Here is a 144179-nt window from a genome sequence, read left to right on the forward strand (position 1 = left end):
CACAGGCTCGGGGAGAATGCGCAAACTCCACACAGATGGTGACCTGAGGTCGGAATTGAACCCGGGTCCCTGGTGTTGTGAGGCAATAGTGCCAATCACTGTGCCACTATGGTAAATATGAGATAACGACAAATAAATCGAATCGGGAATCAGGATAAACTTATTTAGCCAGAGAGTGCTGATAATGCAGAACTCACGACCATAATGAATAGCTGATGTGAACAGCATATATACATTTAAACAGAAACTAGCAAGATATACAAGGGAGAAAGGAATAGAAGGATATGTTGCTAGGGTGAGAAGAGTCATGATGGGAGGAGGCTCGTATGGGGCATGAACACCAGCATGGTGCAGATGGGCCAAATGGCCTGTTTTGTGCTGTACATTCTAAGTAATGATAATTCTAAGTAATTATGAATCAGAAGTTATGACTGGTTAAAATGGCTCTATGATGTCACTGTTGCTATGGCGTTGTGCCTTCTTAATGTCAGAGTAGCAATTTTGACAGATCAATGCTACATGACATTGTTCAACCACATTGTTTCCACAGACTAATCATATGCCCCCAAAAATGTCTTTGCTTTTTATCAGCTTAATAAAGTTACAATCTTCACTTTCCAGAATGTAAACCGTCAATGTTACTTCTGGGGAGCAATGGTACCAACTACAATATTCACAGGGACATTGTCAAATGTAACGTTGTAAAAGCTTCAGGAGATAATTAAGCTGCGGCAAATGAGTTTTTTAAAATTCTGCATTTTAAGTTTAATTTCAATGTAAATTTTCCAAATTAAGTGTCCCAGGTTATTTTAACATGATGATTATTTGGGGGCAGGACTGGGGGGGTGGGGGGGGGGGGTAATTTTAAACATGATTTCAAAAATAGATAAAAATTTGCCTTTCTATCGCACCTTTCACAATCACAGAAAGTCGCAGGTATAGGTTGAGAGGTGGTGGATTTAAAACTGAGATGAGGAGGAACTTCTGCTCCCAGAGGTGCAGAGCAAAGAATAAATATTGTCCAAGACTAAGTGGGGAAGTCTCCTGCTCCTAAGAGGGTAGACTTGACACTCATCCCAAAGACAACTCCAACACCTAATGACAGTGCAGCACTCCCCCAGTAGGTCAAAGTGATTTCCTGCTTGAAATTCTGAAGGGGGCTTTGAACGCACTACTTTGAGACTCAAAGTTAAAGATGTGGTTGGGATTTATTACCTAGCCCTATTAAAAAAGGCATTTGAAATAGACCTTATCTGTAAAGAACACGCCTACCACCCACTCTGTGGTTAAAATACTTACGGGAAAATGTAAAACATGGCACTCGTTGCGAGGAATACCACGACACAAAGTAAATGAGGCAGCTTCTGCTTGCAAGCAAGCTTCAGCCGCTTTTCACAACACATCCTCATTAATGTTCGAGTGAGCAAAGGGACAGGCAGCTGTAGAAACTGAATTTTGCAACTCTGCTCTCTTTCTCAGGTCACTCTCTCCTCCCTCCAGCCAGAGTGATCACTGAAACCTCCCTCCAGCCAACCTTTATCCAACTCCCACCATTATGCTGTCACAGAAACACATCTGCCATTGCCATGGACACGGCTTCCCAATTGCAACAATAATAGAACATAGAACATTACAGTGCAGTACAGGCCCTTCGGCCCTTGATGTTGCGCCAACCAGTGAAACCAATCTAAAGCCCATCTAACCTACACTATTCCAATATCATCCATATGTTTATCCAATGACCATTTAAATGCCCTTAATGTTGGCGAGTCCACTACTGCTGCAGGCAGGGCATTCCACGCCCTTACTACTCACTGAGTGAAGAACCTACCTCTGACATCTGTCCTATATCTATCACCCCTCAATTTAAACCTATGTCCCCTCGTGCTAGCTATCACCATCCGAGGAAAAAGGCTCTCACTGTCCACCCTTTCTAATCCTCTGATCATCTTGTATGCCTCTATTAAGTCACCTCTTAACCTTCTTCTCTCTAACGAAAACAACCTCAAGTCCTCAGCCTTTCCTCAGAAGACCTTCCCACCATACCAGGCAACATAGAACATGTTTACAATCAGCCTCATTTCCGCGCGAGGAAATATTTATGAATGGAAGCAACCATGTGTGAGAATGCCAGGAATGGAGTCTTATCATGCCACCCATATGTTGCCCATGTCCCTTCACAAAATGCACTGCCTGTAGTTTTGTTTCCACCTTTTTTGTGGATAGTCCATTTTATTAACCAGTCTCAGCCTAGTTGCAAAAACAGAAAATCTCAGCAAGTCTGACAGCATCTGTGGAGAGAGAATAGAGCCAACGTTTGAGTGTGGATGCGCCTTCGTCAGAAATGTTGGCTCTATTCTCTCTCCACAGATGCTGTCAGAGCTGTTGAGATTTTCCAGCATTTTCAGTTTGTGTTTCAGATTCCATAATCCGCAATATGTCACCTTTATCTGAGACTGGTTGCTTCTCCTACTCCGGTGATGCTGCTTATATGCAGTGCCCAAGTGCCCTGGGGAAGCATGATACCAACATACCACCTTCGCCATTCACCCCCTCGAGCCTACTCCACCATTCAATAAGATCATAGCATGTTCCCGCTTGGCCCGGACTCCTTCGTTAGTCAAGAATCTTTCTAACACAGCCTTAAAAATATTCAGTGACTGTGGGGAGTCTGCACGTTCTCTCCGTGTCTGCGTGAGTTTCCCCTGGGTGCTCCAGTTTCCTCCCACAGTCCGAAAGACGTGCTGGTTAGATTCATGGACCATGCTAAATTGCCCCTTAGTGTCAGGGGGACTAGTAGAGTAAATATATGGGGTTACAGGGACAGAGCCTCGGTGGGATTGTAGAGCGGCTCAGATTGCCCTGGACCCAAATATTAGTCAACATGGCTGCACAACATGCAATCCTCAGTGTCGGAAGAATTGGATCACCATTTACGATTTGGCTTCAATGTTATCCAGTATAAGCCAATTAACTTTAAAGAAAAGACTGTATCCTGTTTAGAGTGAATATAATGCAGTCCTGCTAATAACTCTTACTGTCCTTGGAAAACTTCAAGGGCATGACGCAAAACTCTATTGATTATTATTAACAAGCACATTTATTTAATTTCATCAATAGCACAATTATCACCAAAGCATCATAGAATCCTTACAGTACCGAAGAAGGCCGGTCAGCCCATCGAGTCTGCACCAACAACAATCCCTCCCAGACTCTGTCCCTATAACCCCACATATCTACCCTGCTAATCCCTCTGACACTAAGGGGCAATTTAGCTTAACCAATCAACCTAACGCGCACATTTTGCGACACTAAGGGGCAATTTAACATGGCCAATCTACCTAACACACACATCTTTGGGCTGTGGGAGGAAACCGGAACACCCAGAGGAAACCCACGCAGGCACAGGAAGAATGTGAGGCAGCAGTGTTAACCACTGTGTTACTGTGCAATCGTCCAGCATTAATATCACATTGTTACAGCATGCATTTGACAGAGGTCAGAGCATTACTATGCTTTCTGGTGACATTTTTGATTCAACTCTAAACATTTTCAGATGGTAGCAGATTGACTGGGTTTAAAATACTGATTTGACTATGCTGCTTTAAATATGTTAAAATGATCTTTCTCTGCCTTTCTTCCTGGCACACTTTTGGCTTTTATTTTTCTCTACATGTCAAAATGTAGATAAAGCCTGCTCATATTCCAAACCATTATCCAAAAATATTTCTAACTTAGTTGAATGTTGTTGAACATTAAATATCCTATTTAACACCACTAGAATGGATCACCCGCCCAGTGAATTGGGTCAATTATATAGGAAATGCATACACGCTATCCAATCACTTGAAGCGATGGTTCTGCTAAACAAGTTTGTGGAGTTGTGCGTGCCACATTAATTAGCTTAGCACTTCTGGTTCCTTTTCAAGAATATTGCTGCACCATTTTATTACTTATGTGAGAACTATAAAGAGAAGTTGAATTTCTATAACACCTTTCACAACCTCGAGACATTCCAAAACATGTTACTGTCAAAGTGCAGTCACTGCTGTTCTGTAAACTAATGCAGTACTGAGTTTGCACACAGCAAGCTCCCACACACAGATATGTCATAAGTGGCTGGTTACTCTGTCTGGAGGTTGAGAGATAGGGGTTGAGTGAGACACAATCCATTTCACTGAACTGGATCAGCGTACCAGAAATCATATCTATCAGATTAACTTTTATTCTTTTAAAAATTATTTTATTATTTTTATTTTTTGCAGGTGCATCATAGAAAGCATTCTTTCTGGTTATATCACAGCTTGGCATGGCTCCTGCTGTGACCAAGACCACAAGAAACTACAAAGGGTCAGAAATGAAGCCCAGTCCATCATGCAAACCAGCCCCCCATCCATTGACTCTGTCTACACTTCCCACTGCCTCGGGAAAGCAGCCAGCATAATTAAGGACCCCACTGCACCCCAGACATACTCTCTTCCACCTTCTCCCATTGGGAAAAAGATACAAAAGTCTGAGGTCAGGTATCAACTGACTCAAGGATAGATTCTTCCCTGCTGCCATCAGACTTTTGAATGGACCTACCTCGCATTAAGTTGATCTTTCTCTACCCGCTAGCTATGACTGCTACACTACATTCTGCACTCTCTCCTTTCCTTCTTTATGAATGGTATGTTTTGTCTGTATAGCACGCAAGAAAAATACTTTTCACTGTATACTAATACATGTAACAATAAATCAAAATCTGGTATACTTTAATTAAACAAGACTAAAGAGCAGGAACTTGGTTTTTCATTGAGTCATAAAATTCATCTGAATTACGGATCGCACAAATAATTTTAGGTTTGTTATGCATTTAAAAGGGTTGCAGGTTGCTTTAAGAGCTGATCACATGATGTGATGGTGATGTCGTTACTGTGTTTGCAGATGCTGCTTTTTACTATTCCGTTCTGTGAAGAGAGCAGCTCTTCAATAAACCCTGTGGTTATTTTGAATCTACGTGTGCAAACCACATATTTTCTTTTTGTGTAAAACCCACAACGCCTAACATAGTTAGGAAATTACAAGGTTATCAAGGCTGATGAAATTAAACTTTTATTTCAATTGTTCTCCTCTCCAGCATTCCGGCACTAATTTTAATTAATTTGAAACTATTAAACCTCTAATTTAAGCATCTCCTACAAATATGTCTGAGGAACATGAGTAGGCCATTCAGCCCATCAAGCCTGCTCCACCATTCAATTAGATCATGGCTGATAATCAACCTCAATGCCACTTTCCCACACTATCTCCATATCCTGTGATGTCATTAACCTCCAGAAATCTATTGGTTTCTGTCTTGAACAAGTTCAACGATTGACCTTCCACAGCCTCTGAGGTACAGAATTCCAAAGAGCCCCCCCCACTCACTCCTGAGTGAAGAAATTCCTTCTCATTTCAGTCTTAAGTGGCCTACACCAATGGGGATATGGGGGAAAGGGGGATCAGGATATTGAATTCAATGATCAGCCATGATCAAAATGAATGGAGGAGCAGGCTCGAAGGGCCGAATGGCCGATTCCTGCATCTAGTTTATATGCCTACCCAGAGATTATAACTCCTGGTTTTAGACTCACCAGCCAGATGAAACATCCCATCTTCATCTACCTTGTCATGCCCTGTAAGAATTTTGTAAAATTCAGGAAGGTCACCCCCTCATTCTTCGAAACTCCAGGGAATACATAAGACCATAAGACATAGGGGTAGAATTAGGCCACTTGGCCCATCGAGTCTGCTCCGTCATTCAATCATGGCTGATTTTTCTTATCCCCATTTTCTTGCCTTTTCCCCATAATCCCTGATCCCCTTATTAATCAAGAACCTATCTATCTCTGTCTTAAAGACCTGGCCTCCACAACCTTCTGCGGCAAAGAGTTCCACAGATTCACTACTCTGGCTGAAGAAATTCCTCCTCATCTCTGCTTTAAAGGATCATCCCTTCAGCCTGAGGTTGTGCCCTCTTGTTCTAGTTTTTCCAACTAGTGGAAACATCCTCTCCACATCCACTCCTTCCAGGCCTCGCAGTATCCTGTAAGTTTCAATAAGATCCCCCCTCATCCTTCTAAACTCCAACGAGTACAGACCCAGAGTCCTCAACTGTTCCTCATACAACAAGCTCTTCATTCCAGGGATCATTCTTGTGAATCTCCTCTGGACCTGTTCCAAGGACAGCACATCCTTCCTGAGATATGGGGCTCAAAGCTGCTCACAATACTCCAAATGGGGTCTGACCAGAGCCTTATACAGCCTCAGAAGTACATCCCTCTCTTGTATTCTGCCTTCCTAATTGCCAACTGAACCTGCATGTTAACCTTAAGAGAATCGTGAAGAATGACTCCAAGTCCCTTTGTGTTTCTGATTTCTGAAGCATTTTCCCATTTAGAAAATAGCCTGTGCCTCCATTCCTCCTTCCAAAGTGCATAACCTCACACTTTTCCACATTTCCATCTGCCACTTCTTTGCCCACTCTCCTAACCTGTCCAAGTCCTTCTGCAGCCCCCCTGCTTTCTCAATACTACCTGTCCCTCTACATATCTTTGTATGCAGATTCAGTCTCTTCAATCACTTCTCATTAAACAATCCTGCCATCCCAGGAATCAATCTGGTGAACCTCTGTTGTACTCCCTCTATAGCAAGTACAGCCCTCCTTAAATAAGGTGACCAAAACTGTACACAATGCTCTAGGTGAGGTCTCACCAAGGCTCCATACAACTGCGGCAAGACATCTTTACTCCTGTACTCAAATTTCCTTGTGATGAAGGCCAACATACCATTTGCCTTCTTAATTGCTTGCTGCACGTGCGTGCTAGTTTTTAGTGAGTCATAAACAAGACACCCAGGTCCCTTTGGGCATCCTCACATCCCAGCCTCGTAATGTTTCCAACCAAAGTAAATATATTTGCACTTATTCACATTATATTCCATCTGTCATGTTCAGCCCATTCACTTGAAGTCTCCTTGCATCTTCCTCACAACTTACACTCTCACCATGTTGGGTGTAATTGGCAAATTTGGAAATATTACAATTGGTCTCCACATCCAAATCATTTATATAGATTATGAACAGCTGTACCTAGTGCAGATTCCTATGGTACCACTAACAGCCTGCCAACCCGAGAATGACCCATTTATTCCGACTCTCTGCAGACACTCACTGACATTGGGATAAATAAAAGTCTTGAAATGGGGCACTGAGGTGAGCGGAGGGTTTGCAATTGGGCTCTGGGGGTAAGTGTTGTGTTTGCAATGGGGATGTTGAGGTAAGTGTTGCGTTTGTAATGGGGCTCTGGGGTTAGTGTTGGGTTTACAATGAGGCTCTTGGGTGAGTGTTTGGTTTGCAATGGGGCTCTGGGGTGAGTGTTGGGTTTGTAATGGGGCTCTGCGGTGAGTGTTGGGTTTGCAATGGGGCTCTGTGGTGAGTGTTGGGTTTGCAATGGGGAGGTTGGGATGAGTGTTGGGTTTGCAATGAGGCTCTTGGGTGAGTGTTTGGTTTGCCATGGGGCTCTGGGGTGAGTGTTGGGTTTGCAATGGGGCTCTGCGGTGAGTGTTGGGTTTGCAATGGGGATGTTGAGGTAAGCGTTGCGTTTGTAATGGGGCTCTGGGGTTCGTGTTGGGTTTACAATGAGGCTCTTGGGTGAGTGTTTGGTTTGCAATGGGGCTCTGGGGTGAGTGTTGGGTTTGTAATGGGGCTCTGCGGTGAGTGTTGGGTTTGCAATGGGGAGGTTGGGATGAGTGTTGGGTTTGCAATGAGGCTCTTGGCTGAGTGTTTGGTTTGCAATGGGGCTCTGGGGTGAGTGTTGGGTTTGCAATGGGGAGGTTGGGGTGAGTGTTGGGTTTGCAATGGGGCTCTGGGGATGAGTGTTGGGTTTGCAATGGAGAGGCTAGGGTGAGTGTTGGGTTTGCAATGGGGAGGTTGGGGTGAGTGTTGGGTTTGCAATGGGGAGGTTGGGGTGAGTGTTGGGTTTGTAATGGGGCTTGGGGTGAGTGTTGGTTTGCAATGGGGAAGTTGGGATAGAACATAGAACATTACAACGCAGTACAGGCCCTTCGGCCCTCGATGTTGCGTCGACCAGTGAAACCAATCTAAAGCCCCTCTAATCTACACTATTCCAATATCATCCATATGTTTATCCAATGACCATTTGAATGCTCTTAATGTTGATGAGTCCACTACTGCTGCAGTACCACGCCCTTACTACTCTGAGTAAAGAACCTACCTCTAACATCTGTCCTATATCTCTCACCCCTCAATTTAAAGCTATGTCCCCTCGTGTTCGCCATCACCATCCGAGGAAAAAGGCTCCCACTATCCACCCTATCTAATTCTCTGATCATCTTGTATGCCTCTATTAAGTCACCTCTTAACCTTCTTCTCTCTAACGAAAACAACCTCAAGTCCCTCAGCCTTTCTTCATAAGACCTTCCCACCATACCAGGCAACATCCTGGTAAATCTCCTCTGCACCCTTTCCAACGCTTCCACATCTTTCCTATAATGCGGCGACCAGAACTGTACGCAATACTCCAAGTGCGGCCGCACCAGAGTTTGGTACAGTTGCAGCATGACCTCATGGCTCCGAAACTCAATGCCTCTACCAGTAAAAGCTAGCACACCGTATGCCTTCTTAACAACCCTATCAACCTGGGTGCCAACTTTCAGGGATCTATGCACATGGACACCCAGATCCCTCTGTTCATCCACACTACCAAGTATCTTTCCATTAGCCCACTATCTCTTCAGACTCCACGCACAACTTCCCACTACTGTCCTTGACTGGCCCTAATCTTACCCTAGTCATTCTTTTACTCCTGACAGACCTATAGAAAGCTTGAGGGTTTTCCTTGATCCTACCTGCCAAAGACTTCTCATGTCCCCTCCTGGCTCTTAACTCTTTCTTTAGGTCCTTCCTGGCTAACTGGAGTGTTGGGTTTGCAATGGGGAGGTTGGGATGAGTGTTGGGTTTGTAATGGGGCTCTGAGGATGAGTGTTGCATTTGTAATGGGGCATCAGGTGAGTGTTGGGTTTGCAATGGGGAGGTTGGGGTGAGTGTTGAATTTGCAATGGTGCTCTGTGGAGTGTTGGATTTGCAATGGGGCTCTGGGGGGAGTGTTTGGTTTGCAATGGGGCATTGGGCGAGTGTTGGATTTTATCTCTTTAGACAATCTCTACCTTTGTCTTAGACAATAAATAGTGCATAGTACAAAGTTTCGCAAATGCTATCGTCCAGATTGCATCATAACTGGGGTTTACTTTTTTAAATCCAGCAGAACAGAGATGTTTATTGCATTTTACAGGGCAAAGTATGAGCAGGGAGCAGGGAGATGATGGCCTAGTGGTATTATCGCTTGAGTATTAATCCAGAAACTCAGCTAATGTTCTGGGGACTCGGGTTCAAATCCTGCCATAGCAGATAGTGGAATTTAAATTCAATAAAAGATATCTGGAATTAAGAACCTACTGATGGCCATGAAACCATTGTCGGAAAAACCCATCTGGTTCACTAATGCCCTTAAAGGAAGGAAATCTGCTGTCCTTACCTGGTCTGGCCTACATGTGACTCCAGATCCACAGTAAAGTGGTTGACTCTCAATTGCCCTCGATGGGCAATAAATGCTGGCCAGCCAGCGATGCTCATGTCCCACGAATTAATAAAAAAAACCCATAAGTTGAAAACAATATGATTTCTTTACAGCATGATTTGTCGATTTTAGTTTCTCTGAATATGTAAATCACAATCGACAAATAGAAATTCCACCACACTCTAGAAAGTGGGTTTTAATGGCCTTGCTCATCCATAAAACTGTAAAATCACACCCGAGGTCCACCTCTCGCCTGCTCCGATTCCTGTGGCGGGCAGAGCAGTAAAACTTCTGCCCAACTCTCACTTCAACATTGCTGGCCCAAGTTAATTTGCTGTGTGGATTTTCCCTAATTGCCCACCTTGCCAACAACCAAACAGGTTAGGCCTTTTAGGTAAGATGCAAATGAGATCAAGCACTGGAGGGAGTGCAATGCCTGATCCTACCAGCTTGGATCATGTAGATCGAGCCCAAGACAGGAAAAGGGCAGCCTGTCTTGTCAGCTTGGATCTGTGATGTCTCACTGGTCGAGACTTTGATTGAATAAATTTTATTTTTTTTAGTTATATCCAAAGGAGAACAAAGTTATTAGGGATCAGTGAAAAAAGTCTCATATCTTTCGCTTAACAGACAGGGTATCAGATTTGTTTATGCTTCACGAGTGTTCATGGGATAATTCACCAATTCATTACTTTTTAAGCTACACAATACAATCGTATCAGAGTTTAATCAGTAAACTTTGGGAAGAATTTATGAAGAGCCAAACTCATTAACAGTGCCAAGGTTTAAAGTGTTGACTGAATAAATCATGCATTATAGTTTTCTATCCCTCTCCAGATAACCTCTGAATGTTTTATAACAACTTCCTGTGCCTCACACTGAACTTCAGTGGGAGAGGAACTGAAGGTAAAGGTGAATTTGGGAAGCAGCAGTGGGTTGTGAGTGCAGGTAGGTGTGAGGAGTTTAGGAGACTGGACATAGGGGAGGCAATAGTGTAGTGGTATTGTCACTTTACTAGTATTCCAGAGACCCAGGGTGATGCTCTGTGGACCTGGATTCAAATCCCACCATGGCAGATGGTGAAATTTGAACTCAGTAAAAATCAGGAATTAAAAAGCCTACTGATGACCATGAAACCATTGTCGATTGTCATAAAAATTCATCTGGCTCACTAATGTCCATTAAGGAAGGAAATCTGCCACCCTTACCTGGTCTGATCTACATGTGACTCCAGACCCACAGCAATGAGGTTGACTCTTAAATGCCCTCCAAAATATCCTAACAAGCTACTCAGTTCAAGGGTAATTAGGTACAGACAATAACCGGTGGCCCAGCCAGCAATGTCCGCATCCCATGAATCAATTAAAAACGTTACTCCTGGGAAATCTCACTCGAAACCATCTTGCAGCCTGAAAAATAACCAGGTCACCACTACTCTCCATTTCCTAACACTCAGCCAACTTTGTATCCATCTTGTTACTGGCTCTTCAATTCCATGGGCTTCAACATTGCTGACAAACCTTTAAAGAATGACATTAACTACAATGCCCTGTTACCTCACCAAAAAAAAACACTTGGCTAAACACTAACTGGAATTCTCAGACCTCACCTGCAGCTGGGATTCAATGTTCCCATTGCAGCAAATGGAGATTTGGACGAGTCCCATATTCTCCCTTCTCGCTGGCAGTGGGGGCGGGGAGGGAGGGGGGGGGGGGGCAGTGGGTGTGTCAATTCGTGCTGGCTTTCCTCAATTAATCCACACCTGACCAAATAAATTGTCCCAGATTATTGGTTTAAAATACTTTTTTCCACCACAGAGCTTAAACTGACTGGCCTGTAGTTGCTGGGCTTATTGGAGTCACAGGGCAATAGAGCATGGAAACATCCTTCAGCTCAACCTGCCTATGCCAACCATCGTGCCTTCCCAGCTAGCCCCAATTGCCCACATTCCTCTAAACCTTTCCCACCCATGTACTTGCCCAAATGCTTTTTGCTATTGTACCTGTCTCAACCACTTTCCCTGGCAGCTCGTTCCATACACACACCACCCTCCGCGTGAAGTTTCACCACAGGTCCTTTTTAAAATCCTCCTCCACCTCCCCCCCTCCTCTCCTCCTTAAACCTACACCCTCTAGTTTTCAATTCCCCTTCCCTGGGACTGTGTACGTTCATTCTATCTATGTCCCTCATGATTTTATACACCATATTGTTGCATCCTTTTTTAAACATAGGTGTAAACTTTTGCCATTCTCCAGTCTTTTGGCATTATCGCTGCATCCTTCATCCCTCAGTATCATTCCTTAGATGCATCCTGATCCAGTCCTAGTGACATATCAGCTTTAAGTACAGCTGGCCTTTCTAATACCACCCATGTCAACTTTTAGCCCATCCAGGACTAAAAATCTCAAGCATCTTAACTGCATCCTCTTTCACTACAACTGTTATTAGTTTAGTACCTCATCTCTGCCTTCATGTGTAAATCTCCCCCTTGGGGCCTTAATCAGCCCTATTCTTTTTATTACTGTTTAGAGGCTGGGGCACTGGGCAGGTTTTCTGTCAGCAAATAATCAAACATTTGGAAATATCTTGTGAAATTATTTCAAACATAATTTTGTGACAGTATTATAATTGAGCATTTGTTTTTTTTTTGAGGTAACAACTTATGATTAAGTTGCTCAATTATTTGCGGGGAGATAGTGGTGGAATGGTTATATCACTTGACTAGTTATCCAGAAACCCAAGGCAATACTCTGGGGACATGGGTTTAAATCCCACCATGGCAGCTGATTGAATTCAATTAATAATTCTGGAACTAGTCTTAATGTTATTAAAATCCATCTGGTTCACTAATGCTCTTCAAAGGAAAGAAATCCTCCATCCTTCCCTGGTCTGGCCTACATGTGACTTCAGAACATAGTAATGTATTAAATGCCCTCTGCAATGGCCTAACAGATCATTCAGTTCAAGGGCAATTAAGGATGCTGGCCTTGAGTGACATTCCACAAAAAAAAAAATCACAACATAACTTAGTCTCTTCTCCAAAAAAAAGGAGAGAGAGAGAGAGATTGAGGAAGGATTTAGTAACGAGAGAACAAGGGCAAGAATGCAAAAACAATGAAAAGTGTGAACCTCTTCTTGTAGATTGGTTCTCTGATATCCTGTTAAGAACCTATCACACTTACAAAAAGTAGGCTGGATACAGAAAAACAATGACATTGATCAAGGGAAACAAGATGTCTCCATATCCAAGCACAATGCACAGGGCAGCCAGAGTGATCATAGCTTGGAAGAATCTGGAGACATACGGTGACATTGTTCCTCATGTAGTGCCCCCTCAGCTCCATTGGGTTCCACCACATGATCAGTGGCTGGGTATGCGTTACTAGGTTACAGCATGAATCTGGTGACATCACAGAAGAATTTATGTAGTCAGAACTGAGATTTTGTTGCAGCCTTTATGTAGAGGCATTGGTCTGAAGATTGTGGCAGCAGAAACAGAAAACAAGAGGGTGGTGTCTATGCTAGACAAAGGTATGAGTTAAAGTGTATGAAGAAAACAGATTTTGTATTTTTCTCCCCCACACTATCGGCTTAAAAACTTATTACAATCACAAACTCAATTAGCATTTTACCAATGGGTCTTTATCTATGTTTACAGAAGAATATACTTTATAGATTAGTGGTATTATACCAACCAACTTGACCTCCTTATAAACATTTCCCAAGGTTAAAAGTTGAAGTTCATTTATTAGTGTCACAAATAGGCTTATATTAACACTGCAATAAAGTTAGTAAAAATCCCCTAGTTGCCACACTCCGGCGTCTGTTTGGGTACACCGAGGGAGAATTTAGCATGGCCAATGTACCTAACCAGCATGTCTTTCAGACTGTGGGAGGAAACCGGAGCACCCAGAGGAAACCCATGCAGACACGGGGAGAACATGCAGACTCCGCTTGAACAGTGACCCAAGCTGGGAATCAAACCCAGGTCCCTGGCACTGAGGCAGCAGTGCTAACCACTGACACCCTCCGGGATAAATCTTTCCCTCAAAATGTTCTAGGTTTTTAAAAAACACCACAAAAGCTAATTCAATATTTTTATTGAGCTTATTTTAAGTAACAAGTAGTGCATCTAACAGAGTCATTGTTCCACAACACATGGTGTAGTCACAATATACACAAGTTATTAAAACCAACTGACCCTGCAAATCAATGAAGCATGGTCCCTATAAGTGCAACAAATTGAGCATTGCCTTCAGTCTCCAGAGTCAGCAGTTTCACTTAGCTCCTTGGAGATCTGTAATAATTAGTGTGCGGTCAAAAACTCCCTTCAATGAATTGCACTTTAAACACTTAATATTTGCACTTTTCTGCTAACTGTGATTTAATTTATTTCTAAATGCAATATTTATTTTTAAAAAAGGAAATACTCACTAAATTCTAAAATTGTGACAATTCCACCTTACTGTGTTTATCAAAGGTGCTGCCCCATTTCCTCTGAAGAGTGTTATTTCTTTTAAGTGCAGCTATATAAATATCTGACCCAACTTTTTTAAACAAGCAATTTATCAAAACTAATGTAGAACTTGTAGAAACACAGGGCTGTACTTTGTGCTCATCTGGCATTATCCTAAACAAATACAGCAAGGAAAGAACGTGAAAGCTAGAGAGGAATTGCCTGAAGGTTACTAGAGTATCTCCAAATTAATGTCTTATATTGATTACTTGCAACTTAAGAAAATGCTCTGGAAACTTTCACTCAATCTTAGTTTTCAACAGTTCACACTTTTCCTTGCATCAAATGACAAGAACTTTTATTTGAAACATTTCTAAACCAAAATTACCCCCACCTCCCCAAATCACCAGACAGACCCAAGCCAGAATATTACAGCCGTTCACGCCAGCAGGATTTTACCATCCGGCTGTAGTGAACGGAGATTTGGCTGGGTGCCAAATTCTCCAACCTTGCTGCAGCAGGACCATGGCGTGAATGGCCAATAAGTTTGCACCCCCAGAGTGGAATTGTTATTCAGACTCTTCCAAGATCCCATTAAATGACTGTATTACACAGAGTTAATGGTTCTTTCAGCCAAGGCAGTGTAAGGCAATTGAATTCTCAAAGTTGGTCCCAACAGGGCTTTTCTTTCTCCCCTGCAGTGTCAAAAAACCTCACTTAAGTGGAGTGATGCAAGTATTAATAACAGAGACAATGTTTGTTGAGAGCCTTAAACCAAAGATAGAAAGTTGGCTTAGTACAATTCCAGTTCTCAATGCAGGGGTGGTGAAGAGAGACAAGAAAATCAAATGCATCACCAGGCTGTGTATACACTGTGCGCACACAAACACTCTTCAAGGCAAGCGTAAGCAAGGTAAGATCAAGTCACTTCTCCAGGAGACATAACTGGAGCACCATGTACAAAAACTACGACTAACCAGTGTATAAAATTTGGTAAACGAGATAGAAGACCTGAATGTGCTGAAAAATCCCCTACAAAAAATTACTTGAATTTTCCAGTCTAACTGTACAAATTCTAAAATGAGTAATTGTTCACATTGGAATCAGTGCCAAACAGATTCTGACAGGGTCTTTAATTTATTACCTCGAGCCAATAAGTGACAAATTTGCTGCAAAACCTTATCCAGAAATGTTCCAGAATTAATGAAGTCATCCTGCATGCCAGTCAAGTATAGATTTCAAATATTTTGATATTCAAAAACTGGTTTCAATTATCCAACTGACTGTATGCTCTCACTGGCCTGAACTGTAAGAGGGTTCATTTTGGGATGCAAAATAATTAGCCATAACCCACAAGAGGACTACAGGCAACTCTCTCCAGTTGAGAAAGACAATTGGTTATATAGCTCCAGGGCTGGCATTTCCACAAGCATCGTAAGGAGGTAGACCTCCATAAACTATCACGGTCAGTATGGGGATTGAACCTGCACCATTGCTGTCATTTAGGACCACATTCTAGCCATTAGCTAACTGAGCTAAACAGCCATGACTAAACCACTTTAAATAAATCCAATCTTGAAGCGAATGAGCTGGAAATGAATTGATACCAAACCATTGACATCCAGCTTGCCCCCTGACATCCCCCTTCCAAATCCAAACTTGCATCTACATTATATGCCACCAGTTTGGTGCAGGATACAACTCGTATGATCCACAAGAGTGGTGCGTAGATCGGAATTGCTAAACCAAGGATATTCTGAAAAAAAAAGTTGTGTTTCTAACCAATTTCTGTTTAGATGAGCTCAAGAGATGGCAGTGTTGGGTGGTGGCAGAGGATAACAATTTATTGTATGCCCAACTTCAAAGAAAGGATGCTAAACCTGTCACGTTTCCACTTTGCATCTCATTTACTTCACTATTATGTCCTCCCCACCAAAGTCTGAGGATTATAATGGAACCATGCTCAATTTCCATGGGAAATGCCAGCCCAATTTAAGTTGCTTCAAAAAGGGATTTTCAGACAGTTCAGGCATTTTATAGAATAAGGTTTTGCCGCATGCCACTTACGTAACTCAGACTGAAATTGAAACAGAAAGCAAACAGGGACAGAGGATCAACACCTGAAAAAGGGGAGATAAAAGTGCTTTTCGGATTCCAAAGAAAGGTACAACCTGGGAAATTAACTTCAGTCTCTTGCTTTCAGATGCCGATTAGCTTTGCGTGATTTTTTTTTCCAGTGAATTGTTGCTTCTCTGTCAGAATCTCAGCATTTCCGTACTTTCAACGTGCGACTAGCTTGACCTTGCCAGTGGTCTGGTTCACTTGGTATAATCCTCAGTTATTCTTGTCTTTGTTGGAATTCAATTTCATTGCTGAAATACAGGAGGGAGGTTAGTAAACTATATTGAAAACATGGGACGGCAAGAATATTTTTTGTGGGGGGGGGGGGGGGGGGGGGGAAAGAGAAAGCGGAGGCATTACAGAAATGTTTGTGCTCGAACGGAAACAAAATAGTTTTCTGATTATGAGGCCGAGCTATTCCTGCCCTTCACTCATAATCTTGATGTCATTAAAGTATTAAAGTTGGCTAAATTTAAACACAGATTAAGTTTTGCTTCAACCGAATGGAGGCTATCAAAAACAGCGTAGAACAGTATGAGACAAGGAACTATGCTATTAAGAGAACCAAAAGCTACCACACGAGGTCTAGTAGCTCATTGTTGGGTGTGGATAATTTTTACAATAGTTTTGGCAGACCCTCCAGGAGGAAAAAGGACCTGAAGATTCCTTTTGGTAACATCTGGCAAGTTATCCCCCCTATTTTAGTAAAATATGGTCAAACTTTAAAAAACTGGCATTAATCAGTATAAACAATCGAAGAATAAGGGAATGGGAATGCACCAATACAAATCAGGAACTAAGTGCCCAATGATGACCACGAAGCCATTGTTGATTGTAGTAAAAACCCATTTGGTTCACTAATGTCCTTTAGGGAATTAAATCTGCCATTGTTACCTGGTCTGGCCTACATGTGACTCCAGATCCACACTAATGTGGTTGACTGTTACCTGCCCTCTGAAATGGCTGTGCAAGCCACTTAGTTCAAGGGCAATTAGGGATAGGCAATAAATGTTGGCCCAGCCATCGGTGCCCACATCCCATGAATGAATAAAAAACTAGCACATTTCTGAGAGAGAGAGTCTTACCATAGAATGTTTAAAAAGCATTTAAGTGTTTAAAAATGTAATCATTTATACATATGCTTTAAAAAGTACCAAAGAAACAGAAAATACCGAGCTTGAAATTAAGATCCGACTTTTATTTGACTATAAAACCATTGTTGACTGTCAGAAAAACCCATCTGGTTCACTAATGTCCATTAGGGAAGAAAATCTGCTGTCCTTACCTGGTCTGGCCTACATGTGACTCCAGAGCCACAGCAATGTGGTTGACTCTCAACTATCCTTGGGGCAATTAGGAATGGGCAATAAATGCTGGCCAGCCAGCAATGCCCACATCCCACGAATGAAAAAAAAATTCAAAACCCGTGGCTGAAAATCTTGTTGCAATGTTGAGAGAGACCTCTCTGAACAAGTTCAATTAGAGGATACTCATATTGCAGAGTTACTAGGGTGGCTAGTTTAAGGCAGAGATTCATTTGACGGAAGATGATTTGATGGACAGATGAGAGAAAAATCATGTGCATTGTAGTTACACATCAAAATTTCACAATCTTTTTGGCCATTTGATCTGTTTGCACCCAGTGTACTGGATGCTACTGTAGAGAAAACTCCAGGCAGTGAAGTTTAAATCATTCATGAAAATGTTTAAATATTTAGTACATTTGCGAAACGCAATACAATGTTAGGCCAATGACCCAAGTTGCCAACACTTACCACAAAATGTGCATACTAATTCAGAAGTACAGTTTGTATTGGTTTAATAGCATACATTAGGCTAAAGATATGAATTTATTTATTCTAGCAAGTGAAATACAGGAAAATTATTCGAATACTATATATCTGAGAAGTAGTAGGGGGTAAACAGAGGGGTTGATGTGCAGCTAAGGACGATATGAAAGGGAATATGATTCTTTTTTTAAGTATAAAAAAAGCTCAAAAGGTTACTAAACAGCTGTACTACACACCAAGTCCAACTTACCCACTGACCAATCATCTTGTGTACCTTCCTGTCAATCTACTGATAGCTCACTCTAACATTATAAGCAGCAGGAAAAAAAAAAAGACAGATTACAGGACAGAACGCATGTGCATCCCACCCTCGTTAACAGCCTCACAGCAAAACAGAAAACGCTGGAAAAACTCAGTACATCTGGCAGTGTCTATAGTGAGACAAACAGTTAACGTTTCAAGTCTAATGTATGCAAGAACCATATTGGAAATGTTAACTGTTTCTCCCTCTGCAGATGCTGAATTTTCCCAGTACTTCCTGTTTTCATTTCAGATTTCCAGCATCAGCCATGTCTACAGCATCATCTTCTTCTCAAGGCTAACTGATCAATTACTATTTCATTGTAGCTGATTTAAGCAGCATTTCATAGAAACCCTACAGTGCAGAAGGAGGCCATTCGGCCCATCGAGTCTGCACCGACCACAATCCCACCCAGGCCCTACCCCCACATATTTTACCCACTAATCCCTCTAAGCTACACATCCCAGGACTCTAAGGGGCAATTTTTTAACCTGGCCAATCAACCTAACCCGCACATCTTTGGACAAGCACTTTAATTGCCTAGGCATCGTAGGCTATGGTTCAAGGTCGTCAAGGCATAACAGGCAATGGTCCCAAGTGCCAGTTAATGGAATTAGTATAGATTGGTATTTGGTGGTTGACATAGACATGCTGGGCTGAAGAACCTGTTTCTGTGTTGCTTGAATCTAAGACTATTAGGCATGTATTGCTCAGTCACAAGATACAAGGAAAACAAGGATATTGCAAGATTGGTTGAGACTATGACACAAACGCAGACTTATCATTGAAAGAGATTCGCCTCAAATGGAGATCAACTTGATTAGCGCAGTATTGGGGAAACAAAGCTTAAATGTGGTCTTTGAGGGCAAAGGCAATTCAACTTCAAAATCTCTGCTAGTCTTAGAAGGCTGCATAGCAGAGCTTCAATTATCTGCAAAGCTTTCTTCAGGAGTTGGAGCTGTCATATAAAAAAACAAAACAAACTTAGGAGTGTTTCAATGAAACACGAAAATACCCACAAGATTAAGAATTTTCATATGGGGGCAAAATGAAATAATTGGTTTCAAGGAAGCTCATCGCATCTGTGGCAAAATAAGTGGTTAGCTGGTCAGGCCTGAAACTTTAATTAAACTGTTTTTGAACAATGGACACTTATAGGTGGATTTAAGTTCATGCTAATCAGATGAAAAAATGGCTCAGAATTAAGTGGGCCACCCAATGGTCAATAGTTTAACACCTTCTCTAAGAAGTGATCTTAATTAACTGATTAAGAAATCATTTGATTAAATAGTCCTATTTAAACATCCAGTCACATGCTTGTAATCCCAAAGTCCTGTTTTGCACTGCCTCATGCAAACACCAGCGTTAGCCTCCATATAATGTCCGGAGACTGAATCCACTGAAAATTGCAGATATTTCATAACAATTCTTCCCACATACTGTGCAAGCAAAATTTTCTGCTTTTAGTATCTCACTTGCAAATAAATCTATGTGGGTGAAATTGGTCTTGAGCAGCAGTGCGAAGTATGCAACAATGTGAATCAGCATCCCTTTTTATACCCACCCAATGTTATTCACCACTGACTTTGAGAAAATTGGAATGAATGCAGAACAGACTGCTAACTGAGATTTTCCAGCATTTTCTGTTCTCATTACCAATTCATTGAACCATTTTCTCAAAGGTGACAGTTTTAGCCTTAATGTAATAGTGACATTGATATTTGCTGCCTTTTAATATAAACTGGAAAATTGCACGTGCTGTACAGTGCAAAAGTGCCATTGCTAAAGGGTGATAGAAAGGTTGTACACTTTCCTACATGTGGTGCATATACAATGCTGGTGTTGACTTGGTTTCTGTGGAAACTTTGGTATAAACTGCCTTTCTTATACAAGCTTAAAGAGATAACTACAGGAACAAACTGGCTGGAAGGCTTAAAATGTTTCCAGGCACCGAATCATTATTTGAAAAAAAAAGTGCCGTCAGCGCACAAGTGAAAGAGATTGTCCTACATGTGTTGTTCTTTGCACAGGAAAATTCCATCCCTCCCTCCATACTGCTTTTACACTCTGCAAAATACCCTTCACCGAAATGTGGCGCTGGGAACTTTTATCCTGTTCATCCCCTGCACGGATCTTAAATTGTACTATTCAGATGATTGATGTGCTTGAAGTTAATGGTAAGAGGTTTGTAATGTTCTTTCAAGAATTTAATAAAGTATATTCTTGCAAAACATGGTGTGCTCATGAGGAGGCTAGCCTATTGCAGAAGTCCCTCGGGTTGTATCGGGTGACTCACATTGAAGGTACATGGTGAATACTCCATGTATCCTGTTTGTATGCACCTTGGAGTGCAACTTAGAATCATAGAATCCCTACAGTACAGGAGGCCATTCGACCCATTGAGCCTGCACTACCAACAATCCCACCCAGGCCCTATCCCCATAACCCCACCTATCCCCTGACAGAGGGCAATTTAACATGACCAACCAACCTAACCTGCACATCTTTGGCATGTTGGAGGAAACTGGAGCACCCAGAGGAAATCCACGTGGACATGGAGAGAACGTGCAAACTCCACACAGACAGTTACCCAAGGCTGGAATTGAACCTGGGTCCCTGGTACTGTGAGGCAGCTGTGCTAACCCCTGTGCTGCCGCTTGATCAATGCAAACAACCCAAATACCATTGCACCATTTGTAATGGTCATTTTGAAATGTGTCACGTTTCTTTCACTATATTGAAGCTCCTTAGAGTGCAACATGATCTATGTAGAAAACTGAAATAATATTGCATTGTGCGTGCAATGGCCATTTTAAAATGTTTGTACTGATGTTTCAAATATTTATCAATTTTGACAAGGACACAGATAGTGCACTAATTTAGTCCTAGGAACTCCAAGTATATAGTTGTCAACTATTCAATGAGACAACAAAGATATATTACTTCCAGAAAGTCAGTATAATGCAATAAAATGATGATATCTAACACTATCTGGCATGAGGACATCTGACAGGTGGCATTGTAACAATCACAAATGTAAGCCACAAGAGAAAGGGAAAACTACTAACATTACTAATGGGACACTATGTCCTCAGCTAGAGGGAATCTTGGTTTATCATGACACTGGGAAACCACTGGATATAGGGAAGCAGAGTAAGTGGCTAGTCACAATCATGTAAATAACATTAGGGTATCCAATTGAGATGCATCTTTGTCTGCTGTAGTAAATATCAATTTAGCCAAAACGTTTTATACTTGTATTTGATGCAAGAGTCCTTGGAATCAAATAAATTTCTACATTGACCATCTTAAATATGGCTATGCGTAGGTGGGGGAACCTAGTGAGAATACACCAGCCTTTTTTTCAATACCACAAATATAAAAGATGCAAAAATCAGAAAGAATCCAATCTTGACTCATGCAGTCCAAATTAAAAAAAGAGGTCATGATAAACCAACTGTATTATTTTCTGATCTAACAGAAGCTGGGTCTGTTTTGTTACATACAGACACATTAGGTAATGGTTTAGGTCCTGCGTCTGTTGATACGAACTTCTTGCTGCTACATAGAGTCTGCAAGACTAAAGCAAGAAATAATTTTTTTTTTAAAAATGCAAATTATAAAAAGGCCTCTTAAACTAGATTTCATATCATCACGTTTGACATAGCAAACATACATTCATTTAAGGTAGCAGTGTAAGCTTATCAATTGCAACAGATTTCTGAAATGGATACATCGTGAACATTTAGTCAAAGATGGCTCCCTTTCAATGGCCAGCTCCTTAAACTACAGCTTAACAACCGTTAGTTGATCCTAAAATGCCATTCTTTTGAAAGTGTGGTGAGGGCACCAGCCAACCTCTATGCAAGGCCACGTGATGGCCGGTACCACAAATGTAACTATATTTCGTGAAACGCACTGAAATCCTCCATCCTATGGAACGTCTTGCATCAGTCAATCTTGTTGCTCAAAACCGAAGCAACTATGTGGTTTGGACATACAAAAAATTCTCTATTTACAAAATAAGCCACTGTACAAATTTGACCAAGTATTATGGTAGGACCACGTCCTCATGGTGCTGTGGTGTCACAAATGGTTTATAAAGTAAACTCCATCTCCAGAGAACCAGCACACAGCTGCTCAGACTCGAGTGGTTTGACTGATCAGATTCTACAGCTGGCCAGGAGAATTCCTGCTTTTAAGTACAAGCCACTGATTTAAATAATTAAAGTTAACATGTATATTATTTCAACAGGCTGCAACATGAAAATATTTAAACCATTTCAGTGCCAAGTTTACTACTGTTAAAACAGCTGACACACTACAAATCAGCACAAACTGTTAACAATGCAGCCACACCTTGAACCATCTAATCTAGGCACCATGCTCTGAAATTCCTTTTCTAAACCCCCTCTACATCCCCCTTCTCCATTAGGACCCTGCCCTCTTGATCATCCTCAATATCTCACATCTCTGACGTGTCCTTTTTTTTGGTCTGGCTATGCTCTTATAATGCATCTTGAGACACTTTTCTACATTGAAAGGGTTCTATAAGAATGCATTATATTGTGAAATGGGGGAACACACAAGATCCATGATTCTGTCTGTGGGTCCAGTCTCCATCAGCTGTGTCACTGAAATGAAAAAATGCCAAACAGCAGTCGTCAGGGATCTTTGGAGCCTGTTTCAGAGTAGCTTTTGCATAGACTTAGAAACACAATGCCAATTGGGTGGGCAGTTTACCAAGCAGAGAATCTCAAATGATACAGCATTAATCTAAAAATCATTAGTATATTAAATACCAACCTATTCTCCAAGCGGTATACACCTGTTATTTACCTAGTTTGCTCTTTCATGTGTTATTCTAGTCAGCAGTTGTACAATTATACTGAGTAGAGTTCTAAATCTCAAAAAATCACCTACTAGTTAGTTTATGAACTATTAGCATTTCGATTGGCAATATATTTTCTGGAGAAAGGGGAAAATATTTGGTGTCCTCGTCCTTCAATCTTCCAGCTATGTTAATACACATCTGCGGTTTTTGGAAAAGCCTGTTTTTGAATGACAGCAGCATTTAAAAAGGATGTGGTCCATGCCACAAACAATGCTGTGCAAGCATGCAAGATTGATGCAGAGTGTCATATCAGATTTTTTTCCCTCCCAATAAAAAGGATTAATCCTTTAAATCCTAAAAATAAGCAATCTTGTGCAATTCATGAAAGGCACAGGTTTTATGAAAAATAAGCTAGCAGCGAACTACCAGACCTTAACTGCCTTCCTCATCATACAGGACGTTTGGTGCGAAAACAGATGGCATATCTTAAAGACTATACATCTCTCCTGACGATTCAGTGGGGAAATGCTTTACCAAGTGTGACATGGCTTCTTGCAAATCAGATGTTCAATTGTTGGCTTGCATTGAATTAGCTAAACTTGGCCCAGACAATTCCATTCCAATTGGCATCGATGTCTTTCTTGATGCTTTTCAAGGAGATGGATTGGGAAGAGGAGTAAAGAGGGTACCTCTCCGTGACTTGAGCAAAACAGAATCAGGACTTGGTTCAACAAGAAATACTGCAGATAGTTGAACAATCTGCTGAAATGGAGCAATGTAAAAGTTTAATAATTAGTGTCACAAGTAGGCTTACATTAACACTGCAATGAAGTTACTGTGAAAATCCCCTGGTTGCCATACTCCAGCACCTGTTCATGTACATAGAGGGAGAATTTAGCATGGCCAATGCACTTAGCCAGCACGTCTTTCAGGACTGTGGGAAGAAACCAGAGCACCCGGAGGAAACCCACACAGACATGGGGAGAACATGCAAACTCCACACAGACAGTGACCAGAGCTGGGAATTGAACTCGGATCCCTGGTGCTGTGAGGCCATGATGTGGAGATGCCGGCATTGGGTTGGGGTAAGCACAGTAAGTCATCTCACAACACCAGGTTAAAGTCCAATAGGTTTATTTGGCAGCCCAAGCTTTCGGAGCACTGCCTCTGAGGCAGCAGTGCTAACCACTGAGCCACCATGTCGCTGAGCTCACACAAGCACTGGGGATTATTTAGATGCAAATACAGAAGCTGCTAGCACACATGCAGCTGTACCCAAATGAGTTAGTGCGGAGATGAGGATGTTTTACAGGTATGGTAGACTGGGACTAAGAGGGAAAGGATCAATAGTAGCACTAAATGACTTGCTCCAGAACATGTTACTTTAGAGTACTTGCAAAATTGAGGTTGGGGAGATTTAAAATACTTATTGAAAGATATTTATTGTTCTTAGAGCATCAGTTGACGCATGCAATACAGAAATCCTGAGCAAAATATAGTGCATTCATACCCCATTCAACATTAGAAAAATCAGCACTTGCACAGTTGTAGGGCAGGAGTTATCGGGTGTTTCTTTGGCAACAGTGTTCTTTGTGACAGCTTCAACATGTAGATCGAAACATGTTTCAGGGACCATCTCCAAATGAGTCTCAGAGTCAAGAGCAGAATTCAGTCTTACCACCACCATTTAAATGTGGATTTTATAAAAGCCAACATTTAATCGGGACAACAGTAATTTTGGTTCTGACTTTCCTAGCCTCCCCTCAAAAAAAAAAAGCCTTCTTTACATTCAACTGCCCAAGAAATATATTCAAGCATTGTCACAAGTAATATTCCAGGTCTCCATTCACCAGTAATGTTCAACTGACCTTCCCGCGTCAAACTTTCTGCGGCATCCAGAGCCTTTCCACTGAGTTTATTGACAACACTATCCACGGTGGCATGATGCTTCAGGAACATGGGGCGAACAATTCGATTGTAGATCATCTGAGAACCATTCCATGCAACTGGTGCCATGCACCAGAGCAAGAATATACACTGCAGGGTACAAAATTCCCAAAATGTTAGCCACTGCCCTAAAGCCACAAAAGCAGCCAAAATTCAAACATTCTTTACAGCATGCAGTCATTTGCAGAAAATGGGGCCATTTTGAATTAGTGCTAAAGGTGAAGCTTAAAGAATATGCGATCGGCATGGTGATCATGGCAACATATTCTAAAATTTGATAGCAAACACAAGAGGTCGTCCAAACCTCTACATACCTTTCCAGCGTAATAAAGAGGGAACCAATAAAGAAAGATGTCGGAGAAAAATTCAGCAATACTAAATATCCCGTATACTACCCAGTATGTCAGCCACTTTGTGTCATCATCTTTATTTGGACTTTCAATAGCTTTGATTCTGGAGGAGGAGAATAATAGAATATTTTAAAAACATAATTATGATACTGCCATCGAAAAGGTTCATACCAACATAATTCCAAACTATTTAAAAATCCACATGCAGTGCTGCGCTCTTTAAAAGGTCACGACAGAACAAATAAGGATGTCATGTCAACTACCCTAGTGCCTGCCAGCTGGAAATGGAGGTGATTAAATATAAATTTCATGATTTAATCACAGATTGAAAGTTTTGCCTTGCTACTTGGAGTACATACAATAAAAAAATGCATTTATAACTGCTGTGGAGTTTAAACTTAAAAATGGAGGCTTTGGAGAGGATACAGAAAAGATTTACCAGGATATATGGAGGTCATTAGCTAGGAGGAGAGGTTGGAGAAACTTGGTTTGTTCTCACTGGAACGACGGAGGTTGAGGGGCGACCTGATAGAAGTCTACAAGATTATGAGGGGCATGGACAGAGTGGATAGTCAGAAGCTGTTTCTCAGGATGGAAGAGTCAATTACTAGGGGGCATAGGTTTAAGGTGCGAGGGGCAAGGTTTAAAGGTGATGTATGGGGCAAGTTTTTGTTTTTACACAGAGGGTGGTAGGTGCCTGGAACTCGGTGCCGGGGGAGGTAGTGGAAACAGATACGATAGTGAGTTTTAAGGGGCGTCTTGAAAAATACATGAATAGGATGGGAATAGAGAGATATGGTCCCTGGAAGGATAGGGGCTTTTTGTTCAGTTGGGCAACATGGTCAGTGCAGGCTTGGTGGGCCGAAGGGCCTATTTCTGTGCTGTAATTTTCTTTGTTGACTGCAGAATGTCTAGGTGGCCTCAAAAAGGTACATGGAAATCAACTCAACTCTTACTTATATTCTCCCACATTCACCCACTGTAGGCTTATTAGAAATGGGTATTTCCCCAATGGCCATGTGCACTACTGCTAATATTGACAGGCTTGTTCTGTCCACAAAAGACATTGCTTGATGGTGGTAGTCTTTTTTTTCAAATTTTTATTCCATCCAAAAAAAAAGAAATTGAAGTCAATTCATGGCCCCACGCGAGGGACAAACAAGATCCAAGCTGACAGATAAGTCATTGCATCCCATCCTGGGCTTGGTCTGATGCTTCATCGCCACCGAAAGGCTGAGATGGCTTTGAACAATTGCATCAGGCAAGGCCTTGGTTTAACCTCATCTTTTACCCCACCCTATCCTGGGAGAACCATCACAGGCTTTAGCACACTCCAAGTGCAATGGGCTAGCCACACCACCTGCCTGATCATGGTTTCACCCCTGCCAGGTAAGTTGTGCCATTGAGATTTTTTATTTATCTCCAGACGAGTAATTTTTGGTGAAGCAGAACGCAATAATATTTTTCAATTAAACTGGGTAAAAATAAACACTCAAATTCCATCCAAACAAAACTTGACAGACTATCACAAAGCTTTTTTTTCCTAAATTCTAATATGATATATGCTCACAGCAAAACTGGCAAGTCCACTAATGTCAGGTTGAAAATGATTTGTGCTCCTTTCCCTTGTTTGCTAAATGGGCAGAATTTCCAGTTCTCATTTAAATGCATTGTTTCAAATGATTACCTTGATTTCCTCAACAAATCCCTGTTAAAACCACCTTTGGAGAGAAGGGACATCAGCTGTTCAAAGATAAACATATAATTCTGCGGCTATAAAATTGATGAGTAACGTGGAGCAATTATATAAAATTGCTAAATTTTCAGTTTTTTCCTTAATTGGTCATATTATTGGCCTTTCAATTGCAGCATCCCTGTACATGTACTTACACACCGAGCAAGGGAATATTTTGTTAGTTCCCCTTTATTGATTAATTGCGTCATGTGTCAAATCTGACCTCCTTGTTGCCACTTTAGAAACAGAATCAAGGCTGCTGTAGATAAACAGGAACAAATGTACAATACGAACAGTGTTCCAGTCACCAGGGCCACTGGAGAAGAGCACTGGGCCACTCATGCGGGATGCATACAAAATGCTAAGCACACAGATGTAAAGCAGCTTTTAAAACTTCAAATTTTAAAATGAATTCTCGTCGGGTAGAATGTGCAGAGACCAGAAATGGAGAATCTTAAGTTTATATCATGCTGCAAGACCATAAGACATAGGAGCAGAATTAGGCCACTCGGCCCATCAAGTCTGTTCCGCCATTCAAAGATGACTGATTTTTTTCTCATCCCCCATAACCCTTGATTCCCCTTAATAATCAATCAATCTCTATGGCAGTCAAGTTGAACATTTGCTCACTCAAACAAAATCCTTCTGTATTGTTAATTCCACCAGATAAAAGGTTACTCATCTAGTTAGATATATACAAGTTATAGCTACCAGCTCATTTAATAAATTATCCAACTCCTTGTAGTTTCAGCTGTGATGAGATTTTTTCTTTTAAGAACATGAGCTGATTAAGCATCATCCAACATTGGAGCAGTTTGAAGGACACTGGACCCAGGTAAATTCCAGATGTGGGGGGGTGGGGAAAAGAGAAATGAGGCAAAAGTAGGGAGGGGGTGATAGGGTGGGGGCTTGCCATATTTCACATTTAGCCCCCGCTCACCAAAAACATGCCCAGGCCTTAAAAATCCATCCCCTGGAATACATGTCTATACAGTTAAGATGCTGTGGTTTGACTTGCATCTAAAGACATGTTTAAGGTGGTGACGCATAAATATATGTGGACAGACAGCAATAAAAGATTTTTCTGCTCAGATTTAAAAGCTCAGTTTTGACATCTCTCATTTTAGTTCAGAGTGATTATGGTCTGGATCAGGCTTCCTTATCTGTATGGGCAGCCTTTGTAAAGTTACAAACTTCCTTTTGGAATAAAAAGCTGCATTGTGGACCACAGTCAACACTTCATTTGTAATGCAACAGACATTTGCTCATCCACTCACCCCTTGGGTGGTGAGCTTTCTAAATAAAGTAAAACTGCAAAAAAGAAACACAAAGGGGAAGGGAAGAAAATGTGAGTTGGAAATAAAGTAGTCATGGATTTAATTGAAACTACGTACAACGTTTTACAGCAGATACAGTGATGCATTTTTACACTGCATACAAAGGTCATACTTACGAAAAGTAAGCTGGGTATACAAAACCAATCAAATTGCACAATAGGGATGCGCCATATCCAAACACAAGATACAGACCAAGGAAGGTCATTGAACCTAGAAGGAAGTGGAAAATAATAAAACAGTCAATAGAATTAAACTCATCTTGTGCAAAACTATAACCTAGTAATCGGGCATCTAAAGTTAAACAAAGCAAAAAAAAGGTACATTCATAGAAATATCTAACTACCTATAGGACAGGTAAAGTGTTTTATAAATATCCTAATAATCCAGTTAGTCCTCGTATTTTTCCACTTGAGTATAAAAGCTTTTTACAGCAGTCATATACCATCTGGAATGACAGTAAGTGTGTACTTCCTTCAATCCGCTTTGCCCATACACATCCAAGTATAATATTAATATTCATAACATCTACTTGCAACACTTCCTTTATTTAAACTAATGCTTCAAAGACAGATGATTAATTAGAAGACTGAGGGCTACTTTGCTGATGTGATCAGAGATGAGGCAGACCAGAGATTAAAGGTGAACAAGTGTAACATTCCAGTGTTTGTCAATTTAACAGCTTTCAATGTGGATGAGGATTGCGTATGTATGCTATTAAAAGGCAATCAGATCAATCCAATACAAGGAGTCATTGATCCAAATCTTCCCGTCTTTGCATCGTTGGGAATGGGACACATGTTTGGAGATGTATGCCAAAGCCCTGTGGCAGTCCTAGCGAGCATTCATATATGAGAATTGTCCAGGAAGCTTAAACTTCCAATTGGCTGTCCTTGCTGCCCGAGACCCTCTGCCAATGTCCTTGACTCGGAGGTTAGATTGAAGACTTGGTCCAGACACACAGATCTTATTTGCGTATATACCCTGGAAAGATACAGCAGTGTAAAAAGCTGGATAACTCCACAACCAAACCACCACCAATCACCCTGATCACTTCACCCCCTGGTCTGACCCATTTATTTATCTTCCCATCTGTCCACACATCCAACTCCCCATCCATCCACAAAGAGATACATGGGAAACACCATTACCAGCAAGTTCCCTTCCAAGCCACACCTTTTTAAAAATCACAAATCCCACTGATGTTATTTGCGAGGCTGCCCCAACTCAGAACACTGGTTCATGGTGGTGTATCATTTTGTTTACGGTAATGGTGTGAGGAGTCACATGGAAGACCCAGTCAGAAAGTAACCTGCTCAGTCATTTATTACAATAAAGACGTATACACGAAGTGGGACTTGGACCTAGAACCTTCTGACTGAGGAAAGAGTGCTACTAACTCCGTAACATTTGCCAATGGTCCAACGAGTCCAAATTGAATGCTTCCTTGTATCATAGCAGCAGATGGCTTCCACCTCCCACCAAAATTAAAACGCAAAAGACTGACTGCTGAAAACCATGGCAGCCAAGGTACTCATCACTGCGAGAAGCGGGTGGGGGGGGGGGGGGGGGGGGGGGAGAGAATCTCACTGGCTCGTCACACCAGTCGATTGGTGTGGCAAGCTGGTAAGATCATGAGAAGTGAAAAACTGGGTTAGTGCCCAGGGTTCTCATCCCTTCATGATCTTACTGGCACTGAATTGCCGGTGTAATCAGTACAAGGCTGATTTTAATATTTAAAAATTCATATGTTTAGTGAGCCCTGGATGCTATCGTCCAGGCTCACGTGCCTGAACGGCCTTGTTGGTGGAGGCTCTCACTGGCAATGATCATGTAAATCAGCATTTGTATTATCTGCATATTTAGTGACCATGGCTTGGTCCAACAACGGGGACCAGAGGCCATTAAGAAACCCCCACCCCACCCGGTTGTTGGGGGCTGTGCTAGCCTGGCAATTCCCACCGGGCCCTAGGCAGTGCCAGGGGGCAGGACTTAATGGGAGGGGGGTACGCACTCCGCAAATGGTGATCAGCTGGGGAGACCAGCGATCAGGTTGGGGGAGGGGGGGGGAAAAAAAAGAGAGAAGGGGAACAGAGATCAGGATGCATGTGCAATAGCACCCCTCGCAGTCAGCAGCCGGCTTCCTGGTGGGAATAGATTCGGTCCACTCCCCCTACTGCCGTAAATCATGAATTTAAAAAAAAATAATAAGAGTGGCCATATCGTTATCCACTTGTGCAGGACAAGCACTAGTTATAGTTAATTTATACAAAGCACAAGGTTAACCTTCTTTCCTCTGCCCTTCTCTTTTACCTTTTGGGTTTTGTTCTATCCCACTGGCAAGAGAAATTTCGCAGACCCCCCAAGAGAAGTCGCTACAAACCCTCCCATAGAGATCTATGGATCCCAGTTTGAGAACCACAACTCCATAACAAGACAAGAATTTACATTTAATTGTGAAAAGGTGAATCGAAGCAGAAGATAATAACCTGAGCAGCATTCTACTCTGGCAGACAGCAGAAGCATCGGTCATTAGCTTGGAGGGGGTAATGGATGAATTCTATAGCAGTCAGGGATGAAGGAACATGGGGCAAGAAGTCCATTGTGATATATGAAGGTGTATTGTCTTGTTCCAATTCTTTTTATTGAGCGCATATTGGGAAGCAATGTTATTTATGACTAGTGACGTGCCATTAATCAACCTGTCCTACATTAAAAGCAGTGACAATGCACTTTTGCAATGTCCTATGGTTGTGCAAAATAACCTGCAAAGGTGCAAGTCAGGAGCGTGATGGAGTGCTCTTCATTTGCTTGCATCATACGATATAGGAGCGGAATTAGGCCATTCAGTCCATTGTGCCTGCTCTGCCATTCAATCATGACTGATAGGATTCTCATCCCCATAACCCTTGATCAATAACCTCCGTCTTAAAGACATTCAATTACCTGGCCTCCACAGCCCTCTGACAATGAGTTCCACAGATTCACCACCCTCTGGCTGAAGAAATTCCTCCTCATCTCAGTTTTAAAGGAGTGTCCCTTCACTCAGATTATGCCCTCGAGTTCTAGTCTCTCCCACTAGTGGAAACATCCTCTCCACATCCACTCTATCTATGCCTCTCAGTACAAGTTTCAATTAGATCCCCCCCTTATCCTTCTAAACTCCATCAAGTATAGACCGAGACTCCTCAAATGACAAACCTTTCATTCTGGGATCATTCTTGCGAACCTTCTCTGAACCCTTTCCAAGGCCAGCACAACCTTCCTTAGGTATGGAGCCAAAAACTGTTCACCATATTCCAAATGGGGTCTGACCAGAGCCTTATACAGCCTCAGCAGTACATCCCTGCTCTTGTATTCTAGCCCTCTAGAATTGCCAAAGTTGAATTTGCCTTCCTAACTGCCAACTGAACCTGCATGTTAACCTGGAGTCCTGAACCAGGACTCCCAAATCCCTTTGCGCTTTAGATTTCCAAAGCCTTTCCAAATTTAGAAAATAAGTCTCCACCTCAATTCTTCCTATCCAAGTGCATAACCTCACACTTTACCACTTTGTATTCCATCTGTCACTTCTTTACTCGTTCGCCAAGTCATTCTGCAGCCTTCCCACTTCCTCAACACTACCTGTCCCTCTACATATCTTTGTGTCATCCGTAAATTTAGCAACCATGCTCTCAGTTCCATCTTCCAGATCATTAATGTATATAGTGAAAAGTTGTGGTCCCAACACTGACCCCTGTGGAACACCACTAGTCACTGGTTGCCATCCTGAAAAGGACACTCTTTGCCCACTGTCGGCCAATCTTCTATCCATGCCAATACTTTGCCTCATTTTATTTAGCAGCCTTCTGTATGGCACCTTGTCAAAGGCTTTCTGGAAATCCAAATAAATCACAGCTGCTGGCTCTCATTTGTCCAATTTCTTCATTATCTCCTCAAAGAATTCTAACAGATTTATCAGACATGACCTCCCTTTGATGAAACCGTGCTGACTCAGCCCTATTTTACCATGCATTTCCAAATACTCCACAATTTCATCCTTAATAATAGACTCCAAGATCTGACCTGCGACCAAGGTTAGGCTAACTGGCACAATCCACAATCTCCTCAGTTACCTCCGTCAAAACATCCAGTCTGGGTGATTTATCCACCCTCAGACCCTTCAACTTCCCTAGTGCCTTCTCCTTAGGGGGCAGAGATGGCCATCACCTAACTCTTGAAGTTCTGGCACGTTACTGGTGTCTTCCACCGTGAAGACTGATACAAAATGCCCAGTTTCTCTGCCATTTCTTTGTCCCCCATTACTACTTCAGTCTAATTTTCCAACAGTCCATTCTTGCCTCTCTTATATATCCAAGAAAACTCTTGCAATCTTCTTGTATATTACTAGCTATGAGGCGTCCCTAGACAGCAGCTCCTCATTTTAGACTCCCTGATCAAGCCCCTTCAGAATGTTGTAGGTTTCAAGAAGATTGCCTCCAATTCTTCCAAACGCTAGAGAACATAAACCAGCCCCTCATCCAGAGATCAATCCAATAAACCTTTGCTGTTTGGCATCCAATGCAACTATATCCTTTCTTAAGTGTGGAGATCCAAACTGAACTTAGTATTCTAGATGTGGTCTTACCAAAATCCTGAGAAAAGGCTATATAAATACAAGACTTTGTTCTATTTTGACATGGTTTTCTAGAGCCTGCTCACTTGCCTTAACAGTCATAGAGAGATTCCATCAAATCTTGTCCAACTATGTGACCACCATTCAACTCTCCCAGCTTAAAATAGTAATTGTGATATTAATGGGGACAACAGTGTCTTAGCATAGTTTACTAATCTGGTAACACTGGGACTGAGCTAATAATCTAAGCAACTGAAGTTCAAATCTCAGCATGGTAAATTGAAAATTTCAAACCAGTCATTCTAAACAAGATTGGGAAATATACCTCTATAATGTAGTAACAATGAAGCTGCCAGATGGTCATAATTCTGAATGTTAGAATCCAAGATAGTTAAGAAATAAATATTAACAGACAATCAGTGGCTGAATACAACCACACTGCACATTAAGTGGCAAATGCAACCAAGATAGATCCCATGGATTTCTCAGCAACACACCCAGACATCAGTGACCACTATGACTCTCAGATTCTTGTTAGAACTCGGTCTCTCTCACAAGGGATTTCAACAGATTTAGCCGCCAAAGAGTCCAAATGACTTTTGATAGAATGAGCGCCTTAAAGACCACTTACCCCGATGGTTCAATCTCTTCGGGTCTGCGTTCCAGGGATTCAGAAAATTGCACTTTCATTCTAATTACTAGCAATTCTTCTCGCACACTGCTCGCCTCACTAAGCTGGCACGGTCCTTCAGTTGCGCCAAACTGCAGTCTCCCAGCTACACCGAGCTATAAAATGGAGCCCAGGGCTTCCCTTGAGCCCCAACTTTATCAGCACAGAACCAAAGACCTTCCGCCATCTTCAGTTCCCCAGGGCTTCACTGAGCCCTGACTGCCTAGGATTGTTAACAGCAGCATTCTTTCATATCCAGCCTCTTCTCCTGCAGTAGAAAATTCAGATCAATTGAAGCCAGAAAACATGCTTAAGCTCCACTCATCTCCGATATGTAGCCTTTCAGGATTCACTGAATGCTTTTAAACTAATTTAGCGCCAACTCCCAAAACATCTCTCTACACTACACTTCTTTGCAAGCAGCATAGACAACACATCTCCATCCAAGTAAGCCCACCTGCTCTTCCATGACTCTTTTACATTTCTAGTTGTTAACCCCTTAAAAAAGTTAAAATGGAACCAGAACAGCCTGGAATCTATTATCTCATTTTCTAGTTAATTTTTAGTCCTGGAAAGATTTACCTCCAAAATATTAACATGGACAACGAACTAGACATGAGACTCGACAAATCCTTTGGCATCAAGTTATGAGAAGACAACGAACTAGACATGAGACTCGACAAATCCTTTGGCATCAGGTTATGAGAAGAGTCTTTTTCTTCTGAACTTGCCATTGAAAGTCATTTTGCCAGCTTACTTGATGCTCGATGTTAAAAATCACTTTCAAAAGTGACCACTACTTGATTTAAAATATGCATTTATTGTGATGTGCACTTGTCCAAGTCTGTAAGAGTTGTATATAGTTCAAAGAAGTTGGCATAAGTTATTGGGTCCCTAGAATTCCAATGCAAACCTTTCCAATTTGGTAGCCTCCAAAAATAATTTGCTGATCAAAAAAAAAAAAAATCACACCTGACGCAAATACTTTAGACAATAATGTTAGGATTGATTTCTGATAATTATAACGAATTTATCCATTAGATCATAAAATAAGCTCCAAAATAGCCAAACAAACACAAAAGAATTAATGCGCCATATACTTGATGAATACACGAAGGCTATTCTTCTAAGAGCTAGTCACAATCACTTGATCAAAACCTTGAAAATCACGAGGGTCATTGACAAGGTGGATGCTACCTCTTGTTAGAGAATCTAGAACTAGGGATCACTTAATAATAAGGGGGGTCACTCATCTAAGATGAAGAAAGTTTTTACTCCGAGGATCATGAGTCTTTGCAACCCTCTTTCTCAAATGGCAGTGGAAGAAGAGTCTTTGACTATTTTTAAGGCTGAGCTAGATTGTGTGTGTGTGGGGGTGGGGGGTTCTCAGGGGCAGGCAGGAATGCAGGGTTGAAGTTACAATCTGATCAGCCATGATCTCATTGAATGGCTCTCGAGTGGCCTACTGCTGCTCCAAATTCTTACGTTTGCAATCCAAAAGGGATCTGCGGACATTGACTCCCACTACCGAGAGGGTCCGCAAAAAATAGTGTGAAGGCACTTACCCAGCAATGTGGGAAACTGGCCAAGCTGCTGTGGCCAGGGAAGGGGTGGATATAGTCATCCTGATCAAGGGTAAGCAGATGAGCAATGGTCAGAAGTAGCATTGCTATGATCTGGGAGTGGAATGCAGCAATCATACAAAGGATAGACAGACTTTGCTGCAAACAGCAGGCACACCCAGTTCAATAGTATGTCTAGGTAAATACTTGTTTTAAAAGTATTAAATGTTCTTTACAGTCACTTTCATATTATGATTATACATTTTAATTCAGCTGGTGACTTCATGATTAGTAACCCATTTTAAAAAATCCTTTAGCCCAAAATATTTGAAAACCAATGTACTACCGCTATTTGCAATGCAACAACATTAATTTATGTGATATGGGCGTTGCTGCCTCAGCCAGCATTTATTAAGCACCCTCGTGATGTTGGTGAGTGGCGCTTCTTGAACTGCTGCAGTCCATGCGGTGTAGGTACATCCACTGTGCTGCCAGGAAGTTCCAGGATTTTTACCCAGTGACGCTGAAGGAACAGGATTGCATTTCCAAGTCAGGATGGTGTATGGTTTGGAGAAGAACTTCCAGGTGGTGGAGATTCCACACATCTACTGCCTTTGTCCTTCTAGATGGCAGAAATTGTGGGTTTTGAAGATGCTGTCGAAGGAGCCTTGGTAAATCCCTGTAGTGCATCTTGAAGATGGAATATATTCCTTTCACTGTGCGTCAGTAGTGGAGGGAGTGAATGTTTGTGGCTGGGTTGCCAATCAAGCAGGCTGTTCTAACCTGGATGGTGTTGAGCTTTGAGTGTTGTTGGAGTTGCACTCATTCAGCTGAGTAGAGTGTATTCCATCACATTTCTGACTTATGCTTTGTAGATGTGGACAGGCTTGAGGGGTGGGGGTCAGAAGTTGAGTAACATACCACAGGATTCCGAGCTTTTGACCTGCCCTTGTAACCACAGTATTTATATGACTAGTTCAGTTTTTAGTCAACATAACCCAAGACACTTACAGTAAAGAACTCATCACTGGCAATGTCTTGAATGTCGAGCATAAATGGTTAGATTTTCTTCTGTTGGAGATGGTCATTGCCTGGCACTGGTCAGCACAAGCCTGGATTTTGTCCAGGTCTGGCCCTGCCTGGCGTGACACTTGCCACATTCCACTTCCAGCTCCCAACAATCCTGCGTCTGGCCACTGTTCAGCTATACAAAACCAAACTCCCAGAGTACCTCTGACCAATGTATTTGCTATATAAAAGTAAGGATTACAAGGACAATTAAATACACAGTAATATTAACATTTCAAAAAAAGTGTATAGATTTTCTCAAACAGTTCCTGAGCCCTCACACTACGACTATGGAAGCAGTAATACAAGACATCAAGTTTAGCTCACAACAGGAGGGGCTCATAAGTTGTTGAGTGGGACCAGGAAAGAGACAAGCCTGATCATGCTTCCCAACAACATGAAAGAAACTTTATAAAAAAGGGTAAAAGAAGTTGATACAACAATTAATCTTAGGAACACAAGGGTAGCAGAGACCTCTAAAATGAAGCTACTAAACTTCAAAAGCAGCACAGAGTCCAGGAACAGATATAAAATATCCAAATTGTTTTGAGATGATCTTACATTTCAAGCAGTTAGTTCCTGTTTCTATGTCAATATTGTTTATTTGCTGATGTCCCGACTGTAATTCACACTGTTGTATTACAAAATTGTTAAAGCGCTGTGCATTAATTTCAGGACTTATTCTTTCCCCTTCCTCCTGGGTAACAATGCTGTCCCAGCTAATTGGTGGTAGAATGTTTATTTCCTTACATTTACAAATCACTCTGCTTTGTCCAGTTCAGAACAAACAAGACAACCAGTTCTGATAAAAGGTCATCAAACATTGAACTTTGTTTCTCTCTCTCTACAGATGCTGCCTAACCTGGAGTATTTCCAGTATTTGTTTTTAAATTGTAGGATTTCCCACATTTTTATTATGGTTCCATTGAGAAAAGGAAGTTTGAAATTCAGTTAGCAGCTGAAAGAATGACAAGATTCCCTACTTTAAGACTATAACAAAAAGGCAGAGTGCACCTTTGACCAAATATTTATGCGGGCAACTTGTACGTCAACTACTGAACAGCATTTTTAATAACTGAAAAAAAACCCACATTACACTGTGCTTGAAGTAGACATTGGTTTTCCCAATCCAAAAGTATTCTTAGCTCCCAAGGGCTCACTCCTGTTATTTTCCTTTCTCAGCCTGGCCTCATTTAGATTATTAGGTGTGTAAGGTCATGAGAGGCCTGGATAGGGTGAATGCACTTTGTCTTCTAGTTCCCGATTCTCCAACCCTGGGATAAAGACTTAGGTTTAACTTAAGAGGGGAAAGAATTAATGGGAACCTGAGGAGCAACTTTGTGTTTTTAAAAACAGAGGGTGGTACGTATGTGGGATGAGTTGCCGGAGGAAGTGGTTGAGGCAGGGACATTGAGAACATTTAAAAGGCATTTGGACAATAACATGGATAGGAAAGGTTTAGAGGGATATGGGCCAAATGGGGTTAGCTTAAATGGGCTTTTTGGTCAGCATGGATCAGTTTGGGCCGAAGGGCCTATCTCCACGCCGTAGATTCTATTACTGAATATCCTCCCTCTAGCTCAAGTTAGGTGAATCTTCCAGTTTAGCCTCAACACCGTACAAATTTCATCTCAGTCCGAGTACGAGATTCCACATGCATTCTGGCATGGTGAACCACAGACACTTTCATTCTCTTGCCCTGCTCTCTCTTTCCTGGGCCCTGGCAGACTGTGTCGGAGAGTTTTCAGTGATATCTTAGAAATCCTTCCCTCTTAAAGCCCATTTCCAGGGAAATATGAATTACACAGGCCTTGTATCAAATAAGGAGTCCGGATAAAATGCAGGAAATCACTAGCACCCAAACTGTCAAATGAAGAACTGTTTGAAAACCCATGCTGGATCAACACTATGTAGCCACTGAGCTCAAAGGTATAACCCGTTCTGACGTCACTTAACCTCAGTGATCTTATCATGTTTACAATTTAGCCAGCTGGACAAACAAAAAAAGGAGGGCAACTGTTTTTTGTGAGGCACTAAGTTTTGCTATATTTGTAAATCTACGTCACTACGCATTACATTAGCTCAGTATACTGCATCGTAAACCTGCAATGGAGATACACCTTAGTAACAGTATGGAAATGTTGCACATCATCGAAATCCAATTTGATTTTTTTTTCCATACTATTTGCTCGATGTAATTACTCCGGGCAAGTGGAATAAAATCAATTATAACGCAAGCTAAAAGCACGAAAAGTCTGCTAGTTGGCAAGCCTTCAGCAATAAGCCATTGCTTTTATCAGAATACTCTACAGCTAGTACTCTGCAATACTTTTATTGCTCATTCGTGCAAGAAGTTGAAGGTTAATTTGGAGGATTCAATATTAAATTATTGTTTTTAAGTGAAAGATGAACTGGCAAAACAAGTTAAAGTTTATGAACTTCCATCACAGTTTGTTCCTCTTTGTTGCATGGCATGTATATGTTTTAATGGTTAAACCTTTCGATCACACAATGTTATCAGCACAGTCACTGAATATTCTTTCATTTGTTCAATTCAGTGTCCAGCAAGTAACTGAGCCATTATGTGAACAGTGAGGTTCCAGTTATGATTTTGGCCTGCCTTGAATTAATTACATTAAAAAACAGGATGTATAGTGAAAGGGAATTATTACATTGATGCTTAAGTCACTGAGTTTGGATGCTCTTTCACATCGCAGATTTTTATCCCAAATATTAATTAAGCTCATGTTAAAATGTTAGTGCCCTCAGCAGTCTAAAAGATCACCAGCAAAAGCCACACAAATGCATGTTTTCATTTTTGGGGCAGGCAACTACTTGGCCCAGGACTATCCAATGGTTAATTAATTTCTGTTTCTGGTTGGTTATGACACCAAGACTATGGTGTCACATTTAACCCCTAAGATGAGCCTCTGACTTCAGAGTCACTCCATCGCTAAGACTGCCCCACTTCCACCTCTATCACCTGCATTAGTCCATTTCAGCTCACCTGCTGCAGAAACCCTCAGTTAGGTCTTGAGAAAAAAAAAAAGTGCTTTTGGCTACTCTGCTTCATTCCATCAACTTGAGGTCCGCCAAAACTCTGTTGCCCATGCCTTAGCATTCACTTATTGGGCAGGATTTTGTGGTCATGCTAGCCCCAAAATTCCCTCCATCTCTTGTGCTCACTGACCAATGAGGACTCCTGGTCAAGCATTGTCTTTATATTATCCTAGTTTTAAATTCCTCCCTATCTCTGCAATCTGCTCCAGTCCCACAATCCTCAGAGATTCCTGTTCTCTAATTCTGGCCTCTCAAGCATCCGATTTTAAATTTCTGCACCACAGGCCCTAAACTTTAGAATAATCCTCCTCTTTTAAAAAGTGCATCTGTCCGACCACGTTTTTGGTCACCTTACCAAATATCCCCTTGTGTGGCTGAGTGTCATTTTGTTTTCTAATGCTCCTGGGACATTTTATTACATTAAAAAGGCACAATGTACATAAAAGTTGCTGTTCCTTTTTGAAAATGCAAAGGCGTCTCCACTATGTGCAAATGCACATCATTTTGCAATGAATAAACTAATAAGTCTCTGTAGACATGCTATACAACTAGTGTCAAGAACCTGTTAATTTCAAGTGGCAGAGCTAGTGCATTTGCAGAAGTCTGAAATATATAAATATATAAGATCATGGATTGCGATACAGGTTGAAAGTATCAGTAATATAAAGATTCTTCAGGATTTGAATGGGAAAATTTTCAGATTGACAGGCTAAGCACTCTCAAAGGAAATAGGATTAAAAAGCAGGTTTTGAAGCTGCAGAGAGATCTGGGAAGTGGAATAAAGTGGGAGGGATGAGCAGAATGCTAGAAGAGGTGGCCATATTTACATTGACCACAGAAATGTAAGTTTATTTATTAGTCACAAGTAGGCTTACATTAACACTGCAATGAAGTCTGTGAAAATCCCCGAGTTGCCACACTCCAGGGCCTGTCCGGGTGAACGGAGGGAGAATTTAGCACAGCCAATGCACATCTTTTTGACTGTGGGAGGAAACCAGAGCACCCGGAGGAAACCCATGCAGAGAATGTGCAAACTCCACACAGATAGTGACCCGAGGCTGGAAATCGAACCCGGGTTCCTGGCGCTGTGAGGCAGCAGTGTTAACCACTGTGCTGATGTAATCCTATCTTTTAAAGATTTTGCATATAGCCGAGGAACTTGTTGAGTATTGGATCGTACCCAAGAAGGTGGCCTCAAAAAGCAGTACCACGTTATGACACAAATTATACACCAAAGAGCCGGCAAACTGGTTCAGCATTTATGCACCACATGAGCCTCAAACTTTACTTAATCAAATTCACCAAAGCAACTTTGTATTATTTTTTCCCTACTACTTTTCTAGCTTATTTTCAAATACATCTGTGCTATTTATCTCAAATATTTATTGTTCTAGCAGGTTTTCAGTTTCTGATCACTGTGCATGAATTTCACCCCCACCCAATTCATCTCAAATCAAACTCCCTTGTAACACAACAGACCCTTCACTCCTTGGCTTGCTCTTTTCAAGAGCTTGTTCCTTTTTTTCCCTTCCAGTGTGTGTTACTTGTCAGCTTTGGCATTAGGGTTGTAGATTTTTGTATTGCTCCTATACCCTTTCTATAAAATGAAACCAATTCTTCACATGGGTATCAAAGAATCCCCACAGTACAGGAGGAGGCCATTTTGTCCATCGGACCTGCACCAACAACAATCCCACCCAGGCCCCAAGCCTGTAATCCCACATATTTACCCTGTTAATCCCCTCTAACACAAGGGGCAATTTTTGCATGGCCAATCAATCTAACACACACATCTTTGGACTGTGGGAGGAAACCAGAGCACCTGGAGGAAACCCACACAGACATGGGGAGAACGTGCAAACTCCACACAGATGGTCACCCATGGCCAGAACTGAACTTGGATCCCTGGCGCTATGAGGCAGCAGCGCTAACCACTGTGCCACCCTTAACGAACAGTTCACAAACTCCAAAGCAGAGATCCTAATTTTAAGCAGTAAAATAACATTCCACAGCCAATATCTGCAATACTACTCCTTTAAAATATCAACCTTCCAGGAATCAAATGTCCTTTTCCCACCACCCAGTACAATTAAAATCTGTTTCAATTTTCCTTCCCACGCTTGTTTTTGGATTAGCAACGGTATTATAATCGGGTTTCAACACTCACAATTACACAGTGGTTAAAAATAAGCAATTCATTCAGTATATACATTTTGGAGTCCTGATTCAAAAGTTTAAGAATGCATGTTCCTTGGGACTAAACAGTTGACACTGGCGAAGAAATTTAAATCATTACAACTGATGTTTGTTAAAAAAGAACCTTCAGTGGAAATCAAGGATCCTGATTAAGGCAGACAGTTTTCACCGTCAGAAACTTCACATGTGGAATTGCCGGAGTTGGACTGGGGTGGGCACAATAAGTAGTCTCATAACACCAGGTTAAAGTCCAACAGGTTTATTTGGTAGCACGAGCTGTCGGAGCACTGCTCCCTCATCGGGTGAAACGTCACAGTAAAAGATGCTGAATTTTGATGGTTTAACTAACTACCCCCCCAACCCAAACACAATTAAAACCTGTAGCACTGAGCAACAGAATGGGTAACGTGGAATCAACAGGTGTGTTAAAATGAAACAGGAGTGAGCCCATTAGCCTTGACATTGACTGCACACGTTATTACAACAACCCCACAATTTGGGTTAATTGTTTTTTTAAAAACAAATACAGAATAAATGCCTTACATTTAAATATTTTAATTGCAATACTACGATTTGACGCAAGTTTACACATTGTAATGGCTGCTAGGAAACCTCGGTCTACCTGTAGCCAGATGGTATTTGCGAATGCCAGTCTTCTCCTCAATCTTCCCCAGTATGTTGGTGATGAAGTTCTTCTCGTTCAGAAAATTCTCAAAGCGCTCTCGCAAGGACGGCATTTTGCAATGAATCTGTATTTTCCCACCTTCTGCCCCTTCAGCACTCGTTCAAGACAGCACTAAAATTTATGCTGACAGCAGCACTCCTACTAATAAAGCGGCTGCTGACTCTCACACCTTTCTGCCAATCCGCTTAATGTCTACTCAATCCGCTTGCAAGTGCAACGTTTCCGGCATTATCCTCTGATTGACGTGCTAGTAGTCCAATTGGAGCTACTGTGGATAAATCATCCTGCTCTTTATCTGCTAATTTATCCTTGAAGCGACTTAAAGAAGCAGATACAGCAAGGCACTGGTTGGGAGTCACACTCATTCATTTGTGAAGGACAGTGAACAATTCTGGTCTCCATGTTATTAAAGTGCTGAGAAGCATAAAAGTAGGTGCAAAGCAAAAAAATTAGAATTAAGTTTTTTTTATTAATGTCATAAGTAGGCTTACATTAACACTTCAATGACGTTACTGTGAAAATCCCCTAGTCGTCACAGTCCAGCACCTGTCCAGGGTACACTGAGGGAGAATTTAGCATGGCAAATGCACCTCACCAGCATGTCTTTCGGACTGTGGGAGGAAACCCACTCAGACACAGGGAGAACATGTAGACTCCGCACAGTTACCCAAGCCGGGAATTTGCACTGTGAGGCAACAGTGCTAACTACTGTGCCACCATGCCACCCTTAAACAAGAACTGAGAGGTTACACTTGTCAGGAAAGAATGATAGCCTGGCACACTTGACTGGAAAATAAAAGATGCATTGTGACCTAATTAGAGGTCTTTAATATTATGTCTTCTTATTCTTTCGTGGGATGAGGGAGTCCCTGGCAAGGCCAACATTTGTGGTCCACCCCTAATTGCCCTTCAGCTCAGTTGCTGGGCAAGATGCTTTTTTGGAGAATCAGTGCACTCAATGGGCTGAATGGCTCCCTTCTGCAACTGTAGCAATTCTATAAGGAATAAGTGAGATGACAGTTCTAGAATGGTTGCCGCACAGAGGGAAAGCCAGTTGGCCTGTTGCGTCTGTGCTGGCTCTCCACAAGATCAACTCAACTAGTCACATTGCCCACATTTTTCCCATATCCCCGCAAATTTTCAATCTTCAGATACTTATTAGAAGCATAGAAAATAGGAATAGGCCAATCATGCCCTTCAAGCCTGCCCTTCCATTCAATATGAACATGGTTGCAACTGTGTCTCTACACCATGCTGCTGTGCTCTCCTCATATCCCTTGACCTTTTAGAGTCTGGAAATGTATCTTTTTCCTTTTTAGATGTATTCAGTGACATGGCCTCCAAAACCCTCTCGTAGAGAATTCCACAGATTCACCACGGTCTAAGTGAAGAGGTTTCTCCTCATCTCAATCCTAACTGGTCTACTCCATATTCCTGAGACTGTGACTCCTTGTTCTAGACTCCCCAGCCAAAGGAAACAACATCCCTGCATCCAGTTTGTCCAGCCCTGTCAGAATTTTATATGTTTCAATTAGATCCCCTCATTCTTCTAAATTCCAGTGAAGAATGGGTCTGTCGACCCAACCTCTCCTCATCTGACTGCCATCGCAGGGATCAGTCTGGTGAACAGTTTTGTAAGGTACGGTTGAATCTTCTTCCATCACAATCTCACGCAATCCCAGATACTAATCACTTAATGCATTAAAAAGAAATCCTCATGTCATTTGCAATTCTATTCCAAATCATCTTAAATCAGTATCGTCAGGTTTTGGCCTTTTCTCCTAGTTTCCGTGATTGTTTCTCTCTATCTGCTCTGTCCAGACCCCTCATGATTCTTAACCCATCAAATGGAGAACAACCCTAGCTTTTCTAATCTATCTTTGTAACTGAAGTCCCTCAAACTTGGAACCACATTTGTAAATCTTTTCTGACTTCTGTCTAATGCCTTCACATCCTTCCTAAAGTGTGTGGTGCCCAGCTTTAGATACAGTACTCCATTGAGGCTAAGCTCAGTGTTTTATAAAAGTTAACATGTACCCTCATCAACCCTCCCTGTTACCTCATTCAAAACTCAATCAAGTTAGTTCAACATGATTTGCCTTTAAATCCATGTTAGCTTCTCTTAATTAATCCTGCCCTTTGCTACCGCACGGAGGCGTTTCCTGTACGGGCTGCTGCTGCACACCTTCTCCTACTGCGTCCTCGCCCATCGCCTGGATACACCTTGGCCGGCCTTGTTGCCGCCGGGCGGCGGAGGTCCCGAGTGGAGGTCCCTGTACTGAGGGATTTCCCCCCACTATCTTGGGGACCTGGGGTGGAGGGTGTTGCACACAGCAGTATCGTCCAACCGTAGGTTGTATCGATTCACGGGCTCACAAGCGTGCCCTTTTTGCAACCTTGTGGAGTCCATGGACCATGTCTATGTTTCATGTTATAGGTTGCACAACCTTTTCAGTTTTCTCAAAAACCTTTTATTGGTATTTTATTTGCACTTCAGAGCCACGCTCCTGATCTACAGGCACCCAGTGCGGAGGGAGGCGGAGATGGAGGAGGGCCTCCTTGTGAATCTGCTCCTGGGCCAAGCGAGGCGGGCCATCTACAGGTCCAGATAGTGGGCGATCGAGGAGGTCGTCCAACCTGACTGTCTGCCTCTCTACCAGGCTACATTCGTGGCCAGCTGTCCCTGGAAAGGGAGCATGCGGTGTTTGAGGGCAGTGTTGATGCCTTCTGTGCCCGTTGGGCATGGCCGGGATTGGGGTGTATTATTGACCCCTTTAATCACATTTTAATTTGATGTTTTAAGTTTCCTTTCCGCTTTGTTTTTTGTTTCGGGTGGTTCCCCTCCTTTTAGGGAGCTGCCCCTTTTGAGTTGTCCCTAAGTTAATTTGATTTTGTTTATTTGGTTGGGAAAGAAAAGAGTTCCTTTAATTAATCCACGTTTGTCCAAGAGACTGTTAATTTTGTCCCGATTAATCAATTTTAAGAGTTTTCCCACTAACAACATTGAGCTTTAATGTTTTTTTTGTTTTTTTAGTGTAATAATTAGTTGCTATGCTGTGATAATATTATATGATGGTTATAATTTAAGGGGTGTATTTAGAGGGCAATGCCCTGGAAAAGATAGCATATGATGAACCCTTTCTTAATGAAGGATAGTACTTATATGTTCTTGTTAATGGATGGCGTTAGTCATCGGTAATGTTCATATAGAATTTTGCTGGCTTATATGCTGTTGTGAAGGCTTTGAAGGCGGGCTGTGGACAACTCGCAACACATGTCAGCTGTCCGTCATGGTGCTTTGTTTGTACCATTGTAATTAACATGGTTATTTGTTGATTGTTAAATGCAATCTTTATAACTTGTAATGTACTTTTGCATCTGTATTTTGCACTGTTTTGTAATAAAGAGTTCACACTAACAAGATTAAACTAACTGGCCTGTAGTTGCTGGACTTATTTGTATACCCCTTTTTGAACAAGGGTGGAGCATCTGAAATGCTCTTGGATAGATAACTTCAGGAGAATCGAGTGAAACACATGACAGAAAGATTAATAAAGGGATGTGTTGATGGGATTAGATGAAGAAAGGGGGAGGTGGTTTGTGTGGAGCATATGCACTGGCGTGGGCCAGTTGGGCCAAATGGCTTATTTTTGTGCTGTAAATGGAATGCAAGATCTATTTAGATGCATAAAGGGCTAGAAATGCAGCAGGGCACCCTGATTCCATTGCTATAGCCTCTGCTTTGTGAGAACCTGGCCAAATTGTTAACCTGTCATTTCTTTGCAGTATGTTTCTAGGATTTCTTGCTTTGTTTCAAACGTTTGCAGTTTTTAAAATATTAGATTATTTTGAAATATGTAATTTTCAGAGCATTGTAGAATATTTTTGAGAGGCAAAATGGTTTGGATAATTCCCAAAAAGCAAAATGTGCAAGATCTTTGAAGAAGTGGTCCAAATTACCGTTACCTCTGTGCTTCAATTATATCCTTTGTGGTCATAAATATCATTAAATATTTCCCTGATGTTCAAGACTGCTGACAAAAATGTGGATAGGTAGAACATAGCAAATGCTACAAATATACTAATAACATCGAAAAAATGATGGAGCAATGATGTAAATACAATCTATATGCATTGCCAATATTCTAATTGTTTTTATTATTGACAAATTAAATGTTTAGCAAAATAGATTACACAATCCAGAAAGCTAACTTGTTACCCTCAAAATAAATCATTTACCTTAATATGAGCAAAACATTTACAACTAAGACATCTGCAAAAACGAAAGTGAAATAGGTCAAAAACAAATCTAATATCAATGTTGTTATTCCATACACTTTCTCCTTTTGACCCTCTTTCACAGTGACTTCTCTGCCAAAGAAAATGAATGCTTTCAAAGTGAGAGGCACAGCCAGGGCATAGGAAGGATTTGGCTGCCAACCTAAGTAAAAGATAATGAGGAGCATTATGCAACAGATTCCTGCAACACATATTTGGTAGATAAACAGAAACATTTGATTTTGTGAAATTTATTCGGAAAAATTTTAGTTATCGCCGCCAGTGAAGTTGAACGGAAATAATGTTTCTGTCTCTGTTAAATCTGTTTTTCTGTAAACAATATATCCGAAAAATTAACTGATGGATTTCAATGAAACTTGGTACACAGGTGAAGACGTGGATCAGGATTCAGATCTTATAATGTTTTTAACAATCCATCTGTTAACATTGGAAGATAAGGTAAATGGGCTTCTTCTTTTAGAATGTTATGGGTTTGATTTAGAACATTGTAGATTGTTTTAGAATATTGTGGATTGCCTCAGCCACTGTGGTAGAATTTGGCACTGCTTCAAAAAGTAAACAGAGTTTTCAGAGCAGTTTGTTGGTTGGCCTAAAGCCTCCCCAGTGAAATAGAAGCTCTGAACAGAATATTTATTTTCCAGCATTTTAGTTACAGGGCAAGGAAAAGATTCAAGGAAGAATTGTATAATTGTAATTGTAATCATGTTGAGTCAATGTAGCTGGTGGAGGTTTGCACTCTGTTTACTGCCCTCCTCACTTGTTTTTCAATTGAATCATGAACTATTTTTCCCTCCCGCAAATCCCATACTTATGTTCATCCTTTCTCCCCTATATCTTTTACATTTTTTATTTCTTAGTGACCAGACTAGTCATAGTATTCAAGGTGTGGTCTAACCAATGGGCTATAAAGTTTAATCATTACTATTTCTTACATGTTCAACAGTTGTTCAGCATCCTTTTGCATTCGAGGAAAGGTTACCAACCTGAAACATTAACTCTGTTCTCTCTGTCTTCAGATGCTGCCTCAGCTGCTGAATATTTCCAGCATTTTCTGTTTTTCTATCCTCTTCGCATTGTTAATTATTGCTCTGCATTTGTTTGACATTCTTAGAATCTTACATCTCTTTCAGTTTCACTTTACAATTTTTTGGCTTAAAGTTCATCTGTTATTATTCTGCCCAGTAAGAGTTCTAACAACACCAGGTTAAAGTCCAATAGGTTCATTTGGTAGCAAATGCCATTAGCTTTCGGAACGCTGCTCCTTCGTCAGATGGAGTGGATATCTGCTCATAAACAAGGCATACAGAGACACAAACTCAAGTTACAGAATACTGATTAGAATGCTAATCAGTATTTCCACATCAGGTTATAATCTCTATGGTGCTTTCTTTGATTCCATGGTCCCTTTGATAACAGAATTGTGACAACTTAGGCAAAAATTTGGGATGAAAGTTAAAAACCTTCCATCAGATAAGGTAAAGCAAGCATTCATAGCAGAAACCAAGAAACCATTAAATCATAACTTAAGCCAAATTAACTGAGAGTTATGTGGGGAGGATATACCTTTTCCATTCTTTCCCGGAATGTGAGCATCGCTGCCAAGGCTGGTTTTGTATTTCATTCCTAATTGACCTTGAGAAGGCAGTGGTGAGTTGCCTGCTTGAACTGCTGCAGTCCATGTGATGTAAGTGTGCCCACAATGCTGTTAGGGAGGGAGTTCCAGGATTTTGACCCAGTGACAGTAAAGGAACAGCGATATAGTTCCAAGTTAGGATGGTGTGTGGTTTAGAGGGGAATGGCGGATGGTGGCATTCCTATGCCATGTGCTGCCCTAGTCCTTTTGCAGATTTGCAAGGTTTTGTGGAAGGAGCCTTGGTGACTCGCTGCAGCACATCTTGAAGATGGTCCACACTGCTGCCATTGTAGGTTGGTAGTGGAGCAAGTTGAACGCTGAAGGTGTTGGATGTGGTTTAAGATGGCTATGTAAACTTTATAACTCATATGGGCAGAACGGTGGTACAATGGTTAGCACAGCTGCCTCACAGTGCCAAGGACCCGGGTTCAATTCTGGCCTCAGGTGAGTATGGAGTTTTCATGTTCTCCCCGTGTCTGTGTGAGTTTCCTCCAGGTGCTCCGGTTTCCTCCCACACTCCAAAAATGTGCAGGTTCGGTGGATTGGCTATGCTAAATTGATGTCAACGGGATTAGCAGGGAAAATACATGGGAATATGGGGATAGGACCTGGATGGGATTGTTGTCGGTACAGACTTGCTGGGCTGAATGGATTCCTTCTGCACTGTAGGGATTCAATGATTCTAAGAGAAGCGAGATTGCTGCCCAACATATCAATGCCAAGTCTTCATTCTGCCATCACCTGCTGAGGTCAAATCACCCCCACCCTCCTTGTTTAATGTTTATTTATCAGTGTCCCAAGTAGGCTTACATTAACACTGCAATGAAGTTAGTGAAAATCCCCTGGTCACCACACTCCAACGCCTGTTCGGGTACACTGAGGAAGAATCTAAAATGGCCAATGCACCAAACCAGCACGTCTTTCAGATTGTGAGAGGAAACAGCAGCCAGAGGAAACCCACGGGGAAAACGTGCAGATTCTGCACAGGCAATGACCCAAGCTGGGAATCAAACCAGGGCGGCCCTGGCACTGTGAGGCAGCAGTGCTAACCCACTGTGCCGGTGCAGCCCCAGGTGTCTCACCCTCCCCTCCCGAACAGGTGTCCGCCCTTCGGCTGGAGCGCACCTGCCCATGACGTCACCCGCCGGCGGCCGTTGAGCTCGAGCGCACCTGAGAGTCACGTCACCCGCCTCCAACCGTCCAGCCCGAGCGCGGCTGTCATTGGCGGACGGCCGTGGCCCCGCCCCCTCCCCCGTAGCCCCGCCCTCCCCAGCTGCACGCGCTCGGCACGAGCCGCTCCTTGGAGGCGGAAGCGGAGGGGACTCGGCAACTTCGGCCATTTCCGTGAGCGCCGCTGTCCAACTTGAACAATAACAATTAGGCCGGTGCCCACACACCCTGATTTAATTGTGTGTGTGGAAGTGGGGGGGAAACACATGAGTTGATTATTGCCCCCCAGCATTGTATAGGGATTTCATTATGTCAATGAGTTGCAGGAAGCTTTATTCGCACCGCCGGATCAGGCTGGGTATAAAATGACCTAGTTTGAGGCTCAAGCCGAGATTGCAGCGAGATTCACTGTGCCGTTATGGTTTGTATCCGCCGGCTCTTGGTGGCTGCTCTCCTCACACGCGTTGTTGGTGAGCTTGACAGTGGCAGGCGCCCCTACACCAACACCTGGGCTGTCCACATCCCTGGTGGAGCAGGAGATGCCGGGAGGATAGCTCTCAAACACGGCTTCATCAACTTAGGACGGGTATGGCTCACTTGCTGGAATGGTCAGTGACAGTGAAGGAATTACCATTGACCAGACACTGAACTGGACCTGCCACCTAAATTCTGGTGGCTACCAAGCAGATCCGAGGCTAAGATTCCTACAGCGAGCAACTTCATCTTCTGACTCTACAAAGCTTGCCCACCACCTACAAGTCAGGAGTGTGATGGAATGCTCTCTTGTCTGGAGCTCCAACAACACTCCAGAAGCTCGACATCACCCAGGACAAAGCAGCCCACTTGATTTCTATTTTATCCACAAACATTCATTCCCTCCACCACTGATGCACAGTGGCAGTTGTGTGTACCATCTACAAGATGCACTGCAGGAACACTCCAAGCCTTCTGAGAGAGCATGTTCCCCCAACCCACAATTGCGACCATGCTGCCCTTGTCCTCCTAGATGGAATTTCCCCTCCAAGTTACCCACCATCCTCATCTGTAAATACATTGCTGTTCCTTCACTGTTACTGGGTCAAAATCCTGGAACTCCCTCCCTCACAGCACTGTGGATGTGCCTACACCACATAGATTGCAGAGGTTCAAAAAGGCAGCTCACCACCACCTCCTCAAGGGTAGTTAGGGATGGGCAATGAATGTTGACCTAGCCAATGATGCCCAGGTGCCTTGAAATAACTTTGAAAAAGGGCTCGCATTTGTATGGTGCCTTTCACTGCCACAGAAATCCCAAAATGCTTTTGCAGCCAGTAAAGTTCTACTTTGGAGTGTAATCCAGGAATTATCCAATTTATTTACACACAGCAACCTGATAATCTGTTGTTTGGGATATTAGTTGGAAGATGAATATTGGCCAGGATGCTTTAGTCATTTATGATTTTAGTAGTGTGACGTGGTGCTTGCCTAGTATTTCTACTATGGCATCACTCAAAATGTGGATGTGATCTCAGTTGTAATTTTTTTTGGTCCCCTTTCATGCTTTGGTTTGAATTTACATTGTGTAACACCAGCTAATGTTTTCAAACTTTTCTGAAGGAAAGTGATTTTCTTTAGATATTGGCACGTTTACCCTCCTAAGTATCTGAAAGACAAATCTCCACTGCACAGAAAAAAAACAACTGCTGAATTGTTTGTGTGACAGGAACACCAAAGTAAAGAAATCCAGAAAAATAATTTAATTCTAGTGTAGAAATCTTCTAATCACCTTGGGTTCTAGGGAGCTCTGTAACAAGACTGAGTATTGTTGGTTCCAGGTCTGGAAGCAATTGGAAATGGATAGCAACTTGATTGAATTTTTTTTTCCAACTTTAAAGAATGCTGCCATAATTGGAATTGTTCTGACTAAAGTGTACTAATACCTAGAATAAATTAGTGATAACATGAAATATACTTTCAAATTTTGGAATGATGGTAGGGAGTGTAATGTAATATTTCAGTGAAGTTTTCATTGCTTCATTTTCAACAAAGTATGCAAGTTGGACACCTAGCATGAGTATCACTGTTTGAAGGAGTGTTCACCAGTACATATTTATGATATGAACACCAAGCTTGCCTTAAAGTAGTACTCCTGCCTCTGAGATAGATTGAGAGTAAAAATGTTTTTTTATTACAATCTAGGTGGATATTTTAGTGTAGTGTTCAGGAATTGCTGCATTGATGATATTGTTCTTTGAGGTGTTAATCAAAGATTCCATGTGCCTCTTCATCAGAGATGAGAGTACTAAGTTTGGCCCATATTTCTTCTTCGGCCATCGCTGTTCAGTAACTCCAAAGATGTGTGGGTTAGGTTGATTGGCCATGCTAAATCAATATTGGGGACTAGCAAGGTAAATACCTGAAATTAAAGGTGGGGTTGTTGATGGTGCAGGCTCAATGGGCCAAATGACCACCATCTGCACTTTAGGGATTTCGAGTATTAACCACTTGCACAATTATTTTCTGTGGAACTTTGCTGTGTGCAGAATAATGAGTGTTGTCTTTGTGTTATGTAATGACATAGCTGCACAAGTTTAGTTAGTGGAGTGAATTGAAACCATTTGAGAGGCACAATAAATGTGCCAAAGTTCTTAAGCATTTGGAACAGAAAACCTAGAACAGTTTAGGTTTGTAATGGCTACTTAACAGGGTCAGTGCGAGAGTATTAAACATCCCGGCGAGCCTTGATTCTCCACTCCCACAACCTCCACAATTAACCTTTTTTGAAGTTGAATATTGTGCATTTGTAATTACATGATTTTACATGAAAAGAGAATGCTGTAGTGATTGTCCATTCTCATTGGTCTGCATGTTCCATGGGATATGTACCAGTAAAATGCACAGTGTAATATGGCTTGCATGACGTACAGTGCATCCCTCTGTCCAAAATCCAGGGTTGTCAAAAACCAGACATTTTTTTAGAATATGGTGTGCGCCTGTGCGTTTGAGTAAAATTAAAAGAAATCTTATCTGGGCAATTTGGTTCGACATTGCATTAAAGATTATTTATTAGTCACAAGTAACGCTTACATTAACGGTGCAATGAAGTTACCGTGAAATTTCCCTAGTTGCCACAGTCCGGCACCTGTTCGGGTCAATGCACCTAACCAGCACGCCTTTCAGAATGTGGGAGGAAACTGGAACACGTGGAGGAAACCCACGCAGACACAGGGAGAACGTGCAAACTCCACACAGACAGTGACCCAAACCGGGAATCGAACCTGGGTCCATGGCACTGTGAGGCAGCAGTGCTAACCACTGTGCCACCCACATTAGTGCGGTGTGATGCCTGACCAGTTATGCTCTTTGCCATTTGACCCGAACCTCCTGATCTGAAATCCAGCACAGTCTCTGTCCTGGGGTTGCTGGTTTTGACACTATGACACTAATGCAACAGTTACTAGATGATTTTGTGCCCAATTTATACAATCAATTATTATGACAGAATGGGTTAGATTAAATGATATCTACAGCTTTGTAGTTTTGGAATAGTTATGTGGATGTACAATCGTGGAATATGTGTGTTAGTTTATGTGGATGCTTATGGGTAGATCTAGACATTTTAATTCCCCACCACTGAAGCCTGGTTGTTTACGTAGGTAGTTTCATGAATGTCAACATTGTGTGGTGCTGTTGTCTATCTGGCCAGATTGGTTTGGGAGAATATACAATGACTAGTGAGATTTCCCCTTCCTTCAGCAGTGATATAAAGAGTTTCAATCAAACAGTAAATAGCCATTTCAGAGTTGTCTTTTATTTTACAAAAAGGTTTTTGAAGATGGGCATTATTACTACTTTAAACATAAAGGAGTGGCAAAACGATCCATCAATCCACACCGAATGCAACATCGACGGCTGGAAAAGGAACCCAAGGTAAATAAACTGAGCTGGATAGTTAAGCTGTAATGTACCTAATGTTATGCTTGAATCTTTGATGTTGTGGATAGGTATTTATATTTTATAATATTGGTTCCTCTTCCTCCTGACTCCTGGTGTGAAGTTTGGAGGAAAATGGAATGTCTAATAACATGTCATTCCTTAAAATCGCAGTGTAAATATCAAGCCAAAGATGTTTTGAATAAAAATTTGGTCGAGGAGGTACATCTTTAGAGGCAGCGTTTTTAGGGAGTGAATTGCAGAACTTTATTTGGGTGGCTGAAGACGTGACTATGAATGATTGAGGCCAGAGTTGGAGAAACCCAATTTTAGGCTGGAGAAGGTTGCATAGAACATGATTCAAGGTGAGGTTATGAGATTTTAAATTGAGGATACAAATTTTAAATTTTGAGACAGTGATTGTGCATCAGTTGTGTGCTGGTGAGTCAGTAGGGACATAGCTGAATTGGACTTGGTGCGATTAGGATACATGCAATGGTGTTTTGGATGAGCTTGAAGGGTGGAATCTGGGAGGCTGGCCAGGAGTGCATTAGAATCATTAAGTTTCAAGGTACAGAAGATATTACCTACAACAAAGTAGATGGAAAGAAATTCTTCTCATTTTGAAACAAAAGAACCAACAGCGATGTAAGGAGAAACTTTATTGCACGGTGGGTGGAAGGTGCTGCCTGTTTTGTTTTTAAATATGGCTTTTGAAAGGGAACTGGGTAAGCACCTGAAGAGAGGGATTTTGCAGGGCTGTGGGGAAAGGTTTAGGACTAACCAGTGTGCTCTTGCACAGATTTGGCATAATCCTGGGGTGAATGGGATCAAAGGTTATGGTGGAGGGGGGGAGGGGTGTGAAAGCAGGATGAGGCTATTGAGTTGGATGATCAGTCATGATAGTAATGAATGGCAGAGCAGGCTCAAAGGGCCAAATGGCCTCTTCCTGCTCCTATCTTCTATGTTTCTATGCACAAACTGGCTTCCTTCTGTGCTGTGACCACTCTTGTGATTCTATGACTACATTTCAAAAATGCATAATTATAAAATAGTTGTACAAGTGGTTCAGACTCAGAATCCCTACAGTGCAGAAGAAAGTCATTTGGCCCATTGAGCCTGCACCATCAACAATCCCATCTTTAACTTCACATGTTTACCCTGCTAGTCCCTAAACATTGAGGAGCAATTTAGCATGGCCAATGCTTTGGGATGTCCTGAGGTCATGTGTTTTCTTTGTTCATCTTACTGCCAGAGTGTGGATAGATAATAGCTAAAGGCTAGGATTTTCTGGCCCCATTGTGGGAGATAAGGTGGTCCAACCAACAGTCCGCCAATGGTCTGGGAGGCTATGGTTGGCCGGGGGCGGGGGGGGGGAGGGGAGGGAATGTTTGAGATAAAATCCCACCCAAAGAAAAGTTGGTGGTGGGAACTAAAGACCGTTGGCTACAGTCTTTTGAATATTTAGTTAGAGGAAATGGATGAGGGCCAAGGATAGATCTTTGGGGGATGCCAATGGTAATGATGTAATAAGAATGGAAACAGATCAATGCAGTCCCACACAGCTGGTAACAGAGGAGAGGCATTGGAGGAGGATGACTGCCAACTATTTAAAGCCTGCAGACCGAGAGTGACTATGATAAACTGTCTGTCACATTGGATGTCGTTTGTGACATTTAATGAACCAATTCAGTCCTGTGGCAGGGTTGAAACCTTTTGAGCAATTCAAACAGAGTTCTTGGAAAGATGAGCATAGATTTCCACGTTCAACGACTTTGGATAGTAACAGCAGGTTGGGATTAAAAGTATGATGGAAAATAACATTATTTGTATTTGTCTAGGTTATGGTGATATTTGGCAAAATGGAAGTCATGCCTGATTTCTCCAACATTTTTAATATTGAGGGATTTATTAAGCACTATTTCCTTTAGTTCTGCTTTTTCAATTATTTTGAGTATTTTGGCCTTCGGCCTCTAACATGAGAACTTGTATGACTATCCTATTATTTTAGGTGAAATGGCTGGAACAGCAGGTGGTAAAAAGACGGCAGAAGCGGGCATTTGCTGTTCCTTCAGATCCTTTATATCGTAAGCAGTGGTACTTGGTAAGTACAAATACTGTTGGGGAGAGGAGTGGGAGAGCAAATACCACTTATTTGACATTCAATGGCATTACCATTGCTGAATCCCCCACTATCAATGTCCTGGGGTTATTCTTTTATTCATTTGTGGGACATGGGCGTCGCTGGCTGGCCAGCATTTATTGCCCATCCCTAGTTGCCCTTGAGGACAGTTGAGCATCAACCACATTGCTGTGGCTCTAGAGTCATATGTAGCCCAGACCAGGTAAGGATGGCAATTTCCTTCCCTAAAGGACATTAGTGAACCAGATGGGTTTTTCCGACAATCGACAATGGTTTCAGGGTCATCAGTGGATTCTTAATTCCCGATTTTCTTTTTTAATATATTGAATTCAAATTCCACCATCTACCATGACTGGATTCGAACCCGGGTCCCCAGAACATTAGCTGAGTTTCTGGATTAATAATCTAGCGATAATACCACTAGGCCGTTGGCACATGTCAGGGGTGTAATGGAATACACTCCACTTGCATGGATGAATGCAGCTCCAACAACATTCAAGAAGCTTGACACTATCCAGGACAAAGGAGCTTGCTTGTTGCTACCCCTTCCACAAACATTCAGTCCCTCCACCACCAACTGGAGTAGCAGCTGTGTGTACCATCTACAAGGTGCACTGCAGGAACTCACTAAGGCTCCTTAAACAGCACCTTCCAAACCCACAACCACTACCACTTAGAAAGACAAGATCAGCAGATACCTGCGAATACCACCTCCTGCAGTTTCCCCTCCAAGTCACTCACAGTCTTGACTTGGCAATATATTGCTGTTCCTGCACCGTCACTGGGTCTGGAATTCCCTCAAACAGCACCGTGGGTGTACTTGCACCTCGGGGACTTCAACGGTTCAAGAAGACAGCTCATTACCATCTTCTGAAGGGCAACTAGGGATGGACAGTAAATGCTGGCCTAGCCAGTGATGCCCAACAGCCCATAAATGAAGAAAAGAAGGTTTGAATCTCTGATCCAGTCAAAAGTGAAAGATTTGCAAATACATAGAATGAAATTATTTATTTTAATGTTTCCAAAGCTACAATAAAGGTTATTTTTTTAAATTGCCAGATCAGTTATTCATTGCCATTTGTTTTGTGTGTTCATTGTGTTAATGCAACTTCTTTTTAAGTAAATTTTCATCCTTCAGAATGTTGGACACTGGAAACTGACTTTCTCCAGTTATGGGATTCTTGTGTCAAATATAGATGTCTTGCTAACTCCGCACAAACTGGGAACTGCTACAACCATGTTACCAGTCTCTTACAGTACCTCCTAGGTGTTTTATTCTGTGAATTCTTGCAGTTTTTGCTCCCATATGCTCTCAGAATTTTATCTATCTCGCATTGCCATTGGAAACCCTTCTGTTCAAGGTAGTTATGGCCTCTGTCGCAGTGCTCCAAACCTGAACTACAGTTCACAATAGGGCTTCATTTTTCTCAACTAGTTTGAGGGGGAACTAGTTGGCTGTGAAGTACCAGTGAATAAATCATTATATGAGATGTATCCCAGTGTCTAACATTATTGTATGTGCACATCACTCCACCCACACCTGAAGACAGAGGCAGCTGTCTAACTTGGTAAAAAGTTGACCAAGTGCTTGGTTGATGCCATGGCGGCATCAGCTGTTTTTCTGGGACCTCAGTACCACAAGACACCTCAATTGCAAGTATCATGTTTGTCCGCTGTGTTACTAATCAATGAAATCTTAAAAATACATTGTTCGTGTAAGAATTAGTTTAAAAGATGCATGCAGGTTTAGCATCTCCATTCAGTCACTACTAACATGGTTACCCTTCATTATTTAAAACTGCCCAGTTCTTCTGGAGGGCTCCACGGAAGTATGCTTTTTGCCATGAGTTGGTGTAACATGGTATTAAAATTACTGAAAATTGGATCCTGCTGCTGGAAAGTACATGGGCTAAAGATGCTAGTGGTGCCTTTTAATCTAGAGAACCTTAATTAGTCTAAAATTAAAGCATACATTTCCCTCTTTAATCACACTGGCATTTATATTCAAATGAATTTGAAACTCAATGCTGCTTATTGTCTTTCTTGAAGCCATGAAACCTAAATAATATAGTACACATGGGTGCTTTAGCGAAGGAGGGATGTTCACTTGGACCTGGTTATGCTTTTTAGGTTGCAAAGCCTGAATGTGCAGTGAAATGTTCGATTATTCAATTTCTCAACTGGTACTTTTCACTTGCAAAAATGTGGTAAAAGTACGGTAATCAGATTTTATTTTGTAAAGAGCACGCAAGGAGTAAAAGTTAATTATCCGTCACAGGTATACATGGGAAATCAAAATGTCCTAATTTTAAAGAAATGCTAATAATGTCTGTGCAGTGAAGCCTGTAATGCACCACTGTTAGCGTATTCAATAAGCTAAAATGGAATTCCCGCAGTGTGATGGGTAATCTATAGATAAAACTCTGCTTTTATTATTTAGAATTCCTGATTTTGGGACTAAGACTTGTAATTAAATTTAGCAATCAACTGTGCATATTTTGTTTGACTGTGAAAACAGGGCACTGTATTTCAGTAGTAGGGGCAGACTTTGTGTCGTGGTCCTTTCTGAGGAGGTGGACACAAATGACTTGCCATTTACAATAGAGTGGCTATCATGGACAAAATTTCAAAGAAGGAAAAGTTTGCATTTGTGTTGTGCTTTTCATGACCACCAACTGTCTCAAAGACAGCTAACTAAGTACCTTGCTATTATGTAGGAAATGCCACAGTCATGTTGTGCACATCAAGCTCCCATTAACAGCAACATGATATTATAGAATCCCTACAGTACAGAAGGAGGCCATTCGGCCCATCAAGTTTGCACTGACTCTTCGACAGAGCATCTTACTCGAGCTCTATCCCTGTAACCCATGTACTTGCCCTGCTAATTTTCACCCCCCCCCCCCCCCCCCCAACCTACACATTTTGGGACACTAGGGGGCCATTTAGCATAGTCAATCAACTTTACCTGTACATCTTTGGACTGTGGGAGGAAACCCATGTAGATATAGGGAGAATGTGCAAACTCCACGCAGTCACCCAATCAAACCCAGGTATCTGGCACTGTGAAACAGCAGTGCTAACCACCGTGCTGATCATCAGTTCTTGCGACATCGATTTTGAGGGATAAATATTGGTAGCGTACTCCTCTGCTGCTTTTCAAAATGGGGCCTCATGGTTCTCTGGCCTAACTTGCTGAAGTAAATATCAGCTTTGAACCTTGCTTCCTCTTCCCCACCCAATGCATGTCAAAACGACAATTCTGATTGCTTATTAAACCTTTCGAGGGTTCTTTTTGCTATTTGGGGAGTGACCTCAGATCAGTGCTTCAATATGATAACTTGGTAATTTAAATCATATGTATGAATTTATACAGTGGCACCGATTCCTAAAGTGATTAATTGCATACTTTTGTTTCAGTGCTGTAGTAAAATGTAGCCTGGGCTGAAACTTTCATACATTTAGGATATGTACTGTCCACTTGTTCTAGGGACCACAGAATAAGATTAAGATTTTCTCAAATACTGTAGTTATTACTGTTTCAATGGCTGCATTGCAGTAAAAGCTTGTGCTATCTTATTTAGAACAATGCGATTCCTAATGACCTAAATGTTCTATCTGCCTGGAAGCGGGGTTACACAGGAAAGGGGATTGTGGTCACCATCCTGGATGATGGAATAGAGAAGAACCATCCGGACTTGGCTGAAAACTATGTAAGATCCAATAGAAGCACCTTGTAAACCCACTTCAGTCTTTACTGTAACCTTTCTCAAATAGCATAAAATACGGAGAAGCACAGATTAGTTCAAAGTGTCAATAGTACTACTTTCCATTTGTGGTGTAGTTAATCAAATAGTAGAATATATAATCTAAAGGAAGAACTTCCATTTTATATAGCACCTTTTTATAACTCTGTCCAGATGCTTCACAGGCAATGGATTTAAGTATATGTAAATAAATATCCCAACAAAGTGGCTCAGATAGAAGTGAATCAAAAATAATCAGATAAATATTGGCCAAGGCATCGGGAGAGCTCCTTGCTGATTTTCTTTTTTGGAATAATGCCATAGTTCATGTTAACCCAAGTAGGTAGATGGAGAATACATTTATTATCATATCTAATAGAATAGGGTTCCAGCAGTGTAGTGAAATGTCTGCTTGCCTTATGTACTTGAGCCCTAGAGATAGGCTTGAATGCACAACTTGTGACTGAGAGAGCGCTACCATCCTGTTGAAACTTGATTTTTATCATTATCTGAAAATAAAATTGCATTTACTTTTCATGCATCATTTAAGTATAATATTGGGCTTCACTTAATTAAATAAGGTTCTAACTCCATTTTTCACTAATTTAAAAAAAGTATGTATGAAAGTAGTTTGCATTTTCATCTGCCTCTGGAATTTTTACAGACTATTAATGTCTGCATTTGACCATTGCCTGAAAGTGTTGGAGGATGCATTGGAGAATGAGAAGCATAATAATCTAGTAATATGAGTCTGTTAGGAAGTTTGAAAAGTTCTTCAGAACAGATGTTCAGCATATATGTTCAAATGGGCGTTTCCATTTTGATGGTTATTTAATTGAAAGGAGATGTATAGACCATGTAATGCATCCCGACAGGAACCAAGTAAAGCAGATCACTATCCTTAACACCTAATGTTTTAATTAAAACAGTGGAAAAGGGAATGGCCATTGCACAGGAGGAGGCCATTTGGCCCGCCCTCTGTCTTGGCCCTCTGCAAGAGCAACTCAACTGATCTATTCCCTGTGGTCTTAGAAATTTTCTCCCTCCAGATAGGTTTTCCTTTTGAAAGCCCTGGTTTATTCTGGCACTACCAAACTTCGGCAGTTCACTTGAGATTCTAACCGTTCACTGCAAATGTTCTGCGCATCGAAAGTGTTTTTCTTCTGTATGGCCAACATACCAAAGAACAGAATATTTAGACTACTTTAATATCAAATGCAGCTGGAATAGTATCTTTGAATTCTACAGCTGTGATGGATTTGTAGCTTGTAATATGTTTTTATGAAGACCAAGCAGGATCCCAGTTTGATACCCAGTAAAAGGGCTCAAGTTGTCCTCTAATCCCTTGGGTTAATAAAGGGGAAAAATAATTCAGCCAGGAGAAATACTCCTGGATCTATCCAGTAACTTTTGGCAAAAGTTCATGTACTGATCTTTATCAAATGTGCTCAGTTATGATGCCCTTAGAGGTCAGATTTTCTCCATAGTCTGAAGCATGTAACTGCTTGGGTGACATACTGCAGGATTCCTGGTACCTGTGGAATATTTGGCAAGTAGCTGATGCCTTCTGTAGGGAGGTAAAATAAATGCTTCCAATGTATTTTTAGTTTTCAAGTACTACCAATTATGAAGCTGAAATTTCTTATATGGCCAAAAGCAAAAAACCTTCTTGCATTTTTATTTGCAGGACCCGAAAGCAAGCTTTGATATAAATGATAATGATCCTGACCCCCAGCCTAGATATAACTTTAACGATGAAAATCGGTAAGTTGTTTACACTTTTTTTTTAAGACGTTCTTCATGTTTCAACTGATCATTACATAAATACACAAGGAATCCAATAGCTGACCTGTTATCTAGAATGGTTGTTCAGAGTTGGACACTTAACATATGCACAGTAATTCAATGAAGCTAAATTAGTGATCACGGTAGCCAGCCACAGCGTAGCAGGTAAGACCGACGAACTTGGGGCCTTAATGCTTACGAGGAATTTGGATGTGGTTGCGGTGACAGAGACTTGGTTGAAAGAGGGACAGGACTGGCAACTGAATATTCCGGGGTACAAGTGATTTAGACGAGACGGAGGAAGGGCCAAAAGAGGTGGGGGAGTAGCAGTATTAGTTAGAGAGCATATTACAGCGGTGCAGAGGGAGGACAATTCAGAGGGGTCATGTAACGAGTCACTGTGGGTGGAGCTCAGAAACAGGAAGGGCGCAGTCACTATGTTGGGGGTATACTACAGGCCCCCCAACAGCCCAAGGGAAGTGGAAGAACAGATATGTCAGGAGATAATGGATAGGTGCAGGAAAAATAGGGTTGTTGTAGTGGGAGACTTCAATTTCCCTGGTATAGACTGGAAATCACGTAGGGCTGGGAGTCTGAATGGGGAGGAATTTATAAAATGTGTACAGGAAGGTTCTTTGGAACAATATGTAGATGGCCCGACTAGAGAGGGGGCTATACTAGACCTAGTACTGGGGAATGAGCCCAGTCAGGTCTTCAAAGTTTCTGTAGGGGAACATGTGGCAAATAGTGACCACAATTCTGTTAGTTTTAGGATAGTGATGGAAAAGGATGAGTGGTGTCCCAAGGGTAAGGTGTTGGATTGGGGGAAGGCTAACTTTAGTGGGATTAGGCAGAAATTGGCAGCTGTTGATTGGGATAGGCTGTTTGAGGTAAATCCACATCTGGCATGTGGGAGTCTTTTAAGGTACAGTTGTTAGGGCTGCAGGATAGGCATGTGCCTGTATAAAAAAAAAAGGATAGGAAGGGTAGGATTCGAGAACTGTGGATAACCAGGGAAATTGAGGGACTGGTCAAAAAGAAAAGAGAGGCGTGTGTTGGGTCCAGGTAGCTAAAAACGGAGGGAGCTCTGGAAGAATACAAAAAGTAGGAAAGAACTCAAACGAGGAATTAGAAGGGCAAAAAGGCGTCATGAAATGTCCTTGGCAGACAAGATTAAGGAGAATGCCAAGGCATTTTATTCATATGTTAGGAACAAAAGGGTTGTCAGGGAAAAAATCAGATCTCTCGGGGACAAAAGTGGGGAATTATGCTTAGAGCCCAAAGAAGTAGGGGAGATCCTAAATGAATACTTTGCGTCGGTATTCACAAAGGAGAGGGATGTGTTGACTGGGAGTGTCGGAGGGGAGTGTTGACCCGTTAGAGTAAATCTCCATTACAAAGGAATATAAAGACTGACAAATCCCCAGGGCCTGATGGAATCTATCCAAGGCTGCTCAGGGAGACGAGAGATGAAATCACTGGGCCTCTGACGCAAATCTTTGTCTCATCATTGGACACAGGTGAGGTCCCAGAGGATTGGAGGATAGCTAATGTGGTCCCGTTATTTAAGAAGGGTAGGGAGGATAACCCGGGAAATTATAGGTCGGTGAGCTTGACGTCCGTGGTAGGGAAGTTGTTGGAGAGCTTTCTTAGAGATAGGATGTATGCACATTTAGAAAGGAATAAACTCATTAACGATAGTCAGCATGGTTTTGTGAGAGGGAGGTCATGCCTCACTAACCTGGTGGAGTTTTTTGAAGAAGTGACTAGAATGGTTGACAAGGGAAGGGCCGTGGATGTCGTCAATATGGACTTTAGTAAAGCGTTTGACAAAGTCCCTCATGGTAGGTTGGTGCAAAAGGTTGGATCTCATGGGATAAAGGGGGAGGTGGCTAGATGGGTGGAGAACTGGCTTGGTCACAGAAGACAGGGTGGTAGTGGAAGGGTCTTTTTCCGGCTGGATGCCTGTGACTAGTGGTGTTCCGCAGGGCTCTGTATTGGGACCTCTGCTGTTTGTGATTTATATAAATGATCTGGAAGAAGGTGTAACTGGGGTGATCAGTAAGTTTGCTGACGACACAAAAATGGCTGGACTTGCAGATAGTGAGGAGCATTGTCAGAGGCTACAGAAGGATATAGATAGGCTGGAAATTTGGGCAAAGAAATGGCAGATGGAGTTCAATCCAGATAAATGCGAAGTGATGCATTTTGGTAGAACTAACGTAGGGGGGAGCTATATGATAAATGGCAGAACCATAAAGGGTGTAGATACGCAGAGAGACCTGGGTGTGCAAGTCCACAGATCCTTGAAGGTGACGTCACAGGTGGAGAAGGTAGTGAAGAAGGCATATGGCATGCTTGCCTTTATAGGACGGGGCATAGAGTATAAAAGTTGGGGTCTGATGTTGCAGTTGTATAGAACGTTGGTTCGGCCGCATTTGGAATACTGCGCCCAGTTTTGGTCGCCACACTACCGGAAGGACGTGGAGGCTTTGGAGAGAGTACAGAGGAGGTTTACCAGGATGTTGCCTGGTATGGAGGGGCTTAGTTATGAGGAGCGATTGGGTAAACTGGGGTTGTTCTCACTGGAAAGATGGAGGATGAGGGGTGACCTAATAGAGGTGTATAAAATTATGAAAGGCATAGATAGGGTGAACGGTGGGAAGCTTTTTCCCAGGTCGGTGGTGACGTTCACGAGGGGTCATGGGTTCAAGGTGAGTGGGGGGAGGTTTAACACGGATATCAGAAGGACGTATTTTACACAGAGGGTGGTGGGGGCCTGGAATGCGCTGCCAGGCAAGGTGGTGGAGGCGGACACACTGGGAATGTTTAAGACTTATCTAGGTAGCCACATGAACGGAGTGGGAATGGAGGGATACAAAAGAATGGTCTAGTTTGGACCAGGGAGCGGCGCGGGCTTGGAGGGCCGAAGGGCCTGTTCCTGTGCTGTATTGTTCTTTATTCTTTTTGTTCACATTTTGAGTTGTGAATTTCTTTAAATTTTACCATTCTGACATTTACTGTGCTATTTACATTTCAATACATTATATAACAGTGCAATGCCCCACTGACCTAGATTTGGAGATGAGCAGTAGAAAGAAAAAAAAGTGGCTATAAAATAAAAAGAAAATCTCTTATTCCTGGGGATTTTAAAAATTAATTTTTGGCATCACAGGCTAGTCCAGCATTTATTGCCCTTGAGAAGGTTGTGGTGAAATGCTGCAGGCTGTGGTGTAGGTACACACAGTGCTGCTCGGGAGGGAATTCTAGGATTTTGACCCAGCGACGGTGAAGGAAGAGCGATTTATATTTCCAAGTCCAGATGGTGTGTGGATTGGTGGTGACCTTCCAGGTGGTGGTGTTCCCATGTCTGCTGCCTTTGTTCTTCTAGATGATAGCAGTCATAGTTTATAAGATGCTGTCTGTGGAGGTTTGAGTTTCTACGTTGCATCTTCTAGATGGTACACACTGTTGCCTCATTGTGTTGGAGAGTGAAGTTTGTGGATGGGGTGCCAATCAAGTGGGCTGCATTGTCCTGGATGGTGTTGAGCTTTTTGAGTGATGTTGGAGTTGCACTCATCCATCACACTCCTGACTTGTGCCTTGTAGATAGTGGACAGGCTTTGGGGAGTCAGGAGTTGAATTACTTGCAGCAGAATTCCTCGCTTCTGACCTACTCATGTAGTCATGGTTTTATATAGCTCTCCCAGTTCAGCTTTTGGTCAATGGTACCCACCATGATATTAATAGTAGGGGATTCAGTGATGGTAATACCATTGAATGCCAAGAACATGATGGTTAGACTCTCTCTTGTTGGGGATGGTCATTGCCTTGCACTTTTTTGTGATGTGAATGTTACTTGTTACAAGCTTAGACACTGTCCATATGGACAAGGACTGCTTCAGTATCTAAGGAATTGAGAATGGTGCTGAACATTGTAATCCCTGCTTCTGACCTTAATTTGAAGGGAAGGTCATTGAAGCAGCTGAAGATGGTTGGGCCCAGGGCATTACCTTGAGGAATGCTAAGTTTGTGCATACTGTATATAGTAGAGCACTACTGACTGAATTATTCCATGGTTTTAGGAAATGTATTCATGTAAACCGCTTTGCAACCAACAGCCACCAGATGGCATGAGTAGATTAAAATTTATTTTTCGCTATCTCTCTTAAAATTGTACTTCTAAAATGTCCAGAGTTAGAGTGGAAAATAACCTGATGGCAATGACATAATGGTTTGTGTTCCAAATATAGGGCAAGATTTTCCATGCAACCTGCTGCATGTTTTGCGGTGGCAGAGGTGGCCTGCCAATGGCTGGCAGTGGGATCTTCTGGTACCACTGGAGTTTCCAGTTGAATGCCCCCCCACCCTTGCCACCGGGAAACTTGTCTTTGTGTACATAACAAATGAGGAGGATCGGAAAACTTGCACTAAAAATATATTATTCAAATATCTTTTGTGTTCTTCACGTCCAAAAGGATCATTTTGCTATTCCGTTTAGATCCTTTTCTAGGTGAAAGCTCCATGTACTGAAATGTATTTTTGATTCGATGCTTATTTTGTGTGACTCTATTGGGATCTATTTTTGCCAGCGGAACAGTGTAACAAGACAGCGAAGACCTGTAATGATTATGTAGTTGCTCCCTGAGATTGTTAAACCAATAAATATTATTTCATAGAAACCCCACAGTGCAGAAGGAGGCCATTTGGCCGATCAAGTCTGCACCAACAACAATTCCACCTAGGCCATATTCCGTAACCCTACTAATCCCTCTCGTCTACACATCCCGGGACACTAAGGGACAATTTAGCATGGCCGATGTGCCTAACCCACACATCTTTGGACTGTGGGAGGAAACTGGAGCACCCGGAGGAAACCCATGCAGACACTGGGAGAATGTCTGTGGAGTTTGCACAATGGTCCAAACTGGGAATCGATTCCTGGAGCTGTGAGGCAGCAGTGCTAACCACTGTCACTGAAATTGCTGTTTATAACTGTTTAATTAAAATCATGTCTGGTTTGATTACTGAACACTATTTTAAAAATACCTAAATCAAAATATTGCTGTCGGGTGTTTGCTTATTCCTATCACTAAGTATATCTGACATTCCTATGAGGCTATTTTAGGAGTTAATATGCTGCTATTTATTTCAAATTCTATTAAAATACTGGTCAAAAGAATGCCAAATTAACACTTTCTGTTGTCAGTAGTAGCTTGGTTCCATGGCTTCAGGTTCATAATCCATATTTTAATCCCCTGAGCATCTGTGATTCTTCAGTAAACTCTTATCTTTAACAGGCATGGAACACGGTGTGCAGGAGAAGTGGCTGCTGTGGCCAATAACCTCTGCGGCATTGGTGTAGCTTACAATGCCAAAATTGGTGGTAAAGTATCATTGTGTTATGTATTAAGGATAGCATATAACATTTTGGTTTTCCTGAAGTGCTCAGCACACTGATATGTTGCTTTTAACTTTTGGATCAAAATAACAGAAATGCTGGATCAACTCAGCAGATCTGGCAGCATCTATGAAGAGAGAAACACAGTTAACGTTTCAAGTCCATATGATCTTTTTTTTTCTGACTCCCAGCATTTGCCATATTTTGCTTTTATTTTATTTTTGGATTCATGTTTAGCTGATTTTAAGTAAAGATAAATGCAACTGAAAAGAGTTTGCATTCTTGAGTAACTAAGCACAAACCATTTTTTAAACTGTCCGGATTTTGTAATACGAGAGCAAACTATCAATGTTCACCATCATTACACTGTGAAACATGGCAGCAACGGTGCAGTTAAATCTGAAAATTCAGAAGTTGTATCAGTGATTTCCCCACTCCTCAATGTGCTATTGAAGTCCTCGCAGGTGGCAATCTATTAGAAATCACTGAACTGATGTGAATTTCCACTTTTTATAATAATCACACTTGAATCTGGATTACACCTTTGAATATGATATAACTTGTTTTTCAATGGTATATTTATGTCACAAGGATGAATTATCTCTCGGGCTCTGAAAAATTAATTTCATTTGTAGAATGTCAAATTTCCCCCAATTTATACATTTTAAAAATAAAAGTTTATTTCAGCTTCTACCTTAATCCCTTGTGTTATGTCAATCTTTGGTTATAATTTTATAAACCAAATTAATTAGGATGTAACAAACATTCACTGGTTATAATTTTATAAAATTATAACCAGTGAATGCTTGTTACATCCTGACTGAAGAATTCACTCAGACAGCAATGTGATTGACACTTGGCATACATTACTGTTGATGTACACTGGAGATCCCCAATAGCTAATGCCAGTGATCTCTGCGGGCAGCTTTCTTCAAGGTCAGCAGTGAACTCTTGTCACTTTGCCACTGATCACAAAATCAAGTAAGAAGTCTCACCAGGTAAAAGTCCAACAGGTTTATTTGGTAGCACAAGCTTTTGGAATATCACTCCTTCAGGTGAGTGAAGAGTTGTGTTCACTAACAGAGCATATATAGACACAAACTCAATTTACAAGATAATGGTTGCAATGCGAGTCTTAACAGGTAATCAAGTGTTAAAGGTACACTCAATGTGAGTGGTGAGAGGGTAAGCACAGGTTAAAGAGATGTATATTGTCTCCAGCCAGGACAGTTAGTGAGATTTTGCAAGCCCAGGCAAGTCGTACCTTTAAGACTTGATTACCTGTAAAGACTCGCATTCCAACCATTATCTTGAAAATTGAGTTTGTCTGTATATGCCCTGTTTGTGAACACAACTCTTCACTCGCCTGAAGAAGGAGCGATACTCCGAAAGCTTGTGCTACCAAATAAACCTGTTGGACTTTAACCTGGTGTTGTGAGACTTACTGTGCTTAACCCCAGTCCAACACCGGCATCTCCACATCACAAAATCAAGGCCATGGGTTTTCTTTACTGCTGTCAACTTTGAATTAAAATTCCATTTTATATCTTGTGCTCTCTGAAAAGTGAAGCTTGTTATACCTGTGCATGTTAAAGGTTATGAAACTGACACTAACATAGACAGTGCTTCTTTGCAGTCTAACCCTCCTGCTGCTTCAATTCCCCACCTTCAGCTGAAAGGTGTGAATAGCTGTTGCTTTTCTCTTCATTGTAATGTAAAGACACTACATGGAGTCAATGGGATATGAAAGGAACATATTAGCAGTACGTTGCTAGGTACAGTAATTCATTATGGGACTTATTCACTTTCGCTTTCGAACTTGCAATCAAACACTGCATGTATAAAATGGGTTGTTCACTGCATTCTAATAAGGAAAGACTTGCAAGAGAGGTAGTTTATGATGCAGCAAATTATTACATTTATAAACCTTTTGCACTCAACAGTTACTGAATTTTATTCTTGGCTCATTGACTATGAAACATACTGTTGATGTTGCAGTCTGATTGCTCCTTTTCTTGCCCAGCCCTGAGAGAGGATGGGATTTCCTTGACCTGGATATGTCTGGGAGGTATAGATTTTAGTCTTTTGCAATCCCAGATGATTGGGTTTAGCACACCATTTCTACCACTGCCTGCTCTTGGCTGATGAGCTTGCATTGGTCTCCACATATAATCTAACCTGCTGTTTAGCATTCTCCTTCATGTTCAGGCTATCATGTGCAGATTTGTATGATGTCTAGAATGTATCCAATATTCACCTTGATACTTCAATAGATGTACATGTTACAGTGATTCAGGTGTAGCTGAGTTAGCTTTGGTTACAGGATAAAAGCGAATTACTGCAGATTCTGGAATCTGAAACCAAAAGAGAAAACACTGGAAAATCTCTGCAGGTCTGGCAGCATCTGTAAGGAGAGAAAAGAGCTGATGTTTTGAGTCCAGATGACTGCCGCTTTGACAAAGGGTAATCTGGACTCAAAACGTCAGCTCTTTTCTCTCCTTACAGATGCTGCCAGACCTGCAGAGATTTTCCAGCGTTTTCTCTTTAGCTTTGGTTACAGTGTTGGTTGGGTGATTTTAGAGCTATTCTTCATGATTGATATTTTTATATTTGATTACAGTTCTCCGGTGTTTTGTGGCTTCCCATCCCTTGCCATCCATACTATTTTTGTTTGTATATTTCTGTCTGCAGGGGTACGAATGCTTGATGGTGAGATCACTGATGTAGTGGAAGCCCGCTCACTCAGTCTCAACCCTCAGCACATCCACATCTACAGTGCCAGCTGGGGTCCAGAGGACAATGGGCAGACTGTGGAAGGGCCAGCAAGGTTGGCAAGTCAGGCTTTCCTCCGGGGTATTACAAATGTAAGATCAGTATTTTACCACATAGTGCTAGGCTTTCGATCTGTTTTACATTATCAAGTAATTATTTATAATTAACATGTTTTTCTATGAGATCAGCTTTTTTAATGGAATAGAACTAATTTTTATATATTCCTCTGCATTTAAACTGTAATGCAACAAAGCTCCTGTTCTAACATTTGGGATTAGGGGGCAATTTGCAATGTACTAATGTCTTTCTGTAATCCCTTGTTTTGGTAATTTAGAATTGCTAGTTGGAGGTCACCTGCGAGTGGATCAGACATAGCGTTCTGTTTATTTCTTACACTTTGTAAAGTAAATTTCATCATGCCACGGAACTGGAATAGTTGCTTCTAGCCACCAGTTTAGCATAAGGTGCAAGAACAGGATAGGCCTTTCATTGAAAAATATGAGAACAGGAGTAGACCACATGCATCTCAAACTTACTTTGCCATTCAAATGAGACTATGGCTCAACGTCCATCTCCGATCCACTTTCATGTCCTATCTACAAAAGCTCCATCTATGACTCTATGGCATAACTCTTGGTTCCCTCAACCTTTTCAATATATTCTTTGAATGAGAATCCCCAGTCTTCCAGGGTAGAATTCTGAAGTTTTCCGAACCGGAGTGAAGAAATTTCTCCTCCTTTGTCCTAAATGGCTGACCCCTTTTATTCTGAGACAACAAGAATTGGGAGATGGAATAGGCCATTCTTCCCCTTGAGCCTGGTTTGCCATTCAATAAGATTTATAGTTGATCTGACTGTAGCCTCAACTTCACTTTCATGTCTGTCCCCATCACCTTCGACCCTCTTGTTCATCAAAAATATATCTAACTCCACCTTGAATATTTTCAATGACCCAGCCACCACTGATTTGATTTATTATTGTCACATGTATTAACATACAATGAAAAGTATTGTTTCTTGCGCACTATACAGACAAAACATACCGTTCATAGAGAAGGAAAGGAGAGAGTGCAGAATGTAGTGTTACAGTCATAGCTAGGGTGTGCTGTCTGGGGGAAGAGAATCCATAGATTTAACAACCCTCAGGGAAAAGAAACTGCCGTATTCTCAGTCTTAAATGGGACATGCCTATTTCTTCCCTCCTGAGCATTTCCCACCATTCAGTTAGATTACAACTAACCTGTACTTCAACTCCATTTAAGAATATTAAAACACATTGAGCTACCAAGAATTCAAAATCAACCATGCAAGTTTACAGCACAGGAGACCTTTTTCAGCTGAACATGTCCGTGCCAGATTAGTAAATTTTTGATTGCTTCTAGTATTATTTCCCTATGACCCCCAGTTCAAGAATCTGCAATCGGAGAACTGCCCCACAACACCTACCTGCTCAAACCCTTCAAAAGTATTATTCATTTCACCCGTTCATCCTCTTACTTGGGTTCATCTTTGGATCTTGGCACTTAGAATGTTTTTGCTGGCTCAAGAAAGTCATGTTAATGTCAGAAGTTTCATGAGGGTTGGTGGGAAGGAGAACTATAGGATTCAGTAACTGTTTCAAAATTACATTTAATTGTGTTTTGGGAAAAGTCAACTTTTAACAATTGCATAACTATTAAAATAGCCATAGTGCTATGTTAACTTTAATACAATGTTCATTATTAAACTACTTCAACATCAATAATCTGCATTCTTTTAGATGGTTCTGCACTATAGGGATTCTATGATTTGTTTTAGCCATAGCTAAAATTTGAAGCCATTCAGAATTGTGTAATGACTTGCATATTCCTTCTTAGGGTCGAGGTGGTCTTGGTTCCATCTTTGTCTGGGCATCTGGTAATGGAGGCTTCCAGTATGACAACTGTAACTGTGATGGTTATACCAACAGTATCTACACACTGTCTGTAGGCAGCACAACACAACTGGGGAATGTTCCTTGGTACAGCGAGGCCTGCTCTTCAACGCTAACAACCACTTATAGCAGCGGAACCAGAGCAGAAAAACAGATCGTGAGAAAGCTTTTTGTTTGTTCACAAAGCCAAAATCATTGGCTCTGATATTTGTGTGTTAGGATTTGGAGAGGCAAGGAAATGTGGGTAACTTTCAAACATTACTGTTTCCAAGCTGGTAGCCAGCCAATTGACAGGCTGGCACTTGGCCAAGGAACAAGGGGGATGTGAGGGGAGTGGTGGCTGGCTAAGGAAGGACTGGTGTGGTTTGCAGTGGAGGAGAAATTGTTAATCAAGATTGAAGACATTGTGCGACGGGCAGAGGATCGGTTGGATTCCTGTAAAAGGCACTTAATTGCTGGATCCACTCTTTCTCACCTCCCTTTAATTGCCGAGTTTCCCAAGCCATGGAAAAGCTAAGCTCCAGCAATTAATTCTGGGAGGCTACTAATATTTCAGCTGTGAAGACTCTTTAACGTCAGTGTCAATTAACTACCTTTTGAGGGGCAGAAGACTAACTTGCTCCAGCTTTGTTCAAACTGGAAGTGGGTGTGTTTGAGGTGGCTTGGTGTTGGTTCCAGATTTTTAAAATGCTATTATTCCCTGTCCAACTATCATCCATCTGTTTGGGTGGTGGGGTTAAGGGAGATGGGTGCAAGGGGAAAGAGGAGAGCATATTAAATTTACCTCTGTTATATTTGGCCATTGATCACGGTGATTTGTTTTTTGCTATTTAGGCAGAATTTTTTGTTAGTATTTATTTTTTCTTCGTCAGAAGGTAGGATGCTCTGGACTATAGGAGAACTCTTTCCATAAATCAGTACAAGTGCAGGGCTGACCCTGTTCTTTTGCATACTCGCACAGAAGCATATATCTGTAGCATTACTGCTGTCCAGTTTTCATTCCCTCTTTATTGATGACCCCAAAGTAACAAAAACAATCTTCTGGTGATAGACCTCAAAATCCATAGATTCATTTTATCTAAATTGCTTTTGACTACCCAAGGAAGGCATTTCAAAATGATGCATTAGGGTTTTTAACCACATTTCTGACCTGTCAAATATGGGGGAGGTTCAATTTGGCCTCGGGCCAAATTGCATAGTGCAAACAATCTTTTGAAAAGGTTAACTTAGTGTCTTAGTTAACTCCCTTTCAGTAACCTTTTTTTTTCTCTCCTTCCACCCTCATCCCAGGTAACAACAGACCTTCGTTTACGATGCACAGAGAAACACACTGGAACATCAGCATCTGCACCGCTTGCTGCTGGGATCATAGCTCTCGCTCTGGAGGCAAAGTAATTTATTTTAAATGCGGTAAAATCTTCCTGGGTGTATTAAGTAGATTGGGGGGAAAAAAAACTATTGATATATAAATGGATAAATGCCTTGGCAATTATGTCCAAGCAACATGCAGTAATTAATACCCTTTTAAAAATGTCAGTCTTAAGGTAGCTTCTAATTTATTGATACACATGTAGGAAAACGATCCAATTAATGGTTTACAATAATTCTAATCCTCTCTTATAAGTGCATCTCACAGATGACTGCTTTAGCCATCCATTATTAGACTTGGCTGCATTCAATGAAGCCTTGAGATCTCGCTCTCCTGACGTGGGGACAGCATGGTGGCACAGTGGTTAGCACTGCTGCCTCACAGCGCCAGGAAACTGGGTTCGACTCCCAGCTTGGGTCACTGTCTGTGTGGAGTTTGCATATTCTCCTTGTGTCTGCGTGGGTTTCCTCCGGGTGCTCCAGTTTCCCTCCAGATGTGCTGGTTAGGTGCATTGACCCAAACAGGCGCCAGAGTGTGGCAACTAGGAGAATTTCACAGTAACTTCATTGCATTGTTAATGTAAGCCTTACTTGTGACTAATAAACTTTAAATAATCCCACTACTCCAGGATCATTTGGGAGAATCGGGATGCTCATGCACTTCTGTCACTGTTTAAGACTCTGCTTTACTTCACCCCAACACCTCCCCTCCCCCCGACCCCATATCATTTGCTAGTTTCTCTCTCCTCTCCCTTCATCCTATCTGTTCATTTTGACTTCCTTAACTCCACTACATTGCTGATCACCCAACTTCCTTTCTGCCTTCCATAGTCACTGAAATTTGTAATTAATTCCTTTGTTTCTTGTACTGTCCTTCTTGAAGTTTGTTCACCTCAAAACGCCCTACCCCTAGCAGATTAACTGCCCATTTAAACCCTTGCTTTTCCTCCTCTTTGAACTTGCTGATTCCCAAATCTGGGTCCATCTTTACCACAACTCATGTTGCAGACTTTCCAATCCAGTTTCATCCTTTTTTACAATGTCCTCTTAAGAGTTATGAACCCAGTATGATCAATGTCTTTTCACTCATCAACCACTATACAGCTTTTGACATGGTTGACTCCACCATCCTTCTGACTTCTGTCCACTGCTGTGCTAAATGAGAGAGGTTTCAAACAGATCTTGCAACTTAAACTGGGCCCCATAAGGTGCTGTGAGTCATCAGCAGCAGAGTTGTACACAACCACAATCTGATCTCATGGCTAGTATATCCCCACTCCACCTTTACCATCGAGCCAGGGGATCAATCTTTGCTCAGTAAAGAGGCCAGGAGCAGCACCAGACATACCTGAGAATGCTTTTGTAGCTTCACCAACCTGTTGAAGCTACAAAACAGGGCTACTTGCATGCCAGACAGCAGGTGATAGACCGAGTTAACAACCAACAGATTAGATCTAAGCTCTGCAGTCTTGCCAGATCTAGTTCTGATTGGTCGTGGACAATTAAACACCTCACTAGAAGAGGAGACTCCACAAACATCCCCATCATCAATGATTGGGGATCCCAGCAACAGTGCAAAGGATCATATGCAACCATTTTCAGCCAGAACTGCTGAGTGGATATCCATTTTGGTCTGAGGTCCCCGGCATTACAGATGTCAGTCTTCAGCCAATTTCCTTCAGTGCACGAGTGTCAGGAAATGGAGATCATTTAAGTAATCTATATTTGTACTGTGTTGGAAATAAGGTATAGTTATAAGTTTAAGCTTAATTTGTGTACTAAGAGTTAAACTTTCAGCTAGCTTCATGTTAAACACAGGTACGTACAAGTTTGTAAGTTTTTTAGTTTCACTTTAAACTTTGCCTACATTGTAATTCAGGTCTTGCCATGTAAAACCAATTACAGGCTTTAAAAAGAATTGAGTTGTTGCATAGCAAGCAGAGGCCTACACTGAAATGCAGAAGCATTTGAATTCAGCTTGGAACCAGGTAACCAAAAGGCAGAAGCTGCCAGTACAAGCAGGACAATAAAGGAAGGGGCACAAAGCAAGTCCCAGAAGCTAAATAACAAACTTCCAGAAACCAGGAAATGAAAATGGGAATCCCAGGAAGACTGAATTCAGAGGCACAAAACCAGAATCTGAACACCTTTTTAATATAGATCTGAAGGAGTGGTGTCCTGTTGGAATGGCTAGGTAATGAGAGATTACATGTGGTGATTTAGGGCAGAGGAATATCAAAAGGAGAGATTGAAACCCTGTATGTGCATCCTTGGTGAAGGCATCCAAGAGAAGGCAGTGAGTGGGAGAAGATTCCAGGCATATTTTCAAGAACGGAGTTTGGAAACATTCATGTGGAAGTCAAGTGAGACTAGTTAACTTGGAGTACGGCAAGCATCTGGCCGGGGAATGAGCAATCCAGAGAAGTTGTTTGTTGCTTGGTTTCAGTGTGGAATGTCTGACCACATTTCACTTATTAGTTTACATTAACATTGTACTTACTGAGAACATTAGAGTATTAGCAGGGGTTCCCAAACTGGGTTCTGCAGGACTCCAGGGTTTGGAGGGGTTCTATGGTGGGTCCTGTCATGGAGGCACCCGAAAGGGTGGGAAGGGCTCTTTCTAACAGCTCTCTAGGTGTACCTACACCACATGGACTGCAACAGTTCAAGTTGATTGCTCACAACCCCTTCTCAAGGGCTGTTAGGGATGGGCATTTAATACTGGCTAGAATCCCTACAGTGCAGAAAGAGGCCATTTGGCTCAAGTCTGCATTGACCACAATCCCATCCAGGCCCTATTCCCGTAACCCCACATATTTACCCTGCTAATCCTGACACTAAAGTTAATTTATCATGGCGAACCAACGTAACACACGCCTTTGGATGGTGGGAGGAAACCGGAGCACCCAGAGGAAACCCACGTAGACACTGGGAAAATGTGCGAACTCCACACAGGCTGGAATTGAACCAGGTCCCTGACACTGAGGCAGCAGTCCTTGCCATGTGCCGCGTGGCTAGCCAGTGACTTGTGTCCCATGTGGGAATATTTACTTTTAATAGAATCCAGATGGGTGGAATTGCCTTGGTTTGGCCGACACTATATAGTTCAGAAAGCCCACCAATGCCTCTACTTTCTCAGAAGACTAAGGAAATTTGGCATGTCAGCTATGACTCACTCCAACTTTTACAGATGCGCCATAGAAAGCATTCTTTCTGGTTGTATCACAGCTTGATATGGCTTCTGCTCTGCCCAAGACTGCAAGGAACTACAAAAGGTCGTGAATGTAGCCCAATCTAACACGCAAACCAGCCTCCCATCCATTGACTCTGTCTACACTTCCTGCTGCCTTGGCAAAGCAGCCAGCATAATTAAGGACCCCACTTACCCCGGACATTCTCTCTTCCACCTTCTTCCTTCAGGAAAAAGATGCAAAAGTCTGAAGTCACGTACCAACCAATTCAAGAACAGCTTCTTCCCTCTGCAGTCAGCCTTTTGAATGGACTTACTTTGCATTAAGTTGATCTTTCTCTACAACCTAGCTAGGACTGTAACACTACATTCTGCACTCTCTCCTTTCCTTCTCTATGAATGGTACGTTTTGGCTGTGTAGCATGCAAGAAACAATGCTTTCCACTATGTTAATACATGTGACAATAAATCAAAAATTATTCTTTACTTCTTTAAATCATTATAACCAGGGCATATTCGACCACTACCTCCATGCCCTTCCTCCTGTGGGATTGTTATTTCCTGTAATCAAGTGGATTCCATTATCTGAAGCCAGGGTTCGTTTCTGCATGTTTGCTGATGAGACCAAATTTTACCTGTCCACTATCTCTCTTGACTTTTCTACTGCCTCTGCGTTGCTGCACCAGCAGTTTGACACCCAGTTTCAGACAGGTGCCATCCAATTAAATGTTTATGAAAACTGAAACCATGCCACAAACTCCATATGTTACCCAATGCCTTCTAATTACTGATCACTATCTCCCATTGAACCAGGTTTCTCAATCTCACACTGAACTTGCAACCCATAATCTTGCCCATCTGCTGAAACTTCCCACCCTTAACTATTCCAACGCTGGCTCTGGTCCTCCACACTCTTGATTTCAGCTCATACAAATTTCTCTATTCAGTGCAATTTCCTATTCACCCATGTTCCTAGCTTAGATGACCACATTATTTCTGCTCCTCCTATGTTTTCAATTTAACTTAACTTTCTTACTCTTGTACTTAAAAACCTATAATTGCTTCCCCCATTCCTGTTGGTAACCTTCTCCAGTACTGTAAATCTCCCAGAATCCTGTTGTTCCAACTCTGGCCAATTGTCACCACCAATTGTTACAACCTTCATTTATCCAGGCTCCATGTAATAGAGTTCATTCTAAATACTCCTCTGCTTCTCAACCTTTTCCCTTTACACTTCTTTGACAAAGCTTTTGGGTCATCCTAATATCTCCTTTTTAGCATTCACCTTTCCCTGCCTCTGATGCTGCTGGGACATCTTTCTATTTTAAAGGTGCTAAATAATAGATGCATATGATTAAAGAAATATACTGATTTGCAAAAAGTGCCAATATATGTTTTCTATTTGTAGTCCTACACTGACTTGGCGTGATATGCAACATCTTGTGGTGAGAGCATCTAAACCCTTGCATTTGAAAGCAGAAGACTGGGCCAAAAATGGAGTAGGACGCAAAGGTATGGAAGACTAGCTTGTTTTAAGTGGTATGCATTATTAGTAAACTGGCAATTTATTAAATGAGTTGCCCTCTCTTTTTAGCAAAATAATGGCTTAAGATTTTTTTAATACAACTGGAAGAATTCACTTTAAAACATTATAACTTTTCCTCATACTTAAAGAAACTGGTTATGACAACATTTCTGCTTGATTTTGAACTGATGACCTTTTGTGTGTACAGCGAACATGACTGCCACTACACTATAGAAACAGGGCACTGTCTCCATTTCTCTCACTGAAATATTCCTCACTTTCCCTGTTGTTTCATAAGGACAGGGACCTGATACCTGGACCCTGGTTAAAAGTCTGATGCTTTACTGACTGAGCTACCCAGGTTCTTGTTTTCATTGAAGCATAAAATAAACACAAAATGGATGTGTGTGAATAAGACATGCCCATTTGAGAGCCTGGCTTTAGCACAGTTTTGGCCTCTGGTGCTGCTGATAGCTTTAATTTGCTTAGAGGCACTAAACCAAACATCTGCAGGCTTGGCCATCCAGTGTTGGTCAGATGCAATTTCCGTTCTGCAGTATGTGTGGGTTACTTGCACCCACCTCCACTGAAGGTATCAATGCTCTAGCTTGCACACAGCACATTGCAGGATGGTTTCAGTACCAAAGGAAAGGTATGTGACATTCTGGTGCAAGAGTTCCATAGCAGGAGGGGCTGTCCTTTACCTGTGGGGTGGAGGATGCTATCTCCGGCTTCTCTGTGGCAACTGGTGCTGTGTTGTCTGGTCTCTTCCTATTCCTCATCCAAACCAAGATACTGATTAATGTTTTAAAGTTTATTTATTAGTGTCACAAGTAGGGATACGTTGATACTGCAATGACGTTGCTGTGAAAATCCCCTAGTCGCCACACTCGGGCACCTGTTCAGGTACTCTTGAGGGAGAATTTAGCATGGCCAATGCACCTAACCAGCACGCCTTTCGGACTGTGGGAGGAAACTGGAGCACCCCGAGGAAACCCACGCAGACACAGGGAGAACGTGCAAACTCAGCTCGGACAGTGACCCAAGCTGAGAATCGAACTTGGGTCCCTGGCACTGTGAGGCAGCAGTGTTAACCACTGTGCCTAACTGTAGCATAATTCTTGTGTTCAATTCCTCTTGTAATAAAGCATGCCATGCCATTAGCCTTCTTGATTACATGCTGCAACTGAATATTAACTTTTTGCAACATGTGCACAAGACCACCTAAATCACTACAATGGGGCAGCACGCTGGCACAGTGCCATGGACCTGGGTTCAATTCCAGCCTTGGGTGACTCTGTGTGGAGTTTGCATGTTCTCCCCGTGTCTGTGTGGGTTTCCTCCGGGTGCTCTGGTTTCATCCTACAGTCCAGAGATGAGCAGGTTAGGTGGATTGACCATGCCAGATTGCCCCTTTAGTGTCCCAAGAGATAGAGGTTTGGGGCATTAGTGGGGTAAAACACATGGGGTTACAGGATAGGGCCTGGGTAAGAGTCAGTGCGCACTTGGTGGGCCGAATGGCCTTCTCCTGCATTGTGGGGATTCTATGAACTCTACTCTGCAGTCATGCTCCATTTAAGTAATACTCTGCTCTTTTTGTTCTTACTACCAAAGTGAACAACTCTCATTTTCCCACATTTTTATACTGCCTCCGCCAGACTTTTGCCAACTTGCTCAACCTATCTATATCCATCTGGAAACTCCGTGGTTGCATTTTACCCCAGTGTTGGATCAGGCGAGCTCGCTGGCTTCAGAACACCTTTTCTCGTCTGATGTATCAGCACTCTGTGCGATTTTAAAGTGCTGACGAGGATCACATAGCCAGCTGGAGCCGAGCAAAGCTGGGGTTCTAAGTTTCCCTATCCCTCCTCAATGGAGGACGGTAACAGCCCACTGCCTGAGTGCCAATGGACAATGCCCAGCCTTATCCCTCAACCCCAGGCCTACAGTCACCTCCGCATCCCTGACATGGTCATTGACTTTTTTTGCCTTTGAAAGTATTGATTCAGGGGGAATGCATCTTGGGTGGACGCTATGGCATCAAGTCCAGTAATCTTGGTTAAATTTATTAAAATATGGCATGGAAGATCGATTCTAACACCTTCCCCACAACAAATGTCAAGCTAACTGGCCTACAATTTCCAGTTTTCTGCCTCCGTCTTTCCTTGATTTAGGGGGGTTAAATTTGCTGTTTTCCAGAACAAATTTTGGAAAATTAACACCAAGGTATTTACTATCTCATTAGCCACCGCAGTGACTTCATTACAATGTTAATGTAAACCTACTTGTGACACTAATAAATAAACTTAAACCTCTTAGACCCTAGGATGAAATCCATCAGGACCCAGAGACTTATCAGCCTCTAGCTCCATCTGGATAAAAAGAATGAGATTCATAGACCTGACCATGTTTCAAAATAATACCAAGATTAGATCTGACTTTTCTTTTAGATGAACTAAAATGAGTGACACATGCTTTTTCTTCAGTTATGACCCGAACTTTGCCTTTAATTATGTAACGGGTATGTAGTCTATTAAAAAATATGACCAATGCAATAAGTATCTCAATATTAAAGCTCTTAAGATTTTTTTTAAAATTTGCCTGGATAGGATTGGTTTTTGCACTGATGGCGGTCATAATCAAACTTCCTGAAATCACATGGTTCACCCTGAATGAACAATGCTGATAATATGTATTGTGATTAATTGTTTTCAGTGAGCCACCACTATGGCTATGGACTACTAGATGCTGGACTTCTGGTGGATTTAGCAACAAGGTGGTTGACAGTGAATCCACAGAGGGAATGCTCCATAGACATTAGTAAATCCCCACAGTAAGCATGTTCATGCAGATTGGAATTGTTGTTGTATACAGTGTATAGAATTACAGATGGCTCTGAATATCTTACAAGGCTTTATTTTTTTCATTAGCAATCCATTCATTACCCAGAGATCAAAATTGATACATAACTAATTCTAATTGTCATTTAAGAGTATGCCTGGTAGGCATGCATCAGAGAGCCTACTGATGCATAGAACACAGAAATGGGCCAATCTTCCAACCAGTCAGTGCCCATGTTTGTGCTCCTCTCGAACTGGGTCTAACCCATCCTTATCTAACTCTATTGGCATAACCTTCAATTCCCTTCTCACATCTGCTTACCTAGCTTCACTTTAAATGTATCTGTACCATTAAATCCACTATTCCCTGTGATAGCTTCCACATTTTCACCACTGTCCGTGTAATTGTAGGTCACAAGCTCCTGTTATGCACTCGGGGATAACTTCTCTCCTATTTGTAGAGTTAGAACCCAAATTCAATATTGTTTACAAAAGATTGAATGCCTAATAACAAATCTCAGTGGGCTCCCCAAGATTACTTTGTAAGTTATATTAGCAAAACTTGAAATGATATCTCCAAAGGAAAATAACTAGCATTGATGTAGCACATTCGTTTTTGTAACATTTCTAATGCAGTGAGTTACAATTGGGCTGCAGTATATGCAGTTAGGTACACAACAGTCATCTACATTAGTGTCTCAGACAAACATTGGGCAAGTGACTGGTGAATCTGCTTTATGTCAAAAGGTTGACGATTGTATATATTATATGAAAATGTGGCTGGCTGGGAGTGTGTTTAAAGCCCTAACACAGTCTCGGAGGTTTTGAGGTATAAATCTGTGAATAGGTTAAATTATTAATAACGTGCTGGAAGAATATCTTTGTGTCATGTCCTTTTTTTTTGTGATCTTCCAGATCTTTGGAGTGACTGAAGCTACGTTCTTACAACTGCAACAAATAAAACTTCAAAAAAAATTTAAATACCAAAGTAGAATGTATGAAGAATTGATGTTTGGCTAGAGAATGGTATAATGCCGCAGTACAATCTGACTTTAAACTGCTCTAGTACCATTTCTCTCCTGAACCTATTCATAGTATTGCAACCCTGTAGCATTCTCAATAGTCTTTATTGCTATATGTAACACATTCTCAGTCATCTGTTATTTTATATAATGTATACACGACTCAATTAGAAATCTTACTGTTCTCTACAATAAAAAAAGTCCACAATTTGTGCAGCACTCTGGAGTACCTTTTTAATGTTTATAGATTAAGTTGAATACCCTTTTCAATGACACTGAACTTCTGAAATCATTGTGTATTTTGTTCCCAAAAAGTTGAAACTCCTACCCCTGTGTTGGATTAGTTTGCTAGAAAGGGTTACCAAGCAGCTGGGCCTTATGGTCATATTTGTTTACCAAGTTGTCCTGATGATCTCTTACTCCATTAATGTATTTTGTTTGTCTTTCCACAAAAAAATGGTTTTCTCTTTATACATTTTTATAATTTGTGTATCCCAGAGTCAATTGAGTTTGAATGTTCCTCTGACTTGGGTGCAAATGGCTACTGCTAAAAGCTATCAAGCCAAAAGTGCTCCTAATGCAATATTTTCCAAATTGATTTGCAGCAATAGCTAGATTCACTTTTTCCCCCACCAGCATCTCTAAAGAGAACATGGACAGTAGGGGTTTGACTCGAGCCTCAGTCTAAAATCATTCGCTTAAGTAGCCAAAAAAAAAGACTAATTCTGTCTTGTCTAGTTCCCTGCTGAGGTGTGCATGTACATTGGGATTGCACTCTTCCCAAAACACACATGTATGCATTCCTTGAATTTAAAAATTATTTAGAGCATGCTGTGCTTTTCTATTCTTTCAGGACTATTTCTGACAAGCTTGTTATCAAGAAATATATTGATCCTTGTTCTCGAACTAAAAATTACATCCGATCTCTTGAACATGTGGAAGTTAGAGTGTCATTGAGCTACACGCGAAGAGGTGATCTGAGGATTTCTCTCATTAGCCCAAGTGGGACTTATTCCACGTTGGTTGATGTAAGGTATGAAAGTCAGTCTACTTATTTGCTAATCTATTTTTGTTTGTTTTTTTCTTTCACAAATTAATTACAAGTAATGTTGATTTTACCCAATTTTCTACATGCCTTGTTAACACCTCTCTAGCATTTTCCTGATGACTGTCAGGCTAAAGCTAACTGGCCTGTAGCTTCTTGCTTTTTCTCCATCTGGACAGCAATGTTATATTTTCTACCTTCTAATCCTTTGGGACTATTCAAGAATCTAGGGAATTTTGGAAGATTGAAATCAATGCACTCGCCTCAGAACCCTATGGTATAAGTCATCGGGTCCAGGGGATTTGTCCCATTAGTTTCTCATTTTTCTCTACTAATATTACTTTAAGTTCTTCACTCTCTTCTGCTGCTTGGTTTCCCACTGCTTTTTGTGTCTTTTACAGTAAAGACGAATAAAAGATGTTTAATGTCTCTGCCATTTCTGTATTCTCCTATCTTGGCCTCGAGGAACCAATGTTCACTTTTGCCTCTTCCCTTTTACATGTAGAAGTGGCTACAGTCTGATTGTTATATTTTTCACTATCTTACTCTTGATTTTGCCTTCTATCAATGGTTTCTACTCCGTCCAGTTCTCATGCTTACTACTATCTTTTGCAACATTCTAAACTTTTATTCTAATGTCAGTGACTACCACTAGCATTGGGTAAGCTCAGGTTGGATTTTAAATTTTTTTCATGTTTTATGTTTGGGATTGGACTAATACAGAGTCAAAGCATGTCTGAAGTGCATTCAAAATTATGAAGTGTCTATTTGGAACTGAGAACAAAACATCAAAGCCTTGTCACATTACAGGCTCAATATAGAGATAACATGTCCGGGGCGGCACGGTAGCACAGTGGTTAGCACTGCTGCTTCACAGCTCCAGGGTACCGGGTTCGGTTCCCGGCTCGGGTCACTGTCTGTGTGGAGTTTGTACATTCTCCTCGTGTCTGCGTGGGTTTCCTCCGGGTGCTCCGGTTTCCTCCCACAGTCCAAAGATGTGCGGGTTAGGTTGATTGGCCAGGTTAAAAATTGCCCCTTAGAGTCCTGAGATGCATAGGTTAGAGGGATTAGTGGGTAAATATGTGGGGGTAGGGCCTGGGTGGGATTGTGGTCGGTGCAGACTCGATGGGCCGAATGGCCTCCTTCTGCACTGTAGGGTTTCTATGATTTCTATGATGTCCATAACTCAAACTGAAGTTTTAAGCAGAAACACCGGAACAATGAAGGTGAGCGTACAAGGATATTTGATACCAATTAGTGCAAGTAGAAAATATTTTGCCACTAATGAGTGTGAAGTATTCTTTTTATATAATTTGTCCTTGCAGAACAAGTAATGCGTTTCACATTCCTACCATATTTTTCCATTGCTGGTGAGATATTCTATTTGTACTACATTCATAACTAAAGGAGAATGCTTTACAATACCACTCCATTGTTTTATAAGCCAGCTAAGGTCATATCTTTTTATGGTGCTATTGTGATTCCACAATGTTGTTTGCCAGGGTGAACATTTTTGTTGTATTGTTTAGACCAAAGGCTGTAGTACAAGTATTTAATGGGATTCATAGCTGGTGGTTGGGGGATAGTGGAAACAAAACAAAAATCATATTCTGGATGCTTGTCCTCTCATAGCTAAATTCCTATCATTCTGTCTTCACTTTCACATCTTCTAACAAGAGAAGTGGCAGATGGACTTCAACCCGGATAAGTGTGTAGTGATCCATTTTGGCAGATCCAATGGGATGGAGCAGCAGTATAAAATGAAGGGTACCATTCTTAGCAGTGTAGAGGATCAGAAGGACCTTGGGGTCCGGGTCCATAGGACTCTTAAATCGGCCTCGCAGGTGGAGGATGCGGTCAAGAAGGCGTATGGCGTACTGGCCTTCATTAATCGAGGGATTGAGTTTAGGAGTCGGGAGATAATGCTGCAGCTTTATAGGACCCTGGTTAGACCCCACTTGGAGTACTGCGCGCAGTTCTGGTCACCTCATTACAGGAAAGATGTTGAAGCCATTGAAAGGGTGCAGAGGAGATTTACAAGGATGTTGCCTGGATTGGGGGGCATGCCTTATGAGGATAGGTTGAGGGAGCTTGGTCTCTTCTCCCTGGAGAGACGAAGGATGAGAGGTGACCTGATAGAGGTTTACAAGATGTTGAGGGGTCTGGATAGGGTGGACTCTCAGAGGCTATTTCCAAGGGCTGAAATGGTTGCTACGAGAGGACACAGGTTTAAGGTGCTGGGGGGTAGGTACAGGGGGGATGTCAGGGGTAAGTTTTTCACTCAGAGGGTGGTGGGTGAGTGGAATCGGCTGACGTCGGTGGTGGTGGAGGCAAACTCGTTGGGGTCTTTTAAGAGACTTCTGGATGAGTACATGGGATTTAATGGGATTGAGGGCTATAGATAGGCCTAGAGGTGGGGATGTGATCGGCGCAACTTGTGGGCCGAAGGGCCTGTTTGTGCTGTGACTTTCTATGTTCTATATGTTCTAAATGCTGGAAAATCTCAGCAGGTCTGACAGCATCTGTGGAGAGAGAATAGAGCCAACGTTTTGAGTCAGGCTGGGACATCTTATTAGCCCAAAATGGGGGAAGGGGGCAGGAACGTCTGCCCTACAGATCCTAGAATGCCTACAGTGCAGAAGGAGACCATTCGGTCCATCAAGTCTGCACTGACCACATTCCTACCGAGACACTATTCCCGTAACCCCAGCATTTACCCTGCTAATCCCCCTGACACTAAGGGGCAATTTAGCATGGCCAGTCAACCTAACCTGCACATCTTTGGACTGTGGGAGGGAACCGGAGCACCCGCAGGGGGAACATGCAAACTCCACATACAGTCACCCGGTCCCTGGCACTGAGGCAGCAGTGCTAACACTTCCGCTGTGCCACCCATTCCCAGAGAAGTCCCAGGGTTGAGCCTTTGGCCTTCAGCCATCCTAAATTTATTATTCTCTCTCAAATGAACTGAAAATGCTGGAAGAGGGTCATCCAGATTCACAACATTGGCTCTATTCTCTCTCCACAGATGCTGTCAGACATGATTTTCCAGAATCTGCAGTATTTTGCTTTTTACTTCTAACAAACTTTGCCAGCTGTTATTTATGGAAGAGTAATTGAATAGCTGAAGATTTTACTGATTAGCCTTAATGTGCCACAAATATACTTGCATCCCCAATTTCTCTCTTTTGCTACGTTAAAAGCTAAAAGTAGTATTAATGATGCAATATGCTAATAAAAACAGATTATTCCTAACCCTTTATTGTATGGCACCAATTGAATGTTTTAAATTGCAGGTATCATGCTGTTTTATACCTATTACACAAATTGAAATATGCTTGTTAGGAGTAACTCTGATCCAATGAAACTCGCTTCCTAACTGGAAAGGAGTTTACAAATCAGTAATTTTAGTTCCAGAAATAAAAACTAGAAAAGCCCATTTGTTTTATACAGCAAAAAAAAGTTTGGGAAATAATTCCAAGCAGGTGGCACGGTGGTTAGCATTGCTGCCTCACAGCACCAGGGACCCGGGTTCAATTCCGGCCTTGGGTGACTGTCTGCGTGGGTTTCCTCCGGGTGCTCTAGTTTCCTCTCTCAGTCCAAAAGATGTGAGTTGGGCTGATTGGCCATGCTAAATTGCCCCTTTGTCAGGTGACTAGGGTAAATACATGGGGTTATGGGGATGGGGTCTGGGTGGGATTGTGGTCAGTGCAGACTCAGTGGGCCAAATGGCCTCCTTCTGCACTGTAGGATTCTATAATTCCAAGATAAAATCATTCTTATCCTCTACATAACTTTGGATTCATGCAGTCTTTATCCTGTATTTGTTCAAAATGAATCTTTGAATCTGTACAGTGCAGAGGGAGGCCATTCGCCCGGACAATAACACTTACCATGGCTAATCCATCTACACACATTGTTTGTATCTTAAAGACTTGATTAGCTGTAAGTATTCGCATTCCAACCATTATTCTGTAAATTGAGCTTGTGTCTTTATATGCCCTGTTTGTGAATAGAATTCCCACTCACCTGAAGAAGGGGCTTAAGGCTCCAAAAGCTTGTGTGGCTTTTGCTACCAAATAAACCTGTTGGACTTTAACCTGTTAAACTTTGTACTGTGTTAATCCATCTAACCCAGACACTTTGAGAGACTGAGGCAATTTAGCTTGGCCAATCCACCTAACCTGCACAAATTTGGACTATGGGAAGAAACCAGAACACCTGGAGGAAACTCCTCACAGGCACTAAGAATCGCCCAAGGCCAGAATTGAACCTGGGTCCCTGGCATTGAGAGGCAGCCATGCCAACCACTCTATCATCATGCCACCCATTGATTTCTCATTTGTCAGATGTGAGGCTTTAATCAGTGGAAACAGCTTATCCAATCATTGTTTTTTTTAATATACAAGACCTTATGACACGTCACCCTATGGATATAGAGACTGGACTTTCATGACCACCCACTGCTGGGATGAAGATCCAAAAGGAATTTGGACACTCGAGATTGAGAATAAAGGAAGTTCCAAAAACACTGGTATGTTTTTAAACCAGGAATGCATGCATGGGGAATTTCATAGTAACTTAATTGCAGTATTAATGTAAACCTTACTTGTGACTATTAAATAAACTTTATTTTGTTTTCCTCTGTTTAAAAAAAAATTTTTTCCAGCTAAATTGCAATTTGGTGTATCTTGTTCAGTTTACTGATGGAACTCTACCTTTACCTCATTCTCATCAGTCACAGATTTAGGATAGAGGAACATAAATATAGAAAACTTATTTTCAAAATAGAATAGAGAGGTTTTTAACCATCACGCCCCAACAAAAAATGTGAAATAATGCATTTGGATTGTCTGGGCAATTGGTGTTAAGTATGACACCTGACTCCAAACTGTTAAATACAATTCTAATGAAGGGGTGGGGAAGTCCATCTGTTCAAAGGAAATGCGTTGACGCTTTAAAAACAGTAAATCCCAAAGTCATGATTTGTAATCATGACTAAGTGAAATAATTGTTCCCATAGAAAAGAAAATTAAACATTATACCCTCAAGTTGAAATATTTTGCACTTGTTAAACTCCTACAGTGGTAAATGAAATAACTTTTATATTTTAAACTTATTTTATTTTGAAAGAAAATGTAATTTTCTACTTGCTGCACCTCCTGCTCTTCACAGATCCTGCTTCCTGAACCTCCCATTCCCTCATCCTATTACAGACCTAGACCTGTTGAAGGTGCAAATACCATGCAAAGTTGACGCTTCGGATCCCTCCCACAACATCCGAGCTCTGGCTTCAGATTAGCACAAGGTTCTCGATGGGAATTCGGGTTGGGTCCAGAAGAGGAAAGCAGCAAGAGGGTGAATCAGTGAGTGGGAGGTTTCTCCACAACTCTGGAGGTGGGGAGGAAAGGACACATCAAAACGGCGCCAGTCAGGTCACGTGGGAAACGAATCTCACAATGCTCGAGATTACAGACCCTGTTAATGTAAGATGGTAAAGGGAAACAGTGATAAATGAGGCAACATTAAACAAGGATTTACTCTTTCCCCTCCCTCTCACAATGGACTTACCTGGTCTTGTGATCTCCTTTCCAAACTCTTTTTGCATGGCAGGAAGTAGTCTGTCAGTCATTTGTCCTCTGGTTGGGTCCCCTTGGTGACCTCTTGCACACTCTTCAGAGCACTGGAAGGACCCCAACTCCAGTGTAGAGTTCCCTGCGCTACACTGACCCTCCAGCTCCCAGTGGCTCAAGCAAGATTAAAATGTCTCCCTCCATTCCCCACTGACACAGACCAGAATTTGCACTTTGTTTTGAAACATAATCATGTTTGCTTAATATGGGACCTCTCACTTTAACCTGAATGAGAAAAATGACAACAAAATCTTGAGTATTGGCCAGAACATCAGCTGCTCTGTTTTGATTAGTGCCATTGGACCTTTTTCATCCACATGAACAGGCAGTTGGGACTGCCATTTAATATTTCACCTGAAAATCAATGCAGCACCTCACTCTGTACTGTACTGAAGTGCCAGCCTAGGTTTATGTGCTCAAGTTCTGAAGTGTGACTTGAATCTATAACCTTGGTTTAGATGCAAGTGCATCTACTAGATAAGGCTGACACTTGTAATGACTGGGAACAAAGTTTTTTGTTTTTATGTTGCTAATAGTCTTTATTGACTGTCCCAACTAAACTATGCCTCATATCATTTTCTTAACCTGTTAACATACTGTCCCTTTTCTAAATTACATCATATCTTCCTATTTCTTATCCTATTAACACATCACCTCTTTGTGGGAGGTGATAAGGAGTGATGGCGTTTTCTTTCTAAAATAGTGGTCTTTCCATTGTGAGGAAATTAGTTCCTTTCATAGGAAGGCACATAGGAACAGGAATAGGCCATTGAGCCAGCTGTGCCATTATATTAGATCATGGCTGATCATCTACCTCAATGCATTGCCTCCATATCTTTTTATCATTAGTCTCCAGAAATCTATTGACTTCTTTCTAAACATGTTCAACGAATGAGCTTCCACAACCCTCCAATAGAGAGTTCCAAAGATTCACCACCCTCTGTACAAATAAATTCTTCCTCATCTATCTTAAATGGTCTACCCCTTATTTTGAAACGATGTCTCCTAGTTCTAGGCTCATCAGCCAGGGCAGAGATCCTATCTGCACAGGCCTTGTGCCCTGTAAGAGTTTTGTATGTTTCAATGAGATCACTTCTCTTTCTTCAAAACTCAGAATATAGGCCCAGTGCCCTCAATCTCTCCTCACAAAACAATCCTACTATTCCAGGGATTAGTCTAGTGAACCTCTGTTGCAGCCTCTCTCTATGGCAGGAATATTCTTCCTTGGAGGAGGAGACCAAAATTGTATACAGTACTCCAGGTGTGGTCTTACCAAGGCTCTAGACAATTATGGCAAGGCACCTTAATTTTTGTACTCCAATTCCTTTGTAGTAAAGGCCAGCGTACTATTTGCCTTCCTTTTGTTGCACCTGCATACTAACTTTTAGTGACTCCTGAATACCTGCACGCCTGGTAAATGGAAAGTATTCCATAATCTTGTTGACTTGTGCCTTGTAGATTGTGGACAGGTTTTGGGGAATCGGGAGGTGCATTTCCCTCTGCAGAATTCCCAGCCTGCTCTTGTAGCCACAGTATTTATATGGCCGGACCAGTTCGGTTTACAGGGTATATCGTGATAAACTATTCCCATTCAAGAGCATCCAGGCCTAGAGGACAAAATAATTGTCAAAAGGAGTGCAAGTGATGTGGTGATATTTTTTCACGGAGGGTGATTGGAGTTTGGAACGAACTTTGGGAGGTGTTGGAGGCAGGTTTCATTGAGATACTCCTCCAAAGGAAATTGGATGTCTATGGGAGGGAAAAATGTAGATGGTTATAGGGATAAGGCAGGTGAGTGGGACTAGGTAGAATGCTCTTTCAGAGTGCCAGTGCAATCTTGATGGACCAAATGGCCACCTCCTGCACTGTAAAGATTCTGTGAAGGTGGGCATTGCCTGGCACTAGTGTGACACCAATGTCACTTGCCACTTATCAGCTCAAGCCTGAATGTTGTTCAGGTCTTGCTACATATGGAGACGGACTGCTTCAGTATCTGAGGAGTCTCAAATGATGCTGAGCATTGTGCAGTCAATGAACATTTACACCTTTTATGATCGAGGGAAGATCATCTGCCATTTTCCTGTTCTCCATTATATTTTCTCTTCTCTCTAGCTGTAATGGGCCCATATTTGTCCGAGGTAATTTCTTTTTCACTTATCTAAACTTTAAGCAATTAATCCTAATCACTGTTTTGTTGCAAAAACTCTTTGAAGAATGAGTTAATACTTTTAGATTGGCACAGAAATATAGATTTTTTAAAAAAAAATCAATCATTCCTAAGGGATCTGGAAACAGGAAGGTGTTAGTTGCTTGAAACCAGTGCTACAATTTATTTTTATCATTAGTCACTTGTGACACGCTTTATAAAATCCAGATCTACTTTCATAACAGGGTATTAAAATACCAGGGTTATGGCAATACCTATCCATCATTTTGAACTCTAATCCTTCCTTTTGGGATTTCCACGATGCCAGACAAAACCACCTTCCTTTTTTTTTGTAGCCCAGATAAATAATTATAATGCGATGTATTCAGTATGTACCGGGGCGGCACGGTAGCACAGTGGTTAGCACTGCTGCTTCACAGCTCCAGGGTCCCGGGTTCGATTCCCGGCTCGGGTCACTGTCTGTGTGGAGTTTGCACATTCTCCTCGTGTCTGCGTGGGTTTCCTCCCACAGTCCAAAGATGTGCGGGTTAGGTTGATTGGCCAGGTTGAAAAAAAAAAATTGCCCCTTAGAGTTCTGAGATGCGTAGATTAGCGGGTAAAATATGTGGGGGTAGGGCCTGGGTGGGATTGTGGTCGGTGCAGACTTGATGGGCCGAATGGCCTCCTTCTGCACTGTAGGGTTTCTATGATTTCTATGATCAACCAAAAATACATGAATGGTTATTTTTTTGAGGTTTTGTACTACCAGCTTCTAATATAATGGCAAAGAAAACTCAACAAATTACTTGCAATCTATCTTCTGTAGGAGTTCTATCCTTTTTTAAGTTGCGCTTGTATGGTACTGATGAAAACATGATGGCAAGACGCATAAAGGATACAGTGATAAGTCATTGTAGCAAATGGAATGACAATGGACTCTGTGAAGGTAAAAAAAAATTATTCAAAATTTTAGCCTAGTAAAGCAATAGTTTATCAGTCACCATTGTAATGTTGTTTTATTTTTGTCACACTACTTCTCTCCTGGGTGGTGGTGCACAGGTGTTTCATTGGTTTCTCACTGGGGCCTTTTTAATTGCACGATAGATGAACATTTGCCCAGGGATACATTCCAAGATGGCAACATGATTCTGAATGCAGTAACTGTGGAACTATGTTTTAAGGGAAGACAGTGGATTTGTTATGTATCCTGAGGAATTCAAATTTGTACTTCCTAAATAATAGAGTTTCAGACACTTGAACATCAAACAGTTCAAGCAATGAGTTGGAGGGTAAATTCATGTTGCCTGAATCCAATTTTAGTTTTGGTTGGCTTTTGTTGTGATCCTTATGTTGACCATTGCTCTGGTCTAAAAATTGAAATGTATCTGATTCTTAGGGTTTTGCCCATCGCTATTTTCCTTTGGTTCATTGTTCACTTCCCTGTCCAATACTTGGGTAAGTGTAGCAAGACCCAAGGTCAGACAGAAATCTTTGTTTACCATGTGTATTCTGGCTAACTGGAATGTATCGTGCTCTGCTACATGATGCCCATGACTTCAGAAGTGTAAGAATTTTTTTGTCTTCAAAATTGAGAGGCATAGACAGGGTGGATAGTTAGAGGCTTTTTCCCAGGGTGGAAATGTCAATTACAAGTGGGGCGGATTCAAGGCGAGAGGGGGAAAGTTTAAGGGAGATGTGCGGAGGAAGTTTTTCATGCAGTGTGGTGGCTGCCTGGAACGCGCTGCCAGAGGATGTGTGGAAACAGACACATTAGCAACATTTAAGAGGCATCTGGATGGGTTCATGAATGGAGGGATACAGACGGAATATGGGCAGAAGGTTTTTTAGTCAGGGCATCCTGATTGGCACAGGCTTGAAGGGCCTGTTCCTGTGCTGTACTTTTCTTTGTTCTTTGCTAATACTGAATTCAGTTATATTTCAATAGTCTAATTTAAAAATTAAACTGCTAAAAATGACATAAGTGCAAACAGAATATTTACAACATTTTCCTTTCACTATTCTGAAATCAAGATAAAATTGCATCGTGGAACAGTCACTTGTTTAATAATAATGTCACCATGGAGCACTCTCCTTTAGTCCTGCTGCTGGTTTCAGATGGAATAAGAACTGAGTACAGGTAGCCAGGAAAAAAGCTACAGCCTCTAGTGTGGGATTAGTCACCCCCTCCCCCATTAACGTGTTTTGCATCAACGGCCCACCATAGGCCAGCAGAGGGATCTTCTGGTCCCACCATTGGCCACCAGCACCGCTGTTTGTTTGTGTTTTACCGTTACTCACACCCCCCACCTCTCCGGAAACCCACAGTGAGGAGGTCACCGTCGGCAAACCGGAAGATCCAGTCAGTGGAAATGGCTGGAAAATGGTGACCCTAACTACTAATTAGAGACTGTTAAAAGGAAAAGCAACCTGACCCTGTTTTTCCTTTCAAAGCTGACTTGCATCTGACCATCTTGATTGACAGCTACACTTCTAATTTGTAAAAGATCCCCAGAATGTCCATTGCATTGAATTAAATAAAATGGCTTGACTTTATTTGGAATGATCGGGTGAGATGGACCTCATCCAATGATTTAAGCAATCAGTCTACACCCATCCCCAGTTTTCTCCTAAGGTGTTCTATGTCAACCAGACATAAGCTGGTGTTACAAGTTTTAAAAAAACTAATTGTAGTATATGGCTTTAAGCAAACGTAACCAGCAAGCAAAGCTCAAATAAATAATCATCATGATTTTCTGTCCTACAAAGTAGTACATCCCTTTTATTGTACTCCACTTCATATTTGTAGAATGGGGGCATTGAAATCTTCAGTGAAAATATGAACCCACTGCAATATCACTACATGGGTTTTCAAAACAGGAACAAAGGATTTTTCTTTAATTCTTTTCTAGAAAGAAAAATGCATAGCTAGAAGGAATTTGCCTTTCATCGTACTTCTGAAACAACTCAGGCCACTTGTGAGTTAATCAATGCACTTGGCAAAGGATGAGAGGTGACGACAAATATTTTAACTGCAGGGGGAAACCATCAAGACAGCAATAACTAGTTGAGTTTTTGCCTTTCTCTTCTCCACCTCCCTCCAAAAATACACACAGTCCAAAAATTGCAATTCATCTTCCAAATATTACTAACATGAGTAAATGATGTGGGAAGACTATTTATGAATGCATGTATCCAGTATGTTGGAATTGTCCGACGCACAATTAACAAAACAGTTGCTGCTGGGAGTTATTTGGGCATAATGTAAGCCAGCAAACCCAGTGTTGCCATGAGCATAAGGGAGCCGGAAATTTGATAGTTTTCTTTGCTCATTTTCTAAGTTTCCAGTTCACTTGTGCATGTATCCACCTGGCCAATTTGTCATTACATTTTTGTGAGCCCATTGCTTTGGTTGTTAATTACTGAATGACTAATTACATGCAATGGCCGGTGCTCTCTTCTGCCCCCATCCCCCACAATGTGGGGAATCATTCCATGCTGCACCATTTCCTACATGGTTGCAGCAATTAAATTGTAATTAAATGTCACAAAAGAGAGAGAATGAGTAATTAAAACTTTGCTTTTAACGCACACCCTTGATTTAAGCAGTGGCTTCAATTAAAGGCAGCAGACTACCTTTTCTGCACTATTAAGAAAACATGAATTTTATTTGAGGATAAGGACTTCAGTTAAGTGTGTTACTTTGCAGCAAGGTTGTTGCAGATTCCAGGTTCTTTTTAAATGAGATTTTACAATTGTCCCTGGCTATCCCCACTCACTCTAATACTCTGATTTTTTTACTGGTTCACAATTGCTGCTGCTTAAAATCAGTCAAGGTTGAGCTAAATTCCTTTTCTGGTGACTTCAAATTTATAAAGCAACATTTCAGCCCTTGATATTTTTTCCCTTGGCTGCAGCAGCCAGAAATAGTGGTACAATGAGCTAATTTGCATGGATCTTGTGATTTCAGCTTTTTTTAAAACCCTGTTAGTTAACTATGTATTGATGGAACACTATTTGCCTCCCACTCAGTGTTAATTGCTACATTATTTAGTGGCATATTCTATTCGGAAAAAAAGGCTTTGATAACTTTTTTGATTTATTGTCACGTATTGGTATACCGTGATAATGATTGTTTCTTAAAGTCAACAGTTTGTACTGTTAGCTGCTCTGGGGGGTTACTATCATTTCCACTCCATCTGACGAAGGAGCAGCGCTCTGAAAGCTAATGATATTTGCTACCAAATAAACCTGTTGGACTTTAACCTAGTGTTGTTAAAACTCTTACTGGGTTACTATCATTAGCATTGATGTCCAATACACGTTTCAGGTCTGCATATCATATTCTTTCTGGTTTATGGTAATGTGCTATTCCTGTAATTTGATTCTGTCCAAGAGTTTGCCTTTTACTACCTGTTAATGAGTCATGTAATAGTGTCCCAGCAGCTGGAACAATGAACCTTGTTTTATAAACTGATTATTGGAATCTTGCATGTCCCCACATGCTTTATTCCAACCTTTTGAAAGGCAGATTGATCATTTTTAGTGAAATCATGAGCTGATTTGTAATCAGTAACATTTATACTAAATCTGGCCCTCTAAATACAAAGTTTTTTTTGGAAAAACTTGTCTTGTTAGTGACTTAGATGCATTCTCCTCGCCCAGATGTTTTTCTGAATCTGGCTCTGAACATGAACCCAAACTTGAATGTTTTTATCTACCAGCTTTTCCATACAATTGCAAGCCTTTTGCATCTGTCCCCCTTTTTTATGTTAGACAGGAAGGCAAAAAGCTTGACTTTGACCCTATTTCTGCTTTCTATGGCTGATAGAACTGCAATCAATCCCATGGGAGTCCACTAATAATCGCCTTTAGGCTAAACTCCACTGAGCCAACCCAACCTAATGGGTTTGAAGGTTTACAGAAATGTCTTAATGACTTTTGTCTCGAGTGTTATGTGAGAAGCCCCAGTTACTTCATTTAGATCTAATCTAAGGCTTCCAGCAGGTGGCTGGTTTGTGGATGTAATCTCTCTTCAGCTAAATTTAGCTTGATGGTAATGGGGGTCGCTTAAATTAAAACGAAGCAATTTAAAAATGTCAAATGTGACTGTCCCAAGGCTAGGGAGGAAATTGTCATGGTTCCTGCTGATGCCTTTTATCCACAAACACTCTTGCTTGAAATGTGTCTGTGGATATCATGCAGATATGGTCAGGTTCAAACAGTGAAAGCTCCATGGTTGAATGGTGCCATCCATGTGACGAAATGCCAGCTGCATTAAATAACAGAAGTTTCTGCTCAAGAGTCCATATACCTGGCATGAATTATCTTGTGTACAAGGGTTAGAAGGAACCTGTGACAGGAGGTAGGGGGGAAAAAAAGGTAGTTATAGTGACTCTTTGAACTATTGGAATACACCTGATGTCAAAGCATACTGATAGAGATGATGCTAAATAGCAAGTTATAGAAATAAATACACACACATTGTTTATCCATAAGTCAACTATCAAGTGCTGTTCATTATTGCAAATGGACACCTGTTGGAATTTAACAGACTTATTTGGATTAAGATAACTTTTATTTGTTGAAGTTCCTCATGGATTTTTCTTTCTCTGCAGAATGTCAAGGTACCTTTATCATCTTCGGAAGCCTTTGCCTTACCAGCTGTCCTCCACACTATTACAATATCTCAAGAACTTTAAATAAATCAAAGAATGGCGTTCACACAAGTTTCACCGTGGATACCTGTGCTCCTTGCCATTCATCTTGCTATTCTTGCAGTGGCTATTCTGTAAATAACTGTCTGACGTGTCCTCCGTTTTCTAATTATGATGAAAATCGCCAGACTTGTTCACCTCCCATTTATCCAAGACGTTCTAATATGAGTGAAAGGAATAACAAAAAACATGGTCTCTACAAAATCGCTGTGGTGGTCACAATCCTCATTGGTGCACCAGTTACCCTGATGTGTAGTGTAACATCATTGTCATGGCTGATATACCATTTAACTATGAGGCAGACAGTAATGGTAACTACTGGAGCCTCTGAAACAACCCAGCTACAAGTACAGCGTGACACTACAGATGAGGGAACTGGAGGCAGTGAGACAGAATCCACTTACTTTATTACACGGTTGGACCAACAACAGGATAATTAAAAGAAAACTAATTGAATGCAGATCCTGTCGTCATTATTTCATCAGTCACAACAAAGCTACTCTTTTACCTTTTAATCTGGTTCAATATAATTTCCAGCCCAGCTTCCCCAAAATTATTCATTTTAAAGTGCCATTTTCAAGGGTTTCTTTTTGTTTTGGAAAAGCAACGTGTTTGCACATTTTTCCCCAGTAATTAAAGGGGATATATTTGGAGTAGATAATTCAAACTTTTACAAAGAAACATGGATGTGCCCTTGAATAGATGTTTGAGTTTTTTTTTCTTCATTCAGAATCTACAATTTACCTCTTGAAGAAGCTGTGTAATCACAGATTAAAAGAAGGCTAATAAACTAAGAACTCCATGATAAAAATCTGACTACTTATGATCTAATAAATCCTAGGCTAAGCTTTTACAGTTCCTTTCACCTGACGGGATATTACAGCCCCCCTGGAGTAAACTGCAATTTAAATGGCCCACTGAACCGTCGATGGGAGACACGCTACGGTGGGGCTGTAAAATCCTGGCCATAAAGTTTTTTGGTTTCCATAGGACAGAGCCATTAACCTCCTGAAGATTTGTGTGTAACAGATTTATTTTATTCATAGACAAAATTATTAGCATGGTATTAAATGTTTTTTGATTTTGGGGTGGGGGAGAAGAGTTGGATTTCTGATCTCCTAGCTCCTTTAGAGTCTTGCTAATTTTGTCATTTAAACTGTGTAAAGGAAGGTTAGTGATAACTTTTTTACCAAAATATCTCATTGGCATCATCAAAAGTCTGCCACTCTGCACTAGGCATTGGTAGGGAGGGGGACAATCAGAGCTGGCCATCGGTGGGGGGGAGGTCAGGCTGCCGATTTGTGGAGGATCATTCCAGGTTGGAGGGATGGGTAGCGATAGGCTGTGGAGCCTAGTAGAGGCATGCCTCTGCTCCTAGAAACTTGCACATGCGCAATGGTGCCCTCTGCTGCCCTCAGCCAGCATTCAGGTGACTTAAGTCCTACCCCCTCCCACTACAGGCGAGAAACCTTTTCTACTGTTTTTTTTTCATGCACTGAGTGCATAAGATCACATATTTGAACTTTTACCCAAAAAACAGAACTGAATCACTCCCATTTTCATGCTTGTCCTGGACTTAGAATCTCTTGGTAAGATTGCACCAACCCCCCCCCCCTCCCACCCTCCCCGAAACCTGCGACTTCACTGGTTGTATGAAGGAGGCTCCAATTCCACTGGATTTTGCATTGTTTGGGTGGAATATCTCAATGGCATGAAGCCGTGTAACCTGCCTTGGGAAACTGTGCATCACAAGATGAACCATCTGCCAGAAATCCCCTGTGTGCTATTCCACACTTGGGTAATTTACTCCAGCACACTCTTCACTTCCTTGCTGCCTTCACCCATCCTAATAAGCCTCCCCCTCCACCCCCAGCCCCTGTGCCGACTGGTGGGCATGGTATTGAAAAGGAAATGTCTCTTCTAAAAGCAAGTAATTCCTTAGCACCATGGGGATCTGGGGTGGCAGCTGTTGCATGGAGTAGTATGAAACAGATTTTTAAGTGCCTCCGCAATCTTCGAAGCTATGTGCATTTTTTGTGTTCTAACTAAGTCCGTTGTCCAAATTTGTGGACTGAGCTAGCCCCTACATAGTTGTCCATGGGAGCTACTTCACACCTTTCAGCTATGTTTAGTCTCTGCCAATCTTTGATTTCCAGGTGTGGTGGGGCTGGACAAGTCAGTGGATTTTCTTGTGGGTCTGGTTTTGGACTTGGCTAAAACAGCAACTATTAGTCTGGGATGAACATGAGGGGTAGTTGCTCTGGTGCCCTTCCATGGTCTTGTCCATCAGGGTGACCAAGGAGAGGTATGTGTCTACTGGTATGCTTTATGCCTTCCATGAAATGTGGAAACTGCTGAGTATAGGGTGTCTTACAGACATCAATAATGAAATCTTGATTTAGTTGGGAATGTTTCCTTTTTTATTTTGGCATTCAATGTTCATTTTGACATATTTTTGATTGGACCATCATGCATTAGTGGTGCCCTGGAAAGGGCACATTTGCCAATTCTTATTTGGTGAATTGGTGACCCTGGGGCAACCCAGCATCAGACTTACCATTGCCAGACTTAATTACTTTCTACACACATACACAGTCATCAGTGTGGAAATCAACTCTAGAATGATTAGTAATATATAGTATGGGTGTTTGCCATTAAAATGCCCCTTTTTGAAGGATGAACCTATATAAGATACTTGTTTGGCCTCAGCTGGAGTATTGAGTCCAATTCTGGGTACCGCACTGTATTGCCCTAATTATATTAGGGGTTTGGGTTTTAAACCTAAATATGTGGTTTGCACATGTAGATTCAAAGTAACACAGGTTTATGGAAAGAGATGTTCTCTGCACAGAGTACAAACTGAAACTTAAAGCAGCAGCCTTTGCAACACCCCAATGACATAACCATCATGTCATTGGATCAGCTCTTAAAGCAAACATGTAACCATTTAAGCATATAACACACACTTTAGAAAAGATGTGAAGGCATTGGAGAAAGTACAGAGATGAAGAACTTCAGTTATGAAGATAGATGGGAGAAGTTGGGACAATTTTCCTTGGCGAAGAGAGGGGTGAGAGAAGATTTGATAAGGGCATTCAAAATCACGCGAGGTCAGGACAGAGTGGATCGGGGAAAAGCTGTTCATATTCTTGAAAGGATCGAGATCAAGAAAGAACAGATTTAAAGTGATTGGCAAAAGCAACATTCAGAAAAACCTCTTGACGTGGTGAGTGGTTAAGAACGTGTTGCCTGAAAGTGTGGTGGAGTCAGGTTCAACTGAGGAATACAAAAGGGAATTGGATTGTTACCTGAAAAGGAAGAATGTGCTTGGGTTGTGGGGAGGAGGAGGTACTAGGCAGATTGCTCATTCAGGGAATTAGTGCAGACATGATGGACTGAATGGACTCTTCCTGTGCGTCAACAATTCTGCGATTCCACTAATTCTGCGCATACAATGTTCTTCTTAGTTTATCTATCACCTCAATGATCTTTTTATAACTTTTTAATAAAAGTCTCTAATTTAAGTAATTTGCAGTGTGATCAGCAGTATTTCCCATCGATTTGTATAGTTTTTCATCTCATTAATGGCTTGGATAGAAGGATAGAAAACTGTATATCCATGTCTGTGGGTGGCACTAATTTAGAAGGTATTTGGGTGGAATAAGTAGGTAAATGGTGTTACACAGGTTAGGTTCTAAAAAGAATTCCGAAGCAGTTTGGAGGGTGGCACAGTGGTTAGGACTGCTGCTTCACTGTGCCAGGGACACGGGTAAGATTCCGGCCTTGGGTGACTGTCTGCGTGGGGTTTGCACGTTCTCCCCGTGTCTGCTTGGGTTTCCTCAGTGCTCCAGTTTCCTCCCACAGTCCAAAGCTGATCAGGTTAGGCGGATTAGCCATGCTAAATTGCCCCTTAAAGTAAACGTTTAAAGTTTATTAGTCACAAGTAAGGCTTACATTAACACTGCAATGAAGTTACTGGGAAATTCCCTTAGTCGCCACAGTCCGGTGCCTGTTCTGGTCAATGTACCTAACCAGTACGTCTTTCAGAATGTGGGAGGAAACCGGAGCACCCGGAGGAAATCCACACAGACACGGGGAGAACATGCAAACTCCACACAGACAGTGACCCAAGCCGGGAATCGAACCCAAGTCCCTGGCACTGTGAAGCTGCAATGCGAACCACTGTGTTTCTGTGCTGCTTAGTGTCCTAAGATGTGTAGATAGGGGGATGAGTGTGAGAATATGTGGGGTCACGGGTGGTGGGCCTGGGTAAGATGCTCAGTCAGAGAGTTGATGCAGACTCAATGGGCCAAATTGCCTCCTTCTGCACTGTAGGGATTCTGAGATTCTATGAACGGCCTGCACCTTTTCCTGTTTTCCTCATTAAACTCCCCCTCTAATATTTTATCACTCATTTTTCAGCTTTTCTTTCTCACTTTTTCCAACCTCATTTAAAATGCTTGTTTCGCTTTGTTCAGTTCTGATGGAGGGATTATACCTGAAATATTACCTGTCTTTTCTCTTGCCTGGTTTTGCTTCCAACATTAAAAAGAGTTTTTAAAAAAGCAGCAAATGGAACCCACAGCTCTGCATGGCTATTTATTCATGACGAGGGTGAGATGATTCATTCAGGAGCTGGAATCTTGTCCTTCAAGTGACCTCTCTTCAGTTCCTCAGCAAATTCTCGGTGGAATTTTCTTCTTGCTGAAGCTAAACAAGGTAAACTGACAAGAATCGTCAAATGTAACTTGTATCCTTCACATAACGTAGGGAAAACTTTCTGTTCTTTTGCTTTGATGCAAAAGTGGCTGGCGAATGGTGTTTAAAATTAAGATACCATCCGAAATATGTCACAGGTTGATCTTGCTGTCCTCGGTAAGATTGCCACCTTCTAGGCTTTAACAAATAATCTGTGCTTTGTGTCATCTTGCTAGTGAGGCTAGGCTATCCATCATGGCTAGTGAAGGCATTTTGCAGGCCGCTTGTTTATTGACGCTGAAGGGTGAACCTCAGGCCTGTGCACCAGCTGTCGATTGAGTGCTGCTGTCCCATCTGCTCAGTGCCCCGTTATCCCAGCTTGCCGTCTCTTTCTTTTCTTTAAAGAAAAAGTGAGGGCACAAGATTAACCCTTTCCCCCGGTCACACGACTCAAAAAAAAAAAAAATTTCCAGGGCTGCTCGGATGACTGCGGTGTGCCTAGTTAAAGAGAATTGAGACTGGGAATGTAATCATTTTCGGCTGTGTTTTTAGATCTTTTTAGTCTAATTAGTTTTTCATGCGTTCCTACTCCCCGCTCAGCAGTTGGAAGGTCTCCAAGGTGAGATTCAGTGTTTGAGATGACTGGGGAGGAAGAGACTGTTAGAATGTGCAGCAGATTTTAAGTCCCGGTGGACTTTGTGATGTCTATCACTCTGCCATAAAAACACATTTCAATTTGGTTGGCAACGACCTCTTATTTGCAATCTCAGCAGTGAGTCAATGAATAGAGGCTGAAACTATTGCATTGTTGGAAAGGCAAAGGCAAATTGCACTCTGAGGTGTGATAGTGCTCCATAACTTTTGTGCATTATCTTCTAAAATAAAGACAGGAGTATTATGAAACAAGTATTCACCTCTTGAGGTCACAACATAAATATACAATGAAAAATTAATTCAATCCGCTACCTCACCATGAATTTCTAAAGATTACTTCTATGATTTCTATGATTACTTCCTCAACATTTACCAACACGTTGCCTGGTATGGAGGGCATTAGCTATGAGGAGAGGTTGGAGAAATTTGGTTTGTTCTCATTGGAACAACGGAGGCTGAAGGGCGATAGAAGTCTACAAGATTATGAGGGTCATGGACAGAGTGGATAGCCAGAAGCTTTTTCCCAGGGTGGAAGAGTCAATTACTAGGGGGCATAGGTTTAAGGTGTGAGGGACAAGGTTGAAAGGAGATGTACAAGGCAAGCTTTTTACAGAGGGTGGGGGGTACTTGAAACTCGCTGCCGGGGGAGGTAACGGAAGCAGGTACGATAGTGAGCTTTAAGGAGCGTCTGGACAAATACGTGAATAGGATGGGAATAGAGGGATATGGTCCCCGGAAGGGTACGGGGTTTTAGTTCAGTCGGGCAGCATGGTTGGTGCAGGCTTGGAGGGCCCAAGGGCCTGTTCCTGTGCTGTAATTTTCTTTGATCTTTGACATTGCTTCTCAGTTTGGATTTACCAGTGCAGAGGTAAAACGACCTATTTCTTTTTCTCCTTTTTATTCCCTCTTCTCACCCTGCCTTGTGTTAATTTTTCCAACTATATACCATTTTACCACTTTGCAGTTGTAATGAATACAATCTATGGCATGTTGGTAATTCTACACTGTGCCTTATTGGCTGAGGTATTTTTATAGAAGGGAATTCTAGTGTCACAGCGATTTTTAATAATGTAATTGCCAGCATTACAGCAGCAGCTGTGGTTCAGGTTGGTAGCGCTCTTGCCTCAGATTCAGAAGGTTGTGTGTTCCAGTGCCCCTTCTGAGAATTCACCATAACAATCCAGGTTTCTACTCCATTACAGAACTGAGGAAATGCCACACTATCCGAGATGTCGGGCGGAATTCTCCCATTCTGCCTGCGGTGGGTATGGTGGCGGATGGATACGGAGAAGCTATTGGGAGCCAAAATGCCGGGAGCCCCTTGGCGTAAATTTACATTGCAATATTTCCACTGGTGAGTTGGTCTTCCCACTGGCTGGTGACATGACTGTCACCAGCATGCCATGAATATTCATTAAAACAGCTGCCCTCTAATATACTGGCTGGCGACATGAATATCATTTGCATCCATGAATGTTCATTAAAACAGCTGCTCTCTGACATCCCATCAATCCTTCCAATCTTGTGTCATGCCAGTGGAAAATCACGTTGGCGTCAAGCCTAGTACCATGCACAAGGCGGTCCTCAGTTTGCCAGAGGCTTCGAGCTGAATGTAACAATTTGCTGTCATAGTGCTGCGCTGCTCCTGATGCGCTGTCCACCATTTTGCTGGGGCAGACCGCTTCCTGCTCTCCATCTCCATACTGACTGGTCTTCATGGACAGCACCGTGCTGCTGGACTCATGGATCCTCCAGTGTCCCTGAGTTGGATCAACACTGTGCCTGAGGTTGGGGAGTACAGGGGTCTCCTTACCCCTGGTGCCACACATCAGTATCTATCTGGACAGCACTGTGCTGTGGGACTCGTGCAGCCACCACAACAAAGATCTGAAGTTCAACTGGGGCTGGAGTGTGAAGTGAGACTGGTGGAGGGTGGCTTGACGAAGACCAGGGGGGGGGGGGGGGGCATTGTGGCAGAAGGGCTGTGCGAGGAGTGGGGGGAAGGGCGAGGCAGAGGGGCAAGGAGGTGGATGAGGAAGATGAACAATGGAAAATAGAGGAGATGGAAGCTGGACCCTGACGAGGCTGCATGAAAAGTTTAGAAACAAAAGGGCCAAAGAGATGCCACGATGCACAAAGACTCCAGATGTGGTGGGTTGAGGTCCAAATGGCACAAGAACATCGTGCAGGTGATGGACTCAGGGGGGAAGAGTGGTAGAATCGAGGAGCAGACTTCTTACTGAGGCTTCTATCCTTTTCCTTGGGTTCTTGACATCCTGCATAGTCTGGTGAAGACAGGTGGGCTGGAGAGAGTGAGAGGAGTGTGCTGGATTGATCGAACTGATCAGCTGATGACGGGCGGGCAGATAAATCAGCTGCCGACTACCAGGAGAGTCGGAGGGGAACTTGCCTGTGCATAATTACTGAGGTTCCAAGCACGTGCTGGTCAGTAGGTCAGACACTGCTGGGAATGCTTCCCAACGCACTTTGTAGAGATTTGGTTTCTTCTGGAGATATGTCAAAATTAGAAACTGAAATTAAGTTGGGGCGGTTGGGGAATGACTTTGTGTGACACATTTTCGTGTTGACATATTACCTATGTTCATCTCAGTTATAACCCTGACTGACTATTTCTGTGGTTGACAGCTTGCGATTTTTGCTGTCCAGACACACACAGCTTAATATTTCAAAGTGGCTGTCAGTGAAAAGCAAATATCTGATTTGTCACTAGTAACAGCAACAAAGGCATCGAGCCAACTTTCACTGACAGTGCGAATGAACCAGGAACATTTTGCATATTGAGCATCTCCTTTAAAATGAAGAGAAGAGGGAACCTTCTACATATGTACCAATCCAAAATCAAGTCTCAATTCAGATTTACTCCCCTGTTAAAAATGAGTTTTTTTTTAAGGCCGGAATTCTCCAGCCAACGAGAACAGTGAATTTGGCGCTCAGCCAAACCTTCGTTCACTGCAGCGGAACTGGAGAATCCCAGCTTCAGGCCAGGTCGGAGAATTTCGGCCATAATCGGAAAATCTTTCCCTATCTGATAGAAGCTAAAACTCTCCTTTCACCACCATGTAGATAAAGTGCAGGGAAAAAGAAATACGTCTAAAAATGCATCATCAGTAGAAAACTATCCTGTTTTCTGAATCTATGTAACGATGAATTAAATCCAATCTGTTAGAAATTGTGCAGAAAACCCATACTGATCGCCTTCCAATGGTTACTGATAACAGGGAAGTGTGCAAAAAAAATGTAACTGTTTCCTCTTGGAGAAAACTGATTTGTTGCCCCCAAGAGAGTAATAGAAATTAGGATTGGAGTCAAGTTTCTCTGAATTAGTACGAGTGAGAGGAAGTAGACATTTAAATCTTGTGGATCTGACCCAGTATTGACAGCGGGTCTCATTCTCAGCGGCTAGTCCAGAGATAGTCCAGCACAGTAATTATCCTATCATAATAAACAGTCCAATAATCTAATTCTTATTCCAATTTTGTGGATAAGGCATAATATGAGAAGCTGTGCAGTCTGAGTTAGCGATCCTTTGTGATATGTGTTAAGAGAGGGGGTGGGGGTTACTGTGGAAGGAACTGAGTCTGAATAGGAAAACTGATTCCAACATAGCTGTAAGCTGGAACATTGCTCTGTCTGGTGATAGCTTATGAACAATTGACTGTCCCAACTTTTCAGGAAGAGCTATGGAAACCTCAGTGTTTTCACAGGGTTGCTGTCGCTGTTCCATCAAAGATAGAGTGGAAGTTCAGAAGAACCATCCCACCCAAAATGTACCCCCTTTAGATCATTTGTACAAAATTATTTTGCCCACTATTGCAATGGGATGGGGAGTTTTAACCCATTTCAGCAGCCTGGGCCCAAAATATTGGATTTCCCTCCCCAACATTTTCATCTCTCCACCTTCCTCCCTTCCTTTAAGACCCCACTTCAAACCGACCTTGCTGGCCTCCTTATATGGCTTGGTGTCGGAATTTGTTAAATAATGCTCCTGTAAAGCACCTCGGAATGTTTCCTTAGGTTCAATACAATGTGTGTGCAAGTTAGAATCAGAGAATCCTTACAGTGCAGAAGGAGGCCATTTGGCCCATCGAGTCTGCACCGACAACAATCCCACCCAAGCCCTATCACCGTAACCTCATGTATTTACCCTGCTAATCCCCCTAACACTAAGGGGCAATTTAGCATGGCCAATCAATCAACCTAACCCGCACATCTTTGGAGTGCAGGAGGAAATCCGAGCACCCGAAGAAAACGCACGCAGTCACAGGGAGAATGTGCAAGCTCACACAGACGGTTACCCAAGGCTGGAATTGAACCCTGGTGCTGTGAGGCAGCAGTGCTAACCACTGTGCCATCTTGCTACCCTACAATTTAGCAGACAAAATAATTTCATGCAAGAGATATTTAGGCTGCCAATGCTAATCTTGCATTGTGTATTTTTCACCTTGGAGCCTATATCTGACAATTGCTTCTCCTGATGCTTGGCTTACATAGAAACATAGAAGATAGGAGCAGGAGGAGGCCATTTGGCCCTTCGAGTCTGCACCGCCATTCATCACGATCATGGCTGATCATCCAACTCAATAGCCTAATCCGGCTTTCTCCCCATAACCTTTAATCCCGTTCACCTCAAGTGCTATATCTAGCTGCCTCTTGAATACATTTAATGGTTTGGCATCAGCTACTTCCTGTGGTAATGAATTCCACAGTCTCACCATTTTTTGGGTGAAGAAATGTCTCATCTCTGTCCTAATTGGCCTACCCTGTATCCTCAGACTGTGGTCCCTGGTTCTCGACTTCCCCGTGCATGGTGGCACAGTGGTTAGCGCTGCTGCCTCACAGTGCCAGGGCCTGGGTTCCATTCCCGGCTTGGGTCAAATGGCTGTGTGGAGTTTGCATGTTTTCCCCCTGAGTGCGTGGGTTTCCTCTGGGTGCTCCAGTTTCCTCCCACAGTAAAAAGATGTGGTTAGGTGAATTGGCTATGCAAATCTCTCCCTCATTGTACCCGAACAGGCGCCGTAGTGTGGCGACTAACGGATTTTCACAGTAACTTCATTGCAGTGTGAATGTAAGCCTACTTGTGACACTAATAAATAAACTTTTAACTTTTTTCCCCCCACCATCGGGAACATCCTTCCTGCATCTACCTGGGTTCCATTCTTAGCTTGGGTCAAATGACTTTGTGGAGTTTGCATGTTTTCCCCCTGTCTGCATGGGTTTCCTCTGGGTGCTCCGGTTTCCTCCCACAGTAAAAAGATGTGCAGGTTAGGTGAATTGGCCATGCAAAATTCTCCCTCTGTGTACCCGAACAGGTGCCGGAGTGTGGCGACTAGTGGATTTTCACAGTAACTTCATTGCAGTGTGAATCTTCCTGTCTAGTCCTGTTAGAATTTTATAAGTCTGAGATTTCCCCCTTATTCATCTGAACTCCAGTGAAAACAATCCTAACCTAGTCAATCTCTCCTCATACATCAGTCCCGCCATCCCCGGAATCAGCCTGGTAAACCTTCGCTGCACTCCCTCGAGAGCAAGAACATCCTGGCTCTGACAAACAGCAGTTAATTGGACTTGGACTGGCTCTCTGGCCCAAATTTAATACTTTTAAGGAGATGTTATTGCCTGAATGGAAAGCTTTCAGACAGGAAACAACTCAAACAGTCTGTATTGAAACATAACCCCTCCCCACCAGTGAGTCTGCTCGGGACGATCACATTGCAAAAGATTCCATCTTAAAATAATAAATTTACATTGCCAGTGAAAAATAGCACAAGTCACGGATAATAACATTTGCTAATTTATTCTCCATGTGAAAGATTCCGTGTTTTATTTATAACTTTTGGGAAAGACTTTAATCTTAAGCAGTTACTTACTCGAGTGCTACTCCAAAACGTTAATCATTCTTTCAGAAAAGTAAGATTTACTTCTTTCTCTTGACTTACATACACGCACCTTAAGCTGATAGACATCAAGGTCAGACCAATGGGGCAATAGAAGGTGGCCTGCTCATTCACGTTTGAACTGGATCATCAATCTGGGGAGACTAAGGCTTAGTTATATTATCGCTGGACCAGTAATCCAGAAACTCAGCTAATCCCGGTTTCGAATCCCGCCACAACAGATGGTGGAATTTGAATTCAACAAAAAAATTTCTATGATTCTATGATATTTTTAAAATCTGGGAGTAATTGCGGAGAAAGAAGCTACAGGCCTAATTTTAACTCGATGTGAATTAATGTGTTTTGAACGAGTTAAAATGCAGATCAATGACCTTTCAATCGGATCCTTAGTCAATAGGATATGATGGGTCCTAGGTGCCATTCATTCATCCGGTTTTAAGGGTACTAGAGCGCTTTGAAATGAACTATTATCTGGATAGTAGGAGAGTTATACTTGGATATACACAGTTTTTTAGTTCAAAAATATACTTTATTCACAAAAAAAAAACTCATAAGACATTTCAAACGACAGATCCAATAGTTACAAACAGTCCAATAAATGAATCATTTTTACCCTACAATACAGTGCGGTGTTAAAAATACACATTGGTATCAGGGAGCGGGGGAGGGGGAGGATGAAAGTGCTATTTCAATTATGGACACAGCTTTTAACTAAGGATGAACCATGGGATTTCATCCAGTCTTCCTCTGCTGCATGTGAATTGTTTTGTGGCAAATCTTAAAAATAAATTTATTTGGGAAGATTTGCAATGATCCTCTGCAACGTCAGTTAATGAAAAAAATTAGAAGTTAGAATCTTAGATACGCTGCAGAAATGTTTCTGCATATCCCTGGATGTGTTTGTCACAATGGATTGGATTTGGCTGACATCCCATGTGTACTCGTAGCACAAACAACTACAATCATAAAAGGATTATCTGGGGTAGTACATTAACACTGTGCATATATCTTATAGCAAACAGCAGCATGATGAATAGAAGTTCAGCTATTGTTACTCAAGGAAAGCTTAAAAAAAAGACAAAGTAATCATCTAAAAAAGGTCATGAGACAGTGTAGGCAGCCAGGATAATATATCATAGAACCCTTACAGTGCAGAAGCAGGCCATTTGGCCCATTGAGCCTGCACCAACAACAATCACACCCAGCTCCCATCCCCATAACCCCACATACTTCTCCTACTAATCCCCCTGACATTAAGGGACAATTTAGCATAGCCAATCCACCTACCCTGCACATCTTTGGAGTGTGGGAAGAAACCAGAGCACACAGAGGGAAACCATGCAAACTCCACACAGATAGTCACCCAAGGCTTGAATTAAATCAGGGTCCCTGGAGCTGTGAGACAGCAGTGCTAACTACTGTGTTATTGTGCTGCCCATTTATAACCTGAAGAGCTAGATCATATTTGCATACCTCACTAACCTCTCAAGGACAAACAAGTGGTTGATATTAAGCACCACTCTTCTCCATTCTCCATCCCCCCTCCCTCAGCATCATTGTTATCAATCCAATATTGGAAAGTACCAGGAGTGCTCACTCTGTGGTGACGAGTCTTTCGCCTCCTTGGACGGATCAATCGGAAGGAGGAAGGAAGAAAGAGCCATCAAGTCCCCAATAATTGGAATGTCCTACTTTGTGTTTTCTAATCTATAAATATAATCTCACTTTGGTAATTCTAGCCAATTGTCATTTCTATTGAGTTCCGATTGATTTATTCATCACTGTGTCAATTGTATAAATTGAGGTTAAGTGTCTTCAGGTTGGAGGCACTCATTTGATAATGACTACTATAAAGATACACTTACTGGCACTGGTGGTGGGTTGGAGAGTTAGGGGTTAATTGAGTTGGAAAACACAATTCCCAAGAAGCCCCCACAGACATTTGATCTCAATAGCAGTGTTTTCAGCAAGTTAGGCTAGGGAAAGGAACAATGAATATTTCCTGATTGTTATGCAGTGAGTTCTGTTTGAAAATGTGTGCTGAGGGCAGGAATTGATTTTGCCTGTAATGCCTTGCTGACCTCTGGCACGCACGCATGAAGAATGGTCACTTGGGAATGGTACCAGAGGGCAGCAGGCACTGAAAAGTCCACAGACGGCAAGAACAAAGAAACCCGATGGAAGAAAGAGCGGCGTTAGATTGGAATGTGAACAACAGAAGTTGCATTTGTGAAATCCATCTGGCAACTTCTTACTTTCAGGTCTCCATTCTTCTCTTCAGAAAGTTGTGGTTTGAAGTAGTGGCCAGCACTCTCCCGATTTTAAGGAACCTTTTAACCCTGTGAATGTAGTGCCTTCAGCACAGTTACTGCTTTGATGTATGAAGAGCCTTTGAGGACTCTGGGCCTGTACTCGATGGAGTTTAGAAGGATGAGGGGGGATTTCATTGAAACTTACCGAATACTGAAAGGCCTGGATTGAGTGGATGTGGGGGAAATATTTCCATTAGTAGGAGAGACTAGGATCTGAGGGCACAGCCTCAGAGTAAAGGGGTGACCCTTCAGAACCAAGTTGAGGAGAAATTTCTTCAGCCGGAGAGTGATGATTCTATGGAATTCATGGCCAAAGAAGGCTGTGGAGGCCAGGTCATTGAGTGTATTTAAGACAGAGATAGATATGTCCTTGATTGGTAAGGGGATCAAAGGTTATAGGGAAAAAGCAAGAGAATGGGGTTGAGAAACTTATCAGGCATGACTGAATGGCAGAGCAGACTTGATGGACCGAATGGCCTAATTCTGCTCCTATATCTTATGGACTCACACATTGCTCTTAAATGTTTATTTGTATTTGGATCTTGACTCTGTTAAAATAGGTGAATGCTAAACTTCCAACAAAGATGAGTCCAGGAGGGTCTGGGGTTGTGGCAGTGATGGGGGCGGTTGCGGGGGGAGTTGATAAATCGAAGAAAACTGAAATATATTTTGTATATGGGTGTTTCATCAGTGTCTGGAGTCTTGACAAAGGGTCAACACTCAAGACATTGAGTCTTTTGACCTCACCATGACTGCCACCATCTCAGTTGTGCATGGATTAGGAAATAACGTTACACTCAAACTCAAAAGCAAACATAGGCATTACAGAGACAGTTGAGACCGAGAAGGAGATGTGTTTTAGATGGTATGCGATATCAGGAAAGGAAAAGGATCACTCCAATTAGTTTTTCTTTCCCTTTCACATAGTGTACATTTTCTTTTTTACTTTCCCAGATTTCCTTTATATGAAGATTTTTAAAAATCCCATAAGGGATAAATGGTTAGTACTGCTACCTCACAGTGCCAGGGACCTAGGTTCAATTCCAGCCTTGGCTCACTGTCTGTGTGGAGTTTGCATGTTCTCCCTGTGTCTGCGTGGGTTTCCTCCAGGTGCTCCGATTTCCTCCCACAATGCAAAGATGTGCAGGTTAGGTGGATTTGACGTGATAAATTGCCCCTCAGTGTCAGGGGGATTATCAGAGTAAATCTAGGGGTAATTATGGGGATAGGGCATGGCTGGGACTGTTGTTGGTGCAGGCTCGATGGGCTGAATGGCCTCCTCCTGTACTGTAGGGATTCTATGATTCTAAAGCAGAATCTATTGGGGCACTTTCAAATGCTACTCTTTGGAACCTCTGAAGTGCCAAAGGGTAGGGTACATATTTGAGAAGGTCCCTGCACTCTGAAATGATGCACTTCCACAGACTGCATTAGAAACACAAAAAGGCATTTATTAATAAGAAAAACTGTACAGATGTCAGCAGCCCACACAGCAGCCCCAGTACCCTACATGTCTACTTCCCCAGAGAGGACTCCAACCCTTGGGTGATTACCTAATCTCAATCCCAATTACTCCCCTAAGCAAGATGACCCTTACTCTGCTGTGTTGCCCTTGAAGGGACAATCACATCACACTCTTATTGGGACTCCGTGGGCATGATTTTTTGGCCGCATTGGCCCTGAAACTGGAAAATCCTGCCCGAGGTCAATGGACCTTTCCATGGCCCACCCCTCGCCTGCTACGATTCCCATGGCAGGAAGAACAGGAAAATTTGCCTTTGTGTAGCCAGCACAGTTAGAGAAATGGCGTATAGTTTTACAGGCTGCATAAGACTCCACTGGCAGGGCTGCTCTCTCGTATATATGAAGGCCCACAAATCCAATTTCACTGATGTTTTCCTGGGTGTTTAAGTGTGAAACCAGATACTGTCTTCATTAAATCGGAAGGGATTATCCGAGTGTGATGGATTAGTGAGTTATATGCAGCCTGAAATATCTACCTTTAACCTCATCCATAGGCTGAAGCCTTCATTTAGTTCTGAACAACTTGCATTCCAGATGGCTTTAGCTTTTAATCCTGTTTGAAGGGCTGCCCTTTTGCAGAAAATGTACATGTAGCCAGGCAATTCTTGGAGGGTTCCTGCCACGCTTCCAGTGGTGTAGCATCTGCAGAGATGGCGTATCGCTGAGGAAATTCCTGACTGTTGTCCTTTTGATGAACTAACCTGTGGGGAAACAAGTTAGTAATGCAGAATGCAACTCGATTTGCACACCGAACTTTAGCATCACATAGTCAAATACTGCACAAGTTAGAGAAACAAAGGACTTGCATTTATATACCCACTTTCATGACCTCCGGATAACCCAAAGTGCATCATAACCAATGAAGGAGCTTTGTGTCTAGACACTGTTGTAAATCAGGAAGCTGGCAGTCAATTTGCACGCAGCAAACTCTCTCAAACATGTTATAGTAGTGACAGATAATCTGGTTTTATTGATGTTGGTTGAGGCATAAATATTGGACAGTACACCAGAGAGAATCCTTTGAAATAGTGTCATGGGATCTTCTACATCTACCTGAAAGCGCAGACTTCATGGGTTGACATTTTTTCTGAAAGGCAGGACCTCTGACAGAGTAGCAGTCACTCAGTATTGCACCAGACTCAAAGTGATGGGCAACCTAGGCTAGTGGGTAGGCTGCATTAGTAGCCCTCTTTCATCTCAGTGGGCTGCAAGATTGAAATTGGGCTTGTTGACTAACCATGACCCCATTATATATATTTAATACAGGGGAGTTCAGGGGAGACGATGGCCTAGTGGTATTATCGCGAGACTATTCATCCAGAAACTCAACAAATGTTCGGGGGACCCGGGTTTGAATTCTGCCACAGCAGATTGTTGGAATTTGAATTCAATAAAAAAAAATCTGGAATTAAGAATCTACTGATTGTCGGAAAAACCCATCTGGTTCACTAATGTCCTTGAGGGAAGGAAATCTGCTGTCCTTACCTTGTCTGGCCTACATGTGACTCCAGAGCCAGAGCAATGTGGTTGAGTCTCAACTATCCTTGGGGCAATTAGGAATGGGCAATAAATGCTGGCCAGCTCGTGATGCCCATGTCCCTGGATAATTTGATTTAATTTATTATTGTCACATGTATTAGTATACAGTGAAAAGTATTGTTTCTTGTGCGCTAGACAAAGCATACTGTTCATAGAGAAGGAAATGAGAGAGTGCAGAATGTAATGTTACAGTCATAGCTAGGGTGTAGAGAAAGATCAACTTAATGATTGAATTAGAGCGTTGTTAGAGAGTTTAAAAGAGTTAGAATGAAGTTTTAGGAGCATAGAACAAGACTAAAAGATAGAGTTAAAAGGTATGCTGGGCACAGCTTGCAAGAAGTCGACTCGCTCTGGCACATGCTGAATATTTCATTATGGGCTATAGAAAATGCTTAACTATTCACATATTAATAGAAATATCAACTCCAAATGGTTAAAAAAAAGAAATATTTACACTTGCCTTACAAAAATAACATTAAAAAGGCAACCTCCCATGTCCAATGGTGTCAAAGCCAAAGCGGTCTCCCGGGATCGGGTAACTCTGCTAACTACGCTTGTGTATCTAGAATGTGCAGGGCATGCTGACTGAACTGCATCGGATGCAGAGGGAGTTCATGGCTCTCATAGTCATTGTGTGCATTTTGCATACCCTCACTTCACATGCACTTGTTTTAGTAATTCTGGTTGGAAACAAAATACATGGACGGAAACCAGCGGAATCTGTCCACCCTGTGTGTGGACAATGGTGAACAGAGTATCTCACGACCACATTCAGAGCCTTGAAGGACTGCACTTTTCCCACCACTGCACTAGTGTGTCAACCTAGAATGTTTTGCTCAAATCTGTAGAATGGAACTTGAACTCATAACCTTTTGATTCAGACGCAAGAGCATTGCCAATTGAGCCACAATTTTTGCAGGTTTTATTTTTCCTAAATATTATGCCTCAACCCCAAAAGAGCACTTCTTTCCTGCAACGAAACATATTTCCATTATGTTTTACTGATTGTTTGCCAAGGTCCCTTAACGAGTCATCAGTTTCTTTTGTTGCTGTGGATTTACACACACATACTGTAACCACACAACAGACCTTATCCCACCTAGAAGCAGTTCAAAAATGGTAGTGAAATCAAACTTCCATTCATCTGTCAGGGCTGGATTTGAACCAAGCACCAGATGTGAAAAGAGAGCCCAAACCCGTTGCATTAACCATTCCTAATACAAGAAGCTGCAAGTTCTCGCTTTCTTGCATGGCCCCAAACAAAATTCAGGCTCCAGACACATTCCAGGGATAAATGGAACAACAGATCTAGGGAAGGCCACAATGTCTAAGTTATAGAATAAGCATACCGATTTAAAGTAAAGTTTATTTATTAGTCACAAGTAGGCTTACATTAACACTGCAATGAAGTTACTGTGAAAATTTCCTAGTCGCCACACTCCGGCGTCTGTTTGGGTACACTGAGGAAGAATTTAGCATGACCAATGCACCAAACTAGCACATCTTTTGGACTGTGGGAGAAATCTGGAGCACCCAGAGGAAACCCATGCAGACACGGAGAGAACATGCAGACTCTGCACAGACAATGACCCAAGGCAGGGAATCGAACCTGCGTCCCTGGCGCTGTGAGACAGCGGTGCTAACTACTGTGCTGTCCCAGCTCCCTTTAAAAAACATTGCACTGTACAAAATCAAGATGGAAGCTGGAATTGTCCAGCCGTTCACTGCCGCCGCCATTGCCGGCGAGGACAGAAAGTTTGGCGCTCAGCTAAATCTCTGTTCACAGCAGTGGGACCGGAGAATCCCAGCTGGGTGCGAGCTGACAGAATCCGGTCCAGACATTAATAGTTTTTGGACAATTAAGGAAATTAACGAGCAGGAAGATTAATTTGAGGCAGAAGATCCCAGTTGTACTGAATGGCCAAATTTCCGACACCTCTATTCTTTATGATATTATATAATAGCTCATTCTGGGATACAAAATGCATGATACCATTTTCTTGTGAGACTTTAAGTATAGAAACTTCTTTGCAAAGCACTGTCACAATTGTGATAACTTTATTACATACTTACAGTCTTAAGATGTATTAGATAAAATACATAACTAGTTCACCAACAAATTTTATGGATGGATCAAAGTCCTATGCAGATAAACATATCTAAACACTTCATATAAAAATGACTAATACTCAATCCTTAAATGTACCTCTCTTAAGTTACAACTAGATCAATAATAAAATAAGACACAAATGATTTACTATTGTACACATTTAGGAGAAAAAGGGTGATCAGCATATACTATGCTACTGTCTTCAAGTGAAATTATTCACCATGTTCATGAAAGATCCTCTTGAGTGTGCAGATTGAGACAGACTCATTGCACACGTACCTACTCTAACCCTTTGTTTCCCAAGACCTCAACACTGGCAACTCCTTAGGTCTCCTCTGTTTATTCTTCCCTAATGTTAACATTTATAAACACAGCTTTGGAATCACATAAATCACTACTTCTTAGTGTTCTTACACTTCTTTTTACAGATTTGACATCTCCCTACACTACATTTCTTAGTCCTATACCCTATTTTTCAAGATAAAGAAAGATAGATCAGATTGGGATTGAATGGGAAGTGATGGTTAAATCCTGAGAGGACTGGATCTGTTGGTCTTCGTCTCAAGTTATCTGTGCCCTCAGTGTAAATGCTACTTTGTATGTGTTACATAGAATCATAAAATCCTTACAGTGCAGAAGGAAGCCATTTGGCCCATCGAGTCTGCACTGATCAACAATCCCACCCAAGGCCTATTCCTGTAATCCCATGTATTTACTCTGCTAATCCCCCTGACACTAAGGGTCAATTTAGCACAGCCAATCCACCTAACCTGCACATCTTTGGAGTGTGGGAGGAAACCAGAGCACCCGGATATTATAACCCATGCAGACATGGGGAGAACGTGCAAACTCCACACAGACAGTTACCCAAGGCCAGAATTGAACCCAGGTCCCTTTTGCTATGAGGCAGCAGTGCTAACCACTGTGCCACCGTGCCATTACAGGCCACTAGAAGTCTGGAAAAAGTCCAGTCATGCACCACAGGCATGGATGATGAGTTAGTTGGCTTTCTTGGTGAAAAATGTCCTTCATTGAAATCAGTAAGAGTGCCTGATAGTGTTCTGGTGTGCTATGTATCTTGTTTGATATTATAATTCTGCATTCATCAGCACAGAGACCTCAAATGAACCCAGTAATAGCAGACTTTTAAAATATTCATGGTTAATGGGCCCCTTGTTAAATTGTAATGTTGGAAATTCAGAATTGATGGACCTGCAAATATATGCCAGAGTGTCACTGAAGGGAAATGGTTCTTGCACAGAGTAACACTACAAGTAACGTGGCTTTTAATTAACCTCTGACACCATCAGTTTAATGGGAATGTGACAGAGAAAATCCTTAGTGTTATTTTGTATGAAAGGCTTCATTATTAGTCAGAATTAAAAGTCTGCCATTATTAATCTATGCGTTATGCATATTCTTTATTGCAACCGGGAAACGTTAATATGGGGTCATCTTGTCCATAGTTAGAAGTGTTCTTGTTATCATAAAATCTTCATGGGTTGTAGGCAATGTAGGGTTTTACAACATGAATGTCCTGCGGTGACTTACACCACTGCGTGTTTCCACCAGCCAGGGGTAACATTGCTAACGGAACCTTTATGCTGGTATCTGATACATTGGATTTCACAGTAATCAGAGCCCTGAGATCTCATAATCCAGTTAAATAACGAAGGGCTTCCTGAGTATAATCGTGTGTTTGTCACCTATTGATTTGCGACTAAATAGTGGAAATCCCCTCCTCCTCCTGCGTTCAGTCATATGGCTAAGTACTTTAATTTTTATTATTGCAAAGTCCCTACACCAGACAATTTTTAAGCTTGGTGGAATCAGTCAGGGAGACGGATTGACAATAACTATAGGAGATCTTAAGCACTTAAGTCATTGTGGTTTAGCACTGGCAATTGCACAATATCTTACAGTGGTCTTGCTGTGGGTCCCTCTTCAAACGTATCTGGAATTCAGAGTGGAGACTTTCTTTCAGAACGAGTTCACAGCTTTGAGATGCAGAGAACCATGTGATGGCACTGGATTGATGAAAGGGAGTTGTGTGGCCAGCTTTGTGAGACTCGGGGAACTGCCCGTTGATCGCAGGAGAAGCCATATCAATTTGACAGTAAGACTGAATATAATCGTGCCCATATTTGCTGGTCATAAATGTCCTTAAATGTGGCTTGATTGGCTTTAATACGAAGGTTTGAGATGTGTTTTTGTAAGATAGTTGTACAAACTTGAAGGAAATATAGTAACGTTATGGCTAGATGACATCAAACAAGCACTGTTGCTCAGACAATAATCATCTCCTCGTTTCAGTTAGAGTCCCGACTCCAGAAAAGTTGAATTCTTGTTAAAACAGTCACAAGATTGCATCCCGTCTGATATTTGCAGCTTTTAATTTAAGCTGCAATAAACCAACCACAAAAAACTAAGAGTGTGGTCCCTGCCCAGTATTCTGCCCGCACTCAGTACACCAGTCTAATCTTCCATGATGCAGTGCAGTTTCTCTGCTCCGATGCTGTTCAACCCCTCAGACCCCACCACCTCAGTCTTGGGGCAGGAGCCCGTGTGGGCCCTCCACTCTCAGCTGGGACAAAGTCGTGATCCAGTCCTAGTTCATACATGCAGTAGAAATTATAGGCCACCATTGCCAAGGTTGGGAAAAAGGTCAGGCCGAATCCAAATCCACGATAGGCACTGCTCAATCCGGCTGTAATCCAATATATCAGTCTGCAAGAAAGGCACAATGCATGTTGTAAGTGTTAATAACTAGTTAGGTTCCTGTCACAGTCAGGATCTTGCATTACTTGAATAGAAACAATATGCAAGGTCATGTGGAAAAAACAGGAATATTGCAATAAATCCTAATGCTCATTTGGAGAGCTGGTGCAAACACGATGGGACGAGTGGTCTTCTTTTGTGTTGTAACCATTCTGTGATCTTGTTGGCTAGGATGTACATGTATGTGCATGTGTATGTCTGAGTGTGTGGTTCTGTTGAGATGAGTTCAACCCAAAACATTCATTCTGTTTCTTTCTCTACAGATGATTTTACACCGGCAGGATCTTATGGTCCCGCTGACGGTGCATCCCTGCCATGAGTTTCCCGTCGGCGAAGGGTGCGTTCAATGGGAAACCCCGTTGACAACAGTGGGATCATAAGATCCTGTTGCCAGCGAGCAGCGCACTGCCGCCCGCCCTCGCAAAACAGAATGCATTCAAGAGGCAGCTAGATATAGCACTTGGGGTGAATGGGATCAAAGGTTACGGGGAAAAAGCAGGATTAGGCTATTGGTTTGGATGATCAGCCATGATCGTAATGAACAGGCTCAAAGGGCCAAATGGCCTCCTATCTTCTATGTTTCTATGTAACGCACCACGGAGACGGAGAAAAATCCCACCCAATGGCCGGAATTTTATTGGCCCGCCCACTACGGGAATTGGAGCTGGCGAGGGGCGGGCCATGGAAAGGTCCGCTGACCTCGGATGGGATTTTACGGTTTCGGGATGAGCGAGGCCCATAAAATCCCGCCCATGGTGGTTAATAGCGAGCACCGGAATCTGTCCTCTTTAAAATTACTCAGCAAGGTTTGAATAAAACTACAAAAACACATCGCCGGAACACAGATGGTTAAAGAGAAGAACTGACAGAAGATTTCAAAATTGATGGTTTAATGGGGAATTATTTCCACTGCTGTGTAAGACGGTAATAATGACGTCGAGAATTAAGAATAAACCAGAAGCATAAATGGGAGTTTTCGAAAATCTTTTTGTGCAAAGGGTGATTAGAATATAAAATGCATTACCACATGCTTATTAAATCCCTATCATTTGGCAACAGAGGAAATCAAATCAACGCTTGAAGAAAAATATTGAAAGCTACAGGGAAAGATGAAATTGGAGTAAATCTCTCCAATGTGGTTGACTGATATCCTTGTGTGTTGGGATTTCTGTGATTATTTAAGTGAGAATGAGCTGTCATAAATAATTCCTTCATGTTTCCTCATTTGCTTCTTTGTGAATTTAAGTAGATTAGTAACGTGTTGTGTATTTGTCCTGGTGTGCTTCAGGATCTCATTATACTGCTACGTCCCAGGATCTCCAGTAACTGGTGGCACGTGGGTCCTGAAAATTGGAGTAGCAGCACACGTGTTCTGGTGCGTTCCAGGTTCTTATTAAACAGCATATCGTGTACATCTTGGCTTTACAGATCACATTACATGGTCAAGGTAGCCGCAGAGTGAAACATTTCTAAAGTCCTGATGTAGTTACAGTAATTAGGGTGGCACGGTGGCACAGTGGTTAGCACGGCTGCCTCACAGCTCCAGGGACCCATGAACAATTCTGGCCTCAGGTGACTATGTGGAGTTTGCACGTTCTCCCCGCATCTTCGTGGGTTTCCTCCAGGGGCTCCGGTTTTCTCCCACACTCCAAAGACGTGCAGGTTAGGTGGATTGGCCATGCTAAATTGACCCTTAGTGTCAGGGGGATTAGTGGGGTATATACGTGGTGTTACAGGGATAGGGCCTGTGTGGGATTGTTGTCAGTGCAGGCTCAATGGGCTGAATGGCCTCATTCTGCACTGTAGGGATTCTATGAATTCTGTCAGCTCTTGGTATAGTCAAAAACGTCCTTACACTGCTTTGGTGAAAGGCAGTTGGTGCAATTTGTATCAAGACGCCCCATCATGTAGGAACAAGAATAGACCATTTAGTCCCTTGACTCTGTTCTTCAATTCAACAAAATCGTGGCTAATCTGCACCAGCCTCCCATCCATTGACTCTGTCTACATTCCCCGCTGCCTCGGCAAAGCAGCCAGCATAATTAAGGACCCCACGCACCCCGGACATTCTCTCTTCCATCTTCTTCCATCGGGAAAAAGATACAAAAGTCTGAGGTCCCGTACCAACCGACTCAAGAACAGCTTCTTCCCTGCTGCTGTCAGACTTTTGAATTGACTTACCTTGCATTAAGTTGATCTTTCTCTTCACCCTAGCTATGACTGTAACACTACATTCTGCACTCTCTCGTTTCCTTCTCTATGAACGCTATGCTTTGTCTGTAGAGCGCGCAAGAAACAAGACTTTTCACTATATACTAATACATGTGACAATAATAAATCAAATCAAATCAAAACCCTAATCCTGTATACTTTAACCCAATACTGTTAATAACTTTGGTGAACAGAAAGCTATCAATCTCTGGATTAAAATTAACAAATGATTTCGTATCAGTTGCTGTTTGCAGAAGAGAATTCCAAATTTCTACCATCCTTTGATGAGAAGCATTTTTACTCCTGAAAGGTCTGGCTCCAATTTTTGAACTGCTCCCCCAATCCAAGTTTCCAAGACCAGTAGAAATAATTTCTCTCCATCTACTCTAGCTCTTCCCCTTAGAACCTCAATCAGATCACCCTTGATCTTCTAAATTCCAGAGGGGTTTGTGCAATCTGTCTGTGTAATTTAACCCTTGGAGTCCAGTAAATCCATGCTGCACTTCACTTCTTCCAGTGCCAGTGCCTTAAGATGAGGTGCCTGGTACTAAACACAATACCCCAAGCAGTAGTGTAACTGGGACTTTGTTTTTTTTAATTCATTTGTGGGACATGACTGTTGCTGGCTGGCCAGCATTTATTGCCCAAGGACAGTTGAGAATCAACCACATTGCTGTGTCTCTGGAGTCACATATAGGCCAAACCAGGTAAGGAGGACAGATTTCCTTCCACAGTCCAAAGATGTGCGGGTTAGGTGGATTGGCCATGCTAAATTGCCCCTTCGTGTCAGGGGACTAGCTGGGGTAAATGCATGGGGTTGTGGGGATGGGGCCTGGGTAGGAATGTGGTCGGTGCAGCCTCGATGGGCTGAATGGCCTCCTTCTGCACTGTAGGATTCTATTTCCTTCTCTAAAGGACATTAGTAGTTTAGCTGAAGGATAACTCTTATTTCCTGTATTCTGGTTCTCTTTATAAAGATCAGCACCACTCTTCTTCATTATTTTCTCTAACTGTTTATGACATTTGAACAATCGAATGTATCTGGACCTAGCGTTTCAGCTCCAAACAGACCATCTAGTCCAGAGTACAAATGAATTCACCGATACAAAAACAATTGGGAAGTGGGAATTTTTCATGTACTGGGCATGGGTGAGGTTTGTCAAATTATATGACTGTAGAAGGCATCAGAATGGAGCTCACCTTCACCCACATTTGTGATGCGATCAGGAGTGGAATAATGGCAGATCTTATTCCCAGGCTACTGGAGGTTCAATCTCTGCCCCACCTAATGAACTAATTCAACACAAACCAAGGGTAAACTTTGGGACTACATGCTCAGTAAAAGTCACCATAGTCCCAAAGGACCACAGGCTGCTCTCCCCTTTGTGAGAGAGCTGACTGGGCGTGATTTAACCTGAGGGTCACCACGCCTCAGATGAGGGGCGAGGCTGAGAAGGCCGCACGGTAGCTCAGTGGTTAGCATTGTTGCCTCACAGCTCCAGGGACCCAGGTTCAATTCCGGCCTTGGTTGACTGTACGAACTCCACACAGACATTCTCCTGTGTCTGCACGGTTTTCTTCTGGGTGCTCCGGTTTTAGCCCACAGTCCAAAGATGTGCAGGTTAGGTGGATTGGCCATGCTAAATTGCCCCTTAGTGTCCCAAGATGTGTAGGTTAGATAGATTAGCCATGAGAAATGTGTGGGGTTACGGGGATAGGGTGGGGGAGAGGGCCTGGGTAAGACACTCTGCCAGAGAGTCGGTGCAGACTTGATGGGCCGAATGGCCTTCTACTGCACAGTAGGGATTCTATGATTCATGAATCACTTCAGTTAGTACAGGAATTGAACCTGAGCTGTTGGCTTCACTCCACATCACAAACCAGCCATCCAGCCAACTGAGCTAACAGTGCCACACTGGGCGAAGCATTGGGAGAACTGTCGCCTCTACCTCTGAAGAATCATTATTAATTCCAGCAGTGCCCATTGCATATTGTTTTTCACCTTGCTACTGCAAAGAGTCCCGCTAATATGGGGATGATCTTCAGGTGCTCCTGGTGAAGGTAGGTTGCCATAACAACAATATTGATAAAGTAGATGGTAAACTGTTCAATGGAGTTGCCAACATATCTCTGATGGATAAGAACTGCCCGAACATTAGTGTCCAAAGGATCAATCGCTGTAGAACAAAGCCGGGATAGGGAGCCCATTACAACACCTGGAAAAGATCAAGACATGTCTTTAAGTGTGGATCAAAATAGGAACAGTAAAAGATGTTTGACAAGGAATTCGATATACATTTCTAACATGTGATATTAAACATTAGCAACCATTAAATGTGGTTTCTGGCTGAAGATTTTTAAAAATTTTGTGTCACAAGTAGGCTTACATTAACGCTGCAATGAAGTTAGTGAAAATCCCCTAGTCGCCACACTCCGGCGTCTGTTCGGGTACACTGAGGGAAAATTTAGCATGGCCAATGCATCTAACCAGCACATCTTTCAGACTGTGGAAGGAAACCGGAGCACCCGAAGAAAACCCATGCAGACACGGGGAGAACGTGCAGACACGAGGAGAACGTGCAGACGCTGCACAGACTCTGCACAGACAGTGACCCAAGCTGGGAATCGAACCCGGGTCCCTGGCACTGTGAGACAGCAGTGCTAGCTACTGTGCCATTGTGCCGCCCATTTGTGAATTACTCAAATGCAGCAGTGCACTGATCCTTCTATATGGTTTGCCAATGTTAGAGTACAAATCAGAGCCCTAGTTGCACGTTATTCCCGATGAGATCTCACCAATGTCCTGTACAACTGAAGTCTAACCCCCTTACTTATGATAACATTCTATTAACTTTCCTAAATACTTGTTGTACCTATATACTAGACTTTAGTGATCCATGGGCTAGAACACCCAGATCCCACTGCACTTCAGAGCTCTGCAATCTGTCACCATTTAGAAAACACGCACCTTTTTTGTCCTCTCTGCCAAAATGGACAATTTCACATTTGCTCACATTATACTGAATCTATCAGATCTTTGCCCACTCACTTAACCTATGTCCCTTTGTATCCTCCTTATGTCCACTTCATAATTTACTTTCCTATTTATCTTTGTGCGATCAGCAAATTTAGCAACCACACTTCAGTTCCTTCATCCAAATGATAGTATCATAGAATCCCTACAGTGCAGAGGCCATTCGGTCCATTGAGTTTGCACCGACTCTCTGACAGAGCGTCATGTCCAGGTCCATCCCCCACCCTATCCCCAAAGCCCCGTGAATTTACCCTGCGAATCCCCCTAATCTATACATCTTGGGACACAAAGGGCCACAATTTAGCATGGCCAGTTCACCTAACCTGTACATCTTTGGACTGTGGGAGGAAATTGGAGCACCCGGAGAAAACCCACGCAGACATGGGGCGAATGCGCAAACTCCACAAACGGACAGTCACCCAAGCCTGGAATTAAACCCTGGTCCCTGGAGCTGAGAGGCAACAGTGTTAACCACTGTACCACCATGCTGCCCAAGTCATTCATATAAACTGTAAAATGTTGCAACCCCAGCACTGATCTCTGTGGTGCAACACTCATCACATCCTGCCACCTAGAAAAAAACCATTTGTGCCAACTCTGCTTCCTGGCAGCTAGCTCATCTTCAATCCATGCCATATGTTACCCTGTCCTGGCTTGAGACAATTCACACCTCTTTAACCTGTGATTATCCCTCTCTCCACTTGCACTGTCTGTACCTTTAAAGACTTGGTTACATGTAAAGACTCGCATTCCAACCATTATCTTGCAATTGTGTCTCTGCCTATATATGTTGTGTTTGTGAACCCACCTCTCCACTTACCTGAGGAAGGAGCAGCGCTCTGAAAGCTCGTGATTCGAAATAAACCTGCTGGACTTAAACCTGGTGTTGTGAGACTTCTTACTGTGGCCGCCTCAGTCCAACGCTGGCATCTCCATAATATGTTACCCCCTACACCATGAGCTTTTATTTTCCGCAATAACCTTTGGTGTGGCACCTTATCAAAAGCCTTCTGGAATTCTAAGTACAGCACATCTAGCACTTCCCCTTCATCAGCACTGGCGAATCCTTCAAAGGACTCCAATTGGCTAAATATGATGAAACATCCCAGGATGCTTGACAGCAGCATAATTAAATGGTTAAAAAATTGCAGCATGCTACTGTGCAGAGGGACCTGGGTGTCCTTGTGCAGGAATCTCAAGGAGTTGGTTTGCAGGTGCTGCAGGTAATTAAGAAGGCAAATGGAATTTTGTCTTTCATTGCTAGAGGGATGGAGTTTAAAAACAGCGAGGTTATGTTGCAGCTGTATAAGGTGCTGGTGAGGCCACACCTGGAGTACTGTGTACAGTTTTGGTCTCCTTACTTGAGAAAGGATATACTGGCACTGGAGAGGGTGCAGAGGAGATTCACTGGGTTGATTCCGGAGTTGAGAGGATTGGCTTATGAGGAGAGACTGAGTAGACTGGGGCTATACTCATTGGAATTCAGAAGAATGAGGGGAGATCTTATAGAAACATATAAGATTATGAAGGGAATAGATAAGATAGAAGCAGGGAAGTTGTTTCCACTGGCAGGTGAAACTAGAACTAGGGGGCATAGCCTCAAAATAAGGGGAAGCAGATTTAGGACTGAGTTGAGGAGGAACTTCTTCACACAAAGGGTTGTGAATCTGTGGAATTTCCTGCCCAGTGAAGCAGTTGAGGCTACCTCATTGAATGTTTTTAAGGCAAGGATAGATAAATTTTTGAACAGTAAAGAAATTAAGGGTTATGGTGAGCGGGCGGGTAAGTGGAGCTGAGTCCGCAGGCTCGAGGGGCTAGATGGCCTACTCCTGCTCCTAGTTCTTATGTTATGTAAACAAAGTATGACACTGAACCACTTAAGGAGATATTTTGATTACATGACCAAACACTTGATCAGAGAGATAGGCTTTAAGGAGCGTCTTAAAGGAGAAGTTATATTATCCATTTAGAGTACCTCTAATCTGGCTACCCAACAACCGGTGGTTCTATGCATTAATTTTAATCTTTTAAAAATTTTACGCTATTCACTTACTTGGGTAATTCAGCTAGATGGCATGGTGGCAAAGTGGTTAGCACTGCTGCCTCACAGCGCCAGGGACCCGGGTTCGATTCCCGGCTTGGGTCACTGTCTGCGTGGAGTTTGCACATTCTCCACGTGTCTGCGTGGGTTTCCTCCGGGTACTCCGGTTTCCTCCCACAGTCTGAAAGACGTGCTGGTTAGGTGCATTGACCCGAACAGGCGCTGGAGTGTGGTGACTAGGGGAATTTCACAGTAACTTCATTGCAATGTTAATGTAAGACTCACTTGTGACTAATAAATAAACTTTAAAGAGTGCTGCATTGGTGCAGTGTGGCTCCTGACTAGTTGCTATGCGTACCATGCTCCCAATGACCCTTGACCCCACCTGACCTGACTTGACCCGAACTGTCCACAATCCAAACTGCCCAAGCCGAATTCCGGCAGTATCCGAATTCTGGCATGGCCTCAGTCCCAAAGGTACTCAAGTTGAGGTACTGCAGCTGTATGTTAGTTATGTTAAATGTGTGTGTTAAAAAATTTCCCTTGCCGACTACTGTTCCTACCCAAATATGTCTTAAATGGGAAATCAAATGGCTCTGTGTCCACAGAGTGGTGAGAATGCACAACTCACTATCGCAGGGAATGCTGAAGCGAATAGTATAGATGCATTTAATAGGTGGCTAGGTAAGTGGGTGGGGTGGGGAGAAAGAGTAGGGAGTTATATTGACAGAATTAGATGACAAAGGATTAGAAAAGATTTGCATAAAGTCCTGAATGGACTGCACCAATGTTTTAAGTTTAAATTTATTTCTTATTGTCACAAGTCGTCTTACATCAACAGTGCAGTGAAGTCACTGTGAAAATCCCTAGTCGCCACACTCTGGTGCCTGTTTATTCTGTATAATTCCACACAATATTGTTAAATGTGGAATTCTTTATGGGAAGAATGGATTTCTAAGCCAGTTACCCTGAAATTTAAACTGTCTGTTAATGAAAAAGAATTGGAATATCATTTTTGTGCACTGCCATATCTATTAATGATCTACTAACTTTTTTGTAAAATTGTATTTTTATGTTCAAGAAATGAATTCCTGCATCAAGCCGGTGTGATTTCTCTTTGCCTTTCTACCAGTTGCTCGGGTAACTGGAATAACATCTTGAGCTAATGCATTTGTTGCTGTAACGTACGTATTGTTGCTTCAAATCCTTTTGAAAGCACTCTTCATGTGAACCCATCAGCCTAACCATTGAGGTAAACCCTGAAAAAGGGGCATTGGTTAAGGAAGTAAATTGCATTGCATCCAAGATATCCCAATGGATAAACACACTATCTGGTGTGGTGAAAGTCAGCTGAGGAATGCCTGACTTTGATATTGTGAGTTAGTCACAGCTGGATAGGCGGCAGAAAGTGGAACAAAATTGGCCTTAGCAGTTGGAAAAGAAAAATGATCAGCCAGAACTGCTCTTAGCAACATGGGAGGCCTGTCCCATTGGATCATGCGTGATCTGATGCATTTCCTCTCCCTGGTGGCCCTGTGATGCTGCATGGCAGTATGATACCTGAGCTAGTAATGGCCCCAGCTATAATGTCCCCATTTCAATACAGGTAGTGTCTCACATATTGTCTGAAAACCGGACACTTCTATAAACTGCCATGCTTAATATGAATTGTTATTAATTGTTTCAAGTTTATTTATTGGTGTCACAAGTAGGACTTACATTAACACTGCAATGAAGTTACTGTGAAAATCCCCTAGTTGCCACGCTCCGGCACCTGTTCGGGTACACTGAAGGAGAACTTAGCATGGCCAATGCACCTAACACCAGCACGTGTTTTGGATTGTGGGAGGAAATCGGAGCACCCGGAGGAAACCCACACAGACATGGGGAGAACCTACAGACTCTCCGCAGACAGTGACCCAAGCCGGGAATTGAACCTGGGTCCCTGGCACTGTGAGGCAGCAGTGCTAACCACTGTGCCAGAAAAAACTTCACAATAGAAATTGCATGCTTAATGTTGTCTGATCTTGAGTCTTGAAGGCATAATGATTAGCGTGATTATGTGCTGAAACATAGGGCACAAACTTATAGGTGTCCACGCCATGCTCCCGCTGCAGCGTGGTTAGAGAATTTGGCGCCCAGTCAAATCTCTGTTCACTACAGTGGAATCGAAAAATCCTGCCAGCCTGAATGGTGGTAACATTCCAGCCATGGTCTTTACCGGACAACACAATGTAATTTTTGTATCTATCTTCCAGTAGCAGTTACTGGAAAGGTCACTGCACTATTAATTATTGCTTAAAAGATGTCTGGCTAACATTGGTCACAGTTCCTTTCTGTTGCTTCACCTGTGGAAGTTGTTCCTTTAGCTGCATGAACCCAAGCCTCTGAAATTCCCTTCCCAAAAATCTCTGCTGCTCACTTTAAGGCCTATCTCTGTGACCAAGTGTTTGGTTATCTGTCCTAATGTCAGAAAAAATTGTGTCTGAAAACATATTTGTGAAGTGCCTCAGGATTTCTTACTATATTAAAGGTTCTATGTAAGGGTGAGTTGTTGTTGTGGCTATGTAGAATCAAAGAATCGCTAAGTACAGAAGGAGGCCATTTGGCCCGTCAAGTCTGCACTGACTCTCCAACAGAGTATCTTGTTCAGGCCCTATCCCTGTAACCCCACATATTTACCCTGCAATCCCCCTAACCTACACATCTTGGGACGCTAAGGGGCAATTCAACATGGCCAATTCACCTAACCTGCACATTTTTGGAGTGTGAGAGGAAGCCGGAGCACCCGGAGGAAACCCATGCAGACACGGGCAGAATGTGCAAACTTCACACAGACCTGAGGTTGGAATTAAACCCATGTCTCTGGCGCTGTGAGGCAGAGTGCTAACCACTGTGCCACCATGTCGTGTATGTGTACATACACGTATATCGCTTTGCTTTCACTTAACCAAACAGGGAACTCTTAACTATGTCTCCTTCAGCTCAATAGCGGACTCTAGAACCTAGATTTTTTATGGGTCTGTGGGTTTGCTGTCAGGTTGAACAAGACTCAATAGGTCAAATACTGACTTTCCAAATCCAAACTAAAACACAGCCACTCAAGTCTTTTGGTGTCTTACAATCTAAGTAGATACTGGTCCCAAACAAGCCTTACTTGAGATCACCACAAGCCTACAGCTCTTGAAGCTTGTTTCTATTAAAGATTGGGTTGAATTATTTGCGTTAGCAGACAAACAATGGAGTTCTGCATCCTTCAAGAACGAAGCAAAAAACTTAAGGGGCTTTTCCCCAGTGAAAAACTTTGCGCGCTGGCGGGGGGGTGGGGGGTGGGGTGGGGAGGGGGGGCTGTGATACGTGTAGCAACGCAGTTGCCATGCAACCATCATAATGGCTTTGACCCCGGCCTAGAAATCTCCAGACAATTAACTGAATGTAGCAGAGCACGTCGCCCATGGGGACGAAGAAACCAACTGCAGCAGTTATGCAAGTGCAAGGTAATACTTCTGATTAGAAGACCCGGAAGCTCGTTGTGAAGTTTAACCAACTTTGCTTTCCTGATGTTTTCTGGTCTTTCTGTTTACTAGCAGAACAAACAGCAGGTTCTTATTAAAATGTACTCTGCACACTCTTTAAATGAGCAATCCCATCCCCTGTTAAAAGTGTAGCCCCAAGCACCTTGTTCAGAGCTCTTTCATCCACTGTTTAAATGGACCAGTTTAAAAGTGCAATTCTTCCTGTCAAAGTGTACCCCAGACACTATTTAAAAATATACGTTCTCCTAGCATAAACCCCCAGAAATTAGGCTAGTGAATCTCAGTGGGCTGCAAGATTGAAATCGGGCTTGTTCACTAACTTTCACTGAGGCGGCATGGCGGCACAGTAGTTAGCACTGCTGCCTCACAGTGCCAGGGACCCGGGTTCGATTCCCGGGTTGGGTCACTGTTTGTGCGGAGTTTGCACGTTCTCCCCGTATCTGCATGGGTTTCCTCCGAGTGCTCCAGTTTCCTCCCACAGTCTGGAAGATGTCCTGGTTAGGTGCATTGGCCATGCTAAATTCTTTCCTCAGTATGTCCAAACAGGCACCAGAGTGTGGCGACTGGGGGAATTTCACAGCAACTTCATTGCAGTGTTAATGTAAGCCTTACTTGTGACTAATAATAAATAAACTTTAACCATGACCCCATGAATAAGATAAATGCATTTAATACACGTTGAATATTTCATAACGAGTTATAGAAAAGGCTGAAACATTCATATATTAAGCGAACAATCAACTTCAAATGGTAAAAACAAAAGAAATATTTATGCTTGATTGGATGCAGAGGGAGCACATGGCTGCCACAGTCAATGTTGTGAGCAATCAGCATGCACCTCACTTCACTTGCCCTGTGCTTTATGTGTGAATCCCTTCGGTCATATCAGTAGGAAAAAAAAACTTAACGGATGGAAATCAGAGAAATGTGGCAACCCTGTACATGGAGAACAGTCAACAAAATGTCTGGTGGGCTGCACTCAGAACCCTGTTGGACTACAGGTTGCCCACCACTGCCCTAGAACCTCTGCAATGTTTTGTTCCACCTTCTATTCGCTTGCTTCCATGTGCATCTCACGATCTGTCCCAAATTCTATATCAATATTTATTTGTTTTAATCATTTTTACAGAATGTGGGCATCACTGGCTGGGCCAACATTTATTGCCCATCCCTAATTGCCCTCCATCTCAGCGGGTATTTGAGAATCGACCACATTACTGTGGGTCTGGAGTCACACGTAGGTCAGACCGCGTAAAGACGGCAGATTTCCCTTGTCTAAAGGGCATTTGTGAGCCAGATGGGTTTCCCCCACAATCGTTTCATGGTCATCACTAGACTTTTAATTCCAGATTTCTATTGAATTCAAAGTTTATTATCTGTCGTTGTGGGATTCGAACCTGGGTCCCCAGAGCATTAGCCTGGGTCTCTGGATTGCTAGTCCAATGGCAATACCACTTTGCCACTGCCTCATAGTTATCTATGAAGAGGCAGGGTTGTGGCCCTGTGAGAAATAGCCTGGATTCTGCTCAGGTAGGCACAAGGGGAAGGGAAGGGAAGCCCCACCAATTGGCTAAAATCACAGCTATCTTGCCAATATTCTGTCTACTATTTTTTTCTCAATTTAGATTCAATGTCAAAATGAAAACTGAATACCAGTGAAGGTCATTCAGCATCTAAAAAGGAAAACCAGATTAATAAGAACTTCCGAAATAGGAACAGGTCGAGGGCAAACTGCCCTTTGAGGTTGTTCTGACATTTAATAAAATCATGACTGCTCTTCTCTTCCCCTCTGCTTTATCCCCCCTATCCCGTGATTTCTGTACTGTCCAAAAGTCTATCAGTCTCAGTCTTGACGATACTCAACAATAGAGTATTCAGAGCCCTCTGGACAGTATGGTGGCACAGTGGTTAGCACTGCTGTCTTACAGCGCCAGGGACCCAGGTTACATTCCCAGCTTGGATCACTGTCTGTGCGGAGTCTGCACGTTCTCCTGTGTTTGCGTGGGTTTCCTCCGGGCACTCCGGTTTCCTCCCACGGTCCAAAGACGTGCTGGTTCGGGTGCATTGACCATGCTAAATTCTCCCTCAGTGTACCTGAACAGGTGCCGGAGTGTGGCGACTAGGGGATTTTCATAGTAACTTCATTGCACTATTAATGTAAGCCCACTTGTGACACAAATAAATAAAATTTAAACTTAGAAAATTCCAAAGATTCACAAGTGAAGAAATTTCTTCTCGTCACAGTCCTAGTTGGCTAGCCCCTTACACGAACATGCAAATTACCAGACTATTGCCCTTGGTTCCAAACTCTTTAGACAGGGGGAACAAACTTTCAATATCAATCGAGGAATTGAGTTTAGGAGTCGTGAGATTATGTTGCAGCTATACCTGGTCAGACCACATTTGGAGTACTGTGCTCAGTTCTGGTCGCCTCATTACAGGAAGGATGTGGAAGCCATAGAAAGGATGCAGAGGAGATTTACAAGGATGTTGCCTGGGCTGGGGAGCATGCCTTATGAGGATAGGTTGAGTGAGTTCGGCCTTTTCTCCTTGGAGAGACGAAGGATGAGGGGTGACCTGATAGAGGTGGATAAGATGTTGAGAAGTATTGATCGAGTGGATAGTCAGAGGCTTTTTCCCAGGGCTGAAATGGTTGCCACAAGAGGACACAGGTTTAAGGTGCTGGGGAATAGGTACAGAGGAGATGTCAGGGGTAAGTTTTTCACTCAGACGGTGGTGGGTGCGTGGAATGGGCTGCCAGCAACAGTGGTGGAGGCGGATTCGATAGGGTCTTTTAAGAGACTTTTAGATAAGTACATGGAACTTAGTAAGATAGAGGGTTATAGGTAAGCCTAGTAATCATTAAGGTAGGGACATGTTCAGCAGAACTTTGTGGGCTGAAGGGCCTGTATTGTGCTGTAGCTTTTCTATGTTTCTATTAACCCTATCAAACCAAAAATGTGCAGGTTGGGCGGATTGGCCATGTCAAATTTCCCCTTAATGTCCCAAGATGTGTAAATTAGATGGATTAGCCATGGTGAATATGCAGGGTTACGGGGATAGAGCAGGGGAGAGGGCCTGGGTAAGATGCTTTGTCAGAGAGTCAATGCAGACTGGAAGGGCCAAATGGCCTCTCCTGCACTGTAGGGCTTCGATGATTCTATGATTCTAAACCTTTTAGGAATTTTACACATTTCAATCAGATCAACTTTCATTATTCCAAACTCCTGCACCAACATCAACAGAGAATCTCGAGCCATATTTATTCAACATCAAGTTTTTAGACAAGACACTTCATCCGATCCGGAGACATTAATCTTCTTATTCTCTTTCATCTGGGCAGCACAATGGCACAGTGGTTAGCACTGCTGCCTCACAGCATCAGGGAACTGCGTTCGATTCTTGGCTTGGGTCACTACCTGTGCAGAGTCTGCATGTTCTCCCCGTGACTGCGTGGGTTTCCTCGGGTGCTCCAGTTTCCTCCCACAATCTGAAAGACGTGCTGGTTAGGTGCATTGGCCATGCTAAATTCTCCCTCAGTGTACCAGAACAGGCGCCGGAGTGTGGTAACTAGGGGATTTTCACAGTAACTTCATTGCAGTGTTAATGGAAGCCTACTTGTGACAGTAATAAATAAACTTAAAAATTTAAAACTTACATCAACAGAGAATCTCGAGCCATTTTACTCAACGTCAGGTCTTTGGACAAGATGTTTCATTGGATTCTAATATATTAATCTTATTCTCTTTCAGCGGGGTGGCACAGTGGTTAGCACTTCTGCTTCACAGCACAAGGGACCCGGGTTCAATTCCGGCCTTGAGTTACTGTCTGTGTGAAGTCTGCACATTCTCCCCGTGTCTGCGTCGGTTTCCTCCGGGTGCTCCGATTTCCTCCCACAGTCCAAAGATGTATGGGTTAAGTTGATTGGCAATGCTAAATTGACCCTAGTGTCAGGGGGATTAGCAGGGTAAATATGTGGGGTTACAGGAATAGGGCTTGGGTGGGATTGTGGTTGGTGCAGGCTCGATGAGTTGAATGACATCCTTCTGCATTGTAAGGATTCTATGATTTTCCCTTTTATATTCAGATTCTGATAGGTCAGGAGATTTTTACTATTGCCAACTAGACAGGTCTATTGGTTTAATATTGCTGAATGGCCCCGACTGTTGTCCGTTAGTTGGGTGTTTACTTTGGTTTCAATCAATGAGTTGTGCAGCCCATCTCACTGATTAGGACAATAGCTTCCCCTTAACTCATTAATCAGCTCAAATACTAACCTAATTAAAGTGCAAAGCAAAGGTCAGCATACTCCTCAACCTTCACATCGAAACAGTGGCTATTTAGTTTACACAACCTCACTTGGCACTTGGTGCTCATTAACCCTCATGAACGTCACACATTCCATTCACTCCCCAAATACGCCTTTTAAAACTGCCGATGCCTTGAAATGTGAAATAGAAACACCCAGCAGGTCAAGCAGCATTTGCACAGAAAGGGAACTACGAGGATAAAGGTTGGGATTTTCCCATCTTGCCACGGGCAGGGCAGAAAACTTGACGGACCACTCAAAGATCTGTTGACTTTAGGCCAACTTTTCAGGTCAATGAGTCATAGAGGTTTACAGCGTGGAAACAGGCCCTTTGGCCCAACGTGTCCATGCCGCCCAGATTTTAGCACGAAACTAGTCCCAATTGTTCACGTTTGGCCCATATCCTTCTACCAATCTCACCCATGTAACTGTCTAAATGCTTTTTAAATGACAAAATTGTATCCACCTCTACTACTATCCCTGGCAGCTCGTTCCAGATGCTCACCATCCTCTGTGGGAAAAAATTGCCCCTCTGGTCCCTTTTGTATCTCTCCCCTCTCACCTTAAACCTATGCCCTCTAGTTTTAGACTCCCCTACCTTTGGAAAAATATGTTGATTATCTACCTCATCTATGCCCCTCATTATTTTATAGACCCCTATAAGATCACCCCTAGGTCTCCTACGCTCCAGGGAAAGAAGTCCCAGTCTATCCAGCCTCTCCTTATAATTCAAACCATCAAGACCTGTCAGCACAAGAGCTTCTTGAGTCAGGCATTAAAGGAACAAGTTCTCTGCTGGAATTCTTTTGGAATTCAGTTGTTTTTTTAAGTTTCACTTATTAGTGTCACAAGTAGGCTTACATTAACACTGCAATGAAGTTATTGTGAAAATCCCTTAGTTGCCACACTCTAGCACCTGTACGGGTACATTAAAGTAGAATTTTAGCATGGCCAATACACCTAATCAGCACGTCTTTCCTCCAGATGCTCACCATCCTCTGTGGGAAAAAATTGCCCCTCTGGACACTTTTGTATCTCTCCCCTCTCACCTTAAACCTATGCCCTCTAGTTTTAGACTCCCCTACCTTTGGGAAAAGATGTTGATTATCTACCTCATCTATGACTGTGGGAGGAAACTGGAGCACCCAGAGGAAACCCATGCAGACATGGGGAGAACATGCAAACTCCGCACAGACAGTGACCCAAGCCGGGAATCGAACCCGGGTCCCTGGCGCCGCCCCAAAAATACATCAGCCAGGGATAGGCAATTCAATTTGGCAGGTACAGGAATCGAACCCATGACCTTAGGCTTATCAACACCACACTCTAATCATCTGAGCTAACTGGCCACTGACTGGGTCTCTATTATTCGTCATTTATATAAATAACATTGATGACTACGTGGGGATTAGAAAGTTTGCAGATGACACAAAGATTGGACGGGTGGTTAACAGTGAAGCAGGGTGTCTTGGGCTACAAGAAGATATTGACGGAATGGTCAAATGGGTAGAAATGTGACAGATGGAATTTAACTCTGAAAAGTGTGGGGTGATACAATTTGGAAGGAGTAATTTGACAAGAAAGTACTCATTGAATGGTAGAACACTAGGAAGTTCTGTGGAACAAAGAGACCTTGGAGTGTTTGTCTACAGATCTCTGAAGGCGGAAGGCATGTTAGTAGGGTGGTGAAAAGGCATGTGGGACTTAATGAATCAAGGCATAGATTACAAAGCAGGGAAGTCATGTTGGAGTTGTATAGAACTTTGGTGACGGCACAGCTGGAGTACTGTGTGCAGTGCCGGTTGCCACATTATCGGAAGGATGTGATTGCGCTGGAGAGGGTGCAGAGGAGGTTCACCAGGATGCTGCCTGGAATGGAGCATTTAAGTTACGAAGAGACGTTAGATAGGCTTGGATTATTTTTGTTGGAGCAGAGAAAACTGAGGAGCGACCTGATTGAGGTGTACAAGATTATGAGAGACATGGACAGAGTGGATAGGGAGCAGCTGTTCTCCTTAGTTGAAGGTCAGTCATGAAGAGGTGTAGGTTCAAGGTGAGGGGCAGGAGGTTTAGGGGGATGTGAGGAAAAATGTTTTTACCCAGAGGGTGGTGACGGTCTGGAATGTGCTGCCTGGGAGGGTAGTGGAGGCGGGTTGCCTCACATCCTTTAAAAAGTACCTGGATGAGCACTTGGCATGTCATGACATTCAGGGCAATGGGCCAAATCCGGGCAGATGGGATTAGGTGGAAGGTGTTTCTAATGTGTCGGTGCAGACTCGATGGGCCGAAGGGCCTCTTCTGCGCTGTATGATTCCACGGCCTCCCCCTATTCCTCTGACCATTTGATGCAGTCAATTGTACCTTTGTATTTTCTTCTTTTATGTGGGTATCTCACCCTGGTGACCTCGTGACAGGGGAGAGAAAACAACTAGCCAGCTGCCCATCTGTCTGCAATCTTTGGACTAGTGAAAATATACTGCTGCTTTTCTGTCGGGCAAGTCAAGTCTGAATTATTGGTAAAGCCCGAAGCACAAAGAGCACATTGTCAGGAGCAGCTTGCCTGCAAGTTGAGGAGGAAGCGATTTATCCAGCTGTGAAACGATTCTGTTATTCCTCACACTTCAAACCTCTCTTCAATTGGACCAGGAGAGTTAGGAATAGAACGGATAACTTTGACTGCTACCTGTCCCCTGAGAATACAATCAAAGCTGTAAATAAGTGGTTGCCATCTCAAGTTTCTTCTTAAAATAAAGAAAAAATGTGATCGAGCAGAAACGATCACAGGGGTATGAAAGGCGACAGAGTACCTTTGTTAGATTTAGTACTTGCCTACAATAGGAATGGGGTATGGAACGTGCAACATTGAATAGAATAACTGAATAAAATAGCTTCACAACACACGTGGCTATTTAATTTAGATTGGTCACACTTTTAAGATTCTGAGGAGACTTGACGGGATTGACTTGTTTCCGCCGGTCAGGGAATCTGAAGCACGGGGGGGCAGAGTCTGAAGATAAGGGGCTGGGTTAAGGAAGCCTTGTGAATTTTAGGGCTATACGTGATGCAGAGAGTAACAGAGATGAGAGTTACAAGTTTTACCTCAGTAGCCCTGGTCAGGTCGTTAGATTTCTTCCTTCATTGCAGTCGGGTCCCTAAATCAATGGGCCCTCACATCGACCTACTTGACCCACTTGTGCTGGGTGGCTTGTCTGCAAACCCACTTCCCTGTAGAGCCCTGCCGCCATCCTGCTGGTCTCCTGGACAGGGAGTTCCAAATTGGCCTCTGAAAACTTGGGGACCTTTCCGTAACCCGAATTTTCCAGTGTTGAAAATCAATTAAAGTTGCCCACCACCAAATTGCTTCCCCCACCCCCACCCCCTTCAAGCTGTATTGGCTCTATGACCTGTTTTTGAGTACAGGCCAGGCACTGCTCACAAAGAACGGCGACTTAAAGTACAGCAGAAGTTAGGAGTAGGGAGGAAACTAAGGTTTACTGCCCCAGGTCAGGGAATCCTGGCCTTGATTTTGTGTGACAAAGTTTTGGAGTGGGATTTGAACTTGGAGGCCAGAGTGTTACCAACTTGGCCACAGCTGGCACCTAAGGGAATAGAGTGAAATGGGGATTGCTCAATCCCCTCACCATGTCTCATCAGGGGCGGCATGGCGGCACAATGGTTAGCACTACTGCCTCACAGTGCCAGGGACCCGGGTTCGATTCCTGGCTTGGGTGACTGCTGTCTGTGTGCAGTTTGCACGTTCTCCCCGTGTCTGCGTGTGTTTCTTCCGGGTGCTCCGGTTTCCTCCCACACCGCAAAGATGTGAGGGTTAGGTTGATTGGCCATGCTAAATTGCCCCTTAGTGTCAGAGGGATTAGCAGGGTAAATAATAGGGTTACGGGGATAGGGGTGGGATTGCGATCGGTGCAGACTCGATGGGTCAAATGGCCTCTTTCTGCGCTGCAGGGATTGGATTCTATATTGAACGCCGAGAAGGCAGCAAAACAGAGCAAGAAACGGACTCAGAGCGAGTAGATCACTGAGCTTGGTGTTAAACGTCTCCGATGAAATGTGATTGATGAAGTGTCAACACAAGATTTTGCAGCCATTAGCCAAAGCGACAAGAGAAATAAAAAAAGGTAAAATAAAATGAATCAGGCCAATCGCTATAAGCATGGCAGTCACATCAAGCTTGCTAAAGTGTGAAATATTGATTGTTTTGATGGATTTTTAAAGTGATTTTCTGTTCCATTTCACAAGATGTAGCCCGTGCAGTTACTGCAAAATAAATCAGTGGGATTTACATTTGCTTAAAGCAATAATGGCTGTTATAGGGACAAAGACAGAAGAATTATCACCAGGCTCAGGAGATAAACAAAATATCATCATATAAAGAGGTCAAGGATGAAGAAAGGGCATTTGGCTCATTGGAATTCATTCTTTTAGCACATTACTGGTTCCATTTTAATATCCAATTATGTACTGAATGTTCTTGCTTCAAGCTTACAAACTTCAATTCGATGTTGGGTTTTATGGGTACGGTCGTGAAGATCAGGATCCTTTATGGAAGTGGCCAGCAGACTTGTACTTAAGGTAATATCGATAAAAATATTGGCATTTGACATCCTACAATCCCTACATTGCAGAAGGAGGCCATTCGGCCCATCGAACCTGCACCGACAACAATCCCACCCAGGCCCTATCCCCGTAACCCCACATATTCACCCTACTAATCCCCCTGACACTGTGGAGCAATTCACCATGGCCAATCAAGCTAACCGGCACATTTTTGGACTGTGGGAGGAAGCCCACGCAGACACGGGGAGAATGTGCTAAACTCCGCACAGACAGTCACCAAAGCCAGGAATCGAACCCGGGTCCCTAGCGCTGTGAGGCAGCAGTGCTAACCACAGTGCCACCGTGCCGCCTCAAATTTCAGGATTTGCAATCATTTTTTGCCTTCAGGTGTGGAAATGATTTACTTTCAAGTGAAAGCAATGGGACTGAATTTCCACTAGGATTCTCCTGATCATAACGTACATGGAAGATCTGCAGAAATCCCGGGAAAATGGCAGAGGCATTTACAGTGAACAGACAGGGACAAAAATTAGTGGCAATATACTGCGGATGCTGGAATCTGAAACAAAAATGCTGGAAAATGCTGGAAAATCTCAGCAGGTCTGACAGCATCCATGGAGAGAGGATAGGGCCAATGTTTCGAGTCAGGATGACCCTTCATCAGAGCTGACAAAAGATAAATGCTCACCAGGGACTGAGATTGTTTTGGGAGGAAGATGGTAAGAACAAGGGAAAATATAGCCACACAACTGGAGGACGATGGGCAGCACGGTGACACAGAGGTTAGCACTGCTGCCTCACAGCACCACGGACCTGGGTTCAATTCCACATAGACAATTGTCTGTGTGGAGTTTGTATGTTCCCCCCCGTGTCTGCGTGGATTTCCTCCGGGTGCTCTGGTTTCCTCCCACAGTCTAAAGATGTGTGGGTTGGGTGGATTGGCCATGCTAAATTGCCTCTTAGCGTCAGGGGGACTAGCTAGGGTAAATATATGGGGTTATGGGGATAGGGCCTGGGTGGGATTGTGGTAGGTGCAGACTTGATAGGCCAAATGGCCTCCTTCTGCACTGTAGGATTCTATGATTCTATGATACTAGGTAATTAGCCAAGGTCCACTCAGAAAAGAGACGGGTGGTTTATAGCTGGACAGGCACCACACCTCATCAGGCAAATCAAGGATACAGGTCTCCAAGAACTATTTAAGCTGGTGCGGTGTTTGAACCCATGCAGTTGGCATCATTCTGCATCACACTCTCGCCAATTGAGCTAACTGACAACCAGGAGGACACCACAGCAGTCTGACAATATTTGTGGGATAGTCACAATTATTATGTTAGTAATCCTGAGTCTTGGACTATTGCTTTGGGGATACGAGTTAAAATCCCAACATGGCAGCAGGGGCGTTTAAATTCAGTCAATGAAAATAAATCTGCTGGTCTCATTAATGATGATCATGAAACTACCAGATTGCTATAAAAGGACTAATTTCTTGAGGGAAATAAATCCCTAGCGGGTCTGACCGAAATGTGAGCCCAGAACAAAAGTAATACCATTGACTTTTAACTGCCCTCTGAAATAGCCTAGCAATCCACTCAATTCAGGACAATTTAGAGTAGGCCATAAATATTGATCTTGATGGTGATGTTCACATTCCACATATGAACAAAAAACTATAAAGATCCTTTCTGGTGAGAACCCAATGTTGCATTGGTCAAAGATGTCCTCATGAGAGTACGTGGGACTAAGCCAGATAAGAATTGTTAAGCCTTTTTTAAAGAAAAGAGCAACAGATGTAATCAAAGATTACATCCGCTGTGACAAAGGGTCACCCAGACTTGAAATGTTAGCTCTAATCTCTCTCCGCAGATGCTGTCAGATCTGCTGAGATTTTCCAGTATTTTCTGTTTTTGTAATCAAGGATTACGGGCAGGGTTTTCCAGCTGCATTCACCCCAAATCTGGAAAATCCTGCCTGAGGTCAACGAACGTTTGCATGGTCTGTGTCCCGCCCGCTACAATTCCCGTGGCTGGTGGAACGGCGAAACTCCACCCTAGATTGATTCATTTAGCCAAAGTGCATGCATCAAGCAAGAAAAATTAAAATTGACCATACACCCCATTTGACTTAAGTAAGTTTATTTATTAGTGTCACAAGCAGGCTTTCATTAACAATGCAATGAAGTTCTTGTGAAAATCCGCTAGTCACCACACTCTGCTGCCTGTTCGGGTACACTGAGGGAGAATTTAGCATGGCCAATGCACTTAACCAGCACGTCTTTCAGACTGTGGAAGGGAACTGGAGCACCCGGAGGAAACCCACGCAGACACAGGGAGAATGGGCAAACTCCACACAGACAGTGACCCAAGCCAGGAATCAAACCCGGGTCTGTGGTGCTGTGAAGCAGCAGTGCTAACCACTGTGCCACCGTGCCGCCCTATTGTGCATGGACTTCCATTACTTTACCTGGCTTGAGATGGGTACATTTTCAGATGACACAATTTGCAGATGATAAAAGCTGCCCAGAAGGAAAAAAAGTTTGGACCAGTATTTTTATTTCCTTGTTTTACTGTTTTCTTTCCCTTCTGGGTGGGTGGGAGGGTAAGCTGTGAGGTGCAGAGATGCTCCTGTGTGACTGAGACAAGCTGAGTGAGTGGACAAATGCATGAGTGGGCAGATACAATGTGGATAAATGTGATGTTATCTAATCTGGTGGCAAAACAGGAAAGCAGGCTATTATGTGAATGGCTATCGATTGGGAGAAGAGAATGTGCAATGAGACCTGGTTATAATTGTATACCAATCACTGAAAGTAAACATGTAGGTGCAGCAGGCAGTGGTGAAGACAGATGGTATCTTGACCTTCATAGTGAGAGGATTAGAGTACAACAGCAGGGATGTCTTGCTGCAGTTATACAGTACCTTGGTGAGACCACACCAGGAATAGTGTGTGAAGTTTGGTCTCCGTAGATGAGGAAGGATGTTCTTGCTACAGAGGGAGTGAGCAAAGGTTTACCGGACTGATTACTGGGATGGCGGGACTGACGTATGATGAGAAATTGGGTTGGTTAGGATTATATTCGCTGGAGTTTAGAAGAATGAGGTGGATCTCAGAAACTTATAAAATTCTAACAGGAATAGATGGGGTAGCTGCAGGAAGGATGTTCCCAATGGTGCAGGGAATCCAGAACCAGGGGTCACATTCTGAGGATATGGGGTAGATCATTTCGGACACTTGAGGAGAAATGTCTTGACCCAGAGAATGGTGAGCCTGTGGAATTCTCTGTCACAAAGTAGTTGAGGGCAAAACATAGTATGTTTTCTTGAAGGAGTTAGATATAGCTCTTGGGGCTAAAGGAATCAAAGGATATGGGGGGAAGAAATGGGAATACTGATCCTAGTATAAAAGGATGGGCTAGGAGGAAAGATATAGAAAAGATGAAAAGTGTAGGGGCTAAAGGAATCAAAGGATATGGGGGGAAAGCGGGAAATGATTATGAGTTGGATGACCAATCATGACCTATTTAAATGGTGGAGCAGGCTGGAAGGGGAGAATGGCTTACTCCTGGCTCCTATTTTCTATGTTTTCCCCTTGCTATTGCAGCCTTCCTTCCCAGAACCATCTGACTCATTCCTCAGTGTTCCTTTATCTTTATTCCCTCTGTGTTCACATAAATGCCATTTTTTCAGGATTTCTGCAGATCTTCCATGTATGTTACAGCGGATAATCAGGAGAACCCTGTGAAAATTCAATCCCATTGCTTCCACTTGAACATTTCCAACCATGTTTCCATGAAAACAAGACTTGATTGAAAATCCTGAAACGTGACCAGCCCCAAATTTTTCTATATGTTATTCTAAATAATTTTTTCTCCTGGAATAAAGAAACTCTTCCTGATATACATTCTCAATTAAATTTTCGTTCATTGAAAATTCTGGTTTGGTTCCCATTTAATTTTTGGTATGTTGGGGCCCACATTTAGTTTTTGTTGAGGCCCACATTTAACCATTGTCTTTCTACACTTTTCATCTTTTCTATATCTTTCCTCCTAGTTCATCCTTTTACACTGGGTTCAGTCTTCCCATTTTTTTGTGCACCGTTCCTATGTCATGGGTATCTTTTATGTAGCATGGTTATCTAGAACTGAACACACAACTGCGAGAGTGATCTGACAATGTTACTGTAAAGCCTTGCCATATCCTCTGTAGGATTGTACTATTCTGGCTGCATACCCTAGCCATTGCTTTTCATGTCCCATTTCAGGGGACATAGGCAGAATTTGCAGGTGTGCCAAGCCATCCAGAGATTGGTGTATACCCTCTTCCTGCCAACTTTCAGAAGCCCACTGGTCATTTCACGCGCAATTGATCTCCGATTGGCAATGATCAAGATTTCCTTCCGTCATTGGAGGGAAGTCCTCCCTTGGAGAGCAATCTGATTGGCTGACAGCTCTCCAACTCCAACAGCTGGCCAGGCACAGTGCTGCAGTGGCCAGAAGAGGTCCTGCAGTCCCAGGACCATTCTTAAGGTAAGCCTTGGGGGTGGGAGAGTAGAGGATGTCCTAGGAGGTAATGGGGGTGGTGGGTGGATGCAATTGAGGCATGGAGGGGGGAGTGAGGTGCATAGGCCAAGGGGAGAGAGGGCCTGAGCTCCCAGGTCCTGGAGGGGAGGGTTCCCAATCTGTAGGGGCCTTCAGATTGAGCGCATCCCCTTTCCCGCCCGAGATGGAGAATTGTTCCTTTTTCAGTTTCCCACCCTGCTCTGACCCACGCCCTCCAGACTAAAAATTGAGGCTAGTCAGGAAAAGGCGCTTAAGTTTTCTTAGGATCTTTTACATCCACCTGAAAGAACAAACGAGGTTTCAGTTCAACTGTTCTTTCAGGTGGATGTAAAAGATCCTCAGACACTATTTTGAAGAAGGGGAGTGAAGTTACCCCCTGTGACCTTGCCAGTTAGGACTGAGATGAGGAGAAACTTCTTCACCCAGTGTGGTAAGCCTGTGGAATTCTCTTCCACAGAAAGCAGTTGAGGCCAAAACATTGTATGTTTTCAAGATTTGATGATCAATTTCTTTTGTGCAAACACGGGCACAGTGGAGTTGAAATATTGGTGAAATATCCAGATTATTTTGACATCAAAGAGGATATTGTTGCATAGGCCAAACATTGTGAGGAGCCACAGAGTTTACAGTTTGGAGCCTGAACAGCTGGGCCAGGTTTCAAATTAGTTTGGGCACTGAAGCATGTGGAGAACTGTGGATAAACAGACATTACGGCGTTAATTGTGTTATTAAAAAAAAGGAGTGTTTTTCAGGGAGTTGCTATGAAACAGGGCTATTAATGACATGTAAACTGATTGTGACTTTTCAGGAGCTGAGTTCTACATTCAGTCGCAGCAAGAATGGAAGAGTGGAGGTCTTGTGGGGCAATGGGTAACGTCCCTGCCTGTGTGTGTTCACATATGGTCAACTTGGCACGATAACAGAAGATGTAACAATTCCCTGAGTGCTTCTGGGACAGGCTAACTGAGAACGAGAGGAAATTAGGGAATGGGAAAAACTTCTTCCAAATATTGTTTTCTTTTCAAGTTTGTCCTGCATGAACATTCACATCTATCAGCCTTGCTGGACCAATGTCCACCTCATAGAATAGAATCATAGAATCCCTACAGTGCAGAAAGGGGCCATTCAGCCCATTGTGTCTGCACTGACAACAATCCCTCCCAGGCCCTATCCCCGTAACCTCACGTATTTACCCTGACACTAAGGGGCAATTTAGCATGGCCAATTAACCTAACTTGCACATCTCTCGACTGTGGGAGGAAACCGGAGCACCCAGAGGAAACCCACGCAGACACGGGGAGAATGTGCAAACTCCACACAAACAGTGACCCGAGGCCGGAATTGAACCCGGTTCCCTGGCGCTGTGAGACAGCAGTGCTAAACACTGTGCCACCGTGCCACCCCAGCTCTAGTTTATTCATTCATGGGATGCCACTGCTAGGGTCAGCATTGCTGTAGATCTGGAGTCACTTGAGAGAGCATAATACCTGGCTGGCTCCATCTCCTTTAATGGTAATCATGGAATCATAGAATCCCTATAGGGTGGAAGAAGGCCACTCGGCCCACTGACTCCGCACCGACCCCCTGACAGAGTATCCCACCCAGGCCCACCCACCCCTTGCCCTATCCCCGTAACCCCACACATCCACCCTGCCAATCCACCCAACCAACACATCTTTGGACACTATGGGACAATTTAGAATGGCCAATCAACCTAACCTGCACATCTTTGGACCAGAGCATCCAGAAGAAACCTAGGCAGACACAGGGAGAATGTGCAGACTCCACACAGACAGTCACCCAAGGTCAGAATCGAACCCAGGTTCCTGGTGCTGTGACGAAGCAGTGCTAATCACTGTGCCACCGTACCGCCCTGGGTTAGATGGATTAGCCATGGGAAATGTGTGGGGTTACGGGGATAGGACAGAGGAGAGGGGCCTGGGTAAGATACTGTGTCAGTTGGTGCAGTCTCGATGGGCTGAATGGCCTCCTTCTGCACTGTAGGGATTTTCTGATATTTGTAGGCCAGACCAGGCATGGACAACAGAGATTTCCTTCCCTAAGGGACATTGGTGAACTAGATGGATCTTTATGGCAATTGACAATGGTTTCACGGTCATCGTTAGACTTTTTTAATTCCAGATTTTAATTGAATTCAAGTTTCACCAACTGCCATGTTGAGATTCGAACCCTGGGTTCCCAGAGTATTACTCTGGGTCTCTGGATTACTAGTCCAGTGACAATACCACCACGCCACAGTCTTCCCAGGCTAAATGCAAATTGCTGTTACAACCCAGGGGTTACAGTTTGCAAAAGGAATTGCAACCTGAAAAACCATTCTTGAAACCAATGTGTTTATAAAGATGGATGTGGATGCGATATTCCTTTGTATCAAGCCAGTTCTGTCTGCATGGACTCGGACTAGGGACCATTGTAATTCCGTCATTAATATACCACTGAAATAAATGCTCCCTCCACACAACTGTGAAATTAAAATTGTGTTGTTCACTATTAATAACAAACATGAGGTCAGGTTTGGATAGAATTTCTCCATCCCCACCCCACTCCGTGGCACAATGGTTAGCACTGCAGCCTCACAGCGCCAGCGACCTGAGTTCAGTTCCCGGCTTGGATCACGGTTCTGTGCAGAGTTTACAGCTTCTCCCCGTGTCTTTGTGGGTTTCCTCCCACAGACTGAAAGACGTGCTGGTTGGGTGCATTGGCCATGCTAAATTAACCCTTAGAGTCAGGGGGAATCAGCAGGGTGAATACATGGGGTTACGGAGAT

The 144179-nt window shown here is 42.5% G+C and overlaps 2 protein-coding genes across 2 annotated transcripts; one reads left to right on the top strand and one right to left on the bottom strand.

Annotated features, from left to right (window-relative positions):
- Positions 1–13701: 13701 nt before the first annotated feature.
- LOC144479500 (receptor expression-enhancing protein 6-like) lies at positions 13702–42502 on the bottom strand. Its single transcript, XM_078198231.1, has 5 exons — positions 42279–42502; positions 28605–28698; positions 25381–25519; positions 24988–25156; positions 13702–16445 (listed from the first exon to the last, which is right to left on the bottom strand). Exons 1-5 carry the CDS (start codon positions 42391–42393, stop codon positions 16408–16410), a joined length of 555 nt encoding a protein of 184 aa, XP_078054357.1. The 5' UTR covers positions 42394–42502; the 3' UTR covers positions 13702–16407.
- A 7359-nt stretch (positions 42503–49861) lies between these two features.
- LOC144479731 (proprotein convertase subtilisin/kexin type 4-like) lies at positions 49862–96055 on the top strand. The gene is made up of 15 exons (XM_078198762.1): positions 49862–50029; positions 53248–53352; positions 55367–55459; positions 59083–59211; positions 60932–61008; positions 66330–66415; positions 69122–69294; positions 71058–71270; positions 72404–72504; positions 77080–77183; positions 79912–80029; positions 81912–82091; positions 86513–86637; positions 90709–90828; positions 95498–96055. Exons 1-15 carry the CDS (start codon positions 49862–49864, stop codon positions 96034–96036), a joined length of 2331 nt encoding a protein of 776 aa, XP_078054888.1. The 3' UTR covers positions 96037–96055.
- Positions 96056–144179: the final 48124 nt, after the last annotated feature.

The sequence above is a fragment of the Mustelus asterias genome, chromosome 26, assembly GCF_964213995.1.
Source record: "Mustelus asterias chromosome 26, sMusAst1.hap1.1, whole genome shotgun sequence".
In the NCBI taxonomy this organism is placed as follows: domain Eukaryota; kingdom Metazoa; phylum Chordata; class Chondrichthyes; order Carcharhiniformes; family Triakidae; genus Mustelus; species Mustelus asterias.

Bases quoted from the DNA above. Each gene is read 5' to 3' on its own strand.
- LOC144479500 (XM_078198231.1), bottom strand. From the start codon at position 42,393: ATGCCGTCCTTGCGAGAGCGCTTTGAGAATTTTCTGAACGAGAAGAAC. The intron at 28,699-42,278 runs GTAGACCGAGGT...ACTTCCTTCTAG, and splicing joins CAAATACCATCTGGCTACAG to GTTCAATGACCTTCCTTGGT. The intron at 16,446-24,987 runs GTCAGTTGAACA...CCTGTATTTCAG, and splicing joins AGAAAGTTTGACGCGGGAAG to CAATGAAATTGAATTCCAAC.
- LOC144479731 (XM_078198762.1), top strand. From the start codon at position 49,862: ATGGTTTGTATCCGCCGGCTCTTGGTGGCTGCTCTCCTCACACGCGTT. The intron at 53,353-55,366 runs GTAAATAAACTG...CTATTATTTTAG, and splicing joins GGCTGGAAAAGGAACCCAAG to GTGAAATGGCTGGAACAGCA. The intron at 69,295-71,057 runs GTAAGATCAGTA...ATTCCTTCTTAG, and splicing joins TCCTCCGGGGTATTACAAAT to GGTCGAGGTGGTCTTGGTTC.